Consider the following 114,769-nt stretch of genomic DNA (forward strand, 5'->3'; position numbering starts at 1 on the left):
TTAATTAGCTGATTAGAGTGGGACACTTTGAGCCGAGAATATTGCACCTTTTCACAATATTCTCATTTTCTGAGATTGTGGATTTGGGGTTTTCATGAGCTATAAGCCATAATCATCACAATTATGACAAATCATGGCTTGAACTATCTTGCTTTGCATGTAATGAGTCTATCTCATATATTAGTTTCACCTTTTAAGTTGCATTACTGAAAAAAATTAACTTTTGCACGATATTCTAATTTTTCGAGTTTCACCTGTAATGGCATCCCAGTCTTAGTCCGTAGGGTTCAATATTGAGTTGGCCCACCCTTTTCAGCCATAACAGCCTCAACTCTTCTGGGAAGGCTGTCCACAAGGTCTAGGAGTGTGTCTATGGGAATGTTTGACCATTCTTTCAGAAGTGCATTTGTGAGGTCAGGCACTGATGTCATAAGAGAAGGCCTGGCTTGCAGTCTCCACTCTAATTCATCCCTAAGGTGTTCTATCAGGTTGAGGTCAGGACTCTATGAAGGCCAGTCTAATTCCTCCACCCCAAACTCACTCATCCATGTCTTTATTGACCTTGCTTTGTGTACTGGTGCACAGGAAAGGAAAGGACCATCCCCAAACTGTTCCCACAAAGTTGGGTGCATGAAATTGTCCAAAATATCTTGGTATGCTGACACCTTAAGAGTTCCCTTCTCTGGAACTAAGGGGACAAGCCCAGCCCCTGAAGGACAACCCCACACCATAACCCCACCTCCACCAAAGTTTAGCGTGATTCATCACTCCAGAGAACAAGTCTCCACCGCTCTAGAGTCCAGTGGTGGTCTGCTTCACACCACTGCATCCAACACTTTGCATTGCATTTGGTGATGGAGGCTTGGATGTAGTTGGACCCATTCCATGAGCTCTCTACACACTGTTGTTGTGCTAGTCTGAATGCCGCTTAGTTTGGCGGTCTTTAGCTATTGACTCTGCAGACAGTTGGCGACTTCAGCGCACTGTGTGCTTCAGCATGTGCTGACCTGTCTCTGTCATTTTACGTGGCCTACCACTTCGTGGCTGAGTTGCTGTTGTTCCCAGTTGCTTCCACTTTATTATAATATCACTAACAGTTGACTGTGGAATATTTAGTAGCAAGGAAATTTCACGGATGGACTTATTGCACAGGTGGCAACCTATCATGGTACCACTCTTGAACTCACTGAGCCCCTGAGAGTGACCCATTCTTTCACAAATGTTTGTAGAAGCAGTCTGCATGCCTAGGTGCTTGATTTCATACACCTGTGGCCATGGAGGTGATTGAAACACCTGAATCCAATGATCAGGAGGGGTGTCCCAATATTTTTGGAAATATAGTGTATATGTGTATAGGTGCAGCTGGCAGAAAATGTGCAGAGTCTAAGTGCAGTAATAGGAATATATTGTAATGGGGTGCCATGAAGTGGCCTCTGCAGCTTTACAAATGAGCACAAACTTAACCCCTGGTTTTAACGTGAACTGTTGACATTGTAGTTTGGGTTGTTGCAGGCTACCTGGTCAGTTAAGCTGGGAATTTTTCTTTGTTGTTGTTTGACACGTGTTGCCTTTCCATGTGTCCCTTGCTGCAAAGGCCAGTTACAGGTTGGGGCAGTTGCCATTTGTTTGTATCTTAAATAGACACTGCCTGACCCAAGATGGCCACCAAAGTCACGCGGGGGCACCATGATAGCTGTCTTCCTGTAACCGAGGAAACCATAGAAAATGTTCCTCTCAACTTCCTCCTCCACCTTCACTGCCACTGAAGACGAGCACCACCTGCAGTGGAAAATATAGACTACACCTGCCTACATATATATCTTGTGTGTATATGTATAATGTATATAAATATGCATTGCGGCCACCTACCATAACTCATCAAGGCAGGCACTCAACTAAACCTCTGAAGGTATGCTGTGGTATCTGGCACCAAGCTGTCAAGGTCCTACCTTTCTTGTGCATCTCCATGTGCTAGCGTCCATCTTGGGTTTCTGCAAAGCATGGTGAGAACCTTTATGCCTTCAGGCTTTTGCGGCTCCTCCTCAGAAGGGTGTGGCTGATCACATTTAAACCTGCTGTCTACAAGTGCCCTCTGCATTTGTGTCCTGTATGTTCCCTTGTCGCAAGCTCTTGTGCTGTTCCCGTTGCTCTCCTGGTAACCGACTCGGCTTGGACAAGACTATTCGCCGCTTTGACCCTTTACTTGACCTCCCGTTGCTGAACCCGGCCCGTGACCTGATTATTCTTTGCCTACCGTCTAGTACTATCTGCTCCATTGTTATTGACCCGGCCTGTCTGACTATGCTACACGTGTTCCCATCTAGCTCCCACCAGCTGTACGCCATTGGCGGCAGTCGTTACCGCAGCTGGGGTCACTCGGGGGCCACGACCTGGTCTCAGGCTGTGTCAAGTCCATCCCCATCATCAGGGGCCCTGGTGAAGGGTAGCCTGGGGCTTAGACTCCGCGCCCTGAGGGACTCTGGTCTGTGGGTAGTGGCTGTCATCAGTCGCGGCGTGACCATACCATAGGCCTGCCTGCCCATTCCATCGTTCCTGCCCTGACACAAGCCATCAGTAGCTGATCCTTAGAACCTGTAAGATGGGAGGTGGGGCGTCCATGGATCAGTTTTTTTTTCCAGCACATTCCACGGATGCTCAATTTGATTGAGATTTGGATAATTTGGAGGCCAAGTCCACATCTCAAACTCGCTGTGTTCCTCCAAATATTCTTGAATTCATCAGACCAGACCACCTGCTTCCATTGTTCCATGGTCCAGTTCTGATGCTCACATGTCCATTGTAGGTGCTTTTGGCTATAGACATGGCTCAGCATGGTCATGAACCTGTACAGAGAGAAAGAATCGAGGTGTCATTGCTGACCCCTTTCTGAAAATTATAGTTTCCCGTCTGTCTCTGGCTTCAGTACTTGGAATCACAAAGTGGGAATAAGCAGACATCAACCAAAGTAAGGGAGAAGTCATAACTCCTAGTCTGCATATATATAGAAAGTCAATCACCCAGAAAGTTTAAAACACCCTAGATCAGCATGCCAGCCAGGTAACTGTCATTTTCAGAAAGAGCAATTAGGTCTCTTTTCAAAACAATTCCAGCAAGTATGCTTTTTAGGCATTTCACACTAAATTTCACTTACCGTATTCGTCTTAGTTGCAATTCCGTGTATCAGGTTCTACATGCCAAGTGTTGCAGGCAGATTACACACAGAGGGTTCAAGGTCATCCTTTGTCTGTATACAGAATCCTTAGCATCAGTTTTTTTATTGCGAGCTTGAGAAGAAGTCTAGCATTTAATTATTTTAATTATAATTATAATGTATGCATTTATTAGATACTGGGCAAGAAAATATATTGACATTAGCAGTTCTATGGCATATAATTCTTCATCAGTTAATAACGCTGAGCTATACATATCTCCTTGCAGAATAACGTGCCCCGTATTTTTGGTATAACGGGGGGGGGGTTTAGCCTCATGTGAATAGATTTCAAGGATTAGGAGCTGTGTGTGGCCACACCTATTCTAATAGTACCCCTTTCACTATCTTCCAATGATCCTTAAGTGGAACTCCAGGCAAAGACATTTTTGTAAAATTTGATGTTAAAACAATTCTACCTGAGGTGTAATACGTGGCCTAATCATTTCATAGTAGTTTAAAATCAATATCTTTTTTTTTTTGCTGGATTGAACAGCTCATGTGTACCTCTAATATGAGAGTCACTGGTTCTAAGGAATGCAGTGCTAGTGTAATTTTACTGTCCCCCTCTTTCACAATGTACCCCTTTGCCATTCACAGAATGCAGTGTATTCAGTGAATCCCTACTGGCTCAACTGATATGGGTGATGCTTTGTGACATAATAATGTTTTATGGACTTCACTTCTTCAGCTTCCATCCATTTGAAGACCCCTTCTGACACGTTTCACCCCAGTTGCATTTCTTAGGCACCTCTGAGCCCTGTGGATAGGTGGAAATGTGTCAGGGGGCATTGCCTGGGAGGAGCCTAGGCTGAGGCCTCCTTCTATCCCAATTAGTACACAGGCTGTTAAGGAGTGCAGAGTCTTTCAACTACACTTTGTATACAAGGCTTGGATGGGCACCATAGACGCCGACAGCCACGTGTAATGAGTCACCAGAGTGGACCGAATGGACGCTTGGAGTGGTGCTCTAAGTAAACAGACAGGGTCAAAAATGGAAGTTGAAGCGCCACATCACTGCCAAAGGGCCTAAAGACAACTTACATAGCTGGTTTGGCATAAACCGTGTGAGTGAGTTACATGGTTGCTGCCAAACTAGCTTCTGATAAGGCCTGTGATTGTAATCACACTAGAAATATAACATTAAATGTCCAGTCCACCTCTAGCTTATTCACATTATTTTCAATCAAACTCTGGTGAAGGGGGTTGTTTTGGACCCCTGAAGCTTGTTTGTTACTCTATGGATTGTCCCCCTGACTTTTATTGGAATAAAGTTGGATCTGGACCCCTTAGCAGTGGTGTTGGTTTCATTTCAATTTCCAGAGCCACTATTTTGACTCATTCACCCATTTGTATATTGAGCTCTATAAACAGTAGTTTTTTAGTAACAAAGTAGCAAAAGCGATAGTGGAAAACGTGTTGAAATAAGCATACAGCATCCTGCTAGTTGGATAAAGGACTAACAAAAATTTATAAGTATCATTTTATAGTTTCCTGACAAAAAAATAAGAAGCAATATTTTTGAAAATGTTATTTATATTCCTGATCATAATAATGAATTACAACTAAGATAACATTTCTAACAGGAAATATTTAAAGGACTGAGCTCTCCTAATAATACAGACATTTGCAAGAATATATTTTACTGGGAGGGTTGCTGAAATCCTAACCCAATTATACAAGAATTGAATTATGAACATCAGTCCATCAAATGCTTCAAACAACAGCCAGATGGGGACCCCTCTGCAGTTTGTTAGTGGTATGTGGAAGGTTGGGACCCTGCAATATTACTACCAGGGTACCAACTGCATATTTAGCCATGATTCTATTCCAGATATACTTGAAGAGTGCCTATTTTAGTACTTGTATTATTTTGTTCACATTTATGCTTTTTTGGTTTTCCTTCAGCCTACGAGGATCTGAAAGACTGGACACACACAGAAGCAGAAATTCAAATATGTGAATGGTAGTTCATGTTAGCTCAGGACATTCATTCACCATGAAAATTGGCTTTCACAGGGATGGTTGATCATTTTCTGAAATTATCATTCTAAATAGTGCTTAGCAAAGATTTTGATTAAGATGGAGACTGAAAAAGCCAGGGGGGGGGCTTTAATGATGTGCTCTTCAGCTCATCATAAATAATTTCACTGGAAAGTCGGCTCTAATTAAAACTGCATTCATTTATCCAGCTTGTTCCATAAATCTATATCTTCAGATTAAATCTGTTTTCTTTGGGTAATTCAATATTTCCATGCCGCCGGGTGAGCTGAGACTTGTGGTCCTTTAGTGGCAGGAGGACTACAGATTGCCAGGATCTGAGGTTGGTATTGAAGCCATGTAAACCAAATATTTTCCATGACTTGGCTATTGATAAATGATTAGGTATAATGAATGGCAGCATGGACGGCTCTCACAACAAAGCATGTACAGAGGCATTCATGTGAGTAGAGTATCGTTATGTTACACATCGGGGATTGAGAACAAAGATCTGCCTGCAGCTATAACCACTCTCTGAATATGTAGAGTAGCCTGTCTGTATTGCGACAGTTAAACTGCACTTCACTGTTCAAAGGGGAATTAATCATCGGCACAATACTTGGGTATATTATTGCAGATGCAATGTGAAATGGCAATTACCTAAAAGAAAATATTAGTAAGCTAATTTTCATTTTTTTGGCACTAATTAAGCTGCAGTTGTATTGTATATAGAACCCTCCTAGATAGGTGCTAGGTTAGGTAAATGTAGTTCTTAGCTCCGCTGTAATCAGCTGAGCTGCTTGTGATTGTTTTGGGCTGTTCTGTGTTTCACTGGTTGAAGGTTTGACTACTTCCTCCTGCTTTTTGCAAGATTCTGGAATAGTGGATTGGGAGAATTAAATCAGCACCTGAATATTTATGCAGTCCCAGCCAATCCCTGGGGGAGGGTGCCAAAATGGTGGCTGAGAGGGAGCATAAATAGTATGGGACCTGGAACGGAGGGGTTTTGTTCAGAAGGAGGAGGACCCAAGCCTGAAGAGCTGCTGCTCTTCTGGGCAGTTTAGCTGTGTTTTCTGCCTCTCATTGAGGTCCCAGCTTTGCTAGCTGAGGAGCCTATTCTGCAAGACTTTGCTGGAGCTGCCTGAGGGACCTCTTTTTGAGGGACTGGTCTGAAGAATTCACTGGAGAGGTGCCCGTAGGATACTGGAAGAAGGCATCCAACTATCCAAGGACATTAGTGAGTACTGACCAGCGTGAGAGATCCCAAGGACTGTATGCTGTTGTTATCCATCTAGCATCTAGAGTCAGCATGTACTAAGGTGTGGGTATTGCTTTCAATGTCCTTTTGTAGCTCAGCCAATTATTTTCTGCTACATGGATTGTGTTCAGAATATTTAAGAGTCTTCAAGTTACCACTTTTTTTTTGCTAGAGTATCCCACAGGCACCCTGTACCCATCCAAGTTCAAGATTTTTAATAAAGCATCAAAAGTCACAATTTCCCCTCGGATCGATTTAATCTCAATTTAGATCAAATTTTATCAAGCTAAGTCAATGGGCCATGGTGGGAAATGATCAATTAGCAGCACTGAGATGCTTTGGTCATAAATTTAGATAGATCAGATTATGAGATCGCATGTTGAAAATAGAGATGTGATCAATAACATACAATTGTATCTTCCAGCTATTGATTGAAATCCATGTATGTGGCATATTGAGCGAATGGGTTGTCAACTATAGATCGATTATTACTATGAGGAGATATCGATGTGAAAAGATATCAATCACTGATTGAATCGTGTATGGCCACCATAAGGCTGATGTCATATGGGTGATCCTGATTTTGGTAACATTTCACCAGTCTAGAAATCTCTAAGAGACTGCATATCAGTCTCTATGAAATGGTTCCCACACTAGCCAGGCCAGTGAGATCGCTTCCTCATTAGCGAGAGCAATTTGGCAGCGTAAGTGGAAGGCTCTCCTGTGCCATCAGCCAAAAGGCTTGTGTTAAGGGGTTTTGCTTCAAACAGGTTTTGCATCACCATGCAATTCTATAGGAATGTAAAGCAGGTCAGAAGATAATCGACTGCAGGTCAAATGCACCTGCTGGTGATTTGTGAATGTTGTCAGAAGAGTCTTATAATGATGTCAAGTTAGCCATCAAAACAAGCCCAAAGCACATAGGCATGTATCCTGTGTGGGGCAATCATAAATAGTTCTAAACCATAAACAGTCATAAAAGAGATCTTACTAATTATGCATATATAATAACATAGAAAACTTTAAAGTATAAGTTCACTTTTTCAGAACAATGACACCCTACTTACTCCCCTCTCCCCCTGGTCTCTGCTGCACTTATCTCTATGGGTGAAACCAGGGTCAGATTTAGACCTTGGGGGTCCCGGAGCACTTCAGGTTCAGGAGGCCTCTGATACACAGAGTTGGTTTACATTTTTAATGACAGTCACACGATTTTAAAATGCATGACACAATATCATTCTGAGGTCAACATGCACACACACACATGCAGTCATAGGTCACCTTCAAATGTAAGTACTCTATGTGCGGTTCAGCTGAGCTGCAAAAACGGTGCAATATACCAGTCCAGAGTAAAAAAAATGTACAGGTGATGGCAGGCAAAATATTCCTTCCCAAGATACATTTAATAAGTGGGGCCCAGGGCAGTTTCCCTTTTGCCCCCTTACAAATCCAGCACTGGGTGATACAGCAGCACTGTCCATGCAGCCTGGTGCAGCAGGTCTGAGGTTTGAAAATCATGCTGTTCTTCCTCTTCTTTCCCTAGGAAGGTCTGGTTGGATTAGAGAGTTTGTGAGTGTGCTGCCCAATCAGGACCGCTCTGATCTGTCTCAGAGTCCCTGTGAATAAAAAGGAATTACAACATGTTTTTTAAATCCCAGCAGCAAGGTTTCCAAACCCCAGGACTATTCGGGGGGGAGTGTTGGTTTACCTTTTCATTTTTTCTAAAAAGATGAGCTAATCCTTTAAAGCTGAGCTCCAGGTATGATTTTTATTGCATAGTTATTATGGGCCAGCTTGTAAGTATGCATATCTCATACCTGATGAGCAAAGAGGAGCTCACTGTAGTAGTTCCTGCTAGTACAGTGAAAGCAACAGTCTTCACGTCCTGTGCTAAGTGGCTACCCTTCTGCATAGTAACCACATTTTTGCATGAGCAATCAAGATAAGAAACGTATTCTCATTTTGATTGCTCACTCAGATACTACTAAGAAGCTAAGCCAGCCATAGATGGATCAATCCATCTATGGGCAGACTGGTTGTACCCAAGTCAATCAACTTGGGTACAACTGTCAGGGATCCTGCCAGCGTGCAGCCATGCGACGGCGATGGATCCCCTCAGGCTGCAGTGGTGCAAGTGCACATGTGCGGGAGCGTGCGGGCACGCATGTGCAGGAGCGTGCGAGTGCGTGCATGCGCAGTAGTGTACACGTCACCGCAAGGTGGGCTATTTAAACCTGCAATACAGTGTAATTAATGCCTTCTGGTCTAAAACGTCCTGCACTTCATAACTTGATTCTGTTGCCTGTATCCTGATCTGACCTGACTAAGAAAGAACTCCGCCTGCATCGACCCCAGTTATCCCTGACTATCTGCTTGCCTGCTACCTTGTACTTGATTTGCTTGTTTGATCCTGACCCGGCTTGTCTGACTCTGCTGCACCAACTTACCTGTATCTGCACCTGGTTTGTATCCTGATTACTGCCATACTTACCTGCTGCTGCACCCACGGTCCTGCACTTGGCCTGCATCCTCCTCACCACCATACTTACCAGCTGCTGCACCCACGGTCCTGCACTTGGCCTGCATCCTGGTCACTGCCATACCTGCCTGGTGCCGCATCCACGTTCCTGTGTCCAGTCCCAGTCTGCATCCTGATTGCCGCCATACCTGCCTGCTGCTGCACCTACGTTCCTGCATCTGCACCAGGCCTGCACCCGGATCTCCTGGGTCTCCACCTGCCTGCTGCCAGCTCCAGACCTACCGGACACTCGTGCCACTCCTGGCTCTGCGCCCTCTGTTCCCACTATCAGGGGCTCCGAGCAGGAGTAGTAAGAGGACGCCTCCTCTCCACATCAGGCTCCCCAACCAGGTACGTGTCAACAACCAGCATGTCAGTTTTTTTTACACGTAATTACTGCCAGAGGCTATAGCCTCTAGCAGTAATCATTGTGTTCTGTTGGTCAGGAAGGCTCCCTGCGGGCATAACACAATAGTTCTGTGGGAGGGATTCCTCCGTCAACACAGCCAGTGTTCCACCACCCATGGTGGAAGGAAAGAAAATCGCATAATCAATGGGCTGCTTAACCCTGCCGATCCAGCATTCAGCCTCTCTGCAGATTCATACAGGAAAGCTCCATTTTCGGTCCATTCAAGTTTCTGATTTTAACTGAAGCCCTGATGAGGGGGGGAGTTTCTTTGACCCCTGAAACACGTTGGCTGTTTTTTTCTACAACATAAAGAAATTAATTTAGTCTCTTTTGTCCTTTGGTCTAGCATTCCTTCCATTTTTGCATATTTTTTTTTGGTATCTTTACAGAAGGTAAGCTGCTTGGCATAGGACCTGGTGGGGATTGCTTCTCTGGGATTCATTAAGCATTTCCTAAGTAGACAGGCAATCTGACATTTTTTTAGCATCCATCTATCTAAAAACATCCTTTTGCAAGGATCATCACTTTCTGAAAAGTTTTGAAACAACATATATAACATTTTCCTTGAACTGAAACAATTCCTGCAACAAAACTGTATTTTGAACAATAAAATGCTTACAAAGAGGTAGCTCTGTTATTTTTTTACAACAAGAACCCAACAATCTCTGTCTGTTTCAAAGTAAATGCTCTATTCCCCCCCTGTGTTTAATGTCCCTTTTAGCAATTTCATAGCATTGTACCCACTCAGGACTCAGGCAAAGCGCACGGCCCATTAACTATTTTAAGGTAAGATTTTAGCTGCTTTGAGAGACCTGCAGACATGTTGGCGCACGGCTCTGTGAGTTTTCATAACCATAGCTGGCTTTCAGATGAGGAACCAGCGTGAACCAAATTGTCATTGCTTCGGGAGAGATCGCTACTGTTCATTAAATGCACACAAATGCACGCAGTGGGGGGTGGGCCTATCTGTAATACATTCAACTCTTTTCTCTGATCCATCAGCAGCTCTTACAAGAAACAGCTGCAACTACTGAACATTTTTGGAAAGTAGCTTTGCCCAGATGTTAGCAGAGATGGTGCAGGATGAGGGCCATAATCACCAGTGCGTCGCTCACCCTGGCCATTGGTTGTGTGATGCAGCCATACTGTCTTGGCATTCTACTTGACAGACAAACCATGAACAAAACTGTGGCCATTTGTAACGTTTCAAAAGATATATCAAAAGAAGGTATGAAAGATGAGACCATCCATCCAGTATAGATTTATTAACCTGGATGAAAGGTCAGTAGGTAAAAGCCAACTCAATTCGAGGACTCACAGCACCCCATCAGCAAGGCTTGGTTGGCAGTGATAGGAGGAATACCGAACAAGGAGAATCAAGACAGGAGGAACACTGGACAATGAGAACAGAGGGTAAAGAGAGGAAGAACATTTGACAATCAGAATCGAGTCTAAAGAAAGGAACACTGGGACATGAGAACAGAAGATGCATAAAGGAGAAACACTGGGCAATGAGAACAGAATATAAAGAAAGGAGGAACAAAGGACAATGAGAATAGAGGATAAAGAAAGGAGGAATACAGACAATGAGAACAGAGTATAAATACAGGAGGAACACTGGAACATGCAAACAGAAGATAAAGGAAGAACACAGACAATGAGAACAGAGGCTAAAGAGAGAGGGAACAGTGAACATTGAGAACAAAGAATAAAGAGAACAGGGTCACTGGACAATGAGAACAGAGGATAAAGAGAGGAGGAATACTGGACAATGATCATTGAGTATCAAGAGAGGAGGAACAATGGACAATGAGAACAGAGGATAAAGAAAGGAGGATCACTGGACAATACAAACAGAGGACAAAGAGAAGAGGAACACTGGACATCCAGAACAGGAAATAAAGAGAGGAGGAACACTGGACATCCAGAACAGAGGATAAAGAAAGGAGGAACACTGGACAATACAAACAGAGGACAAAGAGAAGAGGAACACTGGACATCCAGAACAGGAAATGAAGAGAGGAGGAACACTGGACATCCAGAACAGAGGATAAAGAGAGGAGGAACACTGGACAATACAAACAGAGGACAAAAAGAAGAGGAACACTGGACATCCAGAACAGGGGATGAAGAGACATCGAGAACAGAGGATAAAGAGAGGAGGAACACTGGACATCTAGAACAGGGGATAAAGAGAGGAGGAACACTGGACATCGAGAACAGAGGATAAAGAGAAGAGGAACACTGGACATCTAGAACAGGGGATAAAGAGAGGAGGAACACTGGACATTGAGAACAGAGGATAAGAGAGGAGGAACACTGGTCATCAAGAACAGAGAATAAAGAAAGGAGGAACACTGGTCATCAAGAACAGAGAATAAAGAAAGGAGGAACACTGGACAATGAGAATAGTGGATAAAGAAAGAAGGGCCATGGACATTTTTAATGGCAGCAGGGATAGCGGAACTTTTTGATATATGATTTGTGTAGGTGGGCTTGAAAATGAGGGAGTGGTGGCAGTTTAGAAATCATGTCCTGATTTTTCAGCTCACACTCTAGCTTTTGTCAGCTCCCACTCTAGTTTTGAACATTCCGCCATTCATTACTATGGGACCAATTTCACCAAAAAAACGCCGATATTTCGTGAACCGTTCGGCGAAACATTCCACAAAGTAATAGCACACCAATCGGGAACAATCCACACGTTTTGGTATATTACTCTCTATATAGTGTAAAAACTGTGGGAGGAGTTAGGGTGGTAAATTTGGCTATAATAATAAGAATATATATGTGAGATAACAGGAAGTGGTCTTGCCATGCAGGAACACTTAATGAGAAGAAAGTATAGAGTCACTGCCATTGGTCATTGCCAGACACAGTAGTGATATTAGGGGTTGGCTGGAGAAGCCACAGTGCCCAGCTAAGGCACATTATTCTACAGACCCAGAATAGCTAAGGAGTCTGCAAACAGGCTGATGGACATGTATGTATAAATACAAACAAATGGCAACTGCCCCACCTATAACTGGCCTTTGCAGCAAGGAGCACATGGAAGGTCAATGCATGTCAAACAACAATAAAGAAAAAATAATAACTGCCCTAAAAGCTGCAAGCCCCGAAAAGTGTTCCACCACTCAATTGACCAATTCAAAAATAAAGAGTGCTGCTAACAAGTGCCAAAAACATGCTAGATAACCCCACCCATCTGCAGTCTAATAAATAGGAGGCCTGTAGAAGGCGCGTAGCCTGTATCTCTCTGTGGTTGACTTCCTGTCTTCTGACTCTTCCGGTGACATCACTTCCGCTGTTGCGTTCCACGCTGGCCAACGTGGCTTCTTCCTGGTCTACACACCATTGGACTCACCTACACCATCTCCATGACGCTCTGAGACTACCAACGGTGGTACCTGCAGGAGGGAGAGGAGTGGCCCTACACATACCCACTGATCAGCTTTGTATTCTTTTTTTTTTTAGTTTTTTTAATCCTATGGAATAAATGAATTCTCAACTGCTGCACTTAGCTGGCACCTCTTTCTCTTTGATCTTAATACTTAGAGTCGGTTACACTCTCAAAGATGGTTGCCTCTTTTTGAACCCCAAGTGCATCAAGGACTAAAATATTTATTAATGAACTTTTATATTTTTAGTCCTTCCCTTTAGTGACATTATAGCCGATGGGCTAACATTTAACCTGTTGTTTATATGTATATGAGATATTCGGATAAGCCTTCTCTGTGTGCCAGAACCTCTCCTTTCTTTTAATTTTTTTCCTGCATATTCCTACTCTGTTTCTTGCTTTGTCCCCATGCACTTCTATCTGCTCCTAGTGATTCTCATTTATCTCTGTGCATTACTATTCTTTCCTAGAGATCCTATGTGTCTCTGTGCACTATTACCTGTTCCCAGTGCCTCTGTGTGTTTCCGTTCATTCCTATCAACTTGAGCTGTACTACCTTTTGACTTGTGATTCCAGCATCTTGTCACTGCAAGGGTCTCTTTAGTACTCATCAACCCTTAGTTCCCAGTAGTTGCCTGCTTGCGTGAGTCAGAGGGTTGCAACCTAGGAATAGTCTTCAGCACAACCCATCTTCACTTTCAGAAGCTCTGGAGAAGACAATGTGGTTACATAAGACCCTGCACTTTGGCCCTTCCAAGGGCCCTCACCTTCGCTGTATATGCAGGCACACTGGTATGTCTTCCATCGATGGGTATGCTCCCTGTCTTAGATTCCTCACATAAACTCCACTTAATCCTGTCCACCTGCATTCTCTGCACCTCTGCTGAGACTATACCATACCTATATTGTACCTATACTGCATGGGACTAGTTAGCTGGGACTGTCATTAAATGCACCGATGCTCTTAAACAGCCCCAACAATAGCCGGCAGAAGAACATCTCAAAGGACTGCCCCTTTGTTTCTGGGGCTGGCATTGCCACCATAAATATGCTCTGGCAGAGCTCAATAGATTAAACTTTACTACTGCTTGTTGCTGCACTTGAGGTGGCCTTGCTGATCTGCTGATCTGAACACCAAATATCATCTTAAGCCTAGTGCCTATGTTGTATGCTACATTGTGTTGTTTCCATTGTTAATCAATTTTATGCTTGTATAGTTACCAACCATATTAACTGACAATATATTAAGTGTACCTGTTCTACCTGGCTTGGTGCCTGTTCTTTGCTGGGTTTTTTTTGCCTTCCTCTGCATCAACTGTGGGTATAGGATTATAACTTTTTTTTTTTTATGGTTGAACTGGATAGACTTTTGTCTTTTTTCAGCCAGACTAACTATGTAACTATGTATAACACTGCTTTTGGGTACTAAGTAATACTTTCAGTGAATTCCTGTGATATTGGACGTTTGTACACTCAACTTGGTGTGTCAAAGGGGCTGAAGTTCTTGAGAAGGTCAAGGCAAAGAATAGAGGATCCATCCTATCAGCGGGCTCCTATAGGGGTAGCGCTACATTAGCAATCTGCTGCAAGCATTTGTACACTGTGCCCTGTAAAAATGGAAGCATATTACTTTGCCTGTCCTTCAATGTGAACCACTTTAACAGGTTTTGATAGTTAAGTGGTTGTTACATGCTGTCACCTTCCATCACCTTCCCAACTTTTGTTTGCGCTCACTAAGCCCGTGTTCCACTTTGAATTTGCCAGCAGCCCAAACTTGACAGAAGAGGTCCTGAAATATTGATGCCGAGTGAAGCGGTGCCTTTTTTCAGCTTTCAAAATAATTTCGCTGTCAGAAACATCAGGACAGAAATTTTAGCTACAGCCCCGAGGACGACATTTGCAATTATCGAGACACCAAAAATTGAACTACACAATTCTTTTCTGAAGCTGTTCAATCCGCCATAACCATTCCTATCATGGAGATTATTGTGATTTTTCTTGGGACTGGTGAGACAGGTAAAATAAACATAATGGGCGATCCTGAGTTCTCAAGCGTTTGATGGTCGTGATAAATAAATTCTGTTCTTGCAAAAACAGACTGTAACAAATCGTAGAGGGGAAGTGTACCAAGGAAACTAATAGAATGCTATTTTTTAATACGGCTGCAAACCTTCGGTGTGAAGTTATTGTTATCATTATCATAATGATCTGGGTCTCATTTGCATGTGTGCTGTAATTGCTTTGCATCATGGTCATTAGAATGAGTAACATAACTGGTCCTACATATGTGTGGCTATGTACATTTACTGTAATCACTCAGATTAAGCGTTGTAATCATTTTCGCAGTGAGCTGACCGATGGTTCAGTTTCAGAAGAGCAAGACTGCCCCCTCTAGTAATATGCTGGATCAGATGAAGAGTTCACATCCGTTGTCTGAACTCCAGACAAGCAGCTAAATACACAGATTAAATACACAAATTGTATGGGTGTTGTTTTATTTCCCAAAAGATTTGTGGTTATGTCAATCCAGACCTGAAATTTACACAGATCTGCCACCCAGCAAAGCCCTGAGTGGTAGGAGAGAAGACCTGATTTTTCTCTGCTGTGGTTAATTAATACTTAGGGCCCATTTACACGCAAGAAAAATGTTTCCCTTTAAATCCTATGGGACTCTTCACACCACTGCACTGCGGGTGCGGTGCATTTTGAAAACTCTGGACATGCTGCATCTTTGGTGTGGTTTTAAAAACTGCATAAAAAACACAGCTCCCCATTGAAATTAATGGAAAATGCCGCAAAAGTGCAACAAAAACACATCAAAATGCACCACATTTTGCATTTTTGAGTCACGTCCATTTTTCACAGGTACAAGCAACCAAAAAACGCACCAGAAACACACTGGAATTGCATCTGAAACACAGCAAAAATGCATATGTGTTTTTACTGCAATGTGAAAGGGCCTTTACAGGTTTTGCCTGTTCTCCAGCCTGTGAGCGGACAGTGAAAGGAGAAGCAGCAGACTGATGAGCTGATCTCTCTGTCACTCTGCTCTCTCCTCCTATCAGCATTCTCTTGCAGCAATGGCAACTAATTGTCAATGCAGTAAGGCAAGTGGTATTCAAGCTGTGGCCCATGGGCCAGATGGGGCCCTTTGCTTGCCTTTATCTGGTCCTTAAGGCACTACTCCTCCGACTAATACAGGATGCCATTCCTCCCACTGACACCAATGATAAGGCACCATTCCTTCCATTGACACCAACATTGGGGCATAATTCCTCCCACTGATTTAAACAATGAAACAATATTAACCATTATTTCCCACAAGCACCAAAGAAGGGGCACTTTTTCTCCCACTGACACCAACAATGGGCCATTATTTCTTCATTTGACACCAATGATGGTGCGGTATTCCTTTCACAGACACCAACGATGGGGCATTATTCCTTCCACTGACACCAGCAATGCAACATTTTCCTAATCCTAACAAATAATGGAGCACTATTCCTCCCACTGACACCAAAGATGCAGCACTATTCCTCCCACTGACACCAAAGATGGAGCACTATTTCTTCCATTGACATCAATGATGGGGCACTATTCCTCCCACTGACACCAAAGATGGAGCACTATTCCTTCCACTGACACCAATGATGGGGCACTATTCCTCCCACTGACACCAATGATGGGGCACTATTCCTCCCACTGACACCAAAGATGGAGCACTATTCCTTCCACTGACATCAATGATGGGGCACTATTCCTCCCACTGACAACAAAGATGCAGCACTATTCCTTCCACTGACATCAATGATGGGGCACTATTCCTCCCACTGACAACAAAGATGCAGCACTATTCCTTCCACTGACAACAATGATGGGGCACCATTCCTCCCACTGACACCAATGATGGGGCACTTTTCCTCCCGCTGACACTAATGATGGGGCATCATTCCTTCCACTGACATCAACAATGGAGCGCTATTTTTTCCACTGACACCAAAGATAGAGCACTATTCCTATTCCTTCCACTGACATCAATGATGGGGCACTATTCCTCCCACTGACATCAATGATGGGGCACTATTCCTCCCACTGACACCAATGATGGGGCACTTTTCCTCCCACTGACACTAATGATGGGGCATCATTCCTTCCACTGACATCAACAATGGAGCGCTATTTTTTTCACTGACACCAAAGATAGAGCACTATTCCTATTCCTTCCACTGACACCAACAATTGGGCACTATTTCTCCCACTGACATCAATGATGGATCACTATTCCTCCTCCTAGTGACCACAGTAATTTCCTTACTCCCACTGACCACCAAACGTGAGACACTCCACTGATAATGTGGCAATTTCTACTCCCACTGGCCTCAGTTCGGTGCCTCTAAAGTCTGAAGACCAGTAAATTGGTCATTTGTTTAGAACATTTGGAGACCCCTTCACTAAGGCAACACACCTGCACTGTAATGTAGTGGGCTGCCTTAAAGCAATGCACTTCTACTTGCAGAGTAACAAATGTGTTGGTTTTATGTGACCCGGCCTTAAAGTGACACTAAACTCTGTTTTAAAAGATATCATTCTTTTCCAGTATGTTTTTTTAACTCAGATAAGCTCCTTATATTATACGACAAGTCACCCACGCTTCCAAGTATGTGAACAATATGTGAAAAAATTATACATAATTCTACTAAACAATGCTGCTGTTCAAAAGGTGCAAAAAAACACCTACACCTAATATATAATGATAAACACAGCGCAAAAATAATCAAGTCCACAATCTTATATATTAAGTGCATTCAGTGCTTTAATGAAGAAATACACGCAAAGGAAAGAAAGTCTAAAAAAATGTATATCCCATCTCTTTAAAATAATAATTTCACCACGTAGTGCTCAGTGAACCTTCCCTTGTGTTTTCTAAACTCACCAGATACGATGGACTTCTAACTTTTTGGTCTTAAGAATCAAAAATGCTTATTTCTGGTGGAATCTGCTCACAGAGATATCCAAGATTCAATAGTGTTAGGTCATTGGTAGATGTAGTTCATCAATAAGTTCCATAATTCACCATGCAGGTGATAGATGGAAGTAGAAAAGACACTCATAGTGTAATACTGTTGAGCTATTTATTCAATAAAACCAGAGATACGTATTACACTCACATTTGATCAGCAATATATTAGCCTTATGATCATATTCCTTATTTGGCGATAACAAAGATGGTTCCAGAGTGCCGCAAATTCACGTAGGCTCCACTCCACTGTGATGTCACACAAAATACACCCAACAGGAAGTATTCAGGAAGTGTATCACTAGGATGGGAGGTTCTTAGAATGGTATATTAAGCACGCAGGGACCAGAGATTATTGTCTGTGAGGACGCCCTGGAGGAGGGGCAAAATGTGTTGACTCAATTGTTGGTTCCGGTTGTTTTGTGTGATGTCACATCCGGTGAGTGGAGCGCACAACCACCGTGGTATGTGGTTGTGGGGAAGGCATCAGGCTTATCGGAATCTGGAAGCCTTTAACAAGGGAGCTCCCAGATCCCACTCCCCCATGTAAATGAGTACGCAGTACATGGTACCACTACCCAGTCAAAAAAAAAGTGAAGTATAAAAATGACAGGAGACAGCCTTTGACAAGTCCTTTAATAAAAACAAAAATTAAAAAAATATCCTCCGAAGTAGATCCAAGGACAATGCCCGACACCACCGCTGACCTGAAAAAAGAAAAACTCTACTCTCGAGGCTGGCTCCCGGCAAACCAGTAAAGGGGCCAAGCCCTTCACTACCAGTCTCCCATGCCATGTCACCTGCTTCCTGGCTGATTGGTTGCTAAAGCACTAGACAAGTACAGTAGTCATTAGATAAGATAAATGAGATAAAGATAAATACTTTATAGCGGTGCCTGTAGCAAAAAAGAAAAAAAATAGCAGACATGACTATGGGAAGAGGGTAGGAAAGACAGTAAAGGGTTAAGGAAAGGTGGGAAGGTTGTAAAACATGTAGGTTTACCTGATTGGTGATGGGTAGTGCGGGGTGGGTTCTTGTCACCTTTGGAAGTGGTGGAGGGTCCAGTACAGAGGTGGCAACGGAAGAGGAAACTTCCCTCCCACCCTTCCTTAAGGTTGTTTGGGTCTTTCAGTTCCCGGTTTGTTCTGGCTTTGGGGTGGTTGTTGGTGTTTGGAGGTGACAAATAATGGTTGGGACCCATCAGTGGTATGGTGTGCCCGGGTGCATTCCGGTTAACCAAGGTTTAACTGGAAGATGGAGGTTCTGCACTGCGGATGGTGTGTTTTGTCTCTGAGCCGGTGCGTTGTGGCAGGAGGCTTAGTATTATTATTATGGTTAAGGTTTCACAGGGGATATCGGTATTGTTTTGTGCCTTCTAAGACCAACAACTTTTCCTGTATGTTTCTGTTTTAAGAAATGTTTTTGTGTTATTTAAGTTGAATTGTTAATAACGGTGGTTTGGTCTCCTTCATTGGTATATTGAGAGTTGGGGGGATGGGGGATATAGAGTGAAAGAGAGAGAGAGAGAGTTGTGTAGGGGATGGTGCAGTAGCTATGGTCTTAGCACATCTCTTCTACACTAGTCATCTCATTGCAACACAAATTACAATGAAATCCTATAAAAAAAACTCCACACATATATTAGCAACAGAAATATAGCCTCCTTGGGACAGCTTCTCTGCTTGTTAAACCTCTATACTGTATCTAATTTCTCTTGTCCCCTGGAATAAGCCCTGTTCTGTTCTTTGATATGCTTTGCATGCCCCCTTTTAATAACTCCAGACCAGGCAGTAAAACTGAACAAGTTATTTTACTAAAGTATTGAATGTAACAAAGAAATCAGTTCTCCAGGATATTTCCACACACATTCTTGACAACGTTCTCCAAGTGCCCCTGTTGCAGTGCCCCATGAGGTAGAGATACCTTATTTAAGTAATAAAAGTCCATTAAAGTGGTTTTAAACCTCAGGCATAAAATATAAACAAAGCATATCCCTCTGTAATGTGTGTTTGTCTCAATACAGAGCACTAAGTGTGATTTCAGTCCACTGCCTCATTCCTCTTCTATCAGAATGAGTTGCTTCTGATAAGTTTTTCTGACACCAGGAGAAAAAGGGTGATGGGGAGAGCACAGCCTGTGATTGACAGCCTCAACTCTTTTTCTGTGTGCTGTGTTAAGGGGTGTGTGTCCCTTCCATCCAATCAGCTCTCAGAGCTCTCCTCATTGATGTAACTTCAGCTCTCCGCCCCCTGCTTTTCACAGCTGAGAGATCATGTGTAAATGTTGCACTTTGAAAGGCTGTAGAGGAGATATGGATGTAGATAAACAGGTTCTGCTTATGCAGGATGATTTGTTTCATCTCTGTGTATCACCTGAGGCCAGTCACTTTACTTCCATATGCAAGGGTTTACATCCACTTTAAATGTCCTTTGCAATGCAAGAGTCCATTATTGGCAGTAAATTCATACTTGGCAGCATAAATCCATAAATGGTTGTTTTACGTCCATATAATCCACATGTTGGTAGCATAAATCCATCTAACTCCCAGTTGCTTAGGATCCTGACAGGGCCCCCGCAAGGGGTGCTGAGCAGCAGAGTGACAGCTACATGGTGATTTCCCCAAACCCTGAAGGCTCAAAGCATGCATAATTTATACCATGTACATCACATCAACCACATCAAATAGTACGTGTGGCCAAATTTCAGTATCAGTGGGAGGATCTTAAAGGGGAATTAAATAGCAGGAGTGCATTACATGCAGAGTGCAGAGTTCAGGGGTGCACTACACACAGAGTGCAGAGTTCTGGGGTGCAATATGTAGAGACTGCAGATTTCAGAGGTGCAATATGTAGAGAGTGCAGATTTCAAGGGTGAGCTACACACAGAGTGTAGAGTTTAGGGTTGTGCTACTCACAAAGTGCACACATGTGCAGCATGGCAGCCATCAGAACGTTTTGGGCTCCTTACACAGCTTTAGGCCTGTGCCCCCTGGGCCTGACCTCCAACATTCCCCAGGGCCTGCCCACTGGTCACCCCACCAAATCCACCCACCAGCCATCGCGCCAAGTCCTTCAGTGTGCCAACTTTTATTTGAACACTCTTACAACTTAATATATGAAAATGAAAAGTCTATTTGAAGTCATCAGTGTTTTCAAGATCTAACGGTAAAGATTTATATTTTGGCCAAAAAATATGAAGCCTGCCTCCATGACAAGGCAGACGGTTTTGAACAGGACCCTACACTACCACTAACTGCACTACCTTTTCAATGCCCCCTCCAGAGATCAGATCTGTGGGAGCCACTAGGAGACAAGCTGTCACACAACAGCACAGAAGCCAGACTTCTGTTCTTACAAGTGGTAAGGGTGAGCAGGGAGCAGAGAGCCTGAGCCAGAGGTGGTGGGGCATCCACCAAGTTCAAGCTGAAAAAAAAGCCCAAATAACATAACACCCAACTTGTATGGTGATATACCAGCAGGAATATACAGTAGGGCAAAAAAGTATCTTGCCTATTGGAGATTCAGTCTTCCCAGCCTGGTGCAGGTCTACAATTTTGTTTCTGGTGTCCTTCGACAGCTCTTTGGTCTTCACCATAGTGGAGTTTGGAGTGTGACTGTTTGAGGTTGTGGGCAGGTGTCTTTTATACTGATAACAAGTTCAAACAGGTGCCATTGATACAGGTAATGAGTGCAGGACAGATGAGCCTCTTAAAGAAGAAGGTACAGGTCAAGGAGAGCCAGAAATCTAGCTTGTTTGTAGGTGACCAAATACTTATTTTCCACCATAATTTGCAAATAAATTCTTTCCAAATCAGCCAATGTGATTGTCTGGATTTTTTTTCTCATTTTTCTCTCATAGTTGAGGTCTACCTATGATGCCAGTTACAGGCCTCTCTCATCTTTTTAAGTGGGAGAACTTGCACAATTGGTGGCTGACTAAATACTTTTTTGCCCCACTGTACACCAAAAGTCCCTACAATGGGCATGTGAGCATTAGACCTGGACCACAGAGCAATGGAAGAAGGTGGCCTGGTCTGATGAATCACGGGTGTGTGTGTGCTGCTTACCTAGGAAAAACTGGTTCCAGGATGCAGTATGGGAAGAAGGCAAGTCAGCGGGAACAGTGTGACGCTTTCGGCAATAGTCTGCTGGGAAACCTTAGGTCCTGCCATTCATGTGAATGTAACTTTGACATGTACCACCTACCTAAACATTGTTGCTGACCAAGTGCATCCTTTTAGTATTCCTTAAAGTGTTACTAAACACAGGACCCTGCATTCACTATATCTGGTCTCCCACATTACACAGAACATGGAAATGCAGCTATTTTAGTAAATAGAAACTGCTAAATACCTTTTCTCATCAGCAGTTAGAGCAGTCTTATGACTTCTATCAGTGTTCAGCAGAGCACATGTTAAAGCTTGTAGGAGGAGTTTTCATTCTGCTCTAGGAGAATGCAGAACCCCTGACCTCTGTCTGGACAGCACTGATTGCCCCTGTGCTGATCACATGCACTATTCCAGGAAAAAAAAAACTCTCTATTAATACACACTAAACTGAGCATGTGCAGAGTGTCTCCACACGCTATGTCTTTTCAGGAGATACGAGGGGGACACTAGAAGAAGGGGAGGATCAGAGAAGTCAGGATCAAACAGCATTTTTAAACAAACAGAGGATTAACCCCTTAGCTTCCACAGTGAGAATAACTGTTAGGGATCCGGGTATGACCAGAAATGTGTGGACTGACACAGGGAAGTAGCAGGCTTCAGGAACACAGGCGTAGTCAGGCTGGAGAGGTGGAATGGTCAGGCAGGCCGTAAGGTACTGTCAGGTGCTGCCTGGCAGTGTCTCTACAGCCCACAGCATGGATTTCCTCAGGGCGCGGGGTCTAAGTCCCAGCCTGCTATTCACTAGGGCCCCTGATGGTGGGGATGGACTTGGTGCAGACTGGAACCAGGTCGCGACCCCTGAGTGCGTCCGGCTGTGGTAGAGAGTACAGGCAGGGGAGTGCAGGAACGGAGTCTGATGGGAAGAGGCAGGCAGACTTACTAAAGGTGATCCGTGCGGGATGGATGGATCGTCGGGTGAAGTAAGCGTAGTCAGACAGGCCGGGTCAGTATCGTGCGGGCAGCGTGGTACAGGAGGAGCAAGCAGAGAATGGTCGGGGTCACAAGCCAGGTTTAGCAGGTAGCGGGCAGCGCGGTACCGAGGATCAGGCAGAATTATGGTCAGGCAAGCCAGGGGTTCAACAGGAGACGGTCAGCAGAGGTCAGGATCAAAGCAGGGTCAGCAACAAGGCAGGAACACAGGATACCAGGTACAGGGGCTTATGGGAAACATACACCAAGGCGCCGATCACAGGCCTGGTCATTCCTTAAATACACCTCCTGCAATCAGCCCCAGGTGTTGGCTGACTACAGGAGTGAGCTTCTGGCTGCTGAGAGCACCCGCTGGTCAGCCCTGGTACTGCAGCCCACATGGCAGGTGAGTCCCACCACCAGTGCCGAGTCCATTCCTGACAATAACAAACATGCTTTACTGCATATACAGACTGATTTTACTGTTGTGGGTTTAGTAACACTTTAAGGGAAGTGGCCTCTTTAATCAGGATAATGTGCCCTGCTACACTGCAAAAAAGGTGGCCTCCAAATTCTCCAGATCTCAACCCAATCGAGTATCTGTGGGATGTGCTGTAAAAAAAGTCCAATCCATGGAGGCCCCACCTCTCAAATGACAGTACTTAAAGGCTCTGTTACTGATGGCATGGTGCCAGATACCATCGCATACCTTCTGAGTTATAGTGGAGTCCATGCTTTCACGGGTTATGGTGTATGGTCATGATGTTATGGCTGATCAGTATACATATGGACATATCAGGACTGGGCTGTAAAGTAAGGGTCACCTGCTAACTATGCAGGAAAAAAGACCAAAACAGATCTCTGGTGAGTAAGAGGAACTAAGGGGGATTTTTACATCTTGCAGGGTGACAGGGTTAAAAAAACAGGGTAGCACCCTGGATTTTAGGGTGAGTTGTCACGGTTGAGGCCCAAGGAATAAAAGAAACAAGAGGGGATGGATGAAAAATACTGCTTTATTCTATAGAAGGAAATAGTAGTTATGTTTGGACCTTCTGAACTGACAGTCCCAGGACCCCACCTCCCTCCTGTTGCTATCTCCTAGCTTTTATCTACCCATTTGGAAGTAATTGATGCAAGTTTCCCACAAGTGAAGAAAGGTTGTTTATTAGCTCTTGGTCTGATTTTGAGCTGATTAAGTGCTTAGCTGGCTGTTTAAATATTCATTTATTGGCACCAATCTATAGCTCTAATGGGTTAGTCTACACAACAGTGACTGCATTTACTTACTTCATTGTTGCACTGCATTGTTACTCTACAGTACACAAACTTGAACTCTGAACTCCAGAGAAAGAGCTGAATACACAAATGAAACACAAATATTGGAACTGTTCTGCCAAAGGATTAGTATTTCTATCCGTGCAGTCCTGAGATTTAAACAGCTCTGTCACATAGCACTGCCCTGTCTGGCAGAAAAGGAGACCTGATTTTTCTCTGCACGTACAGGCAGGTACAGATTTTTATCATCAGAGCCTGCAGGCATACAACTCTTGGCACCCTTAGCGCTAGGATCACCTCTTTAAAACACACCATTTCCTTGTTTTCTTGGACTGAACTGGTTTAGAATATTATGATAATGAGTAAACCATCTATGAAATGATTATTTCTACTGATCATGGAAAAAAAATGCATTGCCAATAATGATAGAGGGAAATGCTGCATTTTATGCGCTGCCTATATGCACGTGCTTACTGCACCTTATGGCGAAATGGACCCTGCTTACAGGTCTTGTCCCGCATTGTACTTGATAATGACATAGGCCTGCCCACAACCTGGAGTGCTGGAGAGAAGAGAATGTTAAGGCCTGCCAGATGGGAATTAGGCAAGTATTACAGCGATTTCTTCTATCTTAACATAAAGATAAGCCCAATGTCACAATATAAGGTCAGGTTCAGAGACCAGTTGCTACAGCAGTTGTAAGGCTTACCTGAAACCAGCAGGATTGGTACACCAGTGTCCCACCCTGGGAATGACGCAGCTCACCTGAGGTGCGGGGTCTAAGCATCCACCGGTCTTCCCCAGCGCTCCTAATGGTGGAGATGGATTTGGCTGCGTGTGAATGCCAGGTTGCAGATCTCAGAATCACCCCACCAGGGAATAAGTAGGCTGGAAACCAAAAGCGGATCAAACAGTTCAAGGATCAAACCAAAGCGGAGTCAGTCACAAGCCAATGGTCGGTCACCAATGGTAGTAGATAGGATGAGGCAGAATCGTTGTCAGTAGCAAGCCAAAGGTCGGTAACGTAGATGAAGACAGCAGCAGGAACAGTAAGCGGGATATTGGCTGGTAAGGCACAATAATCTGGCAAGGAGGAAGTGCATGGACATGGCTTTTATAAGGAAGTTCATGGGAGGAGCAAGGAGTTCAAGGTTCAAGAGAAACCAAGGCACAAGGCAGAAGGACCAGGTTTGATCCCAGGCTCTGACACCCAAAGCACAAAAAAAAAAAAAAATTGGCGAAGGGCAGGGGAAACAAAGAAGGAGAGGGTTACATATAAATACTGTACAGTAGAATGGTGGTCACTTACTGTTATTGGCCAGTTAAGGGAGAGTAGGTGGTGCCGCTCAAGGTATACGGGGAGGAGATCCAAAAGGCAGTAAAACCCTCGGAGAAGCCGACATGATGGAATCTTCCTGCCTTTCATTGGCTCAGTTTTCTTTTGGACATCCTCTCCATGAGGATACTGAGAAGCAACACTTTGACGTACATTTCTTGATTCATGTAATTACTATGGGTGCTATCACGATTACCCACACTCTTTGAATCTGCTTCTGGCTTGTCCCCTTGGGTTCTCGCGGAGTCATACTTCCACAGCTCCCGGGTGAGACTTCCAGGGAGATCACCATTTGCGAATACTGTCATATGTATTTTTAGCTGATTTATATTATCCATGCATCTACTCCTAAAGAAGTGAACTAAGAGTCACGAAACACGTCGAGTTAATGGATGCAATTTTAATGTAATTAAGTATTGACATCTGGATTGTATACAGTCAATTGTATATCCAATTATATATGAAATGCATTAATATGGATTTATTACAAATCAGCTTGTTACCATTTTATCCTCTCTTTGTAAGCAATGAGAAGTTTGTTCATTTATTAAAAATTAATGTTGGAAACTAGTTATTCGTTGGTCATGTGTGTTGTGCCTCATTTAAAGTCCCAGGACAAATAAAGAGCCTTGGCAGGTGGGGTCTTTGGAGGTGTTAACATTTTGAGAACAGTTCATTGTAGTGACCCATCTAAAGTATTGTGTCCTCTGTTGGATCCCAGTTAATAGTGGATTAACTGGGAAGTTGTAACAAGGAGGTATCTGTGGAGAAGTGGGTTTGTCCACGAGCCGGTGTTTTGCGGCTGGGGGTCGTTAAATAGTAACATAGATACACAATTTGATGTTGGTTGACTCTTAGGTGCCTCCTAAGACCGGCAGCCTGTAATTTACAGTTACTGGATTATGAATATTGTTTCTGCTTTAAGGAATGTTATCGTTGGGTATTGTTAATAAATGGCCACATTTTTCTCCAGATTGGTGTCCTTAATCATTTGTTCTTACAATAAGGGGGAATAGTGGAGGGGATATATGTGGTAACAAGTTTAGTATGAATTGGAGACATCTGTGGTACCCTAGTCATGTGCATTTAGCTCTTGCAGTGGGGGGGGGGGGGGCACTGCAAGGATGTTTTTTTGTGTAATGCCCAGAGTTTAGCTTTAAAGCCTACCTGCAGTCATATTATTAAAAAAGTGATAAAATTGCCTTTGTCTTGTTTTTCCAAGAGGATAGGATAACACATAGTAATGCTCATCTTAGCCCATGTCCTGCAATCTCTCTCTCCACTGGTGACAGTAGTGAAGACTGGTCAGCTAAGGCTACCCTTTATGTTGGTCTCTGACTAGTCTCCCCTCAACAATGTAAATGTCTAATGAGGATGTGGCCACTGTTAGGAGAGACTGCCTACATTCCTGTGCTGGAGAGTGGAAGATGGCTCTCAAGGGACCATGGAGTAAGATTAGTATTACCATGTGCTATCTCATCGCCTTGCAAGAACAAGCAGTGGACTCTTTCTAAGCAGGAAGGGGAGACTTAAAGTGATTCTAAACCAATTTTTTTAAAATTTAAAATAACAAACATGTTATATTACCTGCTCTGTGCAATGGCTTTGCACAGAACAGCCCCGATACTCCTATTCTAAGGTTCCTTGCTGGTGCTACCAGCATTTCCCCCTGCCAAGTGCCCCCATAGCAAGCCACTTGCTATGGGGGCACTTATGCGTGCTCGCTCCAAAGCCCCACTCTGTATGTCCAATGGCACCTGCTGCTGCTTCTGAGTCAATGAGGAGGGAGAGAGCAGAGAGAGCACTGGGTCGAGATCAGGCTCAGGAGGGGGGCTGCATGCAGACATTTTTTTACCTTAATGCAGAGAATGCATTAAGGTAACAAAAACCTTCTGTTGTTAGAACCACTTTAATTGTGTTACTTTTTTATTGAGCTTTTGGTAAATAGGGCATTTAACCACTTCGAGTCCAGACACTTTCACCACTTTCAGTCCAGACCAATTTTCAGCTTTCAAGACTATCAACTTTGAGTATCAGTCAAGCAACAGTGAACCCATTTGAAATTTTTATAATTTTTTTTAGACCAATAAAGCTTTCCTGTAATGGTATTTGATCACCACTTGATTTTTAAAAAAGACTGAAAAAATAATTTTTTGCTCAGTTTTTGTTATAACATTTTGCAAATAAATAATTTTTCTTCAGAAGTTTAGGCCAAAATTTATTTTGATACATTTTTAAGGTAAAAATAACCCACAAAACTGTATATTATTTAGTCTTGTGTGAAAGATATACAGTCTATAAACTATGGGGAATACTGTATATCTGAAAATTGATCAAATGAGACCTTAAAATGCCAGACGCTGGTATGATGTATGGCGGTGATTAGGACGTTGGTATGGGATGTGGCAGTGATCAGGGCGTTAACATGAGGTATGACGGTGATCAGGACGCTGGTATGGTGGTGATCAGAACACTGGTATGGGGTATAGGGGTGATCAGGATGCTGGTATGGGGTATAGGGGTGATCAGGACACTGGTATGGGGTATGATGGTGATCACAAATCTGGTATGGAGTATGGTGGTGATCAAGAAGTTGGTATAGGGTATGGTGGTGAGCAAGACACTGGTATGGCATATGGGGTGATCAAGATACTGGTATGGGGCATGGTGGTGATCAGGATGCTGGTATGGGGTATGGCAGTGATCAGAATGCTTGTATGGGGTACAGAGGTGATCAGGGTGCTGGTATGGTGTATGGCAGTATTCAGGGTGCTGGTATGGCATATGGAGGTGATCAGGGTGCTGGTATGGGATGTGGTGGTGATCATGGAGCTGGTGTGGGGTATGGTGGTGATCAGGACTCTGGTATGGTGGTGTTTTGTGCGCACTGGGACAGGTGACAGGGGCTGGCTACATTGTTTATTGTTCCTACACTGGGGCAGTGATCAGAGACACTGGGGTGGCTGGCACTGCAGTCTGAGTGCATAGGCAGCCTGACAGGCTGCTGTACACTTACAGGCTGCAGGATCGCTTCTCTCTCCTCTCACAGTGAGAGCAGAGAGAAGCGATCTTTGGTTTCACTTTGCATTGTTTACTATGTGTGAAGAACTTTATCATACCTGGGATGTTTACTATACTCTTTTTTGGACAGATTTAATGCAGTCATCTCCAAAGAGAAGAGGGAAAGTGGTATGATACAAGGGGTGCCAACATCTCTAAAAGATACAATGGGGAAGTCCTCTTATTGGTGGGACTTTAACGGCACAATTCTCTTATACAGTAAACTGAACAATTCAAAAGTTGAAAAGATATGCTGTGTTATTTTTACAGTCTTAAAAACAAACATGAAGTTACAGTACAAATTATGGCGGTGTCATCAAAGATGGTATTTCCAATGTAGAGGTAGGTCATGTATGAATTGCATGCCGAAGAGATGTGTTAACATTTAAAATTGATCAGTGCTATGGATAAGCTACAATAAAATAAATATATTATACCACTGTGTATTGTGCATTATTTTATGTCCGTCAAACATGTATTCAGTCCATATACATTTCGCAGAAAATATAGTCCCAACAAAATAGTGAATTATTTACTGTGCAGTTGCTTGCTTGTTCAAGCAGAAGTTCTCCAAAAGTGTGATGTGCCACACTTTCCCCTTAAGGTAAAGACTCACCAGAGGTAATGTGACCCTCTGTCGAATTTGGGTCAAATTGGGCTCAGTTACATGGATCACAGGCTTTCTGCATGTTCCACAGCTCTGCCAACCTAGCACTCTGCTCCAGGCACCTCCTCACCAAAGCTCAGTGCATCACATACAGCAGGTAGGCCACAAACAAAAGATCTTTGTGCACTACACCTTAACCACTTCCATACAGGGCACTTTTACCCCCTTCCTGCCCAGGCCAATTTTCAGGTACACAGATCTGTCATCGTCCGAGGTACACGGCCGGTGACAGATCTCACTACAGCGCGGCCCTGAGGGCATGCGCAATGTGCGTTCCGGAAAGGACGCCATATGGTGTCCACCCAGAGGGAAGAGCTGTTCCCCCGGCCACCATCTGGTTATAGGCCGGGTGGCAACTGGTTAAAAATAGTAAAAAGATTCCCCTATTAGGAACATTCAGATGTAAACTCACATGAAATAGTGCCTAAAAACCGGCATTCAGTGTTTCCAGCAACTAATAGACAGTAATGGCTGACCACTAAACCACTTCAAGGTCCAGCATGCTCTCCAAACACAGGAAATGACAGACAGGATGTGACATCAGTGTTTGGTTCAACCTCAATGCGTTTTACCCAATCAGGGCATCCCTGAGGAGATGTAGAAGATAGCTGCTTGACAGGTTTGGATTTCCAGAGGATAGGAGAGGTTCTGGAGAGGAAAATAGGATGAGGTGATGATGGATCTAGAAAGCAGGAGGAGCAGAAAGGATGGTTTGGGAGATATTTTGAAATGAGGTTGGTGATATAGCTAGGGGGCAGTTGTGAATGACTTTGTATGTTTGTACTCTGAAGTGTAGGAAATGGCAGAGAGGATGACAGACAGAGTGATTGGTAAGTTAGATGAGTCTGGCAGCAGCATGCATGATAGACTGAAGGGGGGATAGCCTGTACAGAGGCAAACCAATGAAGAGGGAGTTGTAATAGTGGTACGAGATGACAAGAGAGTGTGTGAGAAGCTTGGTGCCCTCATTGGTTAAGAAGGGACGTGTTTTGGATATGTTACGTAACTGAGAGTTGCAAAATGTGAACAGCGATTGAATAAGGGGCTAAAATGAAAGGTCAAAGTTCAGGAATACACCTAGCACCCTGGTACGAGGCTAGGCTAGGATAGTTGTATTATTGATCTTGATAAACAAGTTGACATATTAAACATATGCCTGAATGAAATGGGTCAACATATGTGGTGAATCTGATTTTATTTTTTATTTTGTCTTGATGTGCAGGGATGAACCTACATTTCACAGTTCTTAAGATGTGAAAGAAATTTGTGGTTTACACAGTACACATAAAACCAAGCAGAGTCATCAAGGGTTAGGAATTAATTTTACAAGAAGTGGAAGGGTCTGATTCACGGCAGAACAGCTCTTGACTCTTTGGGCGCATAAATGTCAAATTCTTGGAGTCATCCATCATCGTCCCTTCGATGCCACATTGTGTTTGATAAGGCCAAATGCTGTGGGGATGATTATAAGAAAGGAAAAACAACACAAAATGACATTATAAAAACAGTGACATAATCCCTGCAGACAAGATTTCTTTTTGGAGCCTTCGTGTTTAAGCAATCAAAACATGAATATGTATGATTTTTAAGCCTATGCAAATCAGATAAGCCATTTTAAGAGGATCACAAAGGCCCACAACTGTCACAATGTTTCTGATTCATTAACCTCTTGGCTGATCTTATTTGTGTATCACTGGACGTGAGTTAATGTTTCGTAGATTGACTGTTGTCAGGTGTTAGATGAACAGGATCTTTGGTGGTGTAACTGGTATGATTAAATTAACATTCATGCATAAGTGAGATGTAACTGTGTTAACTTAAAAGGTCAGCCCATCCAGAACTAATATTTTAGGTTTTGGGGGATGATGGAGAGCTGAACCATCTGCCAGTTTTTTATATCTCTTGGGACTCTATTGGTGAGATCTACACTTGAGTTCCCTTGTCCACTCTTCTTCTGTGGCCATTATAAAGGGTTTCAAGTCATTTGATGGATTTTTTCTTAATTTTATATTATGGAAAATAAAACGGGAGGAGCTGGAACACCCAAAATATTTAGATGGACAGGACCAGATACAGGAATTTTGAAGGAGGTCTGATCATTGGTGTGCCCAAAGCAAGGAATTGACTCAGTCTATCAGGCTGAACCTTTAAACAAAATATGGCTTTTGAGTAAACTCCTTTAAAGGAGTTTTTATTTGAGACTCCACCTTAAAAGCTAAGTTCCCCTTTTCAGTAAAATACAATATGCAGTCAAGGGGTCCCATTGTGTTACGATAACACTTTGCATCTTTGATGTATTGTTCTTAGTTTAAATGCTTTACCTAGTTCTTACTGAGAAAGCACCCTATATCCTAGCACCAAGGCCAGAATCACATGTTGGCAGCTGAAAGGAACCCAAAGATATTAAAAAGCTTTCCGGTACGGTTAGTAATATGGTAGTGGGAGGGTTTAGATCTTATAGAAGCACATATAGCTTGGTTCTCTCAGTGTGTGAGCAAGGTGCAGTGTGGTGTGGCAAGCAGTGAACCCACAGAGTCTGAGTTTGGCAATAAAGTTATATTGCAGAAATGCTCAACACAACTTATTCAGGCCCGGCGGGTAGGCACACCCTGGCCAGAGCCACTTACCAACTGTAACAGCAGAATGCCAATAATGTCTGCAATGAGGAGTGGAATGCAGCCTGGCCGGTCCACACCCAAAGGGTAGGCTTCCTGAAGAGAAGTATACTTAGTCCCCTCACAGTCCCTACTCCCCGGGGAACCTTTTCCTACCTCTACGCACTGTCCTTGCCAGACGGGGAACCTGTCCCTACACTATCCACTCGCATGAAGTGCGCCAAACCCGGGAGCTGGCGTTTTAAATAGACTCTGCCTAACCCAAGATGGCCACTGGAGTCATATTGGGTGCCAGCATCCAATTGGACAGCTGTCCCCTTGTGACCACAGGAAGTCATAGAGAAACCAAGTTCCTCACAACTTCTTTCCCCTTCAGCATTGCCACTTCCATAGAGCACCACAATGGGGAGTATAGAATGCTCCTGCCTACAAGTGTTTTATATCAAGAACATTTTACCTTTGCTGTTTTTATACCCAAAATTCATGGTTCTCAAAAAACGCAGTAGGTGGCTTGCTTACAGGTTAGAAATGTAATTTCTTTCTTTTTTAGTTTTTTTTTTTTTTTTATTAAACAACACAAGCTGAACATTAATCTTAAACTGTATATTTCATGGGCCATTTATAATGAAAAACATGAATTTGTGGATGTTTTCCAAACTATATTATGTACAATGATGGAGCAAGCAAAGGTCAAGCTTGAAAATATAGAGGTGAACTTTACAAGCTTATATTCAATTACCAGAGCTTACCGTAGCCTTGAACAGTAAGTTAGTATACTGGAAGAAAGGGTTGTAAATCCAGTAATGGCTATATACTGGTGTCACCAGTACAAATCCCCTTCAGCAATTGATTTACTGAGCAGAAGATTAGATTCTACAAGTTTTTTTTTTATTATTTTGCACAAGATGAGATTGAATATATGCATAATCACCAGAGAAAGATGATGACATGTGTTCTGAAAGTACCTTTTATTCTTATTATCTGATATCAATATTGTGTGTTTATTTTAAAATCAAACCCCATGGAGCAGGGTGATATAGGTACAACATTGAGTTCACCTCCACTGGCCCAAACCCCCAATGAGCTACTTTCTTGTCTTATACTCCCTGTTTCTGAGACATATAGGTAACGTTCCCCTTTGCAGAGATGATGAGTTTCAAAGCTCTTAAAGGATAAGTAAAAATAATAAATGCACATATTTTTGCAGGTAAAAAAATATTATGAAAGGTGAACTTATCCTTTAAGTATTTTTTGTTTTAAGAGCCTGGAAAGAGTTGCACCAGTGATCAGCAGATTGCGGGAGCAATGCAGTATTTCCGTGTGCTCGTCCCTTGTACAGGCAAGCAGATACACTCTGACAGGAAGAGTAAATGAACTACCACAGTGCTCAACATTGAGGGGAAAGGATCCCCCACTAGCTGTCACAAGGGGGGATCGGGGGGTGTGCGGCTGGTCCTTTCGTAACATGTTACATGTTACACCCTGAATATGGGTGTAACATGTTACGAAAGGTGAACTTATCCTTTAAGTTTGGTAAGATTGATGATTGTACCGATTGATGGGCCTCAGAGACACATGGACCAAGACTGCTCTGCCGAATTAGCATAGAGGTAAGTGTACATAGGATGCTCCCCTTTTCTCTATTGTTTCCCACTTGCTGGGATTGTGCATGTGTCCTTTGGCTAGTGGAGTCTAATTACCTTTTTTAAAGTGGTAGTAAACTCTTCCTCTCCGATGCTGCTTTTCATCTGGTCCATTATATTAAGTGATTATCAAACATTATCCATTGTAATTCAGCCCCAATCGTGTATTTCCTACTTTTTTTTTACATCTTGTAGAAATTGTGCCTCCAGGGATAAGCCGGCACCATCTTAGGTATTGTTTTCCAAGTCCGCAGTACAGAGTATTTCTACCCTTTCATGTAGCGCTTGCCGTAATCTCACACATTCACGATCATTTCCTAGCCAAGCCTCGTTCTTGCAGGATCCTGAGGTTTGTCTCTGCTGCCCCCCCCCCCCTACACTTTCTGCTTCCCAGCCTCTTCCCGGCAGCAGCACAAGGTAATGGGGTGCACTGTGATGTAAGCGAGGGTGGGAAACTCTTGACTTCTGATGGTTGGGGGCTCTTGACATCTGATGTAAGGGGATGTGGGTGCTCTGGACATACAGATACAGCCAGCCCCTGGAGGGCTACCATAATGGTGATGCGGAGATTATGTAAATGAGTTTGGCACACCTGAAAAATGAAAAACTAATGCAGTCACCACATCTGAGGGCTGGAATATATTAAGTTTTTTTGTTCCATGGTTTAGCAATCCTCTAAAATCTTGTCTACACTACTTGAACATCTGGTCCAACATGTTCCAGGCAGATTTTGTTGAACTAAAGAACAAAAATAATTAAATGCCAGACACTGACCAAATAGAGAACTGGAACAATAACTGGTTAGCATTTTCATGACTTGCCTTTTTATTGCAAAGCCATCCCCTGAAGTCCTCTGTAAAACTGTCATTTACAGAAAAGTTGATCTCCTGAATCCACAGCAGCTCTCACTGCTTCTTCCTGATGACTTTCTTTTCATTTCAGGTTGGCAGAAGGTACCAGTTGGAGCTGCTAGGCATCCATGAGATTGACACTTCAGAATTGGTTTCAGACAAAGCGCTGGAGAGTACTGAACTGGCCAGCAACAAGTCCAGATCTCATAGAGCTCCTCTGGAGAGATCTCAGAACAGCAGTTGGGAAAAGGAACTCTTCCAATCTGAAAGACCTGCAGCAGTTGGCAAAAGAGAAGGGGTCCAAAATTCCAGTAGAGAGGTGGAAGAAACTCATTGATGGTTACAGGAAGCCATTGATTTCAGTTATTTTTTCCAAAGGGTGTGCTACCAAATAATAAAATATTATTGAAGGTGCCAATAATTTTGTCCAATCCATTTTTGGGGTTTTGTGTGGAATGTGTCAGATTTTGTTTTTTGTTTCTGCACTATTTTGTGTCATAGCAATACAAACAAAAGAAATAAACATGAGAATGCCTAAACATTAGTAATTTCATCCATTTTCTGGGTGAAGTGGTGCATTATCTGACAGAAATGCGGGGGTGCCAATATTTTTGGAAATGGCTGTATGTAATACAACCCATACCTGGAAATCGACTTTAAAGTAAACCTGTCATCTGAAAAACACAGAATCCACCATTGTGTATCTTCTGTAAATGGTAGTCGACTGGCTATTGTTGGCTTGAGCGGTTGTGTCATGGTCTCATTAACTTGAATAGATTGCATTCACACAGGACAGAAGCATCTGAATCTTCTTGTTTAGGTGGTCAGTTGGGGGAGTAAAGACCACAGTTCAATCACTTACTTTTACTGCCCATGGCTGCCCGTTTGAACTAACCCTTAAAGTCCTGATGCTCATTTGACATTTTATGGGTTTTATTTGGGTATTTTATGGGGATCAGAGCAATGGAAACTGGGGGGTTGTGTCTCTTTAAAAGCATTGCAAGTACAGAAAAAGACTTAATGATTCTGTGAGAAATCAAGTGAGTTCCTAAATTGCTGTGCCCTCACATCCTTTGCACTGAAATCTCGGTGCTATAAGCCCTGTTCAGTTATTTTATGTGGAACACAGAACACCTTCTCTTTATGTTATGGAGACAAGGGGTGGGGAGGTATTCTGTGTTCCAAATCAGGACCAAGCAACCTAGGGTGACAACTTTGCTCCTCCATTAATACAGTATAATGACTGAATGTTGTCCCCCTAATACAGGAAGGGTGTTTCTTGCAGCACCACCAGGTGAAAATAAAGGAAACATAAAAAATGAAAATGAATGCAGCCCCCACATTTAGGTATCCTAGCCAAAATAATAAGAGCTGGAATTCCTCTTTAAAGAAAACCTGTACTGAGATACAAATCTAGGTTGCCATTGCTGACCTCCTTCTGAAAATGCTATTCGCCTGACACTGAGAATTAGCATTTTCAGACTCAGACACAACTGAAGCTTTTATAGCTCACTTATTACAGCAGTCTTTTAAGAAATCATGCAAAGGATTATTAATAGGACTGGCTACGTCCCGGCAAGTCAACATGTCAGGGTGATACATAGATCAGGAAAGACGTGCAGCGTAGCACAGAACAACATTCAAATAAATACTCCATCAATGTCACCACTGAGTATAAACAGATTTCATATTAACAAAGATCCTCGTTATAGGCCTCATACAGCGAGAGGGCGGTCACTATATTTCGCTTTGGGAATGCGCAGATTCCCATGTGATAAATATTTGTCTGAACTGTTTAAACCGTCGCTCAGTGGCAGACTGGGAACTCATTTTCTTCTCCAGCTGGGATGGCAAACACCCTTCCAGCAAAGATACAGCTTTTTCTTGTGATATCGGTATCAAACGGTCTTATTTAAAGGTTCGGGTTTTTTATTTTTGATCTTTAGTTATTTTTGATCTGCACATCGACACAGGACCTTGTTGTGTAACCAAACAAGACAAGACCTTAGGAGACTTCAGAAGTTCGATGTAAGTTTATTTCTGAGTTATTTACACAGTGTTCCAATGTTTGTCATCGTTATTTATTAGCATGACTCAAGCTGTTCATAAGCCTAGGCTCACATTGTTGTGGGTGCAGGACCATGTGTAAATTGCAGACGTGTGTACATCTACAGATGGGCGGGGTGCCATTAATTCTTAATGGCACCCCCACACACTGGAAAACGCAACAGCTTTCTAGTGCATGAAACCGAAAGGTGCAGAAGGACTATGCGGTTTCATGCAGCTGTGGACAGGACTTAAAGCGCCCTAGAAGAGACACTACGATCTACACTCGCTAATTGCCTAATGCGGAATCAGCATTAAGGCATACCTCTAGATGTAGAAGCGAGCAGCAACTAACTCTAGACACAGCTACATTTAGAAAACATTGCGTCCCAGGTCTGCAGCATTTAGGAACTGGTACCGCAAAGATTATACTGGCATCCACCAACCCAGCATTCCTGTCAATTCGATCCCAGTGACAGGTCCAACTGTTGCTACTGGATACAGAAGCAACAGTGGATGCAGTTCACTCACAACTACATGCTTGTTCTTTCCCAGGGCCCCCCTCTACATAACTCTCCCATGACCTCCAGGCTAGGTCCTTAGTTGTGCTGTGGTAGATATCCAGTCCCTGTATGTGGGGAACCAGCTGCTAGTGAAGGGGCCATGCATAACACCCCTTTACTACCAGAGTAACCATCATCCTATGCCAAGTCACCTATTCCCTGGCTGGTTTGGTGCCCTAAGCAATTAAACATGTATGGCTGTCTGTAGCAATGGCAATATAGCCTATGCTAGACAAACATACAGGAAACGTTCTTGTAAAAAAAGTTTCAAAGTTGTGCACAGAGGTGCTCTAGTGCCCATTGGGTAATCATGAGTCCTTAAAGTAGTCCATTAAAGGGAATAGTCCATCAAGCAATCCTTAGTGCTTGATTGGTGATAATCCGTGAAAGCAATAAGTCTATACTGCCAGCTAAGAGTCCATAATGTCCTCATGTTTCCAGCCCTCAGGGAACCCCAACTGGGCTCCCCCCAGCTGGGGGCAGAGTCCAGCAGCATAACAGCCTAAATTGTGTTAGTATTTCAGCAGGAAGCTCTCTAGAGCAGTGTTTTGCAACCTTTTTTCAGTCAAGGCACCCTTTCAAACTATGGACAGTCCCGAGTCACCCTTCATAATTATGGACAGTCCCGAGGCACCTTTCAAATGATGGACAGTCTCGAGGCACCCTTTCAAATGATGGACAGTCTTGAGGAACCCCATTCTAAAATGGAAAAAACTATTCTAATAGTTTTATATAATGCAGCAACATCCACACATGTAGGACACCCAACATTAGAGGTGATTTCTTCTTCCAAACGCAAATTTCACTCACTAGTACTGACTAGTATTCCTATGTTTCTTTTCTCCCTCAATTTTTCTTCAACACTCAGCTTATGTGTGACCCCAGCACTGATGGAGAGGGGCAGGAGAGGGTCAAACTAGGATGCTGTGGAGGCAGCTGACATCCTTATCAACTGATGGTTTCATTGGTTGTCATTGGTTGCCTAGAAGGTCGTAATGGCACACAATGAAAACCTGTGGCTTTGTGTAACTAAAAGGCATATTTGTTCCACCAGCTGGCTTGTATATAAATTTTGGGCAATTTTAAGATATTTTGCCAAGGCACCTCTGAAGAAATCTCAAGGCACTCCAGGGTGCCAGGGCACCATGGTTGAGAAAGGCTGCTCTATAGCATGTTAGTGAGCCCTTAGGGGGTGGTAAGCTTGCTAGAAATTTCGGTAAAAACGTTAACCCACTCTGCTGAGTTACCTCCAGCACACAGGTCAACCTGAACAAATTTTGTAGAAAGATACATTGTAAGTTGTAACAATTCAGCTGAGAAAAAGCACAGTGAGCCCAGGCAGCTGCAGAACATGGGACAGCACAGCAGAAAACATGAACCCCTCTGTAGACATCTGCCTACATGGCCATGTTGTAAACAAAAAGCATCAGCACATTTTCCTATAGAAAATACAGGTACAGCAGTCCATTCAAATGAATTGGCTGCTTTGCCCCTGTAAACAACTGCACCACCCTCACAGATGTGAAGCTTGACTCAATGTATGGACTGAGCTGTCCCTTTCTCCATATGCAAAAGACTCAACTAGCAGCAATACCATACAAATCTTAAAAGTGTATGTAAAGCCATTCAAAAATATTCTATAAGAGCTTTGACAGTTCAAATTTTTTTTCAATACTTTTAAATCTACAACATTCATTAAAATAATGCCTGGTGACCCTGACATGAAGGTTCTTCCTGTTATAGGGTGACAACCCTCTGTTATTATTTCCCAGTTGTGTTCCTATGTTATCACCATCACATGGGTTAGAGGCTACATTATGCATGCATGGTTCACACGGGTCACCATCAGGAACTCCTCTCTGAGGCTAGAGTTCACGTAGACAGGAAGTTCCTGCAAACAAATGGCAGGATTCAGTACCACTGAGATACAACAGGTATGAAAAAGAGTTGAAAACAAGCATTTTAAATAAATAAAAAGACAAATGGCAGTCTTTATAATATACAGTGCTTTAGAGAACTAAATGTCATTCTGTTAGCATATTCAAGTCCTTTAAAGACACTGGCAGGATGGATGGGTGCTGACCACCCACACTGTTCAGGGGACAACAGGAACTCTCATTAAAAGTAGAAAAGATCTGCCAATGTGGTCCACGTATGTTCACATTTTCCTCCCCTGCTGTTCAACATCCACGCAGATATCTGTTGTCCTTAGAAAAAATGGCTGTGGCCTAGTTATCAGCAGAGATGGTGTAGATCAACCTCTTTCTGCAAATCATCTCCACGTTTATAGGTGTGTAAGTGTCTTTAGGCTGTCAGCTTTTTAAAGGCATTGCTGTTCATTCTGTAAAGTGCTATGAGGGATTTCATAAACCAAAACCCAGAAGCTAAATATCATCTGTCAAGTAGAACTATGGGCTCTAATAAAAAAAAAATCTATGTTGCAGTACCTTATGATATGCTGGCTTAGTCCCCCTGCAAAGTTCCACAAATACCTGTCAAAGAAGTCCACCTAATGCAGCTTCCTGTGATGGGATGGCAACAATGCTGCATTGCTTCTAAATTAAGAGCACAGTCGTCACTCATGTAAGCTCTGTCTGGTTTCTCTACAGTGGGTTTAAAAAAATGGGCATGGCTATCAGTATTGCTGGTTCACAAACCTGTATCTTGTCAATCAGCACCACATCTAGTCCTGCCTACTGCTTTCTTGACGGAGAGCACTGCCTCTGCTTCCAACCCCCCCTTCTATCCCCACTGTGAGCTGCAGTGTCTGGGAGGGGGAGCTTGTAAGACACAAATGAAGGATTTGTCTCAGTAAGTTGTCTCAGTAAGTGAAAGTAAAGGAAGGGCTTTGTTAACTTTATGAGGCTTGTGCATCACACAGAAACTGGGTTTTTAACTTGTTTAGCTTGTCATACAGGAACCTTTAGTTATAGAAAGTTTACGTTGCTGCAAATGCATCATTTTTTATTAGCTGCAGGATAAAGGTATACAGTCTATGGCAGGATAATGTTGTACATACCGTCAGGGGCAGACTGACAACTCATGGGGCCCTTGGGCAATAGGGGATCATGGGGCCCCTGTGTCCTTGCCCAAACTCAAAAAAACCTATGAAAAAGGTACCAGGGGCATCTCATGGGGCCCCCTACTGACCCATGTACAGTATAGTAAGTCTTTAAAGCCTTAGGCTATCAACCACTGAGACATAGGATCCTCAAATGAGGGTTGGGTTGACCAGGTCTTCCATTTTACTTGTCTCCTTGGGAGCACCACAAAGTTGGAACCACTTCCCCATGTACAGTACACTAAGTCTCCAAGCAGTAGACTATCCACCACTGAGACACAGGATCCACAAACGAGGGTTGGGGTGACAAGGTCTTCCATTTTACTTCTCTCCCTGGGAGCACCACCGAGTTGGAATCACTTCCCCATGTACAGTACACTAAGTCTCCAAGCAGCAGACTATCCACCACTGAGACTCAGGGTCCACAAATGACGGTTAGGATGAGAAGGTCCTTCTATTAGCATACCAGTCTCTTCCAAATGTCCCGACTAGAGCGTTTCCCAGATAGGCATGCTCCCTGATGACATCCCTGGCTTCAGCTACCACTGACATTAGAGGACACTATCACAGGCCCCCAAGGCCATACGTGCCACAATACAGGAAATGCAGTAGAAGGTCAGGGGTAGTCCAGGTAACTTCAGCTAGTCCCCACACGATCTGTGCCTCTTCTCCAAGGGATTCAGCCTTGCGTAATGCCCTTGGATCAGCTCAGTGTAGAACTACTGTACATCTTGGAGACTCTGGGATGTCCAGTAACCCGACTGATTGGGCCCCACCCACAGTTTGAATTTATATGGGCATTAACCTCATCTATGACAGAGCAAACTTATAGGGGCACTGCACCTGCCAACAGGCTGAGGGCAGAAATATGAAATCTGACTGGTTGCATGTTCATAAATTATATTAGTCAAGAGGGCAAAAAAACCCATAGCAATTTGCAATATGCAGTAATCTATGGTTGTGCAGACCTACCAGGCAGCAGAGCAAGCAAGGTTTGGCAAGATGGGGAAAGGGTTAACATTGTTTTTATTGCCAATTTTGCCTTCCTGTCCAGGTGACAACTGATTCCTTCATTTGTTTGATAAATGGAATAAACACCTGTTGATCCTATAAGAAATTTAGAGCTGTCCTGTACTTTGTTATCTCAAAGAGGCTACTTAGCCCTCTAATGACTGATTACTGATGCTTTGCGCTCTCTCTCTCTCACTCTATATTATATATATATATATATATATATATATATATATATCAGCATCTGAGCACAAGCAAACCAAAAATGCTATTTAATTAATTTTTCATATCTAAAGCAAATTCGCCCATCCATCCTTGTCTCTGTAGCAAGTAAGTGAATAAACCTCCCAGTAATGCTATGACTAGGTTTCAGCTAGAGGGTGCTCTAATTATTTGTAGTGTGACTTCAGGAGACTGATACCAACAAGCTCACATTAAACTCATAATAAAAGTGAGCAACACCTGTTTTGTGTTCTCCTTTTTGATGCAGGTTAGTCACACTTGGTTTATGCTATCTTTGTTCAGTTTTCTGTTTGTTCTGACATTTACATTCTTTGTTTAGTATCCTATATGTTAGTAAAGTTAACTCTCTAACACAAATTGATGCGTTTTTCCATGTGACTTGTGCTGCCACTATAAAGAAAGTAATTAACTGTATAATGTGATCCAAGTGAGCAACGTGTTTTGTGTTCTCCTCTTTGATACAGATACTGCAGGCTGCATCTTTGTCATACCTTGCACTCAGATCACCGATAATCCTGTAACTTCTCCATGCTTTATTTTGCTGAGAAATCACACACTAGCATTTCTGGACGTGGCCATCTTAAGTAAGGGTAGATGATTAATGTAGCATTTACTTCCTGGAATACATCTGCCCTTAGATCAGGCATGAAGGGAGGAGGTTGTGTTTAGTTGAGAAAACCCCTCCTCCCCTCCTGAAGACTCCTGGGATGTATGACATCATTTGCCTTGGCCTGGAAACTAGGAAGTACCGGTAACTGAATAAATGTAAAAAAAACCTTTAAGACAAGTAAATATGATATATTTTCCTATCTACTTTCTAATGATAGCAGCATAAGAATTAAAAAAATCAAAGTTGGTTGAAAGAGTGAAATCTCTTCTTTAAATATATTACAGTCACCATTTAGTAAAGGATCATTTAATATCAGACTAGTCTGTAAATTTTACAATCCACATCCTTTTGGTGTTTAGCTGATTTGGGAAATAAATTGAAACTTTTTGCCATATTTTATACCGGTAACTTAATTGGCCGTATCATCTAGCTTGACCTTGGCAGGGAAACAGCAGATGTCCTCCCAATGGGCACGGAGGTTTCCCATCAATAGAGATTATCACCATAGTGACGGTGCCATTCTATGCAAACAAATCACCGCATCTTATCCAGGGATTAATAAATCTTTGTGACTCTGCAAAAAGCAATTTAAATGCTTGTTAGATCTAATGGGCTGATGTACAGCAAAATATATATTGCCTCCCAATGATAACAGTGCAAAAATGAATAGAAAGTGCAGCAAATTTTCTTGTGTCACATATAATAAGCAAGTAAAAGTGCTCACGGTTTATTATGCAGTAAGTTGCAAATTGCTTTAAATTGGATTTTTATCTAGAACCTGGGACGTAATAAATAAGTGATTGCCTAAGCTCATAAGGGATAAAACTAAAAAGTACAAATGGTAAAGAAAAAAGTTTTAACTGAAACAATTCATGGCTAATATCAAAGGCAATTCAAAAAGCAGAGGAGTACAGATGCCATCTGGAGGTGCCAGTTTGCTGCTTCCTCACTCCTTGCTGGTGGCTATTTAAGGGCTCCATCCCCAGTAGGCAGTGCTGGTGTATTCAAAGAGATGTAGGCGCATATAAGTAAGTCCACCTCGCAACTCAATATAGATTGGATAATGTATATGAATGCAAATGTCCCATAAAGTCCTTCCACTAGGGCAAGCTGTACCATGAAGCAGAAGCTGGCTCTAACATGCAAAGAAAACAGAAAAGGGAAGAGCGCCTATAAGTGCAGACCAATAAGACACAATTGAATAAGACCAGAAAAATGGCAGCTCACATGTTGCAGTTAAAAACAGGCTCATCAGTAGTAAACCAGGATGTGGCTGTTGTCATCTTATGAGGAAAATGCCATAAGATCCACTTATTTTTCTATGACAGTGAGACACAGTGGATCCCATGGCGTTTTCATCATGAGATGACACCAGCCACGTCCCGGTTTACTATTGATGAGCCTGTTTTTAACTGTAATATGTGAGTGGCCATTTGTCTGGTCTTAATAAATTGTGTCTTATTGGTCTGCAGTTAGAGATGGTCTTTCCATTCCAATGCTGATGTACCAGCTAAGATGATTCCTGAAAACTTTGGTCAGGGGCCTTTCAGCACTGGGTTGGCCGTATAGTGAAGATCTAGGGGCAATGATGTTATTGCTATATATATATATATATATATATATATATATATATATATATATATATGTGCCTTATGCACACTGGGTGTTTAGCCCTTGTGCATTAGATTACAGCGGAAGGCACAGGCGCACCGTCCAACTCTAAAACTCTATGAGAGGCTGATAACTGCTGTGTCTTAATGAATGGACACCCCTGGGCACTGCCTAAGGGCCCCAGGTGCATTGGGGGGCCCATGATAATTTGATAATTTTGCATTACATCATGCTTGCCAACTGTCCCTGGTTTGCTGGGGCAGTCATGCTTTTTTATTTTTATCTAAGCTGTCTTGGGATGGCCATGTCCCGGGCAGCATCCCAGAATCTGCACTGTGCCCTCCTGATCCCAGTATTGTGGCCTCCTGATCCAAATCCCCCCCCCACCATGCCCTCCTGCCTCCTCCATGTACTGTGCCCCTTTGTGTTGATTTATGGCATGTTTGCTTATTGTTTAAAACTGAATTTATTAAAAGTACTAATAAGTATATGTTTAATTCTGTCAACTATTTATACCAGCCTTTCTCAACCTGTTCAACACAGAGGAACCCTTAAAATGACTTTTTGGTCACGGGGAACCCCTGCTAAAAATTACTGTATCTACAGCTCATGTTACATTCGTGTGATGGTCAGTGGGAAGAATGCTCCTTACTTGTGGTCATTGAGAAGAATTACCCCCTTATAGATAGCTAAAAATATCAATGCTGTCAGCGGAAACCTATCTGAGAGGAGGATATTGCTTGTTGCTCAAGGAACCCCTAGCAACCTCTGGAGGAACCCTGATTGAGAAACTCTGGTTTATACTTTAATTCTTGAAATTAGGTGCGTAAATTGGGGCAGGCTGGTAGGGGCCCCAGTGCATTACTTTGCCCAGGGGCCCATGATGCTATTAAATCAGCCTTGGCAGTATGCACCCAAAGATGAATTCAGACTTCTTGCATTCCAGCCATTTGTCCCTGGGCACACACTGCCCTAAACGTTAGTACCACTTGATGCACCTTCCAGCCCCATCTAGCCGCAGCAGCTTTCAACCTCTTTTAGAGTTTTTAGATTGCCGGCAGAGGGGCTGGATGGTGCGCCTGTGCCTTCTGCCTGCACAAAAAAGCCAAGATCTCATGCACGGGGGCTAAACGTCTAGGGTGCACGAGGCCATAAAGTGATAGGAGAGAAAGTAGAAAAGAATAAGTGTCTTAAATGTGAACATATTCATTCGGGGGCGTACAATATGCAACCAACCCTTTATCTAAACAACTACCCAATAAGTGTGAGTTTTTGTTATCCTCCTTTAAAGCTGAACTCCAGGCAAACAGCTAAATACATCATTCCAATACATATATGGGAAATGTTTTACCTGCCAACGGATATTTATTCCTGTCCATGCAGTCCTGATATTTACACAGCCCTGCCAGGTACCAGAGCCAGGTTTAAACATCACTTTTCTCTACTACATCAAGTTCTGTATTAATCCAGCGCTGCGTCTGCCTTTAGTTCTTTTCTTCCCCTTTCCTGCTCTCACAAGCTTCACTGAGAGCAGTGGGATCCATTGGCTCCTGCTCTTGTCAGTCCAATCATGTCAGGAGGGAGTGGGGGGTGGGACCCAGGGGCGGACTGACCATTTGGAAACTTGGGCGCTGCCCGAGGGCCCGGGGTCAGTAGGGGGCCCCATGAGATGCCCCGGTACATATTTCATTGGCTTTTTTGAGTTTGGGCAAGGACATAGGGGCCCCATGATTCCCTATTGCCACGGGGGCCCCATGTGTTGTCAGTCCGCCCCTGGTGGGACCAAGTCAAGCTGTGAGTGTCTATGGACGCACATAACCCGGCTTGAGATTAAGCCCATACACTAGACCACATGGAAAGTGGCTTACTTTGGGGCAGTCACAGAAGAGGAGGAGCCAAGATCACCGGCGGGGGACCCCAGAAGGGGAGGTTTGGGGATGCTCTGTGCGAAACCATTGCACAGAGCAGGTAAGTATAAAGTGTTTATTATTTTAAGAAAAAAAAACAGACCTTACAAATTAAATTATACTATTTAAAAGAGTTGCATTTTGTTTGCATTTATGGATTTTTATTAAATAGATAACTGTATTCAAAAGTGTCATTTTTATATCTGGCTGAAGTTCAGCTTTAATACAAAAAACTAGAATTTTTCTCTCACTTCAAGTGTACATTCTAGACCAGCAATACAATCATAACTACACAATGTCAATATTTTATTACATTTCTCACATTAAGGTGATCAGAATGCAGGCTCTAATCTAAGAGCCTTATAAAAAATTCATCCTACAGGGATCCCCCACTGCCCCATGGTATTCATTTTTCATAAGTACCCCGGCATTAATGTAGAGACCTGGTCACATTTTATACATCGCTCTTGGCAGATAATGTATACGCAGTAGAATAAAGGACTTTTACACATTCCCTTTCCCCATATAAGATGGTCTAAATGAAGCTATTTAACGTCCAAACTGTTTATGTAACTGCTTTATGGTGACAGAATGCAGCAGTAAAGTCCAAGAAACATTGTGTTCTGTGCAGAGGGGACGGATTGTATTAAATATTCAGCAGTTTTTAAGAATATGTGTTTTTTGAAGTTGCTGTTTTCATAGCATTTTAGGATACTCCCTGGGATGGGTGCAAAAATAAAGTCCACACTTACCAATAGTGTTTAGATTGCTTTTAAAGCTGAACTGTGGATAAAAAAACTTGAATTTAAATATGTTCGCATACAACCTAAAAAAATTACATTAAAAACTAAACAATCAATATTTAAACAGTATAAACATAACGAGTAAAGCAAATAAAAGAGGGCGCCGCCATCTAAGTGCAAACTGTACATACACATATAGTGGCATATAAATATAATGCGCTCACTGGGTTGGGGTAAGTAGTGTACATGTCATTCTTGTGCCTCCAGGGAGCTGCAGAGATCGGCAAGCAAGCGGCTGGTAAAGGCAGGGTTGTACAAAGAAGCAGTAGGGTGTCAGTCTGTCAGTACTGCGAGCTGGAGCCGCTGACAGACTGACACCCAGCTATTTCCTTGTACAACCCTGCCTTCACCAACTGCTTGTCTGCCAATGTCTGCAGTTCCCTGGAGGCCTGAGGATGACATGTACACTACTTACCTCAACCCAGTGAGTGCATTATATTTATTATGTTATGTGTATGTACATTTGCACTTGGAGGCGCCCTCTTTTGTTTGCTTTTCTTGTGTGTTTTAGGTTTCAGGACCTGGTCTAGGGGAGCAGCCACCATCTAGCCAATTGTACTTGATATTTTTCTTCCGCATACCTATTCCCATTCCTTATCCCCCCCATAGCTATCATTAGGGTGTCACAGTAGCACAGCAGTTTGCTTCTAATAAATATAACAAGTAATTTGAATGGTTCACATTTACATAAGTCAACACAGTATGACAAATTATCAGCCCCTGATATCTACAGACAGTCATAAAAATCAATTTACTGATGGTGGGCCAGGGTGGCCAGAGAGCATATAAATCCACTTTGTGTGCACCAAACACTTCTGCAAACCCAAATATCACCATGTAAAAGTAGCCATGACATTATCATTGTGCTGTATATATCAGTGCAGATAACAGAGATGTGGGAGGGGCTAAGTAGGCCCATATGTTATAGGCTTGTTGTAGAAGACTACAGGAGGGGCGGAATCAAGACCAGTCACACTGTACTAGGAGACAGAGCAGCAATGACAGGTCTTTGTTACAGGAAGCCTCTGCACAGAAGCAAAGTTTTAAGCTAGATTACTGCACAGATCTGGAAGAAATGCACAAAGTACACCAAGATTCAAGTAAAAATACACATACCTCTTGTATTTAGAGTTCAGCTTTAAGTGTCTTAGTATCTATCATTTAAAATGAATCTGAACTCAAAAAGTAAAGATTTTCTGTATTATATTATATAGAACATCTAAAATTATTAATTGTGCAGTACAATGAAAAATCTACTTCTGCCTCCAATTACTCCTACAATAGCTGAGCATTTCCTGATTGTGGCTAGGCACTCCTGTGGCTTGAGTCTTGAAGATACTTGCAGCGTGAGATCATCTAAGGCACTGCTGCCTATGTCTGCACATAACATGTGTTAAAGTGCATTGCAGTAATGTGCACTTTACCATTATACACCACACTGGAAAGGTGTGGAAAGGCTCTTGATCAATTTGAATGACTAGTCAAATGGCACATCATATAGAAAAACTGATGCAAGTATGAAGCATAATGGAAAATGTTAAATGGAACGTTTTTTTAATGGAAAACGTAGCAATTGCTCGGTTCTTTGTCTTCACTGTTTACAGATGATGGAATTTGGTTGCTACAGCCAGCATTTGTAAAGACAAATACTTTCATCCATGCCTATGTTTTTCTTTATCTGAAATGATACAAGTATGTCAAAGGTGTGGGCAATTAAGTGTTTTTTTATATATAAAAGACTTAGAGTGAAAAGTGTTACCCTTTAGCACCTGATAAACTTGGGAGGTATTTACTGTATCTGAGGAAGAAGGAATCTGACATCAGAAATTCTTCACATATATGGATCATTTACTTGACTACCAATAAAAACTTGGCATAAATCAATGCTCAGTTTTCTACAGTAGTGGTTCTCATCCTTTTTCAGACCAGGGTCTGGTAAATTATTCACTCCCACTGTGGGAAGTGGAGGGGGTGGGTACTGTGGGACACTGTTTGAGGATGGGAGAATTATGGAGAGTTAGAAGCTCTGCAGGAGGATAGGGGCCACTATGGGATGCATGTCAGCACTGTGGGAGGTTGAGGGGGTGCACTGTGGACTACTATGGGAGGGAAGGGGCTCTAAGAGATGGGGGTACTGTGGGAGGTTAAAGTACCCGGACCTGACTGGAGGACTGGGAAGGGGAATGTTGGGGGTTCTATGGGAGCTGGGAGGTGCTGTGGGAAGTTAAAGTACCAGGAGCAGACTGGAGGCCTTTGAAAGAGGTGCCATGGGGAGGCACCATGGCACACTGTTTGACGTTGGGGCATGAGGGAGTGTTGGGGGCTCTGCAGCAGGCTGAGGGGGGGGCACTATTGGAGGTTTGTTAGCACTGTGGGAGGTTTAAAGGCACTGTGGGCCTCTATGGGGGTTGGGGGCTTTATGGAAGCTGGAAGGTTCTGTGGGATGTTAAGGTACCTGGAGCTGACTGGAGGTCTGAGAAAAGGGGCGCCATAGCCTGGCAGTGGGCCACAATCCACTGTTCTAAAGCCATGCAGGGGCAGAAGAAAATTACAAATTAGCTCTTCACAGTATAGAATATGGAGCTTTTGGTACCGGTTTGGGTGCAGAAGAGCCCCAGGCATCTGGCACCCAGCAAGGTAAGTGTATATCTGCAGGAGTTAGGTGTTAGGATCTGGACTAAGAGAATAAGATTAGAATTTCAGAGGGTAAGCATTGGGTTGAGTTTAAGTGTTCAAGTTAAGTTAAAGGCTACGTTTAAAGAGTAAGATTAAAGTTAAAGTATAACTAAAGGGAAAACATTTTGTTTAAATAGCAGGGTAACAAATCAGACCTACTATTGGGTTTTTCCTGCTGTCTGTGTTCCCGTTAGGGAAATTCACTTTTTTTTTTTAAATTGTCCTGATCACCACTGTCTAAGATGGGATGTCCTATCATTGGAGGGATATCCACCCTTTTCCTGCTAAGTCTGCAAGACAGGAAGGAAATGAAAGTCTCACCAATGAGACAGGCGGCAAAAAAACCTGACCACGGTTTTAACCCTCCCTTACACTATCAAAATGAAAAACTCTTTGTCTTTTGATAGTAGGTGTAAGGGTCAACTTAAAGGCTCAAGCCCAGCTCCACACAAAATTCTTTGATCCTGGAATTGGGCTTTAAGAGTGAATTATAGGAGTTGGATTACGATTTAGGGTAATGGAATAGTTATATTTTAGAGTCAATCTAAGGTTAGGGATGTGGACATGTGAGAGAAACCTTTTTTCTGGTTTTCGATCATTAAAGACCCACAGTGAGTTTTCAAATCCAAAAACCAAAGGACTACTACTACTAGAGTGTTTTCAAAATCCAGTGGGTGACCAAACTACCCAAACCAATCCAAAATTGTAAAACCTCTTCTGAGCCTCTTTGAGAAACACTGTTGACAAATTATTATAGACATATTTGTCCATTTGTTCACAAGCTAGCTCAGTTTTATAGAGCAATACTACCTACAATTGCTCAAACTCCTGCTGCAAAGTCAAGAATTTATGCCAAATTCATACTGGTGGTGCAGCAGAGTGCATCCGGTGCCTGTACTACAGCTGGAGGTGCTCTACAAGCAGGTGGACCAATATGTATCTGTGGGAAGCTGTGGTTTGCTGTGGCCTGATGCAACATTTTTCCTGAACCTTTTTTTAGCCAAGAAGAACCCTTGAATTGATTTTCAGGTCTCCAGAATCCCTTGCTAATATCAATTAATCAGGGGCCAGTTGGAAAAAAGTGCTGCCGACTATGCCAAGTGGATTTTTCATTGGAACTAGGAGCTCAATCAACCACAGCACATGGAACAAGGAACCCTTAGCAACCTCTGGAGGAACTCTAGGGTTCCACGAAACCCTGGTTGAGAATGACTGTTCTAGGTCATACAAAGTAAAGTCAGGTCCAGGAATTTCTTACATTTGTACATATGACCAATTTGTACATATAACCATTTTCTGCACTCTTCATAACTAAATCCAGAACAAGGAAACCAAAGTTACTGAAGTAGCTGTTTTAAAGCAATCCTTTAGAAATACTAATATGATCCACATTGGTTTGGTAAAGGGGTTTTCGGTTCCTTTTATCCCAACCCATCATAACATTTCTAGTTATACCTTGTACAAAGTAATAAAAAAAGGTCTTTGTTTAGGCCAGTGTTTCGAATGTTCTCAGCCTAAAAGAAAATTTAAGACAAATAACCTTAGTATAGACATGACATCAAGTTCCCCGGCTGGTGTATTTTGGTAATAAATGAGAAATTCAGTGCATTGTTTCATATCTCCTTTTTCCTTGTGGTATGCTTTACAGCATGCCCTCCAGCTCTGCATTATAGTCTCATATATCTGTGTACTTTTCCATTCGGAATTTATTACGTATGTGTATAAAACATACATTTTCCTAAATCCTAGGTGTATAATACCATTCAATTTATCATCATGCACTGCTGAAATAAATAGCATTTCATGCTGATATGAGCCACATGGTATACAATATTCAAGGCTAAAATCAACTCATCAACCCTTGTATATATAATGTACGGTATTCAGCTTTTTTATTAGCATACAATATTTAGACTGCAGTCCCCTCTCAGTCAGACCCTTATTCATCTTTTGATTGGTAATCTAAAGGTAGGAGCAAACACTGATGTCTTTTATTTCTGTTTTGACCTATTTTTCTGTTCATTTTCTTTGCTTAAAAGCAGAAAATTGCAGCACTGTTCACTGTATTTTTACCCCATTGGCATTATTTTTTAAAGTACTTTTTTTCTTTGGGTTTTATCAAATCCGGCTGTTTTAAACCTGGTTGTTTTTTTTTTTTTTTGTTATAACTTTAGGTGCTAGAAACCGGTAGTTCTTTTCCAGGGGGGGTTTGGGTACCGATCACAAGTGTACGGTAGGTAGTCCAAAACATCCTGACCTCCAAAGTTTATCCCTGCCACTAACACTTCACCTGAATCCTAACTAATAACCTAACCCCCTTAACATACCTGTTAATTATTGAGGGATTTCTAGTACCCAGGATGCTTTCTGTCAGTTGTTTTCCAGCACATCCACTTTAAGGTGATTCTAAAGGTCTGGGGGTTTTTTTGTTTTTGTTTTCTGGGATTTTTTAAAAATAATACTCCTGTCATCCTTACTTGCTCTGTGCAATAGTTTTGCACAGAACAGCCCTGATCATCTTCTTCTCAGGTGCCCCATTGGTGCTCCTGGCTTCTCTCCCTTGACCATTGCCCTCAATAGCAAGCTGCTTGCTATGGGGGCATAGGTGCGTGCTCGCTCCCGAGCCCATCGCTATGCACCCTTAAGACACATAGAGCCACTGCTCGGCCCTGCCCCCCACTTTCTCCTCATTGGCTTACTGGTTGTGATTGACAGCAGTGGGAGCAAATGGCTCCCACTGCTATGTCTCAGCCAATGAGGAGAGAAAGAGACCTGGGACAGCCGAGGCTCCCATGCACATCACTGGATTGAGAGGTTGGCTCAGGTGAGTATAAGGGAAGGGTTGTGGGGGGAAAAGCTTCAGCCTTTACAATCAATTTAAGGAACCAATGCTGAGCAATATATTTCAAACAGTCCTTAACACAGATTCCAGCTCTATCCAAACTGTAGAAAAAAAATGGACAGGGGTGCACTTTGACCCCCTAGGACATAACTCTGATGTAACACAACTCCAACATTAACCACAAAATACCATACTTACTCATCTCTGTCAAAAAGTATCCACGTGGAATTAATATATTCCCACACTGTTAAACTATATAGCCCTTGGTGCCAAAATAAAGTTAAACTTCTGAAATCCATTAAGGGAGCCTTTTGAGTTTTCGAGTGTCTATGGGAATGTATACCCATTCAGCCAAAGGAGCATTAGTAAGATCAGGTACTGATGTTGGACAAAAGTGATTGTGCATTTCAGTTGGTGCTCCAGTTCATCCCAAAGACATTCAAAAGGGTTAACATCGAAGCTCTGTCCAGGCCACTTGAGTTCCTCCAGTACAAGCCATGTTTTTATGGATCTGGCTTTGTGCACAGGGGTACAGTCATGCTGGAACAGAGAAGAACCCTCTCTAAACTGTTGTCACAAGATTAAAAGTCTTTAGTCTAAAATGTCTTTGTATATTTTAGGATTAACAGTACCTATCACTGGAAACACCCAAAGCCAATAATTTGGAGGGGTATTTTTTTTGTCCATATAGTGTATAACAAGAGTGCAAGTGGAGAAGGGGGCCTCTTATTTGGAGGTCCACTGCTGCAACCAATAGGTTTGTAAATTTCAAAAAGCATAAAAAAAATTCTACAGCACCAACAAGGGCATAAAATAATATGCCATTCGCCTGTACCATTCATAACACTCACTAAACAAAACATCGATAAGAAGCCTCCGTTTTACAAATTGGAAATCTCCGCCATAAAATTTATGGTCCCCAAATTCCAAGCGCAGACCGAATGCAGCCATAGCACGGTACCCTTGGGTAATGATTTGCTACATAAATATGTATGTGTCGCCTTGAAGGGCTGAAAATGTTGATAATAAAGATAAACTAAGTATATATAATCACAATAGATGTTCTCTTTTTATACGACTCTATTTGCAATAAAACGAGATCCTCCGATATAGGAAAATTGCTAGGTTGGGAAATAATTGAAAGCAGCTTGGGCAGCAACACAAAAACAGAAAATCTCAAGAGTAATATCATTTAGTAAGTGGTTCACATGTCAGATTTTTTATTTGGCTGTAGACTGGTAGCTGGATCAAACAGTTACACTATTATTTAGCAGATCTTTTTTTTTAATGTTTTATGGTGTTCTAGATGTCTTTTTCTGTAATATGTTAGAAAGAATGTCCATCGCAAGCTGTAATATATGGGTCATTTTATTTAGTCTTGTGTCAGGCAACATGCGGTTATTTACTGCGATGGCGGGATTAATTTAAGTCAGCAATGTCATACAAGGACTCGCCGACACTGAATCATATAGTGTTAGTTCTACTTTTTAATGGCTTTCACTTAGAAGAAGGCTGTAAAACAGAGGTTAACCCGTTCACAGCAATTCAGGTCTCGGGGCGCAATAGTGGTAAACGTAAAGGTCTACATTTACGTGATCGCCGGGCTTGTTCAATATTGTAAGAACAAGCAGTGCAGTAACTTGTACTAACCAACCAGATTTACTGAGATCAGACCAGGTGAAAGCTGATTTCTGATCGTTCAGTATGGTTTACTGCACTTTATACATTGTACAATAAATTCTCTTTACTTTCCTTCCCTATGCTCCTCCAATTCACTGGTAGAGCACCCCAAAATTCCTCTATAAGTTTTAAAAGGTTGAATCTTACTCCTGTCTCAGAAAGCTCTCCTGCCCACTATGACTGGCCAGACTTGGAAATTGGCCACTGGGGAATCAATCACTGATCTTTGATTTGCAGCACATTTGCCCCATATCTTGAAGTACTGGATATTTCTTGGGGCTGTATTGGCGGGGTTTACAGGCTAGGTAAATAGAGGAAGATTATGCGATCTCTTACAATAAGATACAGTGAACCATGATTTTTATATAATGTTCTATTTTATAGAAATAAGAATATACTGTATATGTTCTAGTGTGAAAGAAAAATAAATTGAGTATGCATTGCTCATGTGGCACATATAATTGGAAGAGTAAATAGATGAATTTTTGCTCCTCTCCATATTATAGAAGTAGTTTAATTTTTCATTTATATGATCTTTTATGGCTACTTTGTGTTGGAATACAGTGTTCATGTATTTTGCAACAACTACTTCAGTGTTCAGTAGAGATATAGTCTTCAACCAGTAGATGGCAGTGTTTATAAGTTTGTAGCTGCATCTATGATAAAACTCTGTCTTTTCTCTGTAATAAAGTTCCTGTTTCCTGTTTGCGGAGAACACATGTGGACTGTGCACTGGTTGTTCTATAGGGCTATATACAGAATCTCAAACATTTTCTCTTCATTTGAGTTGATATTTACAAATTTTATGAAATGCATATTATATAGTCTGTTTTAATATTTAATATATTTATTTTATATACATTTTAATCAGATCAAATCTATGTATTTAATTTTTATTATTTATTATAGGCACATTTTTTAAATTATAATCGAGGAAGGGAATTGGTCTCTCTAGTAAGCCACCTATTTTTTCTGATTCTAATTCTTATTATATGTTTTTATTATATTTATGGCATGTATTTTTTGCAGACTGTTGTGTAACACTGCTGAACTGAGGAAGTAGCCATGAAAGGTGTCTTTTTGGTGTACAAAATCAATTTCATTGCCAATTTCTTTACCATGATGACTCTAACCATTTAATAATAATCACTATCTCATGCCACCATGGCCGCCTCTGCCGCAACAGAATTTGTTGTTTTTTCCTTTGTTTTTTTTTCTTGCATCATATACAGGAAGATTGTGATACCTTCTATAGTTATTGCAGTCACTAGAACAGAGGGGTGGAGAGAATGCAACTAGGCTCTTTTTAATTATCTAGTGGCTTTACAGTATAACAATTTTACAAAGGAGAGATTTCACCCAGTTGTGTCAAAAATGAATACCTCATGGGCTAAGCAGCATAATTGAACATTTTTGTACATTGGATGGACCCAAGTTTAACTAAGCACCCTCCCGGGTCTGAGAAATTTCCAGCATGATGCATCAGTGACAGAACCATAACATGTGTACGCCACTGTAGTCCTCCAATAGTCCATTGCTACAAGACTGAAGAATAGATGGCAAAACTAGCTTTTATATAGCTGGAAGGCATAATGCGAGTGATGGTCAACGTAATTATGTTATACTTGATATGTAGTCAAATCAGACTTTACATTTTGCAGCAGGCCCCTGTACTTTTTAGGTGACAATGTTCATAAGCTACATCAATATTGCAACTGCTAGACCTATGTTTGTGGAAAGTTCTCTGAAAAACTGGGCTTTTTTTCTGCTTTCATTTTGTCCACCTCATCAAAGCCTGCCTAGCTATGTACATGTAGTACCCCCTTACCCCCACATGGCTTGGTTGGCTAGCATTTCACCTTAGGGCAGAATTCTCAGGGAAGAATCCTTGCCTATTTGTAGGGTGGGGTTTTTTCACAAAGCTGATTAAAGGACCAATAAACTCAGAATGAGAAGGATTAGAGTACAAGATACCCCAAAAGACCAAAATATGCAGACTTCATATCTCTATTCGTAGTTGGTACAGAAGAAGGACCCTTAAGCCAGATCTGCAATCTGTACTGTTCAGACCATAGGGAATCTTCAGTGCAGCACACTTACCCCTTGGATGAGCCCATAGTTCTCCAGGACACTCTTCAGCAGATACATGTTCATCCCTGATTCTTCAAGCCAGATAACCACCTTCCTGTTTCACTTCCTCTGGATATACCCTCCAGCAGGACAGTTGGAAGCTTCAGGCTTGGGCCTCTTTGTAACACAGTACACCCTCCCCAGGTAGCAAGCCTGGGAGGACAGAAGAAGCTTTCCAAGGTCACTCCCAATATTTATACTCTTCCCCACCATGCACCACTGTCAATGAACCTCCCTATGGTTGGTCAGGGCGAAATGAATATTCATAAATCAGGTTTTTGGATCTCCTTACACTATTGCTAGTAACACTCCTCAACAGCAGGTGAAAGCACACAGTAACACTGAGCTTAAGAAGAACCTGAGGAAAGCAGAACTATCAATCCATGCTCAGGCTAACTACAGCCCAGTAGCACTAAACTTAGGCTAGGAGCACTACCACATAGTGTAGGTTGCTTATACATGCGTGGTATTAAGGCTCCATTATTTGGACATCGTTTAAAAAAAAACTGTTATAGTGAATAAAATGGTGCAGCACTATACATTATTAAAATATGTATTGCTACCCTCAAATGAAATGCCTGGTATTTAGGGATCTTTGTTCTGCACCTTGACTCCAAGAACACCATCAGCTCCTCTGACACACCTGGCTGAATGAAAGTTACTGTAAACACTTATAAGAACACAAGTATAGATACTAGAGATGAGCGAAGAAATGAAAAATTCGATTCGACTGATTCGGCGAATTCGTGGACAATATTCGATTCGAGTCGAATAAATTCGCTGTGAATTTAACTTAAAAAAGGGTGTTTCTAGGCTTCAGAGAGACTTAATATTAGTGCAGAACACTGTACCTTTAATTTAAATGCCCTTGGAGTCTGCTGGGGAAGAGAAATAATACTGTCTGTCAGTATGACATGCAGATGAGTGCCGTCGATCTTAGAATCACTGCACACTTCACTCCTTTGGCCAGTCACGGGGCCAAAACCAGTGTTTGGAGCCACAGTGTGGCGGTGGAGGCAGCAGCAATGGGAGGCCATACAGCAACCTATGACAAAATGGAAACCAGCAGGAGCGTGAGGAGACCTGAAAGTGGCACATGGCAGAGTGGGAGCAATGGGAGGCAGTACAGGGACCCAGGTCACACTGTGGGCCCAGCAGCAGCGTGACCAGGCGGTACGGGGGCCCATGGCCGATATGGGGCTTGGTGGCACCTATGGAAGGCCTGTAATCTGCCAGCAACCTATGACAAAATGGACAACCGCAGGAGTGTGAGGAGATTTCAAAGTGGCACATGGCAGAGTGGAAGCAATGGGAGGCCGTACAGGGACCCAGGTCACACTGTGGGCTCAGCAGCAGCGTGACCAGGAGGTACGGGGGCCCATGGTCGATATGGGGCCTGGCGGCACCTATGGAAGGCCGCTAATCTGCCAGCAACCTATGACAAAATGGACAACCGCAGGAGTGTGAGGAGATTTCAAAGAGGTACATGGCAGAGTGGAAGCAATGGGAGGCCGTACAGGGACCCAGGTCACACTGTGGGACCAGCATCAGCGTGAACAGGCGGTACGGGGGCCCATGGCCGATTTGACCTCATTCATCCCATAGTCCTGCCGACTCACGAATAGCGTGGCCTCCTCAAAGGGCCTGAGCAAGCGCAGGTGTCACACATGAGCTGACAATGGCTGACATCTAAGTTACACAGGGAGTACCTTTATCCGCTTTTAACATCAGGAAATCTGTGATGGCCTTTAGCTGTTCGTAAAGGCGGTCTAACATATGTAGGGTTGAATTACACCTTGTTGCAACGTCACAGCATGAGGAGTCGGTACGGGGGCCCATGGCAGATTACATGTCTGGCAGCAGCAATGGGAGGCCCGTAATCTGCCAGCACCCTATGTCAAAAAATTTAACACACCAGCAGTGTGAAGAGACCTGAAAGTGGCACATGGCAGCAGAGTGTGGCGATGGAGACAGCAGCAATGGGAGGCCGTACAGGGACCCATGAGAGACTCTAGACTTGGCAGCAGCATGAGGAGGCGGTATATAGGGGCCCATGGCAGATTAGGGGCCTGGCAGCAGCTATGTGAGGCCCGTAATCTGCCTGCACCCTATGTCAAAAAATTTAACACACCAGCAGTGTGAAGAGACCTGAAAGTGGCACATGGCAGCAGAGTGTGGCGATGGAGACAGCAGCAATGGGAGGCCGTACAGGGACCCATGAGAGACTCTAGACTTGGCAGCAGCATGAGGAGGCGGTTTATAGGGGCCCATGGCAGATTAGGGGCCTGGCAGCAGCTATGTGAGGCCCGTAATCTGCCTGCACCCTATGTCAAAAAATTTAACACACCAGCAGTGTGAAGGAGACCTGAAAGTGGCACATGGCAGCAGAGTGTGGCGATGGAGACAGCAGCAATGGGAGGCCGTACAGGGACCCATGAGAGACTCTGGACTTGGCAGCAGCATGAGGAGGCGGTATATAGGGGCCCATGGCAGATTAGGGGCCTGGCAGCAGCTATGTGAGGCCCGTAATCTGCCTGCACCCTATGTCAAAAAATTTAACACACCAGCAGTGTGAAGAGACCTGAAAGTGGCACATGGCAGCAGAGTGTGGCGATGGAGACAGCAGCAATGGGAGGCCGTACAGGGACCCATGAGAGACTCTGGACTTGGCAGCAGCATGAGGAGGCGGTATATAGGGGCCCATGGCAGATTAGGGGCCTGGCAGCAGCTATGTGAGGCCCGTAATCTGCCTGCACCCTATGTCAAAAAATTAAACACACCAGCAGTGTGAAGAGACCTGAAAGTGGCACATGGCAGAGTGTGGCGATGGAGACAGCAGCAATGGGAGGCCGTACAGGGACCCATGACAGACTCTAGACTTGGCAGCAGCATGAGGAGGCGGTATATAGGGGCCCATGGCAGATTAGGGGCCTGGCAGCAGCTATGTGAGGCCCGTAATCTGCCTGCACCCTATGTCAAAAAATTTAACACACCAGCAGTGTGAAGAGACCTGAAAGTGGCACATGGCAGCAGAGTGTGGCGATGGAGACAGCAGCAATGGGAGGCCGTACAGGGACCCATGACAGACTCTAGACTTGGCAGCAGCATGAGGAGGCGGTATATAGGGGCCCATGGCAGATTAGGGGCCTGGCAGCAGCTATGTGAGGCCCGTAATCTGCCTGCACCCTATGTCAAAAAATTTAACACACCAGCAGTGTGAAGAGACCTGAAAGTGGCACATGGCAGCAGAGTGTGGCGATGGAGACAGCAGCAATGGGAGGCCGTACAGGGACCCATGAGAGACTCTAGACTTGGCAGCAGCATGAGGAGGCGGTTTATAGGGGCCCATGGCAGATTAGGGGCCTGGCAGCAGCTATGTGAGGCCCGTAATCTGCCTGCACCCTATGTCAAAAAATTTAACACACCAGCAGTGTGAAGGAGACCTGAAAGTGGCACATGGCAGCAGAGTGTGGCGATGGAGACAGCAGCAATGGGAGGCCGTACAGGGACCCATGAGAGACTCTGGACTTGGCAGCAGCATGAGGAGGCGGTATATAGGGGCCCATGGCAGATTAGGGGCCTGGCAGCAGCTATGTGAGGCCCGTAATCTGCCTGCACCCTATGTCAAAAAATTTAACACACCAGCAGTGTGAAGAGACCTGAAAGTGGCACATGGCAGCAGAGTGTGGCGATGGAGACAGCAGCAATGGGAGGTCGTACAGGGACCCATGAGAGACTCTGGACTTGGCAGCAGCATGAGGAGGCGGTATATAGGGGCCCATGGCAGATTAGGGGCCTGGCAGCAGCTATGTGAGGCCCGTTATCTTGCAGCACCCTATGTCAAAAAATTAAACACACCAGCAGTGTGAAGAGACCTGAAAGTGGCACATGGCAGCAGAGTGTGGCGATGGAGACAGCAGCAATGGGAGGCCGTACAGGGACCCATGAGAGACTCTAGACTTGGCAGCAGCATGAGGAGGCGGTTTATAGGGGCCCATGGCAGATTAGGGGCCTGGCAGCAGCTATGTGAGGCCCGTAATCTGCCTGCACCCTATGTCAAAAAATTTAACACACCAGCAGTGTGAAGGAGACCTGAAAGTGGCACATGGCAGCAGAGTGTGGCGATGGAGACAGCAGCAATGGGAGGCCGTACAGGGACCCATGAGAGACTCTGGACTTGGCAGCAGCATGAGGAGGCGGTATATAGGGGCCCATGGCAGATTAGGGGCCTGGCAGCAGCTATGTGAGGCCCGTAATCTGCCTGCACCCTATGTCAAAAAATTTAACACACCAGCAGTGTGAAGAGACCTGAAAGTGGCACATGGCAGCAGAGTGTGGCGATGGAGACAGCAGCAATGGGAGGCCGTACAGGGACCCATGACAGACTCTAGACTTGGCAGCAGCATGAGGAGGCGGTATATAGGGGCCCATGGCAGATTAGGGGCCTGGCAGCAGCTATGTGAGGCCCGTAATCTGCCTGCACCCTATGTCAAAAAATTTAACACACCAGCAGTGTGAAGAGACCTGAAAGTGGCACATGGCAGCAGAGTGTGGCGATGGAGACAGCAGCAATGGGAGGCCGTACAGGGACCCATGAGAGACTCTAGACTTGGCAGCAGCATGAGGAGGCGGTTTATAGGGGCCCATGGCAGATTAGGGGCCTGGCAGCAGCTATGTGAGGCCCGTAATCTGCCTGCACCCTATGTCAAAAAATTTAACACACCAGCAGTGTGAAGGAGACCTGAAAGTGGCACATGGCAGCAGAGTGTGGCGATGGAGACAGCAGCAATGGGAGGCCGTACAGGGACCCATGAGAGACTCTGGACTTGGCAGCAGCATGAGGAGGCGGTATATAGGGGCCCATGGCAGATTAGGGGCCTGGCAGCAGCTATGTGAGGCCCGTAATCTGCCTGCACCCTATGTCAAAAAATTTAACACACCAGCAGTGTGAAGAGACCTGAAAGTGGCACATGGCAGCAGAGTGTGGCGATGGAGACAGCAGCAATGGGAGGCCGTACAGGGACCCATGAGAGACTCTGGACTTGGCAGCAGCATGAGGAGGCGGTATATAGGGGCCCATGGCAGATTAGGGGCCTGGCAGCAGCTATGTGAGGCCCGTTATCTTGCAGCACCCTATGTCAAAAAATTAAACACACCAGCAGTGTGAAGAGACCTGAAAGTGGCACATGGCAGCAGAGTGTGGCGATGGAGACAGCAGCAATGGGAGGCCGTACAGGGACCCATGAGAGACTCTGGACCTAGCAGCAGCATGAGGAGGCGGTATATAGGGGCCTATGGCAGATTAGGGGCCTGGCAGCAGCTATAGGAGGCCCGTAATCTGCCAGCACCCTATGTCAAAAAATTAAACACACCAGCAGTGTGAGGAGACCTGAAAGTGGCACATGTTTGAGGCATGATTCATGGCGGATTTAGTCAGTTGTGTCAGGAACTGGTGGTTTGAAATCCAGACTAATCCACGCCTGATTCATTTTCACAAACGTGAGTCTCTCCACACTTTGGGTGGACAGTCGTGTCCTCCGCGGAGTTACAATACCTCCTGCCGCACTAAACACGCGCTCCGATGCCACGCTACTGGCCGGGCATGACAGCCTTTCAAGGGCAAATTCAGCTAGTTGGGGCCAAAGGTCAAGTTTCGTTGCCCAGTAGTCAAGGGGATTGTCTACCTCGGTTGGCAGGGTGCTGTCCAAGTAGGCCCAAGCCTGTTGTTTGAGCTCCTGCTCCAGGTCCACCTGATGCTGCTGCTGCTGCTGCGGCTGGTTAGTAGTTTCCTCACTGCGCTGGTGAAGAAAGCTACTCATCATCGACTGCAGACTGAGGCAGCCACTGCTGGTGGAGCTGCCACTGCTCCTACCACCCCACCCCTCCCCTGCTGCCATGCCAGCGGAACGCGAGCGCACAGGGCCCACAGTGTCTGAGGATGGACGTTGGCGCACAAAGGCAGAGACCAACTGACTACATAGGTGGTTTTTATAGTACGTAATTTTGGCCTCCCTCTCAGCAGGTGTGAAAAAGGCCACCATTTTGGACCGGTAGCGAGGGTCCAACAAGGTGGACAGCCAAAAGTCATCCCTCTGTCTGATGGTTATTATTCGGCTGTCGCTACGCAAGCAACCGAGCATGCTATGGGCCATTTGTGCCAAGGAATGCGAGGGACTCCCTGCCTCCATCTCCACAGCATACTGCCACGGTGCGTCTGGGTCCTCTGTCTCCTCCTCCTCCTCCTCTACCAGATGCTCCTGCTCCTCCACTCCTGTCCGCTGAGTGGAAAAACCACCCATTTCACTCAATAATTCCTGAGCACAAATGTCCTCCTCTACCTCCTCCTCTTCTTCCTGTCCTGCCCCCACAGGGGTCATGTGGCGTTGAGATCTGTGCGCCACGTCTACCGCACCCTGACCAGCCATTGTTAACAGCATTTGTTCCAGGACGTGCAACAGAGGAATGACGTCGTTCATCCCATAGTCCTGCCGACTCACGAATAGCGTGGCCTCCTCAAAGGGCCTGAGCAAGCGGCAGGTGTCACGCATGAGCTGCCAATGGCTGACATCTAAGTTACACAGGGGAGTACCTTTATCCGCTTGTAACATCAGGAAATCGGTGATGGCCTTTCGCTGCTCGTAAAGGCGGTCTAACATGTGTAGGGTTGAATTCCACCTTGTTGCAACGTCGCAGATCAGGCGATGCTGTGGAATTCCGTTCTGCCGCTGCAGCTCAATGAGGGTGTTCTTTGCGGTGTAGGAATGGCTGAAATGCATGCACAGTTTACGTGACATTTTAAGGATGTCTTGCAGTGGGATGGTGGATTTTAGGAACCGCTTGACAACCAGATTGAACACGTGAGCCATGCATGGCGCATGGCACAACCTTCCTTGACGCAGAGCAGACACCATGTTCTTTCCGTTGTCAGTCAACATGGTTCCGATTTTTAGTTTGCGCGGAGACAGCCATCTGTCGATTTCTCTGTTCATTACACTCAGCAGTTCCTCCCCTGTGTGACTACGTTCGCCAAGGCATACCAGGTGCAGCACAGCGTGACACCGTTGCGCCCTGCACATGTGATATGCCGGTCGGGTAATGGGACTTGGCACGGGGGTGGCGGCTGAGGACACGGCGGAAAAAGAGGTGGTAGAGGCGGACATGCTTGCTGGACCAAGGACGTGCAAACGTGGAGGCAAAAGCGTCGTGACCTGTCCAAGTTGCTGGTGCGGCTGTGCCGGCACCACGTTCACCCAGTGGGCCGTAAATGACATGTACTGTCCCTGACCGTAGTTACAGCTCCACACGTCGGCGCTGCCGTGCACTTTGGCAGAGACCGACATGCTCAAAGACTGGCCCACCATCTCTTCTACATGTGAATGCAGGGCTGGCACTGCCTTTTGGGCAAAGAAATGACGGCTTGGCACTCTCCACCGCGGCGCGGCACAAGAAATCATTTCTCGGAAAGGTGCTGAGTCCACCAGTTGGAAAGGGAGGGACTGCAGCACCAGCAACTTGGACAGGAGGACGTTCAGCTTTTGCACCGTCGGGTGCGTGCTCGCAAACTGTTGTCTCTTGGATACGGATTCCAAGAAAGACTGTTGACGGAATCCGAGAAGAGGAGTAGCAGGAGAAGGAGCATCTGAACGAGCGGAAGATGCCAACGAGCGACAACTCCCCTCAGCAGAGGTGTTGGAGCCTTGACTGGCTGATAGAGGGCGATTGACGACGTCGGGTGACGGAGCAAGTAACGGAGCGGGTGATGGAGCGGGGGCTGGGGCAGGCAGAACCGCCGTATGTTTATCACGGTTTTCCCAGGCCACCGAATGGTGACGCTGCATATGCTGACGCAACGCTGTAGTCCCAACATGGGCCCCCTGGCCACGCTTGCATTTCTGGCCACATAGTCGACATACGGCTACGTTTACTTCCTCGGGCGGCTTGAGGAAAAATTGCCACACCACCGAGTAGGAAACTTTGCCCCCGCTACTCTTCACTGGCTGACTGCTACTTCCTCCGTGCGCACCGGCACCACTACTGGCCGTGGTGGTAGGCTGCAGTGGAGCTGGTGCTCTACTCCGTGGACGTTTGGCTCCACTGACACTGATGCGACCCTGCTGCTGTCTCCTGGGCAACCCACCGACTGTTTTGCTCGCTGCCAAGCTGCCACCCTCTTCTCCTGATGATGCGGAAGAAATTGCCTGATGACGACGAGGCTGCCAAGTGCGATCAACCTCCTCATCATCAAGTAGGGTCTCCGCCTCACTACTAGCCCCCTCGGCTGCGTCTGGGTCAGGAGACAGACCTGTCTCTAGACCGGCTACCGAGCCACTCTCCTCGCCAGTACTTGTTCGCTTGGCTGCTGAAAAGGCCGATGTCTCCCCCCGTTCCTGACCGCCCTCTGTTAGCTCTTCCTCACTGTACAGTGGGGCTGAGCCCACAGCATGCGATACTTCGCTTGGTGAGGGAACAGCAAAGGACAGGGGCAGGTAGAGGACACGTGATTTCAGTGGGCTTGCTCCCGGGCCATGCCAACTAACGGTTGTGTCTGACGTACCCACCGACCGTTGGCTGTAGGTGTCAGAGGTGACCTGGGAAGAGGAAGACGACCGAGCCAACCAATCAATGACGGCAGGGTTGTCGGTGGAGACACGACCGCTGGATGACACCGGGAGCACTGGCCTCTGGCTGCGAATACTGCTGCCTCGACCCCTTCCTCTGCTGCCACGTCTGCTCGCTCCTAAAACATTGCCTCCTCTGCCACTCCTCTGCATGTTGTCTGACATACTATTTAATTCAACGATTAGGTGTCCCTGAGTAACAATTCTCTGGCACTCAGTAACAATTCTGTCTGTCCCTGAGTATGAATTCTGTGGCCCTGAGTAACAATTCTGTGTCTGTGCGAGTAACAATTCTGTGTCTGTGCGAGTAACAATTCTGTGTCTGTGCAAGTAACAATTTTGTGTCTGTGCGAGTAACAATTCTCTGGCACTCAGTAACAATTCTGTCTGTCCCTGAGTAACAATTCTCTGGCACTCAGTAACAATTCTGTCTGTCCCTGAGTAACAATTCTCTGGCACTCAGTAACAATTCTGTCTGTCCCTGAGTATGAATTCTGTGGCCCTGAGTAACAATTCTGTGTCTGTGCGAGTAACAATTCTGTGTCTGTGCAAGTAACAATTTTGTGTCTGTGCGAGTAACAATTCTCTGGCACTCAGTAACAATTCTGTCTGTCCCTGAGTAACAATTCTCTGGCACTCAGTAACAATTCTGTCTGTCCCTGAGTAACAATTCTCTGGCACTCAGTAACAATTCTGTCTGTCCCTGAGTAACAATTCTCTGGCACTCAGTAACAATTCTGTCTGTCCCTGAGTAACAATTCTCTGGCACTCAGTAACAATTCTGTGTCTGTGCGAGTAACAATTCTGTGTCTGTGCAAGTAACAATTTTGTGTCTGTGCGAGTAACAATTCTCTGGCACTCAGTAACAATTCTGTCTGTCCCTGAGTAACAATTCTCTGGCACTCAGTAACAATTCTGTCTGTCCCTGAGTAACAATTCTCTGGCACTCAGTAACAATTCTGTCTGTCCCTGAGTATGAATTCTGTGGCCCTGAGTAACAATTCTGTGTCTGTGCGAGTAACAATTCTGTGTCTGTGCAAGTAACAATTTTGTGTCTGTGCGAGTAACAATTCTCTGGCACTCAGTAACAATTCTGTCTGTCCCTGAGTAACAATTCTCTGGCACTCAGTAACAATTCTGTCTGTCCCTGAGTATGAATTCTGTGGCCCTGAGTAACAATTCTGTGTCTGTGCGAGTAACAATTCTGTGTCTGTGCAAGTAACAATTTTGTGTCTGTGCGAGTAACAATTCTCTGGCACTCAGTAACAATTCTGTCTGTCCCTGAGTAACAATTCTCTGGCACTCAGTAACAATTCTGTCTTTCCCTGAGTAACAATTCTCTGGCACTCAGTAACAATTCTGTCTGTCCCTGAGTAACAATTCTCTGGCACTCAGTAACAATTCTGTGTCTGTGCGAGTAACAATTCTGTGTCTGTGCAAGTAACAATTTTGTGTCTGTGCGAGTAACAATTCTCTGGCACTCAGTAACAATTCTGTCTGTCCCTGAGTAACAATTCTCTGGCACTCAGTAACAATTCTGTCTGTCCCTGAGTAACAATTCTCTGGCACTCAGTAACAATTCTGTCTGTCCCTGAGTATGAATTCTGTGGCCCTGAGTAACAATTCTGTGTCTGTGCGAGTAACAATTCTGTGTCTGTGCAAGTAACAATTTTGTGTCTGTGCGAGTAACAATTCTCTGGCACTCAGTAACAATTCTGTCTGTCCCTGAGTAACAATTCTCTGGCACTCAGTAACAATTCTGTCTGTCCCTGAGTAACAATTCTCTGGCACTCAGTAACAATTCTGTCTGTCCCTGAGTAACAATTCTCTGGCACTCAGTAACAATTCTGTCTGTCCCTGAGTAACAATTCTCTGGCACTCAGTAACAATTCTGTGTCTGTGCGAGTAACAATTCTGTGTCTGTGCAAGTAACAATTTTGTGTCTGTGCGAGTAACAATTCTCTGGCACTCAGTAACAATTCTGTCTGTCCCTGAGTAACAATTCTCTGGCACTCAGTAACAATTCTGTCTGTCCCTGAGTAACAATTCTCTGGCACTCAGTAACAATTCTGTCTGTCCCTGAGTATGAATTCTGTGGCCCTGAGTAACAATTCTGTGTCTGTGCGAGTAACAATTCTGTGTCTGTGCAAGTAACAATTTTGTGTCTGTGCGAGTAACAATTCTCTGGCACTCAGTAACAATTCTGTCTGTCCCTGAGTAACAATTCTCTGGCACTCAGTAACAATTCTGTCTGTCCCTGAGTAACAATTCTCTGGCACTCAGTAACAATTCTGTCTGTCCCTGAGTAACAATTCTCTGGCACTCAGTAACAATTCTGTCTGTCCCTGAGTAACAATTCTCTGGCACTCAGTAACAATTCTGTGTCTGTGCGAGTAACAATTCTGTGTCTGTGCAAGTAACAATTTTGTGTCTGTGCGAGTAACAATTCTCTGGCACTCAGTAACAATTCTGTCTGTCCCTGAGTAACAATTCTCTGGCACTCAGTAACAATTCTGTCTGTCCCTGAGTAACAATTCTCTGGCACTCAGTAACAATTCTGTCTGTCCCTGAGTATGAATTCTGTGGCCCTGAGTAACAATTCTGTGTCTGTGCGAGTAACAATTCTGTGTCTGTGCAAGTAACAATTTTGTGTCTGTGCGAGTAACAATTCTCTGGCACTCAGTAACAATTCTGTCTGTCCCTGAGTAACAATTCTCTGGCACTCAGTAACAATTCTGTCTGTCCCTGAGTAACAATTCTCTGGCACTCAGTAACAATTCTGTCTGTCCCTGAGTATGAATTCTGTGGCCCTGAGTAACAATTCTGTGTCTGTGCGAGTAACAATTCTGTGTCTGTGCAAGTAACAATTTTGTGTCTGTGCGAGTAACAATTCTCTGGCACTCAGTAACAATTCTGTCTGTCCCTGAGTAACAATTCTCTGGCACTCAGTAACAATTCTGTCTGTCCCTGAGTAACAATTCTCTGGCACTCAGTAACAATTCTGTCTGTCCCTGAGTATGAATTCTGTGGCCCTGAGTAACAATTCTGTGTCTGTGCGAGTAACAATTCTGTGTCTGTGCAAGTAACAATTTTGTGTCTGTGCGAGTAACAATTCTCTGGCACTCAGTAACAATTCTGTCTGTCCCTGAGTAACAATTCTCTGGCACTCAGTAACAATTCTGTCTGTCCCTGAGTAACAATTCTCTGGCACTCAGTAACAATTCTGTCTGTCCCTGAGTAACAATTCTCTGGCACTCAGTAACAATTCTGTCTGTCCCTGAGTAACAATTCTCTGGCACTCAGTAACAATTCTGTGTCTGTGCGAGTAACAATTCTGTGTCTGTGCAAGTAACAATTTTGTGTCTGTGCGAGTAACAATTCTCTGGCACTCAGTAACAATTCTGTCTGTCCCTGAGTAACAATTCTCTGGCACTCAGTAACAATTCTGTCTGTCCCTGAGTAACAATTCTCTGGCACTCAGTAACAATTCTGTCTGTCCCTGAGTAACAATTCTGTCTGTCCCTGAGAATGAATTCTGTGGCCCTGAGTAAGAATTCTCTGGCACTCAGTAACAATTCTGTCTGTCCCTGAGTAACAATTCTCTGGCACTCAGTAACAATTCTGTCTGTCCCTGAGTAAAAATTCTGTGGCCCTAATAACGTTTCTGTGGCCCTAAGTAACAATTCTCTGGCACTGAGTGAAAATTCTGTCTGTCCCTGAGTATGAATTCTGCGGCCCTAACTAGCGTTTCTTTGTCCCTAAATAACGATTCTGTGGCCCTCATTAACAAGTCTGTGTCCCTGAGTAATGGTTCTCTGTCCCTAAGTAACTTCTCTCTGTCCCCAATTCTCGTTTCTGTGGCCCTAACTCTGTCCCTGTCCCTAGTACAGAGCGGTCTGCCTCTGTTCAATGACTGCAGGCAAATGAAGATTTCCAAAATGGCCGCTATATATACCTCGACCATTACACAGTGCTGGCTGGCTGGCTGCTGATTGGCTGATGCGATCACATGTCGTTGAGGAATGCATTATGGGGCAGCGCGCCTTGTCTGCGCGCCTTCCCCGACATCCCCGCTCCGTCGCCGCACATGTCAGCCGCCATTTTCGGAAAAATTTCGATTCGCGCGTCCGAATTAGGCTGTTTTTCGGATTCGGCACGAATCGAAATTTTTCCGATATTCGACTCGAATTCCACTTCGGATACTTCGATTCGCTCATCTCTAATAGATACCTTTTTCTCAGCTGTGAATTAGCCACAGAAAATAGACAAAGCACCTTTTAGTGGTAAATAAACTCAACATATTGGTATGGGTTAGAATCAATGGTGGTTTGAGCATAAATTAACACACAGAAGGTACCGTATTTTTCGCTCCATAAGACGCACCTGGCCATAAGACGTGCCTAGGTTTTAGAGGAGAAAAACAAGAAAAAAAATATTATGAACCAATGGACTGCAGACACAGTACAGGGGATGACCAGAGACTGCGGACACAGTACAGGGGATAACCAGAGACTGCGGACACAGTACAGGAGATAATCAGAGACTACGGACACAGTACAGGAGATGACCAGAGACTGCGAACACAGTACAGGAGATGGCCAGAGACTGCGGACATAGTACAGGGAATGACCAGAGACTGCGGACATAGTACAGGAGATGACCAGAGACTGCGGACACAGTACAGGGGATGACCAGAAACTGTGGACATAGTACAGGAGATGACCAGAGACTACGGACATAGTACAGGGATGACCAGAGACTGTGCACATAGTACAGATGACCAGAGACTGCAGACAGTGCAGGGGATGACCAGAGACTGCAGACAGTAAAGGAGATTACCAGAGACTGCAGACCTTTGGGGAGGGAGGGGGAGCGGGTACCTGAATTTGACAGGTACCCGCTCTCACTTCCGCAGAGTTGTCCTTCCTTCTTCTTCCCGCGGCGGCTTCTGTGACAGCCGGGTGCCTACTGCGCATGCGCGAGAAGCGCTGCACTTTGTGAATGGCCTGGAGCCTTCTGGGACCTGTCATGTGTCCCAGAAGACACCGGACCATTCACAAAGCGCAGCACTTCTCGCGCATGCGCAGTGGGCACCCAGCTGTCACAGAAGCCGATGCGGGAAGACTGCAGCGCTGGAGCAAGGAACAGGTAAGGTCCTGCAGGAGAGAAGAGCTGAGCGGCCGGCTCGATATTCTCACATGGTGGCGGCCGAAATACTGGACCGGCCGCTTTACATTCGCTCCATAAGACGCACTGGCATTTTCCCCCCTTTTTTTGGGGGGAAAAAAGTGCGTCTTATGGAGCGAAAAATACAGTAGGTTCAGGCATAGTCTGCTAGACAGTATAATCACTATGCCAAGGTAACTTAGAATAGAGTTCTGTACCACTAGAATGGGATTAACTCATGAATCAGCAAAGTCCACCATAAACACTGCATATAAACATTAAATGAAATCTGAATAAAAATTCTAGAACTAGTCTAGACTGCACTGTAGGAGAATGTTTAGGATATGGTGCAATGTCCCCACAAAAGTGCCTAATAGCAGTTGTAAAAGGACATACTTTAGTCCTAACTCTTCAGCTGGCTAACATTAGGGTCCAGTTGTACCGTTGGTGTACATTAAAATAGTCTCAAGCCTGCAGGCAGCAATAAAGCTATTAGATGGTTCTATGTTCAGTTTCTAAAGAGCTCCATCTCTTTAGAAGCAGATAGTAAATCCCCACAGCAACTGTTTACCAGTCCCAGTGACATTGCAGCTCATCATCTGATCACACACAGCAATTAGTCCACTATCTGCTCTGCACCCAGGGGACTCTGGCTGTATGCCCATCTGGACCCAGCATTCCAGATGCTGCTGAGGCCGCCGTTATGCAGCAGTTGTGGTGCATATTGGACAGTGATGTGCACACTCCAGGCTCCCTAATGGCAAGACCCCAGCTGTGTCCTGTAAAGCCTGAAAAGATGCAGCTCTTTCCCCTCCTCCTGGCAATCTCTCTGTGGGATATATAGCTTAGTGGTCAATAGTAGTCCACAGTATGGTTCCCTTCCTAAACATAATTTCCCGCATTCGACCACAGCTAGTATATTTATTAAAAGAATTTTAAATAACACACAGGTAAAAAACTCAAATTTAGCTGTGCCCTGCAGGCATCCGGATCATTTGCCATGATCTCTGTCAGGAATGTGCATTCCACTAAGCAGAGGAAATGAAATTTGCCGTAGCTCCACCCAATATGTTTTGTCAACCAGGACATCATTGCCACTTCCTGGTGATGTCCTGATTGATTGATTCCCCTATGTCAATGTATTGTTACAGTTAATCCACCCCTATTCCCCAGAGGGACAGACAATTTATGTTTTGGGTCACACAGCATCCAGTGCATGCCTTACTATTTCCTCTATCTTGCTTCACAAATATGGGAGTACTAATGTGATGAAATCACATCTCCTCCCTTCATTGATCTGCCTGTCTGTGTCATATCTAAATATTGTTTAGCTTGCACCCTCACCGGCTATAGACCAAGAGACCCAGAATTGGGGGATATGTAGTTTCTTAGCAGGAAGTGTCAGTTCTTAGACTACAGACAGAGGTCATGTATTAACCTTTGCAATGCCATGTCACATGACTCATGCCTGAACACAAATAGAAATGTCTGTATCAGAATGTGAATATTTATTCTACTGCAGGCCATGCATACAAGAAAACAAATTACAACATAAAACTACATGATTAATGCACTTAAGGAAGTGCAAAACGCAAGGTGCAAGTAGGAAAGATTTTAAATACTTTCCATGGTATATTTAACAAATCAAAAGGGAGAAAATTAAAGAAGTTCATTCTTAGAATTTACATGCCATTTACCTTTTCTAATTCAGATTTCTAAACAAAAAACTAAGAGCAACGTACAAAGAGTATCATCCTCCATCAACTATTCACAACTGATCTTTAATTTATCTAACACCAGTAAATTGAAATGGGATTGGTTGCTATGAAATATTAAAGTATGTTCATTATTAGAGATGAGCGAATCGAACCAGGCGAAGTGGAATTCGTTTCGAATTTCAGGAAAAATTCGATTCGCGTCGAATCCGAATATTAGCATACTTCGGGTGCGCGAATCGGATTTTTCCCGATCAGCCGGCAAAAGTGTCCCTGCAGAGAGCTCCGCTATTTCTGACAGTTCTCCGACAGTTCCTTCACATGTACAGCGGTTGAAACATTGTATCTATTTGTTTCCATTTAGGATACAGATGTTTTTATTCGGAAACAGATACAATGTTTCAACCGCTGTAAATGTGAAGGAACTGTCAGAGAACTGTCAGAAATAGCGGAGCTCTCTGCAGATACACTTTTTGCTGTACTGGAATACTTCTTCTTTTCATTCTTCTTTTCATTCTTCTCATTCTTCTTTTCATTCTTCTTCTCATTCTTCTTCTTCTTTTCATTCTTCTTTTCATTCTTCTCATTCTTCTTTTCTTCTTCATGAAAAGAAGAATGAGAAGAAGAATGAAAAGAAGAATGAAAAGAAGAATGAGAAGAATGAAAAGAAGAATGAAAAGAAGAAGAATGAAAAGAAGAATGAGAAGAAGAATGAAAAGAAGAATGAGAAGAAGAATGAGAAGAATGAAAAGAAGAATGAGAAGAATGAAAAGAAGAATGAAAAGAAGAAGAAGAAGAATGAAAAGAAGAAGAAGAATGAAAAGAAGAATGAAAAGAAGAAGAAGAATCTTTTCATTCTTCTCATTCTTCTTTTCATTCTTCTTTTCATTCTTCTTCTTCTTCTTTTCATTCTTCTTCTTCTTCTTTTCATTCTTCTTTTCATTCTTCTTCTTCTTCTTTTCATTCTTCTTCTTCTTTTCATTCTTCTTTTCATTCTTCTTCTTCTTCTTTTCATTCTTCTCATTCTTCTTTTCATTCTTCTTCTTCTTCTTTTCATTCTTCTTCTCATTCTTCTTCTTCTTCTTCTTTTCATTCTTCTTCTTCTTCTTTTCATTCTTCTTCTTCTTCTTTTCACTCTTCTTTTCATTCTTCTTCTTCTTTTCATTCTTCTTCTTCTTCTTTTCATTCTTCTTTTCATTCTTCTCATTCTTCTTTTCATTCTTCTTTTCATTCTTCTTCTCATTCTTCTTCTTTTCATTCTTCTTTTCATTCTTCTCATTCTTCTTTTCTTCTTCATGAAAAGAAGAATGAGAAGAAGAATGAAAAGAAGAATGAAAAGAAGAAGAAGAATGAAAAGAAGAATGAAAAGAAGAATGAAAAGAAGAATGAGAAGAATGAAAAGAAGAATGAGAAGAAGAATGAGAAGAATGAAAAGAAGAATGAAAAGAAGAAGAAGAAGAATGAAAAGAAGAAGAAGAATGAAAAGAAGAATGAAAAGAAGAAGAAGAAGAATCTTTTCATTCTTCTCATTCTTCTTTTCATTCTTCTTTTCATTCTTCTTCTTCTTTTCATTCTTCTTTTCATTCTTCTTCTTCTTTTCATTCTTCTTCTTCTTTTCATTCTTCTTCTTCTTCTTTTCATTCTTCTTTTCATTCTTCTTCTTCTTCTTTTCATTCTTCTTCTTCTTCTTTTCATTCTTCTTTTCATTCTTCTCATTCTTCTTTTCATTCTTCTCATTCTTCTTTTCATTCTTCTTTTCATTCTTCTTCTTCTTCTTTTCATTCTTCTTTTCATTCTTCTCATTCTTCTTTTCTTCTTCAAGAATGAAAAGAAGAATGAAAAGAAGAAGAAGAATGAAAATAAGAATGAGAAGAAGAATGAAAAGAAGAATGAAAAGAAGAATGAGAAGAATGAAAAGAAGAATGAAAAGAAGAAGAAGAATGAGAAGAAGAATGAGAAGAAGAATGAAAAGAAGAATGAGAAGAACGAAAAGAAGAATGAAAAGAAGAATGAGAAGAATGAAAAGAAGAATGAAAAGAAGAAGAAGAAGAATGAAAAGAAGAATGAGAAGAAGAATGAGAAGAAGAATGAAAAGAAGAATGAAAAGAAGACTGAGAAGAATGAAAAGAAGAATGAAAAGAAGAAGAATGAAAAGAAGAATGAGAAGAAGAATGAGAAGAATGAAAAGAAGAATGAGAAGAATGAAAAGAAGAATGAAAAGAAGAAGAATGAAAAGAAGAAGAAGAATGAAAAGAAGAATGAAGAGAAGAAGAAGAATCTTTTCATTCTTCTCATTCTTCTTTTCATTCTTCTTCTTCTTCTTTTCATTCTTCTTCTTCTTTTCATTCTTCTTTTCATTCTTCTTCTTCTTTTCATTCTTCTTTTCATTCTTCTTTTCATTCTTCTCATTCTTCTTTTCATTCTTCTTCTTCTTCTTCTTTTCATTCTTCTTTTCATTCTTCTCATTCTTCTTTTCTTCTTCATGAAAAGAAGAATGAGAAGAAGAATGAAAAGAAGAATGAAAAGAAGAAGAATGAAAAGAAGAATGAGAAGAAGAATGAAAAGAAGAATGAAAAGAAGAATGAGAAGAATGAAAATAAGAATGAAAAGAAGAAGAAGAATGAGAAGAAGAATGAGAAGAAGAATGAAAAGAAGAATGAGAAGAATGAAAAGAAGAATGAAAAGAAGAATGAGAAGAATGAAAAGAAGAAGAAGAAGAATGAAAAGAAGAAGAAGAAGAATGAAAAGAAGAATGAGAAGAAGAATGAGAAGAAGAATGAAAAGAAGAATGAAAAGAAGAATGAAAAGAAGAATGAGAAGAAGAATGAAAAGAAGAATGAGAAGAATGAAAAGAAGAATGAAAAGAAGAAAAATGAAAAGAAGAAGAAGAATGAAAAGAAGAATGAAAAGAAGAAGAAGAATCTTTTCATTCTTCTCATTCTTCTTTTCATTCTTCTTCTTCTTCTTTTCATTCTTCTTCTTCTTTTCATTCTTCTTTTCATTCTTCTTCTTTTCATTCTTCTTCTTCTTCTGAGGATGAGGATGAGGATGAAGAAGAGGAAGAAGAAGAAGAAGTAGGATGAAAATAAGAAGAATTCCAAGCCGGCAAAAAGTGTATCTGCAGAGCTCCTCTAAGTGTATCTGCAGAATAGAGGAGCTCTGCAGATACATTTTTTGCCGGCTTGGAATTCTTCTTATTTTCATCCTACTTCTTCTTCTTCTTCCTCTTCATCCTCATCCTCATCCTCTTCTTCTTCTGAGGATGAGGATGAGGATGAGGATGAAGAAGAAGAAGAAGAAGTAGGATGAAAATAAGAAGAATTCCAAGCCGGCAAAAAGTGTATCTGCAGAGCTCCGCTAAGTGTATCTGCAGAGCTCCGCTAAGTGTATCTGCAGAGCTCAGCGGTTGAAACATTGTATCTATTTGTTTCCATTTATGGAAACAAATAGATACAATGTTTCAACCGCTGTAAATGTGAATGTCAGAGAACTGTCAGAAATAGAGGAGCTCTGCAGATACACTTAGCGGAGCTCTGCAGATACACTTTTTGCCGGTTTGGAATTCTTCTTGTTTTCATCCTACTTCTTCTTCTTCTTCATCCTCATCCTCAGAAGAAGAAGAAGATGAGGATGAGGATGAAGAAGAAGAAGAAGAAGAAGTAGGATGAAAATAAGAAGAATTCCAAGCCGGCAAAAAGTGTATCTGCAGAGCTCCGCTAAGTGTATCTGCAGAGCTCCGCTAAGAAATAGCGGAGCTCTGCAGATACACTTTTTGCCGGCTTGGAATTCTCCTTCTTCTCATCCTTCTTCTTCTTCTCATCCTTCTTCTTCTTCTAATCCTTCTCCTTCTTCTCATCCTTCTTCTTCTTCTCATCCTTCTTCTTCTTCTCATCCTTCTCCTTCTTCTCATCCTTCTTCTTCTTCTCATCCTTCTTCTTCTTCTCATCCTTCTTCTTCTTCTCATCCTTCTCCTTCTTCTCATCCTTCTTCTTCTTCTCATCCTTCTTCTTGTCATCCTTCTCCTTCTTCTCATCCTTCTTCTCATCCTTCTCCTTCTTCTCATCCTTCTTCTCATCCTTCTCCTTCTTCTCATCCTTCTTCTCATGCTTCTCCTTCTTCTCATCCTTCTCCTTCTTCTCATCCTTCTCCTTCTTCTCATCCTTCTCCTTCTCCTTCTCCTTCTCCTTCTTCTCATCCTTCTCCTTCTTCTCATTCTTCTCCTTCTTCTCATCCTTCTCCTTCTCCTTCTTCTCATCCTTCTCCTTCTCCTTCTTCTCATCCTTCTCCTTCCTCATCTCCAAGGGCATTTAAATTAAAGGTACAGTGTTCTGCACTAATTTAAAGGCTCTCTGAAGCCTAGAAACCCCTTTTATAAGTTAAATTCGTAGCGAATAAATTCGCATCGAATCGAATTTCTTCCTCAAATTCGGCGAATCAGCCGAATCGAATTTTTGAATAATTTGCTGATCTCTATTCATTATCAATGCTCTTACTCTGAGCATTTCTTTTATACTGGCATCAGATCTTGACATTCGCATTGTCTTTACTTAAATCTCTTTCATTGGGCTCTACCGTCCACTTTAACAGATAAATTGATCATTTTTACCTTGAAGGGTAACTACACTCTCGAAAGTAATTAAACTTTATTACTTTAAAAAAAATGTTCATTTTTTACATGCCACTCAAGTAAAATGGATTTTCCCTAAAGTCTGATTTCGATCAGCAGTGAAACATGTCCTTTCAGCACATGAATGAGTAGTGAAATAATACCTACCGTACTTAAAACATAATTAGGAAAAAGTCTGTTTAAGAGTTTTACAATTCTTAAATGATACTGTCTTTGACATAGTTTGGCAGTTACACTTTGGCTCAGTTTTTCCAAGGAACTGTTGCCAATAAAACACAGTGCAACCTGGGATTGAGCCTGCACAAATGCCCCCATAGCAAGTGGCTTGCTTTGGGGAAACTCAGAAAGCAGGATAAGCCAGAAGCACCAGCGGGGACCCCAGAAGAGGAGGATTGGGGCTGCTGTGTGTAAAACCATTGCACAAAGCAGATAAGTGTTATTTAAAAGAAGAAAAAATCTTTACAATCACTTTAATTATTTTGCTTTTTCCTCTTGCTGACCGCTCTATAGCTGAATGATGGCTACAGCACAGTCATCAAGTTCTGGAAGGGCACTTATTGATGTCCTCTCAGAACCCTACATCCCAGACTCCCCCATGGCAGAGGCATATACATGTGAAAACCCAGGAGATGAGACAAGAAGTGAGAGGGAAGAGACCTGGAGAGAGGAGTGCGCTGACTGCAGGAGGACCATACCAGGCTGTGGAAAGATAGAGAGAAAGGGGGCAAGGAGAGTCTGCTGATCGCTGACTTTACCACATCATGGAGAAAGCTAATCTGCTAGTAGGTGACTGGATGGAACGCTGCAGGTGGGACCGGAGAGTGTGTGGAGGCCTTGTCGAAGGAGAAAGAAAGACCGCTAGAATTCGCCCGATGGCATCCCTTGGGTGAGAGAGTCCCAAGCATTACCAAGGACAGGGAACACTGACACCTGCTCCACCTTTGCTATTCTCCTGCACACAATCATGGACAATGCACATAGTTATTAGAAGTTGCGGCCTAGTTCCTTCAGCTGCTATCATTTGATACACACTTAACACAGCCTTATCATCAGAACTGATAGCAGGACAGTCAGTCCACAAGCTGAACCACCGCTGTGTCACCATCATCATCGATTCACTCTGTTAAGACTTTTTATGTTGTGCCAAAAGTCTTGCAGTCCAGAGAAGAGTTGCCCTGTACCAACAATAACTTTTGCCAGCTTAGCCACTCATTGCTTTAGATTCATTAGCAACTAGTGCTTTAAAGGAACGTTACACCAGTCAATTGCTGCTTCCAGGGTGGATGCTGTTCTTTCCTTCCTTTATTGCATTGTTCTTCAGAGAACCATAATTCACTCTTCTCACTGTGCACCAGCTGGGCCCCATCATGCGCGCAGAAGACTCTTCACTGCCTTTAAAGAATATTGGTAGTTTTGGGGTAAAGAGCTCTTTTTTTTATTTCAGACTATCTCCATGCCATTATGTCCTGAGGGCCCAAAATTCAGCTAGTCTACCTGTTTGATAGTTCTCACTGCTTACTGGGGACTGTGAAGCCACCTCAGGTTGAAGGTATTGGGTTAGTTTCTGAAAAGCAGGACTGCTAAAACTAACTGAAACTCTATAATAAGTGCTGTTTCCTCTCTTCACCTAAAGGTGACACAAGTAGTAACTGACTCTGCACATGACAATTCTGTTTATGTTGTGTAACCAAGCTACATTGAAGTTGCTATAAATTTCTTACCAGGTCATCCCAATCAGTGTGCGAGTCTACTTTTTGGGGGTGATTTATCCGGTTAAAAGTATACTGTGGTGTCAGCAGGGGTTGGGCTTTCAGAGAGGGTGTCAGGAATCTAGGAATGACCAGAAAGGTGTGGACTGACACAGGGAAACGCAGGTTTCAGGTATAGTATAATAATACAGTTTATTATTAGCCACCCAGATATATATGTATATAAACGCACAGTGAACAAACCAACCTTCCACTAATCTTAGCAGGTGCAGGAACACAGGCGTAGTCAGGGCTGGAGAGGTGGAACGGTCAGGCCGGCCGTAGGGTTCTGTAATGACCGTTTGGTGGTACCTCTAGTGGTCCTCAGGACAGGATTCCCCAGGGTGCAGAGTCTAAGTCCCAGTCTGCTTATTCACCAGGGCCCCTGATGGTGGGGATGGACTTGGAGCAGACAGGAACCAGGTCGCGGCCCCTGAGTACACCTGCTAGTGGTAGAGGGATCCGCCAGAGGTATGTGCAGGTATGGCTGGATCCGTGCAGAATGGATGGATGGCAGAGTAGTTAGCGTGGTCAGACGGGCCAAGTCAGCAACGTGCGGGCAGCAAGGTACCAAAGGAGCAGGCAGAGAATGGTCAAGGTCACAAGCCGGGTTCAGTAACTCACGGGCAGCGCGGTACAGGGGATCAGGCAGAAGGATGGTCAGGCAAGCCAGGGGTTCAACAGGAGACGGTCAGCAGAGGTCAGGATCAAGCCGGGTCAGCAACGAAGCAGGAACACAAGATACCAGGTACAGAGGCTCATGGGAAAACATACACCAAGGCCCAGATCACAGGCCTGGTCATGCCTTAAATACACCTTTCTGCAATCAGCCCCAGGTTTGGCTGATTGCACGTGTGAGCTTCTGGCTGCTGAGAGCACCCGCTGGTCAGCTCTGGTACTGCAGCCCACACGGCAGATGAGTCCCACCACCAGAGCTGAGTCCATTCCTGACAGAGGGGTCCACAGCAACAAGGAGCCCTAAAATCATCAAGCAACTCATAAGGGGGTAATGCTACAATTATATGCTGGATGGAATAGAAATATCTGTTTAGCTCATTGAAGGTCAACTGCCAGAGCAGGTTGCTGGCATTCCCTCGCTGCAACACACTGATTGGCTTACCTTTTCATCACAATACAATCACAATCCCACTGTCTCAGTCATCTATAAGCCTTTGTGAACAAGATTCCTTTTCCTTACATCCTATAATAGCTGCACATTCACTTGCTCTTTGCTCACAGTAGTCCACCAAGGTGTAATAAGGACAGCCAGTTCCATACAGCATTGCCCTGATATGAATTCCACCACCTACCCTGAATATGAATCTCTAGCCACAAGCACTTAAATCTGACAGCCAAGAATAGGCTAGAAAATGAAAAGGGAAAAAATCATGGAAATTAAAAATGGCATTGTTTAAAGGTATTGCTTAAGCTGAAGCAGAATCGTAGGAAATCTTAATATGAAAAAATAGCAGAAGAGACATGTGAAGGTCCTCGAGGGCAAAGAAGAATATTAAAAAAGAGAAATTAAACTGAGAGAAAGAGGTGAAAAATATGCAGAAAATGCATTGAACCGAACCAAATGTCCCGCAGCAAGGGTAATCTCCTTAAAGGGAACTCTGTCTGGGCTGAATTACTTTTATGCATGTTTTCCATCTCAGCAAATGAGACTTGGAAATGGCTATGACAGTACAATATTAGCACTGTGATCCACAGCGTACGGTTTTAAGCCATTTGAAAGCAAATGTTATATTTATTGCATCTTTAGAGGACAATAAAAAGGAAGGAAAAAGTTCTATTTCAATGTAATAAAAGGTTACAGATAACATTGCTGTGAAATGCTAGAACTGGATCTATGAGGCAGTGTGTGTGTGTATATATATGTGTGTGTGTGTATATATATATATGTGTGTGTGTGTGTTTGTGTGTGACAATAAGCACTTCTAAAGTCAAGCTATCATGGGAGAGACCCAGGGGTTGACCTCCTTCTGAAAATGCTAGTTGCCTGGCTGTTATCCAGACCCTCTGGCTTTATTATTCTGAAGGTCACTGATCTGGAACAAATCTGCAGATCAAAAAGGTCAAACTCTTCTGCATATTCGCTCTTGGTCAGTTACTCTATGAGGGATATTCATTAAAACTGGAGCGCTCAAAATCTGGTGCAGCTGTGCCTAATAGCCATTCAGTTCTAACGTCAGCGTCTTCAATTAAGTTTTGACAATAAAACCTGGAGGCTGATTGGTTTCCATGTAGAGCTGCACCAGATTGTGCACCCTCCAGCTTTCGTAAATCAACCACAAAGTACTGAAGCACAGGGGTCAGCGTGACGGACAAGGTGCTATCATTCACAGCAGAGGCCAGAAATGGCAACCTCCATGACAGGTTCCCTTTAAATACTTTATATTAACCTTGATGGCAAAGGTTACATATACAGTGGATATCAAATGTTTAGTCATAGAGTATTATCTAGTGGTCTCCAAACTGCAGCCCGGGGGCTGGATGCGGCCCTTTGCTGCTTTTTTCCGGCCCTTGGGGCACTATATCATACACTGATACTAACAATGAGGCATAATTCCCCCCACTGTCACCAATTAAGGGGCACAATTCCATTCAATAACACCAACGATGGGGCACAATTCCTCCCAATGACACTAACTATTGGGCACAATTCCTCTCAATAACACCAATGACGGGACCAGGGGTGGACTGACAACTCATGGGGCCCCATGGCAATAGGGGATCATGGGGCCCCTGTGTCCTTGCCCAAACTCAAAAGAGCCTATGAAAAAGGTACCAGGGGCATCTCATGGGGCTCCCTACTGACCCTGGGCCCTCGGGCAGTGCCCGAGTTTCCAAATGGTCAGCCCACCCCTAGACGGGACACAGTTCCTCCCACTGACACAAACAATGGGTCGCAATTCTTCCCACTGACACCAAAAATGGGGCACTATCTCTCCCACTGACACCAAAGATGGCGCATTGTCTATTCTCACATTTTCCAATGGCCACAGTTCAGCCCCCCTAAAGTCTGAAGGACAGTGAACTGGCCCTTTGTTTAGAAAGTTTGGAGACCCCTGATCTAGACTGTAGGAGTTTGAAGTCAATGGCTGTGATATTCTTTTGCAGATGCCTTCATCGATTTTACGAAGGAAGCCTCTAGATAAGGCAGATGTTAGCGGCCAACAGAAACCAGAAAGAAGGGTGCGTTTCAGAGAACCAGAGGTAATCTACTTGCATGGTAAGGAAACAGTGACATAGCAATGTGTGTTAATGTATCTTCGCATATATCCAACTGTGGCCAGCAGGTGGCAATATGAAGTATGCACAGCTGTTTAAAGGGGAGCATCACCCTACTACTAGATACAATGTTATCTCTATCCCGGTAATTGTTCTTGTACTGTATGTAAATGAAAAGCTATTTACTGTAGTCCATGAAGTCCATAATTGTCCTCCCCCAAGTCCAAAGTTCTTCTTTGATGCTATGCTCCAGGCCGCCATCGTGGACAGTTATCCAGCAAATGCGTAGACATGCTGCTGGTCTCTGCCAGGTCTATTGGGCCTGGTAAAGACACATAGCATATCTGCTAATGCATGAAATCCCACAAAATCCTGCACATGTCCAGACACACCGTGCATCTCAGCTTTTTGCACTTGACAGGGGTTCTGTGGGACTTTATGCACACACAGACCATGCCACAGATCTCTGCCAGGTCCAACAGACCCGCGTCTGCACATGGGAGAGATATTGTGCTGGATATAACATCCTCGCCTAGGCAAGGATGCAGAAAGTGAAAGATGGAAAATGAAAAAAAAGGTATTTATTGTTTCAAAAATAAATTCAATTGTGTACGGCGGGAGGAACCAGAGGAGGGGAAGTTTATTCATGTTTAAAGGGCCCCAAACCTCCCTTTCCCCTTTACAGCATATCCCAGCTATGTTTTTTTTTTCTTTTACCTTATTCCTGTAGCCAGAAACAGCTTTTGTTACTCCCCATGACATTATCATGTTATATTCATAGAGGCAGCTGCTAGGAACTCAGTTCCTATTGACGTAGGCATGTAAGCAGGTGCCGTCTACTTTCTACAATGCAGGTGGCTCTCAACTGCAGTGACATTGTAGATGGGGGAAGTCAAGAGGAACATAGCTCCTCTATGGTTTCCTGGGTCACTGGGGGAGCTATCCAATTGGATGCTACCATCCCATGTGACTCTGATGGCCATCTTAGGTCAGGCAAAGTCTATTTAAGACCCTGGCTCCCAGGCTTGGTGCACATATCATGTGTGGGTAGTGTAGGGACAGGTCACCCATCTGCTAAAGACAGTATTAGCAGGAGGGAGAGGTTCCAAATGAGTAGGGAAAGAGCAGGGACACACCATCCTTCCTGGAAGCCTTACTGTTTGGGTTCAGATGGGCCACGCCACATTCCATCACTTGAGTCAGACACTGTCGGTGCACCCGAGACCTACTGTTTTACTCTTCAGTGCAACATTCTTTGAGTGCGCTGGGTGAGTTTTCTTCCTTTTGGGTAGTTGTGCTTTGTTGAATTTTAACTTCAGTCGAGTTCTGTTTCTGCAACTTGATTTGGGGTGTTCACTGCTACCGCATCACGCTGCACCTCCACACAGGCATGCCCCTAGAACTACATCTCCTAAAAGTCCTTTCCCTACACACAGTGTATGGGTAGGTTCTTGTGAGTCAGGGTAGCAACATTGTTGTACTGAGAAAGGAATCAATGTATGCATGAGTAGAGGGATAAAGAGGGACGGGGGATAGGTGGAGTTTGGTAGTCCAGCAGGCGGGGTTGACACCACTGGTCAAAATCTGAATGAGGCAAAGGCACTGTGTTGACATCTTTAACAGGAAGTTGGGAGCACTATGGATTTCTAAAAGATCAACAGGATTTTTCTGTAATTGCATTGTTTATAAAAGGGATAAAAAAGGTGAAGAAATATGCATGGGTTTTTTTTCCCTGACTTACACTTTTGAGGAAGTTTGGTACTGTTGCTTGATTCTCCAACGGAAAATAATAGTTCCTTGGCTGTCATGCTGATCCAGTGGTTTCAGTACGTTCTTAGTCAATGACTAGGAATAAGTATTCAGATTAGCAGTTCTGATTTCACTCAAACTTTCCTGATCTGCATACTTGCTCAAGGTCAGTGGCTAACAATGTCAAAGCCAGGCACAGCCTGGGAAATAGAATTTTAAGCAGTTGGTCAGCAATGGTAACTCCCATATTCCTCTCAATACAGGTTCCTGTATATCCCAGCCTGTATTCCTAATGTAGCATTACCCTTCTGAGGGCTGCTGTGTTGTGAGTACCCCTAAGCTCTGCACAGCCAGGCAACAGGTATTTTTCACACAGATTTTCATCCAGGAGACAGTAACCAGTCTGTGAGTTTGGTTTTTTTATTTTATTTATCTAGCTCCCTTGTTCCTCCTCCTATGCTCATCTCCAGGACTTCTCCAGAGCTTCCCCCATCCTCTGGAACTCTCTACCCCAATTTATCAGACTATCACCTACTCTGCTCACTTTTAGGCAATCTCTGATAACCTATCTCTTCAGGGAAGCCTATCCTGCCCTCAGCTAATACTAGAATCTTCTACTCTTCCAACCAGTCCATCCCCCACAGTTACTACCTTTTGTACCACTAGCCCCTCCCTCCTAGATTGTAAGCTCCAGGTAGCAGGGCTCTCAAATCCCTCTTGTATTGAACTGTATTGTTGCTGTATTGTCTCCCATTATATTGTAAAGCGCTGAGCAAACTGTTGGCACTATATAAATCCTGTATAATAATAATATTAGGGGAAATAACTTGGATAGAGAATGGGGATTATGGGATGCCCAGTTTGGCTTTAACTTCCTTCCTATGTGAGAGACAGATTCTGGACTGTTCTTTTTTCCTTGAAAGCCATCAGTCGTTGCAGATCAGTTTCAACAGCTTTATGAGCGAGGAACTAACAGCTCCTCAAAATCAGCTTAGCTTCTTATAACTACATTCAGAGATGTCTCCTCTCCCCTGTAGAATGCTCCCAGCTCCACATCCTGCAGATACTACCAGCCCTCTTGGCTGCTCTGAAGATCTCCCAGGACAAGGATAAAAAAGACTGAGCCCAGCGCTGTCCTTTGAAAGCTTGCTACATGTGGCAGTCTTTTCCCTTGTAGATCCCTGGGTGTGCTGATGTACTGTCCTCTTTTCTCCCACTGCTCCAGGTTTCGATCCCATTCATGCTGCACTGATGAATGTATCCTCCTGAGTCAGCCAGAGCCCAGCCTGGAGGCCGCCCCCCCCCCCCCCCCCCAGACCTAGGAGACCCCTCCCAGGCACCGACAATCTCCTCAGCACTCCATCTTCCACCCAACCTCTCAGCTTGACTTTCCCATATTTGTGATTTGTGGGCCATTCCAGCACTCTACCAAGGCCTCCAAACCTGGGATTGGCCAGACTCCCATAAACATGCAGATTAGGTCTCCACTCCTTCCTACTTACCGATTTATGGAAGGTTCTATGGTCCTCCGTACACAGGAGGAGGAGATAGAGCCACAACCTGTTAAGTCATCCAGCTGATCTGCAATAATCCGAACTCAATCACAGACTCACACAGTTACCATGAGTCCTACACAATGATTTTACCTGCAATACACCACACTATTCTGGTAGGACACTAGAGGGTGATACATTAATATTAGCTATATACTAGAATCTAAATATCCCATATCCCTAAATATCTGCAGTCCTTGTATTGCCTATGTATCTGAGCCTTTATATCCCAGACTGCATTCCTTGTATCATCTACAGTATATATCGGAATCTACAGAATATATCCAAGTCTGCAGTCCTTGTATTACCTACATATTAGAATCTTTAAATCCCTGACTGTGTTCCCTGCATCACCTATACATATCAGAGTAGTCATATCCCAGCCAGTGCTCCCTGTGCTCCTTGTATCCCCCATATATCCGAGCCTTTATATCCCAGCCTGTATTCCTTGCATCACCTATACATATCAGAGTCTTCATATCCCAGTCTGTGTTCCTAATATCATTTTTAAATTTGAATCTTTATATCACAGCTTGTGTTCCTTGCATCACCTATATTTCAGAGTCTTTATATCCTGGCCTTTATTCTGTGTATCACCTATATATCAGAGTCTTCATATCCTGGCTGTATTCCTTATTTCACCTATATATCAGAGTCTTTATATCCCAGCCTGTGTTCCTTATATCCCTTATTATTAATATTATACAGGATTTATATAGCACCAAGTTTGCTCAGCGCTTTACAATATAATGGGAGACAATACAGCAACAATACAGTTCAATACAAGAGGGCTCTGCTCCTCGGAGCTTACAATCTAGGAGGGAGGGAGGAAGTGGAGTCATCTGTTATTAAGTGGCCGACTACCTACTATAAACTGCCGGTGGTGTTCACTGAGCCAGTCGGGAGGCTGGGCAACTCCATTGTTTGTGAATATTGCAGAAACCTAAATCTACAAGGACTGTCTTTTACGTGTTGTTTTCTCCTGGACCAGTGCTGCCTCAAGGCAGAAGTATCAGCAGGGTGATATGGAGTTTTTTTAGATCACCTGATACCATCTGATACCATTAGACATCACATATTGGTACATATGAGTCGTATGTTTAAACATCTATTGAGTAAACATCTGAGTCCACATCAACAGAAGAGGTATTGGAAGGAGTCCTAAACAAGGGAAAAAGCGGTTGAGACCTGTAACAACACGGGTCCAATCTTGGAGGTGAGGGCAGTGGTGAATGGTGGATGGAATCACTACGGATGTTTGGTGTGGAGTATCACTAAAGGTGGAGTGTAGTGATGCGAAGTATCACAGGAAGTGGAACGCAGTGATATCTTATATGCAATTGAGAGAAGATATTCACAATTTATATATGGACATTCACTGTTAATATTTTATGCATATATTCACTTCTATAGCACAATTTTTATTCATAGGATTGTATATTGGATTAATTCATTTGATTGGGAGGCACAACAATCTATTCCTTTTTCTTTGATGTGCATTGGTTGTGGGAACACAATTACATTGCTAGCAGGAACTCCCTTTAAGCACATATTTTTAGGTTCATTATAACATTATTTGGTTCATATTATTTTTCATTTGATAGAGGTGTTGGATATTTTCACTCCTATTTTTACATATATCAGACTTGCTATATCCCAGCCTGTATTCCTTATATCCCCTATATATCAGAATTGATATGTCCCAGCACAAGTTCCTTATATCTCTTATATTTCAGAGTTTCTGATGGATTTATTACAATCAAGGCTGTCATAAATAGTGATTGAACCCTGGGGGGAAATTTTTTTGGGCCCAAATGCAATTTTGCTTTCCACCTGCTCCAAGACATATAATAAATAGTAGCTAGTCTCAAAGTCTTTACCGCAGCAGATCAGGCAGCAATTGTGATGGATTTCTAGAGGTTACAGCATATCATTACAGCTCACTGGTTTGTTGCTAGAGGTTACAGCACATCATTTCTGCTTGGTGATTGGTTTCTAGAGGCTGCACATCATTATTGCTCACCCATTGGTTGCTGGGGGGGGGGTAAAGTGTGATCAATGGTAATCATGCTGGGGGGGTAAATGGGGTGAGTGGCAATGCTGGGAGGATGGGATCAGTGGCAGTGCTGGGAGGTAAGAGTGTGATCAGTGTCAGTGCTGGGGTTGGTGGGATCAGTGGCAGTGCTGTAGGGGGATGGCATCAGCGGCAGTGCTTGGGGGGATAGGATGAGTGTCAGTGCTGGCAGGAATGGGATAAGCGGCAGTGCTGGTGGGGGGATGACATCAGTGGGAGTGCCTGAAGGGATGAGTGGCAGTGCTGTGGGAGGGGGAGGATGGGATGAGTGGCAGTGCTGGTGGAGGATGGGATGAGTGGCAGTGCTGGGTGGGGGGATGGGATCAGTGGCAGTACTTGGGGGATGGGATCAGTGGCAGTATTTGGGGGATGGGATCAGTGGCAGTACTTGGGGAAGATGGGATCAGTGGCAGTGCTTGAGCTGGATGGGATCAGTGGCAGTGATGGGTAGAGATGGGATCAGCGACACTCACTTGCTGTCATCTGTCAGTTAGTGTCCACTCAGTTCCCCTTGCCTGTATGGGAGGGGGAGGGGGAGAAAGAGAGAGGGGGTTGAGAGAGAGAGGGAGTGAGATATAGAGGGAGGGGTGAGGGAAAGAGAGAAGGGGGATGAAAGGGTGGTGTGAGAGAGAGAAGGGGGTGTAAGAGACAGAAGGGAGAGAGAGGGGGTGAGAGAGAGGGGTGGGGGTGAGAGTGGGGGAGGATGAGAGAGGAGGCGTGAAAGAGAGAGGGGGGTGAGAGACAGAAGAGGGTGAGAAAGAGGGAGATGAGAGAGATAGGGGAGAGAAAGGGGGTGAGGGGGGTGAAAGAGAGAGAGGGGTGGGGGTGAGAGAGGGGTGAGAGAGATTGGGGGTGTGGGAGAGGGGGTGAGAGAGAGAAAGGGGGTGAGAGAGTGGGGGGAGAGGGGTGTGAGAGGGTGAGAGAGAGAAGGGAGTAAGTGAGAGGGAGTTTGAGAGAGAGAAAGGGAGGTGAAAGAGAGAAAGGGGTTGGAGTGGAGAGAGGGGGTGAGAGAGAAGAGGGGAGAGAGGAAGGTGAGAGAGAGGGAAGTGAGAAAAAGAGAGAGTGAGAGGGGGGAGAGGGGTGGGGGGGAAGGGGGTATGAGAGAAGGGGGTGAGAGAGGGGTTAGAGAGAGAAAGGAGTGAGAGAGCTGGGGGAGAAAGGGGGAGAGGGGGGTGAGAGAGAGCAGTGAGACAGACAAGTGGGGGGTGAGAGGGGGGTGATAGTGGGGGAGTGAAAGAGAGAATAAGTGGTGGGAGGTGAGAGAGGAGGTGTGAAAAAGAGAGCGGGGGTGAGAGAGATGGGTGGGGGGTAAGAAGGGGTGAGAGAAGGGGAGGGTGAGAGAGAGAACTGTCTGCAGTTCCCCCTGTGTCTCCCTGTCCCAGTCTGCCGGTAGGTGTGTGTGTGATGCTTGGCATGCCAGTAGCGGGAATGGTACGTACTCATTTTGGATGATCAGCTCCTTCCTCTGCCCTGTGGTCCCCAGCTGTCTGCGCTCCCACTCATCCTTGTCCTCCATGCCCCTGGTCAGCTTATCCTCCAGGCAGCCATTGATGTTGTGTTTGGAGCCGCGAGCCCGGAGGTTGGAGGAGTCCATGCTCTGGGAGGTGTTGCTGCCAGGGATGCTGCACCTGCTGCTGCTCACCTCTCCAGGTGTCAGGGAGGCGGTGGAGTCTCTCAATTCTAGCCGCCCTTCCCCCTGCTCCTGCCGCCACTGGGACCATACAAGACAAGGAGCTCAAGGGGCAGCTGCTTTGGACCCCACATTAAAGATGCCCCTTTTGCCCCGCATTAAAGGTGGCCCTGATTACAATCAGAATGATAGCAGGTGGCTTGTATTGTGTATGTGTGAATGATGATTTTCACCTCCAGTGACAAGCACTGTCATTCACAATAACCCAAGTCTGCCACCTATTACTTTAACTGTAAATGATCCATCACCACCCTGGCCAGCACTGAGCAGAAAGCCAGCCCAGACTCTGCATTGAGCCCTATAGAATTCAACAAGTATTATACCTCCCTGGCATCCAGGCTCCTCCAGACAGCCAGTAACATCCATCATTAAAGTGGTTTTAAAGGCTCCAGTTTTTTTACCTTCATGCATTCTATGCATGCAGGTAAAAACCTTCAGTGGTCAGCAGCCCCTTCCCTAATACTTTCCTTAGCCCCATCGCGATCCAGTGATGTTCACAAGAGCCTTGGCTCTTTGGGGACTCTCCTTCCTCAGTGGCTGAACCATTTGCTCCTGCTGTAGTCAATCACAGCCAGTGAGCCAATGAGAAGAGAGAGTTTGAACACTGTTTGTGTGCAGTAAATTATTGTGTGGAGTAAATTAAATGTTTTGGAGTGACATTCTGCGGTTTAGCCACAAGATGCCACTTTTTTCCTAACAGCCTCAGACTGCATAGATATTTCTATATTCATGAAGAGGTGGGGTTTTCACACAGAGTTTAGAGAACAGGAAGGAGAGAGACAGCAGCCATGTTTTAGAGGATGATGAATGCAGGAGCTGTGTGAGCAGAGAATCTGATGGCATCCAGGTGTGACAGTATCCCTCAGTAACCAGAGCTGCATCTAGGTGAAGCTGATCATCTCCAAGACCCTGATCCTGTTCAGAGAAAGGAAGATTGCTGCCAGGAATGCTGATGAGAGCAGAGGAACAAAGCAACATACACTGCAATACCGCATGCTTGTTGGAGAGACATTTGTTGAGTGTTGAGAGTCACCAGCAAAGCAGACCCGGGTCGGTAAGATCGTGCACACACCTCATTTCAGTGTTGGCACCTAGAGACTGAGTCCAGGCCTATAGTTAGTTAGTTAGGGTCTCTGTTTGTGTCAGGCCACAAGTGTTATTACTGATCATTGGAAGGACTCCACAGCTTACAGTGACATTTCACATTGGAGAGCTGATAAAATCCTACAAACTCAAGCCAGACTGGCGTTTTGCTCAGAAGGAATACTCAGGCACATGCTACAGAACCAGTTATGGGAGGGGGAATACTGTAGATTTGTGTAAGATTGTAAGCTTTTGTGCTGCACTGCAGGCTAGCCCATACCGTACACCCATACACTGATTCCTGCTCTTTTAGGGTAATAACAGGTAAGGTGTGGCAGCTTATTTTTGCCCGCCAGTAGGTAAATTATTTCACTTTCTACCTTCATCCATCAGAAGGCACCGTGCTGTGCAGCACAAGGGTCTCAGCCTTTGGGCTGGGTGTATGTAAATGTATTGTATGTTCTCAGCATTTTTGGTTTTGTTTATTTGCCACATCTAAGTAAAATTCTGTTGTGGCAAAAGCTGGTGTTGGGGTTGCTTTCTTCGTTCGTGACTTCACTGTATCCTGGGGAGCCCACCCCGGTACACGGCTTACACTGGGGGCACTCGGCAGGAGAGAGGGGCAAGTAGCACCAATGGGGGAGCCGAGAAGAGGAGGACCAGGGCAGCTCTGTACAAAACCAATGCACAGAGCTGGTACGTATAACATGTTTGTTTGTTTTTTTTAATTTCTTTTAATATCACTTTAATGAGAGCCTGAGCAAACCTAGCCCAGATCCCCATGTATACTGAGCCCAACCCTGATCCTCGTCCATTCCTCTGTGTGCACTGTTACTCAATCCTAAATAAATATTGGTCTCCCTCTGAGCAGTGTGGTCAGACAGCAATGGCGAAAGGGGGAGGGGGTGTCATGCTGTCAACCATACTAGCTCAACAACCATCGCATGGATCAGAATGGGATCAAGTGCTCAGTGCATTAGGCCCCCCTGAGGGATTCCATAAGTATTTAAAATTGTAGCAACACATTTCAGAGACTTTTAATTAAAGTTTACCTGTTAGGGCTCTTTCACGCTTGCGGTGGAGTGCGGTGCCCTCTGGGGAGTAATCTATATTGCTTTTTAGAGGGCATTTGACAAGTGGTGAGAAGACATAATACTTTCTCACTGCCTGATTTAACCCTATAATGCCACATGCTTTGCAATCGCATGCATTGCATACAGTTGCAGCACAGCCCCATTGAACCCAATGGATGAATTTGAAAGGCAGTGACACCCGCCAAGCTCTGTACCCTGAGTTAAAAATGCTGTGGCTGTGAAGTGAAGCATTTCGGTCGCAGCATGTGTACAGCCCTGTCCAACTGTTATTTTACAGTTTCGGGGGATGGCTGGGGTGGGGAAGGGTAAATCCATGGCTCAACTGCCTGTTTATACCTTACTGGCCACCCATCTGAAAGAGACCTTGAAAAAAAATGTTTCTGTGTATATAATATTTAGTAAATACGTACTTCCAAGCACAAAGGACAAGCATGGAAATCAGTAAGAAGCGAAATCAGAAAGCAGTTATAGAAACCTTGCTCAAGGGCGGAGTTACATTCCCAACCTCCCTACACAAAATCAAGTCTTGTACTCTGAGAATTGCGTTTCTATCAAATATTTTGACATTTGTTTTCCTGATTACATTGTAATATCGCCTTGTTTCTAAGGATTGTTTTCTGCTTTTATCTGCAGCCAGCCACCATTGTTCCGGCGGCGTATTGTCGCTCCTGATAATCGGTGTTTGTGTTTTGCTGATCGTGGCCGCTCTTCTGTATTGTCACCACGTGCAGCTGGGCTTCAGTGCGTTCAAATCAAGATTTGTCATCTTCATTCTCCGCTTAAAACACAATGCCGCAATCTGCTGGAATTTGTTTAGGAAGCAACAATAGTATTTCCACATCTTGTAATCTGGAAACTGAACGATTATATCAACCAAAAAAAATCATCTTTCTGTAAAGTCTTTACAAAACTGAAACAACTCAAAAAAAAAAAGAAGGTAACAGAGGACATGATCATTCTAAAAGTGATAGAGATTCATTTCTGCAGCTGAATGGACCACAGCCGATCAATGGTGGATAGCGATGAGGACAATCCCCTGTTTTATCATACGGCTAAACAGGCAATTCAGTCTCTTTTCTCCTGAGACATTTCAAGTCGTACTAAAGAATTACTTTTTTTTTTGTTTAAAATAAAAAGTAGGTTATATTCAACTACTCTATACGACTTTGCACAAAAAGGTCCCTTACCTCCACACGCAGCAGTCCTCCATCAGCGCTGTCTGCTTTTCCCTTTTCCAGGTGCCTCCATAGCGAGCTGGGTGCTAAGGAGGCACATGAGCCTACACGCTTCAGAGCTGGGCTATGTGGATCCATAGACACACACAGCACTGGTAAGCCATGCCGTTGCTCCTTTGTCACAGGAATTTGATTGACAGAAGCAGGAGCATATTGCTCCATTGCCCTCAGTTTCTCCTGTGAAAGCATGAAGTGGGGAGGGGCCAAGACAGTGCTGAAGCGGTGACAGGAGACAGGTAAGTGTTTAGAGATGGGGATGGGTAGGACGGGTAGTGGGTCATTTTTTTTCCTTACTGCAAAAAATGCATTGAGGTCGAAAAACCTTTCGACATTAGAACCACTTGTAGGCCCTGTTCACATTATCATGTAGTGGGAACGAGTGTGCCCGCTAACTGATTTTACCAGCGCGATTTTCACGAGATTGTGCGTGTTGCATAGGGCAGCCCATTCACTTGAATGCACATTTGTTGCCAGAAAAGAAGCTCCTGCTCCTTTTTGGGCCACAAGCTTCATGTGATTTTTCAAGGATCGGCTTGCCACGATCACCACACAATTCTGTTGAGCAACAACCATGGCAGAATTGCATCGCTTTTGGGGTGCCAATAAAGAATAATGGCATCCAATCTTCATGCTTCATGTGATTTTTCAAGAAGCTGCTTGCCACAATTGCCACGCAATTTCTGTTGCGCGACAATCATGGCAGAATCGCATCACTTTTGGGGTGCCGATAGAGGATAATGGCACCCAATCTTGTGCCATGTTTTGCTGCAATTGCCATGTAAATTGCCACAATCGCGTGTAACAAACATTGCAGAATCGCATCGCTTTTGGGGTGCCGTTGAAGGATAATGGCACCCAATCTTGTGCCGTGCGTTGTGCTGCAATTGCCATGTAGTTCCACTTATGATTCTCAAATCGAAAAGTGATAATGGAGCCTCGGAATTGTACCGTATTTTTAATGTTTTTATACATGAAGGAGATCAGTCAAAATTAATTATCTTATCAGTTAATGTTTATTGAAAACAAAAATGTGTTTTATGTGTTTTTATATATTCGTATTTGTGTAGAATACTTGTAGTTCTTTATGTTTATGGGGGTTGGTCTTATTAGCCAATTTCATCTACAGCCTCTGTGTCATGCTTTGCAGCGCTACACAATGGTAGCGCTTTACTGCGCCTTCTCACAAAGAAATGCTGGGTACAACCCAGTGGGCTGAACGAAGAAAAACAGAGGAAACCATACTAACTACAGTAAGTGAGGTTAGTGCAGCGATTTCCCACACTGAGCTATTGTGTTCTGACAGGGGACCCCCCCCTTCCCAGAACACACTGATCAGCGCTCACAGACATTGGCTACAAGCACTGATCGGATGCTGGTTTTTCAGCATGCCCGTTTGATAAAAGTTGGTCGTTAGCCCAGCTTCTGTCGGACATGCTGTTGTACACACGGGCAGAATGTTGGCGGGTTCAACGGAGACCAACCAATATTTGGCCAGTGTGTACCAGCCTTTAGCCTAGGAGTCAGCCAACTCAATGAAAACAATGCACTGTATGTGATAGTGATATCTTATTCCAATGTCTGTTATAGCCCAATTAAAGTGTTACTGTATATGTTTTTTACTGCTGTATGGTCCTGTTCCTCAATATGTTATAATCCATGACTATATTATGTTAGGGTATGCCTTAAAATACCCCTTTCTGCTTCCAGCCTTCCCCCTCCAGTGCTCTGTGCTGGCATAGCTGAGTAACAGCCACGCCCTCATCACGTGTCCTCACACATACTTGGTGAAGGAGAGAGAGGGCATGTCTGACCAATTCTGTTACTGAATACTGATTACTGAGAGCACTGAGTATCACAGTCATAAACACCCTAAATAACTGCAATAGCAGGAAAGTGAAAGTTAGACTTCTAAAATGGAAGCTCTTAGTACAATATCTATCTGACTGTATTTATATATTTCTGTGATTTATGGTTGCCATGCATGTAACAATCTGCTCTAACAATTCATCACGTAATCTGACAATATGAATGAATCTATGTGTAGTGCTGGATTTTTCTCACTCTAAGCTCTGCACAGCCAGGAAACACGTATTTTCCACAGTTTTTCCCACAGAGTCTTTAAAATAGTCCTTGAGCTTGGTTTTGTTTTATTAGGGGTTAACAACTTGGGTGGGGTTTAGGGGTATATGGGATGCCCAAGGAACTGTAAAACTTGAGGACAACATCTCAGCAAACACTGTACACTGTACAAAAAAAGTAGCAACTGTCTCTTTAAGGAGCACTGATGTCCCCTTTGGTATATCTGTCTATACCCCAGATGAATCCTTCCTCTTTCAGCCTGCTGTCCTGAGGGTATCCCTGGGCAAGGGATTCTAAGATCTGCAATTAAGCAGTCCTGGATGAAAACTAGTTAGGTATAGCACCTGACTGCACTCTCCCTTCTCTGGCCAGGGGGTGTAGAGGACACTGTCCTGTAGCTTGGTGGGTTGCAGCTGCTTTCAGGTCTTAAGATAGGCTGGCTCATTCCCTGCAGATAGAATGTCCTCCCTAGGAGACGGTGATACAGTGAAGATTCTTGCATCCAGCACCAGCATGTAGGTAGACCCCGTCCCTGGGGCCCCCTTCAAGGCTCCACATTCCAACACCTTATCTCAGTCCATCTTCCACCCGACTCCACTGCTGCACAGGCTCTCTCACATTTATGGAGGCCTCCTGCCTGGGGATTGCCCAAGTTCCCTTAAACATGCAAATGTAGGCTTCCTCCCCTCCTTCGCCTCTCTTCTAGAAAGTTCGTCCAGTTTCCAGAAGGGTGGGAGGGTTCCATAACCCCTGATCTGTACAGCCTCCCAGCCTGTCTTGAGGTGACCTCTCTACCTCACTCCCAGGCTGACTCATCCCAAGCTTCTAGCAAGCCTGTGACAAAAAAAAACAAATCATATTTAGCTAAACCTGGAGGGCGCTACATATGAATTTGGACAACTGATGAATTTAATCAAAATTATTCTGATCAGTCTGGAGAATCAGATTGTAGGAAAGTAGACAGATATGACCGTTAAGGGTATGGCACATCAAACAATCTCTCAACCTTCTGATCTTATTTTTCTCCCAGACAGTAAATTGATTGACAATATAATCATATATAAAATCATTCTATGCATGGCCATTGTGCATAGGCAGAGTCAATGTAGTGGCTAATCTATAAATCTCTAATTAACATGATAATATGGCTCTGAATGTCTGATGTGATAGTCATGTCAGAAAATATGTTTAACACTGCAAAAATACCTCAAAATGTGACATTATACTTACCATTTAACTTCTTTTTGACAATCATTATTATACAATCATACATTATCATAAATCATGATAGGAATATGGGGGCTGCCATCACTGACCTCTCCTTACAAAAATCCAGCTTGCCTGATTGACATATTGATGCTTTGGCGTTAAGGCTTCCAGAGCCGCTGACCTGCAGCAGGTATAGAAATAAGGTGCTGTGACTTGGCCAGCCAAAGCCAGGCATTTAACATTTTCAAATGAGGGTTATCAATGGCAACCAATATATTTTTCCCATGACAGGTGTACTTTAATTTCAGGGGGGCAGCAATCCAGGTGGCTGTTAACGTCAACATTTGTGTAGCCTTCTAAATGTTGAAAGATCAGCGAGCGCTCAAGATTCTGATGAGGTCAGCAGCATATGCACTAGAAAGGATCCCAAAACCTTACATAAAACATATTCAAAAATTGGTGCAGTGCTGAAGGAATTAATGTATAAAAGTGCACTAATAAAAAATATGATGTTATTAAACACAAGTGATAACACGGGAGTGAATCGCTACAATGAGCGCAAATAAATATATAAGTGCAGCTGTGAAAGTCAAAAAACAGACAAAGAAAGTGTTCATATGATGGTGAGGGTCTGACAAACACCGGTCAGAAAATTGTGCCGCATACAGATCCTGTTGCACAGGTGGTATCAAAGAATTCCATGTGACTATAATCCACGTGATTTTAATCCGTGCAGGGAATTTGATAAAAATGCGCACTCACCAGATGTGCATAGTAAAAGCGCAATGTGTTGAATCATATGACCACAAGATCTGCAGGAAGCCCCCTTTAGGTGGACCAGACAGATAGCATAGGAAGAGACTCTCTCCTCTGGATCTGAGACTGCTCTGCAACTGTTCTCCGGCTGGAGTCCTGGAAATTGATTAGCTCAATTCAGAGACAAAAATGAAGGTGCTCATAGTGTAGTAATTTGATCAGATTTATTTAGATATAAAATAGTACATCATCCACATGGAAATAGCGCCAAAAACAAAGTTTAAAAATAGTGAAACTAATCAGTCACTCTCCAAGATGGCCGCCGGACCTTCGTGAGGCTTCGGCTCTGTAATATCATATTTATTTGCGTTCATTGTAGCGATTCACTCTCATGTTATCACTTGTGTTTAATAACTTCAGATTTTTTATTAGTGCACTTCTATATATTAATTCCTTCAGTGCTGCACCAATTTTTGTGTACGATTTGTGTAGCCTTACTCCTTGCACAATATCCCTAGGGCTAATTCACACCAGCCACTGCATTACCAGGGAGTGGCTGTGTGCGGTGTGGTCCAACAGGATCACTGTAGTGCCAATGTAACGGTCTCTGAGCATCGTACAATCCACTTTTTTTTAAATATTTCAATATATTTATTAAGGATTTTTAGAAACATACAGAAAGACAGGAAACGAAACCCACCAACATGACTAGTTGCAGAACATCAAGCAATAAAACAGTAAATTCAAGTACAATGTGTAGCAACACAACAACAAAATTGACCAATAAAGCGTAATGAGGAATACACTGGTAGCACATGCAAAGTTTGATCGATTATGAGCAAATTGCTCCATAAACAAAGTGGTATAAATAATATCATTAAAGTAGTAGACAAAAATAGAACGAAAAATGAGGAAAGAGCTGAAGAAGAAAAATAAACAATAAAACCCTGAAAAGAAATAGGAGAGAGGGCCAGCCAAGAGTCTGTTAAATAGCAGAAATATACAGAATCCATGGATCCCAAGTGCTCTCAAATTTAGAAGTATTGTTATTAAGTATAATAGTAAGTTTATCATTAATCATAATCCAAGTAAGTTTCTGTTTGACTAAGTCCAGCGAGATTGCTGACTGTTTCTAATGTTTGGCTATCGTAATTCTCGCCGCCAACAGAATATAAAGAATCAATTTAACCGATATCTTAGGAATATCAGTGGGCAATAAATAAAATAGAGCTATTTCAGGGGATCTATGAATATTAACCCCCGTTAATAAAAGAAATGAAATAAATGGATCCAAAACCGAGTCACCACAGGGCATTTCCTCCATATGTGGAGCATAGTACCCTCCTGTCCACAATGTTAAAAACAGCTGGATGACACAGAAGGGTACATTTTAGCAAGATGTGTAGGGACCAAATACCACCAAAGAAGCGTTTTGTAGTTAGATTCAATGAGTACAGTGTTATTGAGATTTTAGATAGAGCATTAACCGTATTCTGCCAAGTGTCCAACTCCAGAGAAATATTTAAATCCCTTTCCCAATGCACCATATAAGAGAGCTTAATACTTGGATCAACAAGGGAAGCATATATATTAAATGGACGACCTTTCACCGTCCCCGTAGCCCCACAGGAGACCTCGAGAGGGGTGAGTGTACAGGGTTCCGTTAGTAATTTAAGCTTGCTAGTGACAAAAGACATGATTTGATGGTAATCAAACAGTTCAGGTGGCACTTTGTCTGAAAATATTGGAGAGAATATGGATGAAGTCCATCCAAATAATTCCCAATATGCAAAAAAGCCCTTATTGATCCACTAATGAAACACATATGGTGTTAAACCAGGCATGGAGGAAAAATAAAGGCTTGAGGGCTAGCCATCTATCCCAGATTGTTAAAGAATATGATAACGTAGGGCAAAGGATGGGAGGATGCAACCGACTGGGAAGCCACATAAGGGAGCCAACAGCATACAGACGGCAAGATAGGGCCTCAATGCCAACCCATTGAGGTACATAGCCCCTAGCAATAGTGCATGAGAGCTGCATGAAAATAAGTCATAAGATTAGGAAGTCCCAAACCGCCATGCTTTTTCTGAGAAAATGAAGTCAAATTATTGACCCGAGGACGTTTACCTCCCCATATAAATCTAGAGACAGCAGATTGTAAGAGTAAGATTTCCCATCTGGGGACCGCAATCGGTAAAGTCCACAAATAATATAGCAGTCTTGGCAGAAAAATAATTTTAACAGAATTCATTCTACCAAACCAGGATGAAGGGAGATATGCCCAATTATGTAAATCGGTCTTGAATCGTTTAAAAAGAGAGGGGTAGTTAGCATGATAGAGTGTTGAAATAGAGCTTGTGAGATGGATCCCCAAATAGGGAAGAGAGTGGGGGTGCATATTGAAAATTGAAATTGTCCCGAAGATGCTGAACCTCTAAAGTGGGCAAAGAAATATTTAAAGCAATTGTTCTAGAGGAATTCAGAGTAAGACCCGAGGCCATATAAAATCGGTGAACTAAATGGAGGAGACTAGGTAAAGACACTAGAGGAGTAGACACATACATAAGGACATCATCAGCAAATAAGGCACATTTATGATCTCGTTGGCCACAGTAGATACCAGAGATAGCAGGATCAGAACGAATAGCAATAGCAAGTGGTTCCATTGCTAATGCAAAAAATAAAGGGGAAAGGGGGCAACCCTGTCTAGTACCTCTCCCAATACAGGAGCCAATTTGTATCCACGAATAGAGACCTGGGCTGAAGGATTACAAGATAGAGCACGCAATAAAGTCAAAAAGGAAGGGCCGAATCCAAATGTACCTAACATCTGAAATAAATAGTCCCAAGACAGGTTGTCGAAAGCTTTATGGATATTTAAAGACAAGAGCAGGACTTCCCTCGACAAGGAATTGTCCCAATTAGATTGTACAGCTGACAGTAGTGACAAATTCTGCAAATTTGATCAAGTGTTTGACGACTGCTAATAAATCCTGATTGATCATCATGAATATAATGAGCTAAAAATTTATGAAGGTGTAAATCCAAAACTTTAGTGAGAATCTTGAGATCACAATTAATCAAGGAGATAGGATGATAATTAGAGACAGCAGTAGTATCTTTATTGGGCTTAGGAATGACACTAATGAACGCTTTATTTTCGTCAGAAGGTACCACTCCCCCGTCTCGTAAATAATTAAAATAATGGGCCATATGTGTAATCAGAAGGTCAGGGAAAGCTTTATAATAAGCATGAGGAAGGCCGTCTGGTCCTGGGGATTTATGTGGAGCTAAGGTTTTAAAGGCGTTCTGAATCTTCCTGCAAGTGATAGGCTGATCCATTAATTCTCTATGGGCCTCTTGAAGAGAAGAAAGAGTCACAGAACTCAGGAAACTGTTGGTAGATAAGGAGATGTCCCCTCGAGGTGAACAGTAAAGATCAGTATAAAAGGAATGAAACTCTTGGGGGATCTTACTGGGATCTTGAGATAAAGCACCGGTAGTCAGTCTGATTTTAGGAAGAGCCACGTGAGAATGTTTAGGAAACAGCTTGCGTGATAATAAGGTGCCTGGTCTGTCCCTCCAAGTGAAAAATTTGTGATTGGTACAACGTAACTGCTTATCCGCCATAGTAGTAAGACACAAATTAAGTTCTAATCGGGCCTTGTCAAGTTTAACCAATAGAGCAGGATCAGGTGTCTGTTTATGTTGGGCAACAAGATTAGTATACACTTAAGATTTAGTCAAAATCAATTAGTTTTGAGCCTTTTTAAGTCGTAAAGACAGTTAAATAAGAAAACCCCTGACCGAGACCTTATGGGCCGCCCAGTTAATAGCCGGAGTCGTGTCATCTGCCTTATTCATTTCAAAGTAAAATTTCAGATGTATGGAGATATCAAGACAATAAGAAGTGTTACCTAAGAGAGATTCATTAAGGCGCCAATGAGGAGCAGTCCTCCCATGTGTCCAAGACGAAAGTGTTAAAAGAACCGGGTCATGGTCGGACCAAGGTGTAAAAAGAATTTTAACTGTAATCAATCTAGAAAGTGAACGCGTATGGAGGAATATATGATCAATGTGGAAATAACAGTTATGATCCCTAGAAAAATGAAAGTAGTCTCAAAAAGTTGGATTAGCTTCTCTCCAGGCATCGACAAGATCATAGTGATATAAGAGCTGAGCAAACTTATGGCTCTGTCTAGGAGGAGATCTAAGTATGGGATTGATCCAGTAGCTGATCTAATGCTAGGTTAGAGTAACCAGCCAAAACAATATCGATTGATATTTGGAGCATAGTATACCAAAAAGGTGAGCAAGTTTCCGCCCAAGTGACCTTTCACCAGAAGATAGTGTCCCTCCTGATCCCTAATAATTTTAGATTCCGCAAATGACAAACGGCGGGACAAAAAAGGGCTACCCTCATTTCTTCTCCATGGCATTAGCAAAATAACAAAGAGGATAATCTTTGTGGACATATCGTGGGGTAAAAAGAAGGGGGAAAATGTGTCTCCTGAAGGGCTATGATATCCGCACCTAAAGAGCGGTATGTATTAAAGGCCTTAATACGTTTGGAAGGAGGATTGAACCCCTGGACATTATGAGAGAGCAATCAGATAACCCCTCTGTCAGACCATTGGGGAGGCATGATCATTAACTGGCGAACTATAGTCGGCGAGAGCTATCCACTCCCAGAGCACAAGAGAAATCAAGCTTAACCAATAGCAAGGACGGCTGACCCTCGTATAGAAAAAGAGAAAAAAGGAAAGAAACCCTTGTGTCAAGCAGCATCTGGTATTACACATTATAACACAAGCGAAGCAGAAGAATAAACCAGGATTGTCGAGACTAAAGCCCTGCAAAGGAAGTGGTCTACCCAGAGAACTATCTCAGGGGAGAGTCTTCCAAGTCTGGGAGGGCCCATAGACACCTCCCGGCACAAAAAATAAAAATCAGCAAAATGTAAACATTAATATAACCAGAACCCCACAAGAACAAATATCAGCAGAAATAAAGATTACATTGGTACAAATAGCCATATAAAATTTATTTTTCTTGAAACAGCCTAACAGTGGCGGCTAACGTTCCCAAGGGAACCACTGAGAAGCCACCACATAAAAATAGGAAAAATTACGAAGCCCGAAAGTCAAAAGAAAAACCTCAAGTAGTCTTTCGATGGAATTTTGTCTTCCTGGAAGTTGAAGCAGACCACAATGGCGAAAGCGGTGGAGGATGAGAAGTAGCTCCCGATGGAGAATGAGATGAAGGACTATGGGAAATGATACCCAACTGAAGCAAGAGTTCTTCACCTTCTTGAAATGTAGAGAACACATAAGGTTTTCCATTGTAGGTAAACTGAAGTCGGAAAGGGTAGGCCCACCGATAGTGGATATCCCGCCGTACCAAGTGTGAAAGTAATGGCTTGAGGGATCTCCGTTTCTGGATGGTGGTCAGAGAAACATCTGCTAAGATTTGTATGTTATGTCCCGCGAGTTCCAGCTCCGGAGTTTCTCTACCATATTTCATGACAGCTTCCTTGACCCGGAAAAAATGCAGTTTGACAATAACATCCCTACGAGGTCCCCCTGGTCTAAGGGGGATCAGTTCCCTATGAATACAATCAATTTCTGAATGAAGATCATCAATTTCAGGCATTGCGGATCGCATGAGGGATTGAGCAAGGCTAGTAAGCTCTTTGACCAATTCCAGGAGCCCCCAAATACGGAAATTGTAACGTCTGCCCCGGTTCTCTAGATCATCAATTTCAGAGTAAGCTTCATCCAATCGATTCTGCAAATCGGTAATCATATTGGAGATTTGGGACACATTATGGACTGTCGCATCAACTTTAGATTCTTGAAAATCTTGTTTCAGATCCGCCGCCAATTTAGTAGTAGCTCTATCCAATTCTCGTTGTAACAGATCAGCAAAACGAGCAATAAAGGTTGTATCTCCCGAATACTGCAGTGGAGCTGGAGGGAGTGTTAGCAAATTCTCAGGGCTATCAAGGTCAGGTTCCATACCACTGCTTTGGCTGAGAAATATAGCAGCCATTTCAATTATCCAATAGAAAGGAGGCTTGAGAGTCACGGCCTAGTGAGCAGGCTGAGGCCTGGGACACAGATATAACAGGGCTAGGAGGAGACTAGGGGGGCTGTATAGGGTCACTCACCCCTGCAGAAGCCACCGTTTCTTGATCCCGGCGTGCAGCTGTGGCAGAGTCAGATTTAGCTCTCTAAGGGAGAGGAGCAGTTGTCAGAGAGGCAGTAGAGGCTACAGGAGCCGAGCCGGAAGCCATCTTGGATCCCCTGCCTGCCACAGGCATCTGGGGCTGAGAGCCGCTGCGGCCCCTCCCCGCTACACATCCCGGCATGGGGAGAAAGCTCTGGGACACCAGGTCCACTCCAGAGGCAAGTTGGGGTCCCTGCGGAGTTCGGTGCCCGTCTACGAGCTCTGGATGTGCCAGGGGGTGCGAAGCGGTTACCGGGACACGTGCGCCGACCGCCTGCGCATGCACACCTCAATCCACTTTTTTTATGAACTTTATTGAAATTTCACGTAGACTCTGCAAAGTGAGTAGAATACCCCTCTTAGACAATTGTCACCAAGACAAGTGCCCTCAAAGGAGATTTCCCCTCCATTCCAATTTTGATGATAAAATGTTGAATTTTCCCCTCACTTTCAATCCAGTAAAAACGGTCACCAGGAAAAATACTGATGTACAGTATGTCTACAGTAATCTCTCTAATATCTAATCTGGTATTAGCATTTTGATACTCTTTTAATTCTTTCCCACCCATCCCAGTATTCCTTTAAGGCAGCGGTCTTCAAACGTCCTAAACAAAGGGCCACTTTCCTGCCTTTCAGACTTTAGGAGGGCTGGACTGTAGCCAATGGGAGTAGAAAATGCCCCAGCACCGATGGGAGTCCATTATATATCAGGCTTGGTGGTCAGTGGGATTTAAAAAATGTGGTTAGTAGGAGAAGATATAATATCCCATCATTGGCTTTAGTGGTCGGAACAGAGCACCATTATTGGTGTCAATGAGAGGAATGATGCCCCACTGCTGGTATCAGTGAAAGCAATAGTACCTCTTTACTGGTTCCAGTAGCAGGAATAGTGCCTCAAGGGCCGGACAAAGGCAAGCAAAGGACCATATCTGGCCATCGGGCCACAGTGTAAGGGACCGCCTGACAGCACCTCTATCAGTCCCCCGGTAGAGCCTCCCCAGCGTGCGGAGTCTAAGCACCGGAGCACTTGTTCACCAGGGCCCCTGATGGTGGGGATGGACTTGGAGCGCTCCGGTACCAGGTCACAACTACCAGGTATCTCCAACAGGGGTAGAGGAGTCTGACAGGGGCTCCAGAGAGCTATGAGTCTGATGTAAGGGAGCCTAGTGATCCCTGCGGGGTGGATGGATGGATGAGCTAAATCAGAGTCATGCAGGCCGGGACGGTAACTAGAGGATCGGTAAGGTACAAAACGGTAGGCAAAGGATAGTCGGGTCACACGCAGAGTCAATACCAGGAGGTCAGATCTAAACAGGAACATCCGGGAGCAGAGTCAGGCAAGCCAAGGGGTCAGGACGGGAGAAGGCAACAAGGTCAAAACAATCCAGATCAGAAGTACTCACACACAGGAAACAGGATACAAAGACCATTCGGCAACAAGTGTCTGTGCAGGGCTAGCTTAAATAGCCCGCCCTGCACCTGACAGGTGTAGCCTGGGTCCCAGTGCCTGCCTAGTACTGTCCAGATGACGGGTGCGCCTGGGTCCTAGTGCCCTGCCACCTATACGTCTCGGCAAACACCTACGCATGTGTAGACCCATGCGCCGCGATGGTTCCTGACACACAGTATGGAGACGATTGCTTTAAAGCTTCGTTCACACAGAGGTGCAGAGATGTCAGTTTTTCTGTATGTGTTCTGCAAGGGCACAACAATATCAGTTGTTCTCTATCTGCCCTGTTCACACCACAACACTAGTATAACGTGCAGATTTTTTCTGCTCAGGAATCTGCAACGTGTAAAAAACTCATCAAATGAAAATGGATGTCTCTGCAAGTGAAATCTGCCCGTCAGTTTCCATCAGTTATTTGTATGGTGTGAACAAAGCCTAAAAGGTCTGAACGCTATGGAAGGTGGGTAAGATTGGCCAATCAAATGACCTCTGTGATTGGCTGTCACAGTAGTCACATGATCTAGAGCAGGTCCCACCAGCTACCAATCATTAGCCAACTATTTTTCTGCATATGATATGATATGGTATAATTACTAATTATTTTGTTTTATCCAGTAAAGCTGTCTGTTTGGGCATCTTCTGAGGTCCATTTCTGCTGTTATTCTGTATTAGGTTCTGAGAGGTGGATACCCTTCCATAATACCAAACAGATGGGCACTAATCCAATAGGAGATTTACATTTTTTTTTCACTTGACTACCTAGGTTAGTTTTCTTCAGCTGCTTTAAAAGATAAGTTCACCTTTGGGAACGTTACACGTTCCACCCATTTTTAGGGTGGAACGTGTAACATGTTCCCACTGCTGCCCGATCCCCCTGCCTGTGACAGTAGTATGGGGAGAAGTTGCCCATACTAGATGTCAGTTTTTTTAATCAGTGTGGGCTCCACTCACACAACTGTTTCACTCGTTCACAGAGTTCAGTGAATGAATGAGTTCAGTGAATGAATGAATGAACTATAGGTTCAGCCTATGCGGATGTCAGCTTGTAGTTCTAAATGAATTACCACGGCACTGTTGAGTCTTCCTTTCAGTGTTAAACTGTCTGCTTGTATGAGGCATTAGCACACAGATTAAACTGACAATCTGCAGGAGACCTGCATGGCACCAGTAATCTACGTATTGTTGGTGCAATGCATTACAAGCTCAAAATAAATAAATAAATGCTTTTTTTTTTTCACCTGCAAAAAATGTGCATTCATTAATTTTTGTAATAGGTGAATTTATCCTTTAATTTTCCAACTTCAGCCGCCAAATCAAAGCATCCATTCCTGCATCATGTATTACATTGGAATGCAGAACGCAAAGTAGCTGAGACAATCCTGCACATAAATAAATTAGAAAGCTGCTTCTTTGAAAATCCATAAAGTTTAATCGGAACATAAACCCGGCAAGTTTTCACTCCACAATTTATGATGTAATTATTTCATTAAATTGACAGTCTTGAAAATGTTTATCTGGCACTTTTTTTTATTCAGTAGCTATTTTGAATCAACGTGATGCCTCAGTCAGTCTGTTGCTTCCTAGGCAGACTTGGCTTAGTCCAAAGGCTAAAGAGGAACTCCAAGAAGTATAAATGTAAGGGCTGTGGGGGCTAAGTGCAATGTGTTAATCATACTGCCCTCTGTGAAGTCCTTTGTAAGATACAGAGCATTTTATTCACCATTGTCAGCACTGGTACCATTACATGATTGCTTTCTGTCCATGTGCTTGGCTTGAATTGATATAGTCAGCCCCATGGAGTTCTATTGTGCTGACCACTTCAGTTTATGTGATGTGCAGGGACTAGAAGAGGTCATGTGACAATGGTACCACTGCGCAGACAATGGTCTTTTTAAAGCTGTGTATCTCGCAAAGGACATTATGGAGGAAAGAGCAATTGATGCATTACAATCATGTCTCACACTTTTACATTTCTATTTCCTAAAGTTGCCTTTTATTGAGGCTTACAAGTGTAGCGCTACCATTGCAGGAGCCGTTTTCCCCTTACTTCTCCCCACAGCCAAGCACAGTGTATTTCTTCAGCCAAATACACACACACTTCTGCTCATTATTTTCAATGACCAGTCTAGGGGATGTTTGTTTTTGGAGTTTATTGTAGAACTGGGGATAGGGATGGGAAATTGTAGTAGGATACTCCAAACTCAGAACTATTACCACTGAGGACATCTATCTGATCTCTTCGTTGAACACTTATGAAGTCCTGCCTGTCAGTAGATAGCAGACTTCTCTTGGTCACATATAACAGCAAGTAATTTAGGAGTGAGCAAAGTCCTTTTAGCAGTAGTAGTAGTTACAGGGCTGAGCTTCTCAAGTATAAGCCAGTTACGACAGACTGAGACAGCCCAGAGCAACATAGCTAAGCAAAGTCCTTTGCAGTAGCAACACTTGGACAATTTCTTCGGAACACTAGCCAGTGTTCCCTTTTTCCAGACCCACTATCAAACCCCAGGGGAGGTAACAAGCCCACAGTGCCCCCAAGTTCCTCAATGTCAATACTCACAAGGCCCAAGAATAGAATGGTTGCCTCATTCCAATCTTCCAAGCAAAACCCTCCAATAATACCAGACAGTCTTGGCAGACAACTCCCCCCAGTCAGCTTCCTGCAAGACCAGAGTCACTCTCTCTAACTTCAGTCCCCTGGGTCATTCCACGTGAGGCAACATGGCAACACGTACCAGGTGAGGCAGCTTGCCTCAGCCTGGCTGGCACAATCCATTTCCGGGAAAAGACACTGAACCCATGTGCTCTCAGAATATAAATACCACTCCCAGCATGCAATGGGACTGCCTTCCCCTGCAATTGGCCAGGGCTGCATCATTCATGTTGTTCCTTTGCCTAGCCCCTACCTATGTTCTGGAAGGCTCTCATAGCTTCCTGAAGGCGGGCAGAACTCAGAAAAACTCCCAACAGCACCAGACCAGCATGAGTAGACATAACTAATCAATCACAGAACTCTTTTAAGCAGAATGCCACACTGAATTTACCTAATAGGTTTTTCTGCTTACCAGAGAGGCTAACTATACACATCCTAGTACCTAAGTAGGAGGGTGCTACACAAGAATTCAAAGGTAACCTGATACCAGACCTATAGGATCGCTATTAACTGGTTAGAGCAGTGGCCTCCAAACTGAAAAAATGAACAAAGCATATCCTTTTATAGTGTGTACCTGCCTACATAACACCTAGTGTGGTTCCTATCTGCCCTTCCCTATGCTATCTGCATGAGTCACTTCGGACAGGCTAATTCCGACTCTCAAGAGATGGTCTTGCCCCCCCCCCCCAACTTCCCCAGTACACAGAAGGTGATTGACATTAAGCTGTGCACATTTCACTATGAGACTGTGCGTGTGCCGGGGAGGTGTCCTTTCCCTCCACTTAGGTCTCAGATTCTCAGATTACACTCAGCTTCCTGCTCTGTGCTGTGTAGAGTGTGACATCAGATCCCCACCCACCGCCTCTGGAAGCTCAGGGGGTTCATGTTGTGTAAACTGTGTGCTTTGGGAGGCTGTAGAAAAGAGAGTGCTGCAGATAAAAAGGTACAATGTATGTAGGAAGATTTGTGTCTTCACTGTGTATCACCTGAGGCTAGTCACTTCACTGAATATAGGTAAGGGTAACCATTTTAGGCTAATCTCTTATACATATAGATCTTAAAGGATCAAAAAGAATAGACATTCCTAAAAGCTAACTAAATCTTTTTTCAGCATGTTTTCTGTTAGAAAAAAAAAGAGATGATAGCACAAGAGTGGGCAACCACACCCAAACCCGGGGTGGGGGTGTCTCACTCCCAAAAAAAATTGGCACTTTATTTGTACCTATCAATTGAAAAAACATACAATACAATTGAATATAAAAAACACATACAGTTTTATTGGTTCATCCAGTTAAAAAGAAGAATCACTTCATATATAAAAAACATACAATCTCAAGGTCTAGCAAGATCATACAGTTGTTCTCGGTATTGTGGAAGTATACAATAAGCGTATAGGACCTCTAGCTTCAAAGTTGCCTTTTTTCATAGGGGAGAGATATTCCCCACCAGAATCCCCAGGGATAGTGGGTAGTGGATACAATAATATTCTTATACAGCCACGAGGGAAGATTAGAATAGAGTTGTCAATACATACACCGCGTTCCAAATTATTATGCAAATTCTATTTAAGTGTCACAAAGATTAAATATTTTGTTTTTCAGTGTAACTCATGGATGGCATTGTGTGTCAGGGCTCTTTTGATCACTGAAAACAATCTCGGACATCTGTGATAATTAGATTGGCCGGTGAGCCCAATTTAAGGAAAAACTACTAAAGGAGGGTGTTCAACATTATTAAGCAGAGCACCATTTTCAAGCAATATGGGGAAGAAAAAGGATCTCTCTGCTGCAGAAAAGAGTGAAATAGTTCAATGCCTTGGACGAGGTATGAAAACATTAGATATTTCACGAAAACATAAGCGTGATCATTGCACTATTAAGAGATTTGTGGCTGATTCAGAGCAGACGGGTTTGTGCAGATAAAGGCACATGGAGGAAGATTTCTGCCAGATCCATGCATCGGATCAAGAGAGCAGCTGCTAAAATACCATTACATAGCAGCAAACAGATATTTGAAGCTGCTGGTGCCTCTGGAGTCCCACGGACATCAAGGTGTAGAGTCCTCCAGAGTCTTGCAGCTGTGCATAAACCTACTATTCGGCCACCACTAACCAATGCTCACAAGCAGAAATGGCTGCATTGGGCAGAAAAATACATGAAGACTAATTTTCAAACTGTCCTGTTCACTGATGAGTGCCATGCAACCCTGGATGGTCCAGATGGATGGAGCAGTGGATGGTTGGTGGATGACCACCCTGTTCCAACAAGGCTGCGACATCAGCAAGGCGGTGGTGGAGTCATGTTTTGTGCCGGAATCATGGGAACAGAGCTGGTTGGCCCCTTTAGGGTCCCCGAAGGTGTAAAGATGACCTCTGCAAAGTATGTGGAGTTTATGACTGACCACTTTCTTCCCTGGTACAGAAGGAAGAACAATGCTTTCCATAATAAAATCATCTTCATGCATGACAATGCACCATCTCATGCTGCAAAGAATACCTCTGCATCAATGGCTGCTATGGGGATAAAAGGAGAGAAAGTCATGGTGTGGCCTCCATCCTCCCCTGACCTCAATCCTATTGAGAACCTTTGGAGCATCCTCAAGCAAAAGATCTATGAGGGTGGGAGGCAGATTACATCCAAACAGCGGCTCTGGGAGGCTATTCTGACATCTTGCAAACAAATTCAAGCAGAAACTGTCCAAAAACTCACAAGTTCAATGGATGCAAGTAGAGATGAGCGAATCGAACCAGGCGAAGTGGAATTCGTTTCGAATTTCAGGAAAAATTCGATTCGCGTCGAATCCGAATATTTGCATACTTCGGGTGCGCGAATCGGATTTTTCCCGATCAGCCGGCAAAAGTGTCCCTGCAGAGAGCTCCGCTATTTCTGACAGTTCTCTGACAGTTCCTTCACATGTACTGCGGTTGTATCTATTTGTTTCCATTTAGGATACAGATGTTTTTATTCGGAAATAAATAGATACAATGTTTCAACCGCTGTAAATGTGAAGGAACTGTCAGAGAACTGTCAGAAATAGCGGAGCTCTCTGCAGATACACTTCTTGCTGTACTGGAATACTTCTTCTTTTCATTCTTCTCATTCTTCTTTTCATTCTTCTTCTCATTCTTCTTTTCATTCTTCTTCTTTTCATTCTTCTTTTCATTCTTCTCATTCTTCTTCATGAAAAGAAGAATGAGAAGAAGAATGAAAAGAAGAATGAGAAGAATGAAAAGAAGAATGAGAAGAAGAATGAAAAGAAGAAGAAGAATGAAAAGAAGAAGAATGAAAAGAAGAATGAGAAGAAGAATGAAAAGAAGAATGAGAAGAAGAATGAAAAGAAGAATGTGAAGAAGAATGAGAAGAATGAAAAGAAGAATGAGAAGAATGAAAAGAAGAATGAGAAGAATGAAAAGAAGAATGAAAAGAAGAAGAATGAAAAGAAGAATGAAAAGAAGAAGAAGAAGAATCTTTTCATTCTTCTCATTCTTCTTTTCATTCTTCTTCTTCTTCTTTTCATTCTTCTTCTTCTTTTCATTCTTCTTTTCATTCTTCTTCTCATTCTTCTTCTTCTTCTTTTCATTCTTCTCATTCTTCTTTTCATTCTTCTTCTTATTTTCATTCTTCTTCTTTCCATTCTTCTTTTCATTCTTCTTCTTCTTTTCATTCTTCTTCTTCTTTTCATTCTTCTTTTCATTCTTCTTCTTTTCATTCTTCTTTTCATTCTTCTCATTCTTCTTTTCATTCTTCTTTTCATTCTTCTTCTCATTCTTCTTTTCATTCTTCTTTTCATTCTTCTCATTCTTCTTTTCTTCTTCATGAAAAGAAGAATGAGAAGAAGAATGAAAAGAAGAATGAAAAGAAGAAGAAGAATGAAAAGAAGAATGAAAAGAAGAATGAAAAGAAATATGAGAAGAATGAGAAGAAGAATGAAAATAAGAATGAGAAGAAGAATGAAAAGAAGAATGAGAAGAAGAATGAGAAGAATGAAAAAAAGAATGAGAAGAATGAAAAGAAGAATGAAAAGAAGAAGAAGAATGAAAAGAAGAAGAAGAAGAATGAAAAGAAGAAGAATGAAAAGAAAAAGAATGAAAAGAAGAATGAAAAGAAGAAGAAGAATGAAAAGAAGAATGAGAAGAAGAATGAGAAGAATGAAAAGAAGAATGAGAAGAATGAAAAGAAGAATGAAAAGAAGAATGAAAAGAAGAATGAAAAGAAGAAGAAGAATGAAAAGAAGAAGAATGAAAAGAAGAAGAAGAAGAATCTTTTCATTCTTCTCATTCTTCTTTTCATTCTTCTTCTTCTTTTCATTCTTCTTCTTCTTTTCATTCTTCTTTTCATTCTTCTTCTTCTTTCCATAAATGGAAACAAATAGATACAATGTTTCAACCGCTGTATGGAGTGAATGTCAGAGAACTGTCAGAAATAGCGGAGCTCTGCAGATACACTTAGCGGAGCTCTGCAGATACACTTTTTGCTGGCTTGGAATTCTTCTTATTTTCATCCTTTCTCTTCTTCATCCTCATCCTCTTCTTCTTCTTCTGAGGATGAGGATGAAGAAGAAGAAGAAGAAGTAGGATGAAAATAAGAAGAATTCCAAGCCGGCAAAAAGTGTATCTGCAGAGCTCCTCTAAGTGTATCTGTAGAATAGAGGAGCTCTGCAGATACACTTTTTGCCGGCTTGGAATTCTTCTTATTTTCATCCTACTTCTTCTTCTTCATCCTCATTCTCATCCTCTTCTTCTTCTGAGGATGAGGATGAAGAAGAAGAAGAAGAAGAAGAAGAAGAAGAAGTAGGATGAAAATAAGAATTCCAAGCCGGCAAAAAGTGTATCTGCAGAGCTCCGCTAAGTGTATCTGCAGAGCTCAGCGGTTGAAACATTGTATCTATTTGTTTCCATTTATGGAAACAAATAGATACAATGTTTCAACCGCTGTAAATGTGAATGTCAGAGAACTGTCAGAAATAGAGGAGCTCTGCAGATACACTTAGCGGAGCTCTGCAGATACACTTTTTGCCGGTTTGGAATTCTTCTTATTTTCATCCTACTTCTTCTTCTTCTTCTTAATCCTCATCCTCAGAAGAAGAAGAGGATGAGGATGAAGAAGAAGAAGAAGTAGGATGAAAATAAGAAGAATTCCAAGCCGGCAAAAAGTGTATCTGCAGAGCTCCACTAAGTATATCTGCAGAGCTCCGCTAAGAAATAGCGGAGCTCTGCAGATACACTTTTTGCCGGCTTGGAATTCTCCTTCTCATCCTTCTTCTTCTTCTCATCCTTCTTCTTCTTCTCATCCTTCTCCTTCTTCTCATCCTTCTCCTTCTTCTCATCCTTCTCCTTCTTCTCATCCTTCTTCTTCTTCTCATCCTTCTCCTTCTTCTCATCCTTCTTCTTCTTCTCATCCTTCTTCTTCTCATCCTTCTCCTTCTTCTCATCCTTCTTCTTCTTCTCATCCTTCTTCTTCTCATCCTTCTCCTTCTTCTCATCCTTCTCCTTCTTCTCATCCTTCTCCTTCTTCTCATCCTTCTCCTTCTTCTCATTCTTCTCCTTCTCCTTCTTCTCATCCTTCTCCTTCTCCTTCTTCTCATCCTTCTCCTTCTCCTTCTTCTCATCCTTCTCCTTCTCCTTCTTCTCATCCTTCTCCTTCTTCTCATCCTTCTCCTTCTTCTCATCCTTCTCCTTCTCCTTCTTCTCATCCTTCTCCTTCTTCTCATCCTTCTCCTTCTCCTTCTTCTTCTCCTTCCTCATCTCCAAGGGCATTTAAATTAAAGGTACAGTGTTCTGCACTAATTTAAAGGCTCTCTGAAGCCTAGAAAGCCTTTTTATAAGTTGAATTCGTAGCGAATAAATTCGCATCGAATCGAATTTCTTCCTCAAATTCGGCGAATCAGCCGAATCGAATTTTTGAATAATTCGCTCATCTCTAGATGCAAGACTTGTGAAGCTGCTATCAAATAAGGGGTCTTATGTTACAATGTAACGTGACCTGTTAAAATGTTTAAAAAGTTAAAATGTTGTTAAAAGTTTGATTGAAATAGCTTTTGATTTCAGTAAATATGCTGCAAACACAACAAATGACAATTTTCAGTTCTTTACAACATATAAAGTGTTTTGAAACTTACTGTGTGTAATAATTTGGAACAGTGCATTGGAAGTGTTTTATGTTTAACAAAAATCCTGTTATCATTAGGAGGTTTGTTCAATAAAATGTGAATTGTACTCTTAATAGTTGATAACATGAGAATTATGCTGACTGTTAGTTACATCAATTATTTAGGTAAATGAGAAAAATATCATTTGCATAATAATTTGGAACACGGTGTAGCATTAAAGAGTGATCTTCTCAAGTTCTTGCCATTAAGACAGGCATCAAAATAATGAGACTAACAACTGTCATTAACAAAAATGCATAGACCATGGTGGGAGACCGCCAAATGTTTTTTGTTACACTCATATTTAAATAGTGAGAGTCTGCAGTCCCCTAACCCTCAAACTGCCCCCTTTCTCCCCCCGCACTTTCAAAATCGTGGGGTTTGTTTCACCGCTGGCTCCTGTCATTATTTTGATTTGGTTGTGCCATTCATTTATAGAGATCTTTGAATGAAAAAGCTAAAAGTCCCATCCACCACTGTGGCAGAGGGACTCACAGTTCTCCTTGAAGCATGAGAGATATCACCACACTTGTAGTTCATTGATACGTCCTCCAGCTCCATAACCGAAGCTCAGTACCTTGGTGGAGACCTAATTTAGAGGAAGAGTCTGTAGAAGCCAGAGCATTGCAGCGGTAATCCACTGGTTGCAGTTGTAATGCTTTGACATGCTTACCAATCAATGGTGTATCTAGGTTTTGTGTTGCCCTAGGCAGCCCCAAAACCTTTCCTGCAGAGAGAGCCTGATACCAACAAAAACATCCCCCCCCCTACTGTGGAGAGAGCATAACACCAACCAATAACCCCCCCAAAGGAGAGAGCTTGATACTGACCAACACCCCCCCAACCATGGAGAGAGCATAACACCAACCAGCAGCCCACTCCCCCAAAGGAGAGAGCCTGACACCAACCAACACCACCTCCCTCCCTGGCCAAGAGAGCCTTCCATTACCACCGCCTCCCTCATACATCCTCCGCCCCCCCCCTCCTGTCCATGGCAAGAGAGAGAAACTCACAGACACTCACATTCACAGCTCCAGACATCCCTGGGAATAAGAGTCGGGCTCTGCATACAACGTCAAGCAGTGCGCAGGCTCTCTTGGATCCCACCTGGTTCCCATGCGGCATGTGTATATTCTTCAAGAGGGCACTGCTGCCCTCCCTGAAAAATGCCACCCTAGGCATATGCCTTGTTTGCCTTGTGGTAAATACGCCCGTTACCAACACTGATAAATAAAAATTAATACAAAACGGCCATTGTTATTAGTCATTATTTATTCCTAAATAAAAATCATCATGTCAAATACTTTACATCCAGCTTTTGTACAGGCATAAATAAATACCATTTGTAAATACAAGTTCAAAATATCGTCATAAGAAACAGTTGTCTCGAAGTAATGCATCGTTTTGATCGCAGGAATTAGCCTGTAGCAGAGTATAGCAGCAGTACAATCATTGGTGTTATTTAACAAAGCATGCTTGAAAGTTCTTTAAAAAAAAAAAAAAATGATGTAAATTTATTACATTACACTTCACAAAATATTTTTCTTTGTATAAGGCTGCATTAGTAGAGCATAGCAAAAGCACCTGTACATTGGTCACCATAGCTGCAATACATTGCCAACCCATCATTTACCAGATACCCTTTATATATGAGGTGATATCAAAACGTTTTGAGACTAGTTTTGTAACACGCCAACAGATGGCAACAGAGGGCTGCATGCACAGTCACAGACAGCACCGATCTTCATAAGTCAGTGTGCCAAAAGACATCATCCTGTGTACATCAGGAGCTGTGCAACTGGTGCTATTCTTACCATGTGTGTTACGACATCTGCTATTTCATCATAGACAGCAAGTTAGAACAAAGAGCAAACGTGAAATTCTGCTGTGTAAATCTGCAACAGAGTTGCTTGACATGATTTGGCAAGTTTATGGCATCCTGCAATGACTCCTTCGAAATGTTTTGAGTGACACGTGCGCTTCAAGAGTGGAAGAATATCACTGGAATACGACGAGAGATCAGGAAGACCTTCAACGAGCTCAACCCCTGAAAATGCTGAAACAATTCGGCAACTTGTTGATCGTCGGAGAACAAGACACAACATTGCTGCCTTTGTCGGTGTGTCATACAGAACCGTTAAAGCAATCGTGTGATTTGATTGCTGCCAAGGCTTGTCCCCAGGCTGCTGATCCAGGAGAAAAATAGAACACCACTTTGAAGTCTGCCAAGAACTCCAACAGCATGCCATGGATGACCAATCCTTCATGTCGAGGATCATTACTGGTGACGAAACTTGTTTGTACGGGTTTCACACAGAATTTCACTTTTGCTCATTGTTCTAACTTCCTGCCCCTGATAAAATAGCAGATGTGATAGTGCACTAGTTGAACAGCTCCCGATGTACGCAGGACAATGTCTTTTGGCACACTGACTTATGAAGGTGGGTGCTCCCTGTGACTGTGCATGCAGCCTTGTGCTGCCATCTGTTGTCGTGTTACATAACTAGCCTCGAAACGTTTTGATACCACCTCATAGAAGTCTTCAAATGCATGTAAAGGAATAACCTTTTTTTCTCTTAAATTTGGGTAGTGCTAAGGGCTAGACCCTCTGAAAAGTTATTGTTGTTGTCTGTGCCCCCGCTTGGGATATTTACCTCTCATTGAGACAGGAAAATAAAAGGAAACTTAGTGTTCTAATAAGAGCAGGAGCTGAATAGAAATAATCTAATGGACATATAATTTGGTAACAACTTAGGCCCCATGCACACTTGGCATTTAGCTCATTGTATGGGGCACGGGCATTTAACCGTGGGTGGAGGGCACATGTGTACCATCCAGCCCCACCGTCAGCAACCCGTCAAACACTATAGGTGCCTGACAGCTGCTGTGGCTGGATGGTGCATCAGTGGTACTTCTGTTTTGGGCAGTATGTGCCCAGGAATGACTACCCAGGGCACACATTTCTTACATTCCAAGCATTTGTCCCTGGACACACACTGTACTAAATGTAAGTTCAGCTAAATGCAACGCCAAGCCACAACAGCTGTCCAACTCTCGTAGAATTTGACAGGCTGCTGTCAGCTGGGATGAATGGCAAACCTGTGCACCCCGCCTTTGGCTAAGTGCTGGAGCTCCGTGGATAAACACCCAGTGTGCATGGGGCC

At 43.5% G+C, this 114,769-nt stretch overlaps 1 long non-coding RNA gene across 1 annotated transcript; it reads left to right on the top strand.

Annotated features, from left to right (window-relative positions):
- Window positions 1-36,124: 36,124 nt before the first annotated feature.
- LOC149459977 (uncharacterized) lies at window positions 36,125-92,694 on the top strand. Its single transcript, XR_016313173.1, has 3 exons — window positions 36,125-36,339; window positions 80,492-80,603; window positions 90,479-92,694. It is a non-coding gene; the product is annotated as an uncharacterized LOC149459977 (long non-coding RNA).
- Window positions 92,695-114,769: the final 22,075 nt, after the last annotated feature.

This window comes from Staurois parvus, unplaced genomic scaffold (genome assembly GCF_062004578.1).
Source record: "Staurois parvus isolate SC_StPar_1 unplaced genomic scaffold, SC_StPar_1.0 ptg000239l, whole genome shotgun sequence".
NCBI lineage: Eukaryota > Metazoa > Chordata > Amphibia > Anura > Ranidae > Staurois > Staurois parvus.